Genomic DNA, 124,485 nt, shown 5'->3' on the forward strand with positions numbered 1-124,485 from the left:
CCAGTTTATAATTGTAATTATTTTTACTGCTCTAATTACGTTGGTTACCAGTTTATAATAGCAATAAGGCACCTCGGGGGATGGTGGTACATGGCCAATATACCAAATCAAATCAAATCATCAAATCAAATTTATTTATATAGCCCTTCGTACATCAGCTGATATCTCAAAGTGCTGTACAGAAACCCAGCCTAAAACCCCAAACAGCAAGCAATGCAGGTGTAGAAGCACGGTGGCTAGGAAAAACTCCCTAGAAAGGCCAAAACCTAGGAAGAAACCTAGAGAGGAACCAGGCTATGTGGGGTGGCCAGTCCTCTTCTGGCTGTGCCGGGTGGAGATTATAACAGAACATGGCCAAGATGTTCAAATGTTCATAAATGACCAGCATGGTCGAATAATATTAAGGCAGAACAGTTGAAACTGGAGCAGCAGCACAGCCAGGTGGACTGGGGACAGCAAGGAGTCATCATGTCAGGTATTCCTGGGGCATGGTCCTAGGGCTCAGGTCCTCCGAGAGAGAGAAAGAAAGAGAGAATTAGAGAGAGCATATGTGGGATGGCCAGTCCTCTTCTGGCTGTGCCGGGTGGAGATTATAACAGAACATGGCCAAGATGTTCAAATGTTCATAAATGACCAGCATGGTTGAATAATATTAAGGCAGAACAGTTGAAACTGGAGCAGCAGCACAGCCAGGTGGACTGGGGACAGCAAGGAGTCATCATGTCAGGTAGTCCTGGGGCATGGTCCTAGGGCTCAGGTCCTCCGAGAGAGAGAAAGAGAGAAGGAGAGAATTAGAGAACGCACACCTAGATTCACACAGGACACCAAATAGGACAGGAGAAGTACTCCAGATATAACAAACTGACCCTAGCCCCCCGACACATAAACTACTACTGCAGCATAAATACTGGAGGCTGAGACAGGAGGGGTCAGGAGACACTGTGGCCCATTCCGAGGACACCCCCGGACAGGGCCAAACAGGAAGGATATAACCCCACCCACTTTGCCAAAGCATAGCCCCCACACCACGGCTAAGGGCTGTGTCCTAGCACGCTGCGTTGTGTCGTTCAGCCCTTAGCCGTGGTATATTGGCCATATACCACACCCCCTCAGGCATTATTGCTTAATTATACACTGGGTGGTTTGAGCTCTGAATGCTGATTGGCTGACAGCCGTAGTATATCAGACCGTATATCACGGCCAATATGATGGCCAACAGAGGCAAATGCATAATTCTTCACATTTAGCCTAATGTCAGTTTCGTTGAGGACTTTTACGCATAAAAATAACCACTCGAAGGAGTTCAGTAACTTCCATTTCAAGTTCCCACTCCAGCAGCACCCGAGTCACAAAAACTGAGCATGCATAACTCACTGCTTGATAACATTTTGTTCAAGTAGTCAACATTACAATGCAGTTTAAACCACCTCCAAGCGAATTTATGTCATGCGCTGTACTGCGCCCAACGTCGTTTTCCAGTGCTTTGTCTCCATTATTTCTTGATGTGCATCAGTTCTAGCATATTAATATGTTTTAAGGAAAATGGGTTGTAAAATAGGGGTCTCCATAATGACAATCTAAACAACCTACCTACAACTGGTAAAAAAGTTGTCACAACATGCACATATGATGCTCTCTCTCTCTCTATTCAATTCAAGGGGCAGTATTGGCATGGGAAACATGTGTTAACATTGCCGAAGCAAGTGAGGTAGATAATATACATCACTCTCTCTCTCTCTCTCTCTCTCTCTCTCTCTATTCAATTCAAGGGGATTTATTGGCATGGGAAACATGTGTTAACATTGCCGAAGCAAGTGAGGTAGATAATATACATCACGCTCTCTCTCTCTCTCTCTCTCTCTCAATTCAATTCAATTCAAGGGGATTTATTGGCATGGGAAACATGTGTTAACATTGCCGAAGCAAGTGAGGTAGATAATATACATCACTCTCTCTCTCTCTCTCTCTCTCTCTCTCTCTCAATTCAATTCAATTCAAGGGGATTTATTGGCATGGGAAACATGTGTTAACATTGCCGAAGCAAGTGAGGTAGATAATATACATCACTCTCTCTCTCTCTCTCTCAATTCAATTCAATTCAAGGGGCAGTATTGGCATGGGAAACGTGTTAACATTGCCGAAGCAAGTGAGGTAGATAATATACATCACTCTCTCTCTCTCTCTCTCATTTCAAATGTCATATTATATATATACAGTGTTGTAACGATGTACAAATGGTTAATGTACAAAAGGGAAAATAAATAAGCACAAATATGGGTTGTATTTACAATGGTGTTTTTTCTTCACTGGTTGACCTTTTCTTGTGGCAACAGGTCACAAGAAAACCTCTCTCTCACGTGACTCAGCCAGTAGCTGTACTGCTCTCTCAACACAGAACACACACACACACACACTCCTCCGGCCCTCCCCACCACTCACTCAGCAACAGCCTGCCTCCTCAATTGCCTGACAGTCAGCAGCAGGTCACAGTGAAATGTATATATTTTTAAGAGAAATCCCATGGCGACCACGTTGCAACTTACAAATAGCCTAAAAACCCACGAAAAATACATTTTCACCCGCGACATCGTTTTCAAAGTAGCCTAATTTTGCAGGAAAACTGCAGACATGGCAACACTGCTAACAAAGAGGAAGAATTTAGCCGGTGTTTCTGATGAATTAACAATGCCATGCTGGTGGGTGGTAACATGCAAACAAAACCCAGCCCTGAAAAGAAATGGAGACTGAAAAGTATTATCATATCATAGAGGAAACATTGGCAAAGAACATATCATTAGGCACCACTTCGGATTTCCCATTTCAACACCAATTATATCAACCTTTAACTAAAACGGGGATGTTTTTTTTCTTAAATCGTTGTGCAACATCATGGGTAATGTCTTTCACCTGAAAAATTGCATTTCCGCTCTTGTGGGTGTAACAATAGACAAAGAAAATAGCGAAACAATTATTAGGCAATATATATTTTTATTTGATTTATTTTACCTTTATTTAACTAGGCAAGTCAGTTAAGAACAAATTCTTATTTTCAATGAAGGCCTAGGAACAGTGGGTTAACTGCCTGTTCAATAAGGCCTGAGGAGGTGTGGCCTATGGCCAATATACCACAGCTAAGGGCTGTTCTTGTGCACACGCAACAGGAGTGCCTGGATACAGCCCTTCGCCTTGGTATATTGGCCGTAAACCACAAACCCTCAGGTACGTTATTGTTATTATAGAAACTGGTTACCAACGCAATTAGAGCAGTACAAATAAATGTTTTGTTATACCTGTGGTATACGGTCTGATATAACATGGTTGTCAGCCAATCAGCATTCAGGGCTCGAACCACCCAGTTTATACTTATATTATATTATGGCAAAATGGGTAGAATAGCAGGAAATTAGCTGTATTAAATGTGTTATAAAACTGCTAAATGTTCTCTCTGCCCCATGGCTTAATGAATTGCACGTGCACCTTCATGTTTAAAAAATAATAATAAACAAAATATATATAAATATATATATAGAGAGATATATTCAGTAAGTCATTACAGTAATAGCCTTCGAGCCCGGGGTCGTTACATTATTCAACCCGTGGGTGCGTTCCCTGCGTGGCTCCATAGAGGGCGCTGTGTCCCTCTGAGTGGTTTCTGGCCCACGGCTGCTGTCGGAGCAAATTGGCGCCATTTTGAAGATAGGAGGGGGGAAGAGAGCTGCAAGAGACAGAGAGAGAGAGAGGATACAATTCATTGCAATTCATAAAAAAAAACAAGGTAGGAACGATCACAAGCAAACGTTATTCGTGTGGAATTGGGAGTATATTTCGTGGTCGTTGATTTTTGTTTGTTTTTGTTTGGAGGTACATTTGTCTGGATCTGTCCAGTTAAAAGTGGGACAAATCCGACGGAGCTGTCCGTGTTCCCTGCCCGTATCGGGGCTAGCTAGCGGTGTCCGCCTTGCCGCTGTTCTTACACTGGGGGTTAGAGAATGGGGGCAAGTTTAGCTACCAGTATTTATTATTTTTTATTGTAAATGTATCACTAGCAACGGGGTTGTAGATGGCTATGAAATGAATATATGTGCACGGTTGATTTAACGTTCTCAACAAAATACAATTGATAGTAGCAAATGCAGGATTTGCGTGTTATTCAATACTATTTTGTATTGCTAGTTAACTAGCTACAGTACACTAACATGCAATTCAGTCAACTAGTGGCCTTGGCGTACAACTGTGCCATAACAATACGCACAAGCCAGCCGTTCACCCGTATGAATGCGACTGCATGTAGCTAGCTAATGTAGCTAGTTAGCCAGAATGGCTAACTACATATGGCATACCTCGTGTCCATGTTGAAAATATTAGCTACTGCTCATGCTGCTCATTTTTTTTTGTGTGTGTGAATTAGCTAGCGTTAACTAGTTAGCGTAGGATATTTTCGATTTTGTACGGTGGCTGAAGTTGGATAAGGGAAGTGAATTGTGTACTGTAACGCTAGCCTGGGTTTGCTAGCTAGCGAGCTAAAGGTAAAAGTCGAATGGCATGATTTGATTCGGAACCGATAATTTAGACTTTCCCCCCCGTGTTGGTTAGCTAGTAGGATGTGTCAATGAGGTAAGTCTTTGCCAAATGGCCAATGTTTCCAACCATCCTTTTATGAACACATAAAATATTGTCATATTTAGTTGTCCCCTTCCCCCCCCCCTACATACATCTTGCATTGCTTTGTCAACAACACAGTTCTCTCTGTCTGTTAACTTCGTGCTGTATTGATCGAACTACCGCACATGATTGCACAACCATTACGTTTCTCCCACATGCTTGTCATAAAAACCCCTTGAAAAATGTGCAAATGGATGAATTGGCTTTTGACTCAAGGTCTCTAGTTATCTTAAAAGGTCCATTGCAAGCCGTTTTTTTTAATCTCGATATCAAATCATTTCTGGGTAACCATTAGGTATCTAACTGTGATTGTTTTCCATCCAAATGAAATGTAAAAAAAATGGCTTCTTAGCAAAGAGCAATTTCTCAAGTAAGAATTTATCTAGGACTGTCTGGGAGTGGTCTGGGTGGAGGGGGGAAACTGAAAAGTCGCTGTTATTGGCAGAGAGGTTTGGAACTGTTTCTTATTGGTGTATTAAAGATGCATTGTAAAAATAAAAAATAAAATCATTTCAGACAGTAGTTTTGAAGGTGGTGCTCGAAAGCCTAATGTGGTCCTCGCTTTTTGTGTACTACATCATCCATTTTTGTATGCGTTTTTTGTGTACTACATCATCCATTTTTGTATACGTTTTTTGTGTACTACATCATCCTTTTTTGTGTACTACATCATCCATTTTCATATACGTTTTTTGTGTACTACATCATCCATTTTCATATGTTTTTTGCAACTCATTTTTTGCTATTTGTATAATATGGTATGAATCCAAATCGTTCTCTCTCTCTTATTTATATTATATATATATATATATATATATATATATATATATATATATATATATATATATATATATATATATATATATATATATATATATATATATATATATATATATATATATATTACAAAATTATTGTGCTTAAAATCCTGGAGTGAATCTCACTAATTTGCCCAGCCCAGAACAAGTTTAAAAATCAAGGCTGTCTTTTCAAACAGCTCTTTATACTAAAAAAAAGTAAATTATCATTTTCACAATTGTACAATATTATTGTTACCTCTGTGTACAGGAAAATCTCATTTTTGACAGCATTGGACCGTTAATAAGAAATGCACACCTTCACCTAGCTATTAAACATATTGCCTAGTCAGACCATTACTCTGTTCCTGTGTGGCATACAGAAGATTTGACCAAGTTTAACTTGTCGACACTTCCTCAGATTGTTTTAATAGTCACCTGTACAGGGTTGCAGGTGTGATTACAGTGAAAATCTTAGGCCCTGAGCTCCAACATGCAGGATGAAATAAAATAATGAAAATGGTTAGAAAACAAACGATATAAACAGCACTATATAAATAACAACTTTGGCATTGATTAATAAGTAAGTGTCCATTGGGGTGGAGGCAGAGTAAAAAAATCTGTTGAGGGGGGGTGACCATGGGGGGAGCAGCAGCATGACTGTTGAGAGGGGGGGTGACCGTTGAGTGAAAACATGTAATATATATTTTTTTATATATGCATGCATATAATAACACTTATTTGTTCATCACTGCCACAGTTGTTGTAATGTATATAGTGCTGTTTTTGTTTTATATATATTTGTTTTTCACTCAATGGTCATTTCTCCCACCCCCTCATTCTTTACTCTGCCTCCACCCCAATATATACACTGCTGTTTACAAGTTTGAGTTCACTTAGAAATGTCCTTGTTTTTAAAGGGAAAAACACTTTTTTTGTCCATTTAAAATAACATCAAATTGATCACAAGTACAGTGGAGACATTGTTAATGTTGTAAATGACTATTGTAGCTGGAAACGGCTGATTTTTAATGGAATATCTACATAGGCGTACAGAGGCCCATTATCAGCAAACATCACTCCTGTGTTCCAATGGCGCGTTGTGTTAGCTAATCCAAGTTTATGATTTTAAAAGGCTAATGGATCATTAGAATGTTATGTTAGCACAGCCGAAAACTCTTGTGCGGATTTAAAGAAGCAATAAAACTGGCCTAGTTAGACTAGTTGAGTATCTGGAGCATCAGCATTTGTGGGTTTGATTACAGGCTCAAAATTGCCAGAAACAAATAACTTTCTTCTGAAAATTGTCAGTTTATTCTTGTTCTGAGAAAGGAAGGCAATTTGAAGCTGTTAAGAGCTGTTTGGACCTAAACTTGCCGCTCTGGTACCACTTGCCATGCGGTAGCAGAAAGAACTATGACTTGAGTGACTGGAGTCATTTTTTGGTGGGGGGGGCTTCCCCTGACACTGCCAGTCTTTACATTTTTGCCAAGATGCTCCTGTACTGCCAGCGTCAGAGTGATTTTGAAGTGGGGAGAACAGGGCAAGGCTTGGGTGGCTCGGGTCCCATGATAATCTTCTTGTCCGTCCAAGTGTTGGTGTTGGTGTTGTAGGTGTCCTGTAGGGCAGGCAGTGTGCACCAGTTATGTATTAGAATCCCAATGTTCACAGCTAGTCTTACCGGGGTCCGACAACATAGCGAAAAAGACATTACAGACAAATCCTTTACAATTTTACATACCTTTTAAAAACATTAACATGTAGTGTGTGTGCCTCTATCTGTTACACGTACATGACAAGTAGGTCACAGAGAGGCGTTGTTCCGTGAGGTTTTGCTTTGTTTTTTGAAACCAGGTTTGCTGTTAAATTGCGATTATATAAGATGGAAGGGAGTTCCATATATGGCTCTGTATAATGCTGTATGTTTCTTGAATTTGTTCTTGACCTGGGGGCTGTGAAAAGACCCCTGGTGGGGTAAGTGTGTGGGGACTGAAAAGACCCCTGGTGGGGTAAGTGTGTGGGGACCGAAAAGACCCCTGGTGGGGTAAGTGTGTGGGGACTGAAAAGACCCCTGGTGGGGTAAGTGTGTGGGGACTGAAAAGACCCCTGGTGGGGTAAGTGTGTGGGGGCTGTGAAAAGACCCCTGGGGGGGTAAGTGTGTGGGGACTGAAAATACCCCTGGGGGGGTAAGTGTGTGGGGGCTGTGAAAAGACCCCTGGGGGGTAAGTGTGTGGGGGCTGTGAAAAGACCCCTGGGGGGGTAAGTGTGTGGGGGCTGTGAAAAGACCCCTGGGGGGGTAAGTGTGTGGGGGCTGTGAAAAGACCCCTGGGGGGGTAAGTGTGTGCGTGTCAGTTAGGGCTGGGCGGTTTAACGGGGGGGGGGGGGGGGGGTACTGGTTTGTACCTATACTTTACCTGTGTGGGGACTGAAAAGACCCCTGGTGGGGTAAGTGTGTGGGGGCTGTGAAAAGACCCCTGGTGGGGTAAGTGTGTGGGGACTGAAAAGACCCCTGGTGGGGTAAGTGTGTGGGGACTGAAAAGACCCCTGGTGGGGTAAGTGTGTGGGGACTGAAAAGACCCCTGGTGGGGTAAGTGTGTGGGGACTGAAAAGACCCCTGGTGGGGTAAGTGTGTGGGGACTGAAAAGACCCCTGGTGGGGTAAGTGTGTGGGGGCTGTGAAAAGACCCCTGGTGGGGTAAGTGTGTGGGGACTGAAAAGACCCCTGGTGGGGTAAGTGTGTGGGGACTGAAAAGACCCCTGGTGGGGTAAGTGTGTGGGGACTGAAAAGACCCCTGGTGGGGTAAGTGTGTGGGGACTGAAAAGACCCCTGGTGGGGTAAGTGTGTGGGGGCTGTGAAAAGACCCCTGGGGGGGTAAATGTGTGGGGACTGAAAAGACCCCTGGGGGGGTAAGTGTGTGGGGGCTGTGAAAAGACCCCTGGGGGGGTAAGTGTGTGGGGGCTGTGAAAAGACCCCTGGGGGGGTAAGTGTGTGGGGGCTGTGAAAAGTTAGTTAGGGCTGGGCGGTTTAACGGGGGGGGGGGGGGGGGTGTACTGGTTTGTACCTATACTTTACCTTCTGTACCTGTAATTTATTGTTTTCTATGTTAAATGTATTAATTTACAAATTTGTGTCATTCCGGCAGTGGCAACGAATGACAATAATCTCATTTTGGAATGAAAGGCACCCCTACCAACCAGGTGGGAAAAACGATGCGTACTGCGTGATGAAACAAACACACGTTGGAAACAAACACTGAGAAATCAGTTAGGGGTGGAAAAATACGATGGAGGATGCAAGTAATGGAGTTTTCAAAAAATGCTCAGCCAATTCCCGCAGCAAGTGAGGAATTTGTGGATTAAAAAGGTGCACTGTCGGTAGTGTGGACATGGTTTGGTTTTAAGACAACAGACACAGAACAAACAAAAAAACGTTATTTGTAAGTGGGCAGTGGCTGTAAAAGGGGGAAACATGAGTAACCTCCTATAGCCACCTAAAAAGCTGCCATGTGATTGAATATGGTGAAAGTACGAAGAAGCGCAAAACTCCAACATCCACCCCAGTGCCAGGCCTAAAACGACATCAAGTTTGAACTAAAATACTGGTTGCTAGGTTCTGGCCTTTTCTAGGGAGTTTTTCCTAGCCACCGTGTTTTTACACCTGCATTACTTGCTGTTTGGGGTTTTAGGCTGGGTTTCTGTACAGCACTTTGTGACATCAGCTGATGTACGAAGGGCTTTATAAATACATTTGATTTGATTGGTTGCGTCATTTCAAAGTGGATCCCGTACGAGAAGAAAAGCAAAAGATGGCAGGACATTACGGATTCAAAAACGTTGGATCCCCGGTATGTACTGCCTAGCCGAAAATACTTTCGTGGGACAGTCTTACCAAATGAGTACACTGAATGCCATGAAAGAGTGAAGAGGGAGATTGAAAACATGATCCACGTTGCCAGCATAACGGACCTATGGTCAAGCCCAACATCTGAGCCTTACATTAGCCTAACTGTCCATTTTATAACCGATGCCTGGGAGCTGAAGAGCCTGGGAGCTGAAGAGCCTGGGAGCTGAAGAGAAGATGTTTGCAAACAGCCTGGGAGCTGAAGAGCCTGGGAGCTGAAGAGAAGATGTTTGCAAACAGCTTTTTCCCCCCGGAGGACCATACAGGAGAATAGCTTGCCCATGGGCCGAGGGGATGCCCTAGAATTATGGGGACTGAAAGAAGAACAACTTGCGTGTGTTTTACAACTGACAACGGATCTAACATGGTCATGGAGCTGAACAGCTGGACAAGACTGCAATGTTTTGGTCACCGTCTTCATCTGGCCATCGGTAAGTTTAAATAGTTGCCAAAATATTTTTTTTTTGCAAATATGCAGCTACTGTTATAAACTATCAGGATGTTAGTTATTGATGAAACATTAATTTAACTATCTAGCCTAGCATTGCTGGCCAATTTGTTGGATTCAAAACTGGAGTGTTCATCACATGAATTGAAATAAATGTATTTTACTGTATATAATGTATGTAGATCAATCCATTAGATCACAGTTACTCTAATGAAACTTTATACCCAATAATGGAAATGGTTAAATCAAATTTCATGTCATATTTGTGTGTTTATTTATTATCTAGTTGTTTACTTTTTGGTTCTCGTTTCTATTCTGTCATTTAAATATAAGGAGAAAAAAAAGCTGAGTTAATATTGTCAATTGTTTTGTTGGTATTTTTACCGAGAGAAGTGTTAAAGATCCCAGGATTGACCAGTTGCTATGGCCTATGAAAACTGCACACGCCGATGAACTTGACTTGCCTGACCACTCACTTGTTATTGAAACTCCATCTTCTGATGTGAGCCCCACCTGGTTGATCTAGAGTGCTTGAACAGGAGAAGGCTGTAACTCAGGTCCTGGCTGCAGACAAGAAAATCAGGCACCTTGTGACTACATGGCAGGACATACAAGTCCTTGAGTCAATCAACAAAGCCCAGGTTCCCCTGCAGGAGTTCACTGACGCCTTGTCCGGGAGAAGGTTATGTAAGTGACTCCTACCTGGAAAACCCGCTGAACTCCAGCTGTTCAACGTTACTGTTTTGACTCTGGAAGATGACTCACCCCTAACCAAGGACAACAAGAGAGGACCATCCTCTACCCCAATCCTACCACAGATGACCTGTTGGATGTAGCGTCCTTCCCACACCCACGCTTTAAAACCACATGCAATCAAGAGCAACAGGGTGGCCTACATAAAGACAAAGAGTACCAGAGCTTCATTAGACTGCTGACAGAGCAGCTGCCATTCATCGCAGATACAGATGAATCACAGGAGCAGAAGCACCAGACCCAGTGGAACCAAAGAAGATTGAGAAGACGCTTGGAAGCTAAAATTAAAATATATATATATATTTTTTTTAAAGGACAAACACCAGCAGCTTCCCTGTCTGACAAAGGTGGCATTTGAAGCTGAGCTGAATAAGCTACCTGCAGACTGTTGATGTTGACAGGTGAGGCAGTTCCCCTGGAGTGGTGGAGGGTCCATGAAGAGCACCTTCCTGCTAGTAGTTCACCTTCCGAAAGGGTCTTTGGCACTAGTGGCAATGTGGTGACATGCCACAGAGCTGCACTTAAGACAGATACAGTAGATAGGCTTGTTTTCCTTTCCCATGACCTGTGAAACCAATATGATTGTTGGTTCTATACCAGGAGTTAACAACCTAGTTAAATGATAGTGTGACATTTTTGTAATTCATACGCCCAATTTGAAGCTGTTATCTTTCCCCGTTTTACTTGAATGTTTACATTATTTAGTTGGAATTCCTGGAAGTTATTCTGTTTGGTAGCGTTCAACAGCCTTCGCAATTTGCGCATCATGTGTAATAGTTATTTGTAATGTTATTTATTTTTCGCGGTGGTAATTTTTTATTTATTTTTCGCGGTGGTACCATAACATGCCACCCACCGCGCAGTACTGAAGCCACGGACCGTGGATGGGCTTGTTTTCCTTCACCATAACTGGCTCACTGTGAATATATTCAGTTTTCTTTTCTTTCTTGCAACGTTATTTATTAGTGTTCCTGTGTTTTAGTAAAAGTTTAACCAACAGCACTACTGTTATTTACTGTCAGTGTTGTTTACTGCTGTTCCAACAAAAATCAGATTGGATTAAGCTAATTAAAAACCCACTTAGAATTCATTAGTTGCAATCCTTTTATATAAGAAATAAATACCTTTTTAATTTTATTTTTAATTTTTTTTATAAATACTGTCAAAAATGTGAAAAATATAGGGGCATGATATTTAAGCCAGATCGTCCCCAGTCCTAGTGTCAGTGCTGTGTGTAAGTTGATTATGCAAATTATTTTGTAATTTCCAACATTGTGTCAATTCTTGTTTTTGTAAGAAACAATCAGTCTTTCCTCAACTCTCAGCCAAGAGAGACTGGCCTGCGTAGTATTTATATCAGCCCTCTGATTACCGTGAAGAGCAAGGCGTGCTGCTCTGTTCTGGGCCAGCTGCAGCCTAAACTAGATCGTTCTTTGTAGCACTTGACCATATGACTGGACAATAATCACGATACAACTAGAGCCGGCGGGACTTGCCTTGTGAAGTGTGGTGTCAAAAAAGCAGAGCGTCTTTATTCATGACAGACGTCTCCCCATCTTTACAACCCCCTAGATATGTTTTGACCGTGACAGTTTTACAATCCAAGGTAACGCCAAGTAATTGAGTCTCCTCAAATCAAATGTTATTACAGTGAAATGCTCACTTTGCAAGGCCTTAACCAACACTGCAGCTTTAAGAAATAAGAGTCAAGAAAATATTTAGTGAATAAAGTAACACAGTAGAATGACATAACAGTAACGAGGCTTTATACATGGGGCCCCGGTACCCACTAAATGGTCTGGGTAATATATACATGGGGCCCTGGTACCCACTAAATGTGCAGGGGTACAGGTTAGTCTGGGTAATATATACATGGGGCCCTGGTACCCACTAAATGTGCAGGGGTACAGGTTAGTCTGGGTAATATATACATGGGGCCCTGGTACCCACTAAATGTGCAGGGGTACAGGTTAGTCTGGGTAATATGTACATGGGGCACTGGTACCCACTAAATGTGCAGGGGTACAGGTTAGTCTGGGTAATATGTACATGTAGGTAGGCGTACAGGTTAGTCTGGGTAATATATACATGGGGCCCTGGTACCCAAAAATGTGCAGGGGTGCAGGTTAGTCTGGGTAATATATATATGGGGCCCTGGTACCCGCTTAATGTGCAGTTGTACAGGTTAGTCTGGGTAATATGTACATGTAGGTAGGGGTACAGTGACTATGGGGGTACAGGTTAGTCTGGGTAATATGTACATGTAGGTAGGGGTACAGTGACTATGGGGGTACAGGTTAGTCTGGGTAATATGTACATGTAGGTAGGGGTGCAGTGGCTGGGGGTACAGGTTCGTCTGGGTAATATGTACATGTAGGTAGGGGTACAGGTTAGTCTGGGTAATATGTACATGTAGGTAGGGGTACAGTGAATATGGGGGTACAGGTTAGTCTGGGTAATTTGTACATGTAGGTAGGGGTACAGTGACTATGGGGGTACAGGTTAGTCTGGGTAATATGTACATGTAGGTAGGGGTAAAGTGACTATGGGGGTACAGGTTAGTCTGGGTAATATGTACATGTAGGTAGGGGTAAAGTGACTATGGGGGTACAGGTTAGTCTGGGTAATATGTACATGTAGGTAGGGGTACAGTGACTATGGGGGTACATGTTAGTTGAGGTAATTTGTACATGTAGGTAGGGGTACAGTGACTATGGGGGTACAGGTTAGTCTGGGTAATATGTACATGTAGGTAGGGGTAAAGTGACTATGGGGGTACAGGTTAGTCTGGGTAATATGTACATGTAGGTAGGGGTAAAGTGACTATGGGGGTACAGGTTAGTCTGGGTAATATGTACATGTAGGTAGGGGTACAGTGACTATGGGGGTACATGTTAGTTGAGGTAATTTGTACATGTAGGTAGGGGTACAGTGACTATGGGGGTACATGTTAGTTGAGGTAATTTGTACATGTAGGTAGGGGTACAGTGACTATGGGGGTACATGTTAGTTGAGGTAATTTGTACATGTAGGTAGGGGTAAAGTGACTATGGGGGTACAGGTTAGTCTGGGTAATATGTACATGTAGGTAGGGGTACAGTGACTATGGGGGTACATGTTAGTTGAGGTAATTTGTACATGTAGGTAGGGGTACAGTGACTATGGGGGTACATGTTAGTTGAGGTAATTTGTACATGTAGGTAGGGGTAAAGTGACCACACAGATGATTAAACCGCAAGTAGCAGCAGTGTAAAAACAAAAGGGGGGGGGGTCAATGTAATAGTCCGGTGGCCATTTTATTAATTGTTCATCAGTCTTATGGCTTGGGGATAGAAGCTGTTAAGGAGCTTTTTGGTCCTGGACTTGGTGCTCCGGTACCGCTTGCCGTGAGGTAGCAGAGAGAACAGTCTATGACTTGGGTGACTGGAGTCTTTGACAATTTGGGCCTTCCTCTGATACAGCCTGGTATAGAGGTCCTGGATGTCAGGAAGCCTTGGCCCCAGTGATGTACTGGGTCGTATGCACTAACCCTCTGTAGTGCCTTACGGTCAGATACAGAACAGTTGCCATACCAGGCGGTGATGCATCCTGTCAGGATTACTCTCGATGGTGCAGCTGTACAATTTTTGAGGATCTGGGGACCTGTGACAAATCATTTGTTTCCTGGTGGGGGGAAAGGTGCTGTTGTGCCCTCTTCACGACTGTCTTGATGTGTATGGACCATGATAGCCACACCATTCATTACCAGATTAACCTGAGGTCTAGAACTTATGGAATGATTTGTACCAAATACAATGCCCTTAGGTTTAGAGACGTTCAGGACCAGTTTATTACTGGTCACCCATTCCAAAACAGACTGTCATTGGTAACAATAGAAAAGAGTAGACTCCTCTTGTTTTTAACTCCATATATCCCATATCTTTTCAGCTGCAGAGGTCAGAGGTCGTCATCCCCCTAAATGGCAGATGGTCTATTCCCATGCTCCTAACGTCTGGGGTAGTTGAACACAAGACAAATGTAATTACAAAGATGTAGTGCGGGCTTTAGTCAAAATCACTTCCGTTACATGAATATTTCCTAAATGCTATTTGCAAACAACCTTTTTGAGTAATCGCCCACAGCTTAGTCTGACACTCAGACATTGTATTGATTACCTAAAAGATCTAGCCTACTGCGAATGAGTGTGGACCTAATTGAACTTGGTCTTAATTCAGGTTTGCTGGCTACTGAGTTGCACGTTTACCCCGTACCTACATGATATTACAGTATATTCTTTGTGTCGGACTCATTTCCCCGCTAATTGCCTTATGGATCAAACATTTGCGTGTAGCTTGTGCACATTGCTACGCTTATTATGTGAAGAAATAGTTTATCAACATTTTAAGCTAAACCTTCTGATCTGTTACATCAGACACTTTTTAATGTTTATTTTTTTATGTATCCTGGGCCTACTGGTTGTATGAATTTGGGATATCTCATCCCACAACTGACCCAGATGTCTGTTTGGAATAGTTTATTTATTTCTTGACAAGTTGTCCAATAGAATGATACCTTTTCTATTATGGGGGATAGTAGATTGACATAGGCTAGTGATTTTGCTGTTCGTTACTCGTCTTGTTGGCTGAGGGAAATGTAAACGTGGTCATTCGGAAATTTGTTAAGGAGGGATCTCACATCGGTGCTTCCTCGACTTGCAGGTTCTGTTAAGATGAGTTACCATGAACCTTCATTTGATTTTTATGTCATTTTAATCTCTGTGGGTGGACGCCATAATCAGGTTACACACCCAATGCATATGGGTCGGTACATTTCTCAAATGTTCAGTCAATTATAATGCTGCCGTTCAAATATCTAGCGCCACATTTTCCTAATGATCTGAAATCGTACCACCATGGTCATCTGGCCAGCTAGCTAGCGTAGTAGCTAATATAGTTAGCTAGCTAACACCACAGATGAAAGGGTCAATTATTGTAATCTTTCCTAACAGGTCAAATAGCTATCTGCTTAGCTCATTGCATGCATGTCCGGGCACGTTGACATGTCTTATTATTGGTGAATTATCGGGGTGCCAGGTAGCCTAGTGGTTAGGGCGTTGGACTAGTAACCGGAAGGTTGCAAGATCGAATCCCAGAGCTGACAAGGTACAAATCGGTCGTTCTGCCCCTGAACAAGGCAGTTAGCCTTGGAACAGTGGGTTGTCATTGAAAATAAGAATTTGTTCTTAACCTTTCTGGCGCAGGCGTGGCGCTAGCGACCCACCTCGACAACATCCGGTGAATTTGACATTCAAATTATAGAAATATTTAACATGCATGAAAATACAAGTTTAATACATCAAAATAAAGCTTAACTTCTTGTTAATCCAGCCGCAGTGTCAGATTTCAAAAGGCTTTACGGCGAAAGCACACCAAGCGATTATCTGAGGACAGCGCCCAAATGAAAAACATTTTTCAACCAGGTAGGTGCGCCACGAAAGTCAGAAATAGCGATATAATAAATGCCTTACCTTTGAAGATCTTCTTCTGTTGGCACTCCAAAAGGTCCCAGCTACATCATAAATGTTCCTTTTGTTCGATAAAGTCCTTCATTATGTCCCCAGTTTAGTTGGCGCGCTCCTTATTCAATAATCCACCGGTTTCCCTCCTTCAAAATGCATACAAAATGAATCCCAAACGTTACCAATAAACTTCTCCAAACAAGTCAAACAACATTTATAATCAAACCTCAGGCACCCTAATACGTAAATAAATTATACAATTTAAGACGGAGAATCGTTATTGTCTTTACCAGAGATAAACAACAAAGAACACTCTCTCATCCACGCATGAAAACACTACAGCCAAAATGGGAGCCACTTTGAAAAAATTAGCTAGAATGAAGTTTTTCTAAAACAAGCCTGAAACTCTTTCTAAAGACTGTTGACATTTAGTGGAAGCCCTAGGAACTGCAATCTGGGAGGTTTTCGCCTCATAATAAACATGACAGCCATTGGAAACAGTGGTAGGCTGAATTTATTTTTTGGGAGGGTTTGTCCTTGGGTTTTCGCCTGCCATATCAGTTCTGTTATACTCAGACATTGTTTTAACAGTTTTAGAAACTTTAGAGTGTTTTCTATCAAAATTGACCAGTTATATGCATATCCTAGCTTCTGGGCCTGAGTAACAGGCAGTTTACTTTGGACACGCTTTCATCCAGACGTCAAAATACTGCCCCCTAGCCCAAAGAGGATTTATTAACTGACTTGCCTAGTTAAATAAAGGTAAAAAAAAATCATTTAAAAAAAACGATTTGGTGAATTAAAACTGAAATGTGTACCTTTTTGGGGTGACCTGACCAAATTCACATAGAAATGTGAGTTTATTGATTTGTCATGCTCATTGAAAGCAAGTCTAAGAAGCGTTAGATATGTTCTATGTCTTCGGTTTCTATGCTTCCCTTTAAGTTTCTTTTTTTTTGCGTCTTTTGCTTTCAGTTTTGTACACCAGTTTCTAACAGCTGAAAATACAATATTTTAGGATTAATGAAACCCTGGTCCTCCAGTACCCTCAACACTACACAGTTTCCCATCCCTAGTCCTCCAGTACCCCCAACATGACACAGTTTCCCAACCCTGGTCCTTCAGTACCCCCAACACTACACAGTTTCCCAACCCTGGTCCTCCAGTACCCCCAACACTACACAGTTTCCCAACCCTGGTCCTCCAGTACCCTCAACACTACACAGTTTCCCAACCCTAGTCCTCCAGTTCCCACAACACTACACAGTTTCCCAACCCTGGTCCTCCAGTACCCCCAACACTACACAGTTTCCCAACCCTGGTCCTCCAGTACCCCCAACACGACACAGTTTTCCAACCCTAGTCCTCCAGTACCCCCAACACTGTTTCGTTGTAGCCCTTGACAACACCTCATTCAACTCATTGAGGGTTTGATGATTAGTTGACAAGTTGAATCAGGTGTGCTTATCCAAGATTACAATTTAAAAATGTATACCGTTGGGGGTACCGGAAGACCAGGGTTGGGAAACACTGCTCTACTCTAGCCATTGCTCATAAACTGAAATTAGGCAAACTATTATAATTTTAGCAACCAGGAAATGGTGGGGAAATTTCTGCATATTGCACCTTTAAACTAATATTTGCAACAGGAGTTTGATTTTGGTCATTGTGTCAATTCATCCATTTTTCAATACGGCATCTGTTTGGATGAATGAGCTAGCTTGGCGCTGCTGATTTTCTCAGCTAGACATTCCTTGGCTTTGTGCGGTGCTCGTGGCTCAGGCGGTGAGTGGTGGTTGCCATAGCAGCAGCTTTGCTATGTAGCAGGGCTATCAGGAAAGCCGATAGGGAAGAGCCGATGGACTAGAAAAGGCCAATATCGGCCCGACGTATCGGCTGAGCTGTTTTTATTTATTTGTTTATTTAATGTAACATTTATTTAACTAGTCAAGTCAGTTAAGAACAAATTCCTATTTACAATAAAAACATTGGAGTTTTTACAGGAACGTGAAAAGTGTTTCAGTATCGAGAGATGTAGTTTTTACAGGAATGTGAAAAGGTCTTATGGTAATGAGATGTAGTTTTTACAGGAATGTGAAAAGGTCTTATGGTAATGAGATGTAGTTTTTACAGGAACGTGAAAAGGTCTTATGATAATGAGATGTAGTTTTTACAGGAACGTGAAAAGGTCTTATGGTAATGAGATGTAGTTTTTACAGGAACGTGAAAAGGTCTTATGATAATGAGATGTCGTTTTTACAGGAACTTAAGTGTAATAGTAATGAGATGTAGTATTTACAGGAACGTGTTATGGTAACGAGACATGTCCACAGACACCGTTTGTACGTGATACATGTTCTAGTTTAATATAAACTTAAAGTAGTATAGCATTTTAATGATTGATAGACAAACCACAGCAACATCATTTTATAGATTGATCCAAGAATTCAATCACGATGCATTTCTTTAATGAGAATTTGGGGGTAACAATGTATAATAATAAAAAACAATCTGGCTAAAATGTATTTTAAAATAAGAAACTTAGACATCTTAGTCCTCAGAATGATAGTTGATTTTTGCAGATGCATCATGGCTTTTGTCACTCAATGGGCTACAGCCGTTTTAAAACTGGTTTCATGGGAATCTCCCGTGTACCTTTAGAAGACATTGGTTGTCTTCCAAGTCGGGAATTGAGGAAAACGCTTTGAGACAGAATACACCCTTGCTGAACACAACCTTGACATTCCCCCTTTTCAGTTCTCTCTCTCTCTCCTTTCAGAGCTCTCCCCCTCTCTCTCTCTCTCTCTCTCTCTCTCTCTCTCTCTCTCTCTCTCTCTCCTTTCAGAACTCTCTCTCTCTCCTTTCAGAACTCTCTCTCTCTCCTTTCAGAACTCTCTCTCTCTCCTTTCAGAGCTCTCTCTCTCTCCTTTCAGAGCTCTCTCTCTCCTTTCAGAGCTCTCTCTCCTTTCAGAGCTCTCTCTCTCTCTCCTTTCAGAGCTCTCTCTCTCTCTCCTTTCAGAGCTCTCTCTCTCTCTCCTTTCAGAGCTCTCTCTCCTTTCAGAGCTCTCTCTCCTTTCAGAGCTCTCTCTCATTTCAGAGCTCTCTCTCTCTCTCTCCTTTCAGAGCTATCTCTCTCCTTTCAGAGCTCTCCCTCTCTCTCTCTCTCTCTCTCTCTCTCTCCTTTCAGAGCTCTCTCTCTCTCCTTTCAGAGCTCTCTCTCTCTCCTTTCAGAGCTCTCTCTCTTTTCAGAGCTCTCTCTCTCTCCTTTCAGATCTCTCTCTCTCTCCTTTCAGAGCTCTCCCTCTCTCTCCTTTCAGAGCTCTCCCTCTCTCTCTCCCTCCTTTCACCCATACTCCTGTCTTTCAGTCACCAATCCTCTCTGCCTATCTCTCCCCTCTTGACTGCAGCAGTGTAACAGTCTGTCTCTTTGTAATGCATGATGCCCGGCTGCCTTTCCCTCCAGAAGCTCCCTCCAGATAAGCACATTGACTTCACTCACTGGCATCAGTGACTTGCCAAGTTGCCAATTCTCCCTCTACCCCGCCTCTTTCTCTCTCTCTCTCTCTCTCTCTCTCTCTCCCTCCTTTCTTCTTCTTTCTTTCTTTCCCCCTCTTTCTTTTGCAGACAGACCCCCCCCCCCCCCCACACACACACCCCCATCGGTAACCATGGTTATCATTTTTCCAGAGACACAGTTAAGGAAATCTCCACCCCAAAGCTGTATGTTGGTATTGGTTATTATAAGTCCATTGTTGATAGTCCCAAAATATTTTTTGCACGTCAGCAATCAAGTTTTCAAGATATATCACTTTCGAAATACAACCGCTGTGATGCATATTGCATCACATGATGCTGCGTTTCATACACACACACACACACACACACACACACACACGCAGCACTGTTAATGTTAGAGAGAGAGGGGGAAAGAAAGGGAGACAAAAAGAGGAGGTAGAGTTGACAACTTGGCAAGTCACTGATGCCAGTGAGTGAAGTCAATGTGGATATCTGGTCTAGGTTAGAGGGAGGTTCATGTCTGTTTACTCAGACCCTTGGCTCCTCTCGTAAGAGGAGAGGTAGGGGTGGGAGAAGGGGGAGGTGGGGGGAAGAAGGGGGACGGGAAGAGTAGAGGTGGAGGAGGGGAAGAAGAGGAAGGGGAGAGTAGAGGGGTGGGAGAAGGGGGAAGAAGGGGGACGGGAAGAGTAGAGGTGGAGGAGGGGAAGAAGAGGGGGGGAGGGAGAGAGAGGAGAGGGGAAGAAGAGAGCTATATTGCGGCGATATTGACCTTTTCTAGTCTTGGTTAACGGCCCTTTATCGATAATCCCTCGACATAGCAAAAACATGCAGATGTACAGTTGAAGTCGGAAGGTTACATACACTTAGGTTGGAGTCATTAAAACTAGTTTTTCAACCACTCCACAAATGTCTTGTTAACTTCACTAGGGTAGGGGGCACTCTTTTCACCTCCGGATGAAAAGCGTGCCCAAAGTAAACTGCCTGCTTCTCAGGCCCAGAAGCTAGGATATGCATATAATTGGTAGATTTAGATGATATAAAACACTCCAACGGTTCCTAAATTTTTATAATAATGTCTGTGAGTATAACAGAATGGATTTGGCAGGTGAAAACCTGAGAAAAATTATCCAGGAAGTGCTAAAACATTTTTTTGTAGTTTTCTATTGAATGCCGTTACAGTATCCATTGACTTGGGACTCAAATTGCACTTCTTCCACTGGATGTCAACAGTCTTTAGAAATTGTTTCAGGCTTGTATTCTGAAAAGTGAGGGAGTAAGGCCTCTCTGAATGAGTGGACACTGCAGTGTCCCAGAGCCTTTTCATGAGCGCGAACGAGAGTGCGCTTTTCTTGTTTACCTTTTATATTGACGGCGTTATTGTCCGGTTGAAATATTATCGATTATTTAGGCTAAAAACAACCTGAGGATTGATTGTAAACATCATTTGATATGTTTTTACGGATACTATTTGGATTTTTCGTCTGCCTGTTGTGACTGCGTTTGAGCCTGTGGATTACTGAACAAAATGCGCAAACAAACCAGGGGTTTTTGGATATAAAGAGGGACTTTATCAAACAAAACAAACATTTATTGAGTAAATGGGAGTATTGTGAGTGCAACCATATGAAGATCATCAAAGGTAAGTGATTCATTTTTTTGCTATTTCTGACTTGTGTAACTCCTCTATGTGGCTGGTAACTGTTTGTAATGATTTGTCTGCTGGGCGCTGTTCTCAGATAATCGCATGGTATGCTTTCGCCGTAAAGCCTTTTTGAAATCTGACATCGTGGTTGGATTAACAAGAAGTTCATCTTTAAACCGATGTATAACACTTGTATGCTTTATGAATTTTTATAATGAGTATTTCTGTTTTTGAATTTGGCGCTCTGCAATTTCACTGGATGTTGGCCAGGTGGGACGCTACCGTCCCACATCCCCTAGTGAGGTTAACAAACTATAGTTTTGGAAAGTTGGTTACGACATCTACTTTGTGCATGACACAAGTAATTTTTCCAACAATTGTTTGTTGGAAAACAGCTTGGAAAATTCCAGAAAATGTCATGGCTTTAGAAGCTTCTGATTGGATAATTTACATAATTTGAGTCAATTGGAGGTGGGCCTGTGGATGTATTTCAAGGCCTACCTTCAAACTCAGTGCCTCTTTGCTTGACATCATGGGAAAATCAAAAGAAATCAGCCAAGACCTCAGAATATTTTTGACCTCCACAAGTCTGGTTAATCCTTGGGAGCAATTTCCAAACGCCTGAAGGTACCACGTTCATCTGTACAAACAATAGTGCACAAGTATAAATACCATGGGGCCACGCAGCCGTCATACTGCTCAGGAAGGAGACGCGTTCTGTCTCCTAGAGATGAACGTACTTTGGTGTGTAAAGTGCAAATCAATCCCAGAACAACAGCAAAGGACCTTGTGAAGATACTGGAAGAAACGGGTACAAAAGTATCTATATCCACAGTAAAACAAGTCCTATAGACATAACAAGGAAGAAGCCATTGTTCCAAAACCGCCATAAAAAAAGCCAAACTACGGTTAGCAACTGTACATGGGGACAAAGATTGTACTTTTTGGAGAAATGTCCTCTGTTCTGATGAAGCAAAAATATAACTTTTTGGCCATAATGTCCATCGTTAGGATTGGAGGAGAAAGCTTACAGCTGTAATCGCAGCAAAAGGTGGCGCTACAAAGTATTAACTTAAGGGGGCTGAATAATTTTGCACGCCCAATTTTTCAGTTTTTGATTTGTTAAAAAAGTTTGAAATATCCAATAAATGTCGTTCCACTTCATGATTGTGTCCCACTTGTTGTTGATTCTTCTCAAAAAAATACAGTTTTATATCTTTATGTTTGAAGCCTGAAATGTGGCAAAAGGTTGCAAAGTTCAAGGGGGCCGAATACTTTCGCAAGGCACTGTAAATGGCTAAGAACACCCCTCAGCCCTGGTCCTCAGCCCTGGTCTAAGTTGCTGAGTACACCCCTCAGCCCTGGTCTATGTTGCTGAGTCTGGTCCTCAGCCCTGGTCTAAGTTGCTGAGTACACCCCTCAGCCCTGCTCTGCTCTAGGCTGATAAGGGATTGGGTTCTTCTCTGGCAGCAGCTGTGGGTTGAAACGAGGTCAGTGACAGAACAGTCTGGCAGACTGTGTGTGTGTCTGAGAGCGTGTGTGTGTGTGTGCTGCACTACCCTGTTGAAGCAGGGGGTGGTTGTGGTTAAAATCTCAGTGCAGCAGCATATTTCTGGTTGCCTTGGCGGTATTTGGCTGCTGGGGTGTATGGTATGGTGATAAACTATAACTATTCAGTAAACTATAACTGACTGAATTTAGTAAAGTATAACTGACTGAATTTAGGCTTTACAGTAAAGTATAACTGACTGAATTTAGTAAAGTATAACTGACTGAATTTAGTAAAGTATAACTGACTGAATTTAGTAAAGTATAACTGACTGAATTTAGTAAAGTATAACTGACTGAATTTAGTAAAGTATAACTGACTGAATTTAGGCTTTACAGTAAAGTATAACTGACTGAATTTAGTAAAGTATAACTGACTGAATTTAGTAAAGTATAACTGACTGAATTTAGGCTTTACAGTAAAGTATAACTGACTGAATTTAGGCTTTACAGTAAACTATAACTGACTGAATTTAGGCTTTACAGTAAAGTATAACTGACTGAATTTAGGCTTTACAGTAAACTATAACTAACTGAATTTAGGCTTTACAGTAAAGTATAACTAACTGAATGTAGGCTTTACAGTAAACCATAACTAACTGAATTTAGGCTTTACAGTAAACTATAACTGACTGAATTTAGCCTTTACAGTAAACTATAACTGACTGAATTTAGGCTTTACAGTAAAGTATAACTGACTGAATTTAGGCTTTACAGTAAAGTATAACTGACTGAATTTAGGCACTACTTTTGACCAGGGCACATAGGACTATGTAGGAAATAGGCTGGTATTTGGGACTTAACTCCAGATTACTGGTAAACCTTTTCCTGGACCAGAAAACACTGCCAATAGAGATTCTCCATCGGGCATGCTTTCTATTCCAGGAATAGTTTTAATCTGGGTCCAGAGAACTGTCCGTATATAATATGGTTGAGAGGTATCTAGATTTTCATACACTCAGACCGTTTCTGTACCGTACGAGGGTACAGGAAGTGCACACAAATGGGTGCTATTTAAAAAAAAACACATTATACATACATTTAGGCAACAGGGATCTTCATCCAGGAGGGGGTTGAATATCTCTGCTGTTACCAAGAAGCTTAATCTTGACATTTCGCCACTTAGCTAGCAAGTCAGCAAACCAAATACATAGCTGGAACCCTGAGCTGGATACCATTTGACACATCTTAGATTTCTTGTTGTTATACTTTATAGTTAGTTATAAGCAGTGGCGTAGCACCCCCGGAGGAAACGGTATTGACAATGACATATCACCATGGTCGGACAATGACATATCACCATGGTCGGACAATGACATATCACCATGGTCGGACAATGACATATCACCATGGTCGGTCAATGACAATGACATATCACTATGGTCGGACAATGACATATCACCATGGTCGGACAATGACAATGTCGTTATATCACTATGGTCGGTATGGTCGGACAATGACGTTATGTCACTATGGTCGGACAATGATAATGTCGTTATATCACTATGGTCGGACAATGTCGGTATGGTCGGACAATGTCGTTATGTCACTATGGTCGGACAATGTCGTTATATCACTATGGTCGGACAATGTCGTTATGTCACCATGGTCGGACAATGACAATGTCGTTATATCACTATGGTCGGACAATGTCGGTATGGTCGGACAACGTCGTTATGTCACTATGGTCGGACAATGTCGTTATATCACTATGGTCGGACAATGTCGTTATGTCACTATGGTCGGACAATGTCGTTATGTCACCATGGCCGGACAATGTCGTTATGTCACTATGGTCGGACAATGTCGTTATGTCACCATGGTCGGACATTGTCGTTATGTCACTATGGTCGGTCAATGTCGTTATGTCACTATGGTCGGACAATGTCGTTATGTCACTATGGTCGGACAATGTCGTTATGTCACTATGGTCGGACAATGACGTTATGTCACTATGGTCGGACAATGACGTTATATCACTATGGTCGGACAATGTCGTTATATCACTATGGTCGGACAATGACGTTATATCACTATGGTCGGACAATGACGTTATATCACTATGGTCGGTATGGTCGGACAATGTCGTTATGTCACTATGGTCGGTCAATGTCGTTATATCACTATGGTCGGACAATGTCGGTATGGTCGGACAATGTCGTTATGTCGCTATGGTCGGACAATGTCGTTATATCACTATGGTCGGACAATGTCGTTATATCACTATGGTCGGACAATGTCGTTATGTCACTATGGTCGGACAATGTCGTTATATCACCATGGCCGGACAATGTCGTTATATCACCATGGTCGGACATTGTCGTTATGTCACTATGGTCGGTCAATGTCGTTATATCACTATGGTCGGACAATGTCGTTATGTCACTATGGTCGGACAATGTCGTTATGTCACTATGGTCGGACAATGACGTTATATCACTATGGTCGGACAATGTCGTTATATCACTATGGTCGGACAATGACGTTATATCACTATGGTCGGACAATGACGTTATATCACTATGGTCGGACAATGTCGTTATGTCACTATGGTCGGTCAATGTCGTTATATCACTATGGTCGGACAATGTCGTTATGTCACTATGGTCGGTCAATGTCGTTATATCACTATGGTCGGACAATGTCGGTATGGTCGGACAATGTCGTTATGTCACTATGGTCGGACAATGTCGTTATGTCACTATGGTCGGACAATGTCGTTATATCACCATGGCCGGACGATGTCGTTATGTCACTATGGTCGATATAGTCGGACAATGTCGTTATATCACCATGGTCGGACAATGCCGTTATATCTGTAAGAGTACGCTACGGATTTTTTAATTCCAACACGAAACCTTCTCTGACGATAGTTTCGAAGCGCCACTTAACGGGCATTTTACTAGTCTGAAGGAATGTATTTTCTGAAGTGGGACTAACGTCCATCACCAGAACTGATCATCAAATAATCCCGAGCTGCTCTCCTAAAAAAGCACTTTAAAGTTTAAATACCGTGACTTAACGAGACATTTAGTAAAAATACAACGTTTCTTCCGTTAGGAATCGACTCCTACGATGTAGTATTTTTGGAACGGTGGAGACTAATTAGTTGGCGTACTTTTGAGAATGCAAATGATCGGATCTTTCCGGAACGGAGGGGGGGTGGCACAGGGCCGGAGAGAGAGAGAGAGGGGGGGGGGGGGGGGGGGGGGGGGGCAGTATTGACAGGTTGGCCACCATGCAATAGCTGTATATCGCATTGGAATGCTGTATTTTGCAATTTCTTGGCTTGCAGTGTCTCACAATTTAAGTGAAGCAGGGGCCTATCATCAATGAATAGGCTAGGATATTCTACACGAACTGAACACACGCTCCTTGCATCATTAGTAAAGGGAAAGCAGGTGAGCCCCCCCCCTCCCCACAAAAAAAGTTTTCCCGTGTACATTTTTCTTTACGTTAAGGATACCAATTTCGTTTTTAACATTTTATCATTTACACTTCTAGTCTTGATAATGGAATGGGAGCGTGAAAGAGGACAGGGATTTTCTGGCGAGCACGACCAGCCTAGACACACTGTCCAAAATACCATTACCTCACGCTCAGAATAGCCTACCTGGTTCAATATTTCACAGGCTCTCCGAGCTTGACATTTTGTATGACAGCGTGTTTTCTCTTTGCGTTGATGGTTTATTGGATTGGTTGCAATGTGTTCTTTCTCCTTTTTTTTCCCGGAGAGAGAGAGATTCTCTGGTGTGCACTATCATCCTAGACACATGGGCTGTATCTAAAATGGTGGCAGCCTATTCCCTATATAGTGCACTACTTTAGACCAGAGACCTATGGAACCTTATTCCCTATATAGTGCACTACATTTGACCTGAGCCCTTTGGCACCCTATTCCCTATATAGTGCACTACATTTGACCAGAGTCCTATGGCACCCTATTCCCTATATAGTGCACTACTTTAGACCAGAGACCTATGGAACCCTATTCCCTATATAGTGCACTACTTTTGACCAGAGACCTATGGAACCTTATTCCCTATATAGTGCACTACATTTGACCAGAGCCCTTTGGCACCCTATTCCCTATATAGTGCACTACATTTGACCAGAGCCCTATGGCACCCTATTCCCAATTAGTGCACTACTTTAGACCAGAGACCTATGGAACCCTATTCCCTATATAGTGCACTACTTTTGACCAGACCCTATGGGCCCTGGGCAAAATTGGTGCATTATAGGGAATGGGGTTTGGGATGCCGCCATGGTCCGAAGTACCATTACCTCAGTCTCTCAGAATAGCCTACCTCGTTCAATATTTCAGAGACTCTCCGAGCTTGATGCTATGCTGTATGATGTCATGTTTCCTCTAGGCCTTTGTGGTTTATAGGATTGGTTTAAGGCCTTTAGCCAGTTTTGAAATGTGCTAGGTTTTTCATTTTCACCCATCTCTCCACGCTAACTTTAGAAACCAGAGGTCAGTACCAGGGTTTCCCCTATATTCATTTTTGATCGTTTCCACTACTACAAAAAATCTTAACGGAAACACCTGATCTTGTTTGGAATCTTTATATCACCTTTATTTTAGCACAGAGTCCCGTTGAGACCAAGATTTATTCTGCAAGTAGCCCTGTACACAATTTATAAATACAACGTCATACAAATATAGACGATTACAACTCGTGAAACAATCACAATCTTCTAGGGCTGTCACCGACCCCCAAAATATATTGGTTAACCGAAAGTCGTCTGTACTTTCGACCAATCGATTGGTAGACATTTTAAAACGTTCATTTTCCCATATAGAAACACCCTATGTGTTTTATTAAAATCAACTATATATGCATTGATCTTGTCTGATGCTTTAAGCACACTGTTTGATGAAATACGACGACAATGACTAGAGGGAGCAAGAAATCTAGATAACCGGAAGAAAAAACCCTGACCTGACCCAACCATCCTCATCCCGCTCCATCTGGCCTTCGCAGATTCTGCCGTCGTCACTGTCCTGAACTTCCTGCTTCCTGGTAATAGGTTGACAACCTTTCTCATATGGAATACCAACTTATCTTACCATTTCTACTGATCTCTATGCCAGTTATGATTTTCATACAGTGCATTCAAAAAGTATTCAGACCCCTTGACTTTTTCCACATTTTGTTACGTTACAGCCTTATTCTAAAATTGATGAAAATGTTTTTTTCCTCTCGATCTACACACAATACCCATTAATGACGAAGCAAGTCAAAGACTTGTCCCAAAGCCACTCCTGCGCTGTCTTGGCTGTGTGCTTTCGGTCATCGTCCTGTTGGAAGGTGAACCTTGGCCCCAGTCTGAGGTCTTGAGCAGGTTTTCATCAAGGATCTCTATGTACTTTGTATCCTGACTAATCTCAGTCCCTGCCGCTGAAAAACATCCCCACAGCATGATGCTGCCACCACCATGCTTCATTGTAGGGATGGTGCCAGGTTTCTTCCAAACGTGACGCTTGGCATTCATGCCAAAGAGTTAAATCTTGGTTTCATCAAACCAGAGAGTCTTGTTTCTAATGGTCTGAGAGTCTTTAGGTGCCTTTTGGCAAACTCCAAGAGGGCTGTCATGTGCCTTTTACTGAGGAGTGGCTTCCATCTGGCCACTCTACCATAAAGGCCTGAGTGGTGGAGTACTGCAGAGATGGTTGTCTTTCTGGAAGGTTCTCCCATCTCCACAGAAGAACTCTGGAGCTCTGTCAGAGTGACCATAAGGTTCTTTGACACCTCCCAGACCAAGGCCCTTCTCCTTCGATTGCTCCGTTTGGCCGGGTGGCCAGCTCTAGGAAGAGTCTTTGTGGTTCCAAACTTCTTCCATTTAAGAATGATGGAGGCTACTGTGTTCTTGGGGACCTTCAATGCTTCAGATATTTTTTGGTACCCTTCCCCAGATCTGTGCCTCGACACAATCCTGTCTCGAAGCTCTACGGACAATTCCTTCAACCTCATGGCTTGGTTTTTAGCTCTGACATGCACTGTCAACTGTAGGACCTTATATAGACAGGTGTGTGCCTTTTCAAATAATGTCCAATCCAATTGAATTTACCACAGGTGGACTCCAATCAAGTTGTAGAAACATCTCCAGGATGATCAGTGGAAACAGGATGGGAAAAATACAAGGAACGGACATTTTTATGCAACAATAGAAACCCTATCTATCATCTTACAGTCAAAATAGCATATTATTTAAATGTAACCTTTTATTTAACTTGGCAAGTCAGTTAAGAACAAATTCTTATTTACAATGACGGGCTACCGGGGAACAGTGGGTTAACTGCCTTGTTCAGGGGGCAGAACTACAGACTTTTACCGTGTCAACTCGGGGATTGGATCCAGCAACCTTACCGTTTTACTGGCCCAGCGCTCTAACCACTAGGCTACCTGCCGCCTGCCACCCTAGCCTATTATTGAACATTCAACTCCTTTAATGAAGAAGCTAATAAAACGTTAGACGACACCGTTCTAAACAGAGCGGTTCCATTTGTGATAGATTAACATTTCTGTCAAACTTAACGTTTCCTCCTTCTTTCTAACAGCAACAACTAGGCTGCGTTGCTGATGTCACTAGGCTGCGTTGCTGATGTCACTAGGTTGCGTTGCTGATGTCACTAGGCTGCGTTGCTGATGTCACTAGGCTGCGTTGCTGATGTCACTAGGCTGCGTTGCTGATGTCACTAGGCTGCGTTGCTGATGTCACTAGGCTGCGTTGCTGATGTCACTAGGCTGCGTTGCAAATATATATATATTTTTTTTTTTAACTAGGCAAGTCAGTTAAGAACAAATTTCTTATTTTCAATGACGGACTAGGAACAGTGGGTTAACTGCCTGTTCAGGGGCAGAACGACAGATTATTTCAATGACGGCCTAGGAACAGTGGGTTAACTGATCTAGGAACAGTGGGTTAACTGGTCTAGGAACAGTGGGTTAACTGGCCTAGGAACAGTGGGTTAACTGGTCTAGGAACAGTGGGTTACCTGGTCTAGGAACAGTGGGTTAACTGATCTAGGAACAGTGGGTTAACTGATCTAGGAACAGTGGGTTAACTGATCTAGGAACAGTGGGTTAACTGATCTAGGAACAGTGGGTTAACTGGTCTAGGAACAGTGGGTTAACTGGTCTAGGAACAGTGGGTTAACTGGTCTAGGAACAGTGGGTTAACTGATCTAGGAACAGTGGGTTAACTGATCTAGGAACAGTGGGTTAACTGGTCTAGGAACAGTGGGTTAACTGGCCTAGGAACAGTGGGTTAACTGGTCTAGGAACAGTGGGTTAACTGCCTGTTCAGGGGCAGAACGACAGATTATTTCAATGATGGCCTAGGAACAGTGGGTTAACTGGCCTAGGAACAGTGGGTTAACTGATCTAGGAACAGCGGGTTAACTGGTCTAGGAACAGTGGGTTAACTGGTCTAGGAACAGTGGGTTAACTGATCTAGGAACAGTGGGTTAACTGCCTGTTCAGGGGCAGAACGACAGATTATTTCAATGATGGCCTAGGAACAGTGGGTTAACTGGCCTAGGAACAGTGGGTTAATTGATCTAGGAACAGCGGGTTAACTGGTCTAGGAACAGTGGGTTAACTGGTCTAGGAACAGTGGGTTAACTGATCTAGGAACAGTGGGGTTAACTGATCTAGGAACAGTGGGTTAACTGGTCTAGGAACAGTGGGTTAACTGGTCTAGGAACAGTGGGTTTAACTGATCTAGGAACAGTGAGTTTAACTGGTCTAGGAACAGTGGGTTAACTGGTCTAGGAACAGTGGGTTAACTGATCTAGGAACAGTGGGTTAACTGATCTAGGAACAGTGGGTTAACTGATCTAGGAACAGTGGGTTAACTGGTCTAGGAACAGTGGGTTAACTGGTCTAGGAACAGTGGGTTAACTGATCTAGGAACAGTGGGTTAACTGATCTAGGAACAGTGGGTTAACTGATCTAGGAACAGTGGGTTAACTGGTCTAGGAACAGTGGGTTAACTGGTCTAGGAACAGTGGGTTAACTGCCTGTTCAGGGGCAGAACGACAGATTATTTCAATGATGGCCTAGGAACAGTGGGTTAACTGGCCTAGGAACAGTGGGTTAACTGGTCTAGGAACAGTGGGTTAACTGGTCTAGGAACAGTGGGTTAACTGGTCTAGGAACAGTGGGTTAACTGATCTAGGAACAGTGGGTTAACTGCCTGTTCAGGGGCAGAACGACAGATTATTTCAATGATGGCCTAGGAACAGTGGGTTAACTGGCCTAGGAACAGTGGGTTAATTGATCTAGGAACAGCGGGTTAACTGGTCTAGGAACAGTGGGTTAACTGGTCTAGGAACAGTGGGTTAACTGATCTAGGAACAGTGGGGTTAACTGATCTAGGAACAGTGGGTTAACTGGTCTAGGAACAGTGGGTTAACTGGTCTAGGAACAGTGGGGTTAACTGATCTAGGAACAGTGGGTTAACTGGCCTAGGAACAGTGGGTTAATTGATCTAGGAACAGCGGGTTAACTGGTCTAGGAACAGTGGGTTAACTGGTCTAGGAACAGTGGGTTAACTGATCTAGGAACAGTGGGGTTAACTGATCTAGGAACAGTGGGTTAACTGGTCTAGGAACAGTGGGTTAACTGGTCTAGGAACAGTGGGTTTAACTGATCTAGGAACAGTGGGTTAACTGGTCTAGGAACAGTGGGTTAACTGGTCTAGGAACAGTGGGTTAACTGGTCTAGGAACAGTGGGTTAACTGATCTAGGAACAGTGGGGTTAACTGATCTAGGAACAGTGGGGTTAACTGATCTAGGAACAGTTAACCCACTGTTCCTAGTGGGTTAACTGCCTGTTCAGGGGCAGAACGACAGATTATTTCAATGACGGCCTAGGAACAGTGGGTTAACTGATCTAGGAACAGTGGGTTAACTGATCTAGGAACAGTGGGGTTAACTGCCTGTTCAGGGTATAGCTCTTCTTTGTCGTGACTCGTGGTCATCAACCATTTCTAACATCCCATCCCATTTAGAATTGTTATTTGTTGTGCGATGACTGGGCATGTTTTCACTCGCGTGTACCAGCGTTTTGAGGAGCTGCTATCGCGCTGTCTGACAGGGGATCGTTTGAGGAACGGAATAGCCTATGTTCTGTATGCTGCGCACTAAAGGCTAAATAAGATGCATGGCGACTAAAGAAAATACACATTTTAATTTAATTCCACTAAATTATGCAAATTGACCTATAGACTGGAATGCATGACAAGTCAAATATATTTTTGGCCTGTTAACCGATTAACGGTTAACTGTTAGCATCGTTACACTATAGGAGTACTGAGCTGGGAGTATGGCTCTCTCTAAGTGTCTGTGTCTGTCTCTGTGTAGGAGTACTGAGCTGGGAGTATGGCTCTCTCTAAATGTCTGTGTCTCTGTGTAGATGTACTGAGCTGAGAGTATGGCTCTCTCTAAGTGTCTTTGTCTCTCTCTGTCTCTGTGTAGGAGTACTGAGCTGGGAGTATGGCTCACTCTAAGTCTCGAGCGGCCGATGGGAAGATCACCTACCCTCCGGGGGTCAAGGAGATCTCCAGCAACATCTCCAAGGAGGAGATGGTCCGCCGACTCAAGGTCAGTAATGTCTCTATTTATTAGCCCGACCACAGCCTTATAGCTAGGACTGTTCAATTACGCTCCTGGAAGGCCTAAACACTTTTTTTGGTTTTCATCTCCTTCTAATCAGGGAATAATTCTGACATGAGATGAGTGCAATTAGATACTATGGGGAAGAATAAAATAAATTGAGTGTTCTGGCAATTGAACAGCCCTGCTATAGCCCTACGTTGTTGTTGTTGTTATTGTTATTAAACTGTGTATTGTTATACTCCTTGAGTCCCGCAAGGATGTGTTCTTGGACCTCTTTTTTTTTTCTTCAGTGGAACTGTAGAATTTGTGGCCCATGCTAGACGGACCATGGAGAAGACGCCCTTTATACAGGATAATAAAGATTGACTGTGATTTTATTGTTTGACTGCCTGATTGATTGATTGATTGTGTGATGGTGGTGAAGATGGACATGGATGAAGACGGGGAGGTTAGAGAAGGGAGCTTTACCTCAACCTGTCAGTCAATCAATGAATCCACCTCTCTCTCTCTCTCTCTCTGTCTCTCTGTCTCTCTGTCTCTCTGTCTCTCTGTCTCTCTGTCTCTCTGTCTCTCTGTCTCTCTGTCTCTCTCTCTCTGTCTCTCTGTCTCTGTGTGTGTGTGTGTAGATGGTGGTGAAAACATTCATGGACATGGATCAGGACAGTGAGGAGGAGAAGGAGTTGTACCTGAACCTGGCTCTCCATCTGGCGTCTGACTTCTTCCTGAAGCACCCCGACAAGGACGTTCGCCTCCTAGTGGCCTGCTGCTTGGCCGACATTTTCAGAATCTACGCCCCAGAGGCCCCCTACACATCACCTGATAAGCTGAAGGTAACTTCTCCATACACATCACCTGATAAGCTGAAGGTAACTTCTCCATACATATCACCTGATAAGCTGAAGGTAACTTCTTCATACATATCACCTGATAAGCTGAAGGTAACTTCTTCATACATATCACCTGATAAGCTGAAGGTAACTTCTCCATACATATCACCTGATAAGCTGAAGGTAACTTCTTCATACATATCACCTGATAAGCTGAAGGTAACTTCTCCATACATATCACCTGATAAGCTGAAGGTAACTTCTTCATACACATCACCTGATAAGCTGAAGGTAACTTCTCCATACATATCACCTGATAAGCTGAAGGTAACTTCTTCATACATATCACCTGATAAGCTGAAGGTAACTTCTTCATACATATCACCTGATAAGCTGAAGGTAACTTCTCCATACACATCACCTGATAAGCTGAAGGTAACTTCTCCATACACATCACCTGATAAGCTGAAGGTAACTTCTCCATACACATCACCTGATAAGCTGAAGGTAACTTCTCCATACACATCACCTGATAAGCTGAAGGTAACTTCTCCATACACATCACCTGATAAGCTGAAGGTAACTTCTCCATACACATCACCTGATAAGCTGAAGATATAACTAGGATGATTCCACCAAATATTTTTAGTGTCTCGATTGTTCTGGCAAATTTTCACATAGAAACTTCATTAGGAGGAAGGATGTTTGCATTACAAACCCATTTTTTTTTATTATAAATCATGACGAACGTGTCAGTTTTAGGCCCTTTTTAGACCTAGACATGTATGACCCTATGATCCGTGAACCAGACATGATACAGACATGATCTTGCTCTCATCATACTCCTCATAGTGGCCTCTAACAAATGGAGTATGCACAAACATGAATTTAATTCAAAATTACAAATATTTATACTAATTTCTCCAAACTACCCTCATTGATTTAGTTCATTTGAAGACATATTGTTTGTAACAGTATACTCTACAAGTACATCACATTTCCAGAGTGGGCTCTGTGCTAATTCAGAAGTTATGATACATGTTATGCGCACCACCAACACAGTGAATGGGAAAATGGAGTCAAATAGAACTCCCTCTGCTGGTGACTTGCTGAATGTGCCATCCTAAAGGAGTGCTGTGATTGGTTAATGACCTATAGTGTCAATTTCTGTGTATAAAAAAAGGGTCATATTGTTAAAAGTACCAGAAAGCCACTCTGGAAATATTAACGTGTTTTTTAAGAGTATATACAGTAGTTATAATCAATGTTGTTGTTGTTTTTAAACGACACAAAAATACAAAAAAGAAGCACAATCAAAATGGTTGTTTTGAGATAATATTTTTGATGTTGAATAAATGAATGTTTATTTCAGAATCTATACATACTCCATATGTTAGAGCTCCCTATTGTGTAACCTTTCTTCAACTAGGCGAGTCGGTTAAGAACAAATTGTTACAATGAGGCCTACACCAGCCAAACCCAGACGAAGCTGGGCCACCCTATGGGGCTCCAAATCTCGGCCGGATGTGATTCGGCCTGGATTGGAACCAGGGGCTGTAGTGACGCCTCTTGCACTGAGATGCAGTGTCTTAGACCTCTGCGCCACTCGGGAGCTCGAGCCTGAATGACACTGGAGCTGACCACATGTTGACTGGTCGATTGTTTGGTCAATTTATTTAGTCGAACAGTGGCAAATATATGTTTTTAAAAAATGATGGACATTGTATCCATTGTGGAAGCCGCAGAGATGGCACACCAGTAGAACATTTACTGTTAATTCCCATCATTTCTAATCTACAATGTTCATTTTTAATGCATCCAATATATTATTATTACAGTCTTACCATTGTAGAAGTGGACAAGTTGTTTCATTGTTCGGCTACACTTGTGTGGAAAAAAAGTTGAGGTTTTATTTCATTCCATTAACCAGTTGTCAATTTATTCATTCTTCTTTTTGTTTGGAACGATCCTGTCAGTCTTGAGTAAGGACAACGCACGCACTTGGATTACATATATAGAAGTAGGACTAGTCTACATGGCCTGCACGTTAATGTGCACATGTGTCCATATGGAGATCTGATACTATTTCTGATTGGCTTAACTCACAGTCACTGGGGCGCTTCTCAAATAATGTTTTTCTTCGCCTTAAAACAGCAACTAAACAAAGTCTGTTTTTACATCAATTGAGAAAAGCTACATGGAGGAACTATAGTCAATTTTCCAGCTCCGTCCCTTTTGATTACCACTCAGCATGAAAGGGGGGGGGGGGGGGTCATGCTCTGATCCGGTTGAAACTTAATAAAATAGGCCTACCTGTTTCCTTCTTATCCTTTGCACAAAATAGCCTACAGCAGTGTCTTGTCTGTCCAGAGCTCACTGAAGCAGGAAACTCCTGAGGGCACAGAATATTTTGTACAATGTTACAAGTTTGCAGCAGAACCAAGTTAAATACAATAGCTGCTACAATGTTACAAGTTTGCAGCAGAACCAAGTTAAATACAATAGCTGCTACAATGTTACAAGTTTGCAGCAGAACTTAAATACAATAGCTGCTACAATGTTACAAGTTTGCAGCAGAACCAAGTTAAAACAATAGCTGCTACAATGTTACAAGTTTGCAGCAGAACCAAGTTAAATACAATAGCTGCTACAATGTTACAAGTTTGCAGCAGAACCAAGTTAAAACAATAGCTGCTACAATGTTACAAGTTTGCAGCAGAACCAAGTTAAAACAATAGCTGCTACAATGTTACAAGTTTGTAGCAGAACCAAGTTAAAACAATAGCTGCTACAATGTTACAAGTTTGCAGCAGAACTTAAATACAATAGCTGCTACAATGTTACAAGTTTGCAGCAGAACTTAAATACAATAGCTGCTACAATGTTACAAGTTTGCAGCAGAACCAAGTTAAAACAATAGCTGCTACAATGTTACAAGTTTGCAGCAGAACCAAGTTAAAACAATAGCTGCTACAATGTTACAAGTTTGCAGCAGAACCAAGTTAAAACAATAGCTGCTACAATGTTACAAGTTTGCAGCAGAACCAAGTTAAATACAATAGCTGCTACAATGTTACAAGTTTGCAGCAGAACCAAGTTAAAACAATAGCTGCTACAATGTTACAAGTTTGCAGCAGAACTTAAATACAATAGCTGCTACAATGTTACAAGTTTGCAGCAGAACTTAAATACAATAGCTGCTACAATGTTACAAGTTTGCAGCAGAACCAAGTTAAAACAATAGCTGCTACAATGTTACAAGTTTGCAGCAGAACCAAGTTAAAACAATAGCTGCTACAATGTTACAAGTTTGCAGCAGAACCAAGTTAAAACAATAGCTGCTACAATGTTACAAGTTTGCAGCAGAACCAAGTTAAATACAGTAGTTGCTACAATGTTACAAGTTTGCAGCAGAACCAAGTTAAAACAATAGCTGCTACAATGTTACAAGTTTGCAGCAGAACCAAGTTAAAACAATAGCTGCTACAATGTTACAAGTTTGCAGCAGAACCAAGTTAAATACAGTAGTTGCTACAATGTTACAAGTTTGCAGCAGAACCAAGTTAAAACAATAGCTGCTACAATGTTACAAGTTTGCAGCAGAACCAAGTTAAAACAATAGCTGCTACAATGTTACAAGTTTGCAGCAGAACCAAGTTAAAACAATAGCTGCTACAATGTTACAAGTTTGCAGCAGAACCAAGTTAAATACAGTAGTTGCTACAATGTTACAAGTTTGCAGCAGAACCAAGTTAAAACAATAGCTGCTACAATGTTACAAGTTTGCAGCAGAACCAAGTTAAAACAATAGCTGCTACAATGTTACAAGTTTGCAGCAGAACTTAAATACAATAGCTGCTACAATGTTACAAGTTTGCAGCAGAACCAAGTTAAAACAATAGCTGCTACAATGTTACAAGTTTGCAGCAGAACTTAAATACAATAGCTGCTACAATGTTACAAGTTTGCAGCAGAACCAAGTTAAAACAATAGCTGCTACAATGTTACAAGTTTGCAGCAGAACCAAGTTAAAACAATAGCTGCTACAATGTTACAAGTTTGCAGCAGAACCAAGTTAAAACAATAGCTGCTACAATGTTACAAGCTTGCAGCAGAACCAAGTTAAAACAATAGCTGCTACAATGTTACAAGTTTGCAGCAGAACTTAAATACAATAGTTGCTACAATGTTACAAGTTTGCAGCAGAACCAAGTTAAATACAGTAGTTGCTACAATGTTTCCTGTTCCTTGCACGCAGGCCACATGGGATAGCCAATGTGATTCATAGGAGATTTATTTTTATCAGGATATTTTCTACCTGCAGGCTGCTATCTTTTAATTTGTTGGCTTTATATAGGCACTTTTTTTTTTACATAGTTGGCAATAGAAGTAACTTTTTTTTTAAATGTATCATTTTTATTTCGCATTTTGATTAACCAAATACCATTTGATTTTGCGAAATGAAGAGAATTATTATAAATTAGAAACTGTTCCACGAAAATGTGCATATGAAAATCATAACTGGCACGCACGCAGATCAGTAGAACTGGTCGGATAACTTGGCACTCCAAATGGAAAAAGTTGCCTGCTGCTGGTGTACTTCAGGAGTGTAACGGCACAATCTGTAAAGGCCAGCAGCAGACACCGGGAGGAGGGGGGGGGTCTGGAACAGGTTTTTAATTTCTTCTGGTTAGAGTATATTGATCTCTGGCGCCCTCTTTAGTAATTTGTCTTCATTTTTAAGTTGCAGTGCTTAAAGCATCAGACAAAGCTCAGTAAGCCTACATGTAGTTGATTTTATTCAAACAAGGTGTGTCTATATGTTGACCAAATCGATTGGTCGAAAGAACAGACGACTCTCAGTCGACTAAGTTTTTTTTACATTGGGGACAGCCCTAAATGACACTAAGATGATGTTTGTATCATGTAAGGTTTACACATCATATTGTCTTGCAGGAAGCATGTATAGGTCTGAAAAGGGTTCAAAATGACCAATTTCATCATGATATTCTCAAAAATTGGTTTGTGATACAAATGTTAAAACCATGTCAAACATCCTTCCTCCCAATGAAGTTTCTACGTGAGAATTTGCCAGAACAATCTGGAATCCCCCAAAAAATATTTTCAGCCGGCGATCTCAACTCTTGCCAATTGAGATCGCCACAGACAATAAGGCTAGCCTAGACCCTTCACTCTGTCTGTAGCTACAGTTAGTTAGCCTAAAGTAACACATCCGTGTTTGGTCTGTAGACTGCTTCTAATGGTTTTTGATGGTTGTGTGTTCATGGTTGTTATTTTCAGGATATCTTCATGTTCATCACTCGCCAGCTGAAAGGACTGGAGGACACCAAGAGTGCTCAGTTTAACAGATACTTCTACCTGCTGGAGGTAAGAGGTCAGGGGTCAGTTTAACAGATACTTCTACCTGCTGGAGGTAAGAGGTCAGGGGTCAGTTTAACAGATACTTCTACCTGCTGGAGGTAAGAGGTCATGGGTCAGTTTAACAGATACTTCTACCTGCTGGAGGTGAGAGGTCAGGGGTCAGTTTAACAGATACTTCTACCTGCTGGAGGTGAGAGGTCAGGAGTCAGTTTAACAGATACTTCTACCTGCTGGAGGTGAGAGGTCAGGGGTCAGTTTAACAGATACTTCTACCTGCTGGAGGTAAGAGGTCAGGGGTCAGTTTAACAGATACTTCTACCTGCTGGAGGTAAGAGGTCAGGGGTCAGTTTAACAGATACTTCTACCTGCTGGAGGTAAGAGGTCAGGGGTCAGTTTAACAGATACTTCTACCTGCTGGAGGTCATGGGTTAGGGGTCAGTTCAAATAATACTTCTACCTGCTGGAGGTAAGGGGTCAGGGGTCAGCATGTGCTGGTGGTGTCTGTGTACTGCGCATTACATATCGTCACTGTCTGATGAAAATCTATTATTTCCAAAATATATAAACTTTTCAAGAAATAGAAAAATATTACAATATTTTAACAAAGCTTGTGAAGTTAAATAATTATTTTGAATACATTTTCCTGGTCTTAGAGACATGAAATATAAAAAATATATTGAGGGGAATTACTTTACATGGTAACCATATATCTCTGTATAGTGTTAACCTTGCAGTTTCTCTCTCTGTATAGTGTTAACCTTGCAGTTTCTCTCTCTGTATAGTGTTAACATCTCTCTCTCTCTCTCTGTATAGTGTTAACCTTGCAGTTTCTCTCTCTCTGTATAGTGTTAACCTCTCTCTCTCTGTATAGTGTTAACCTCTCTCTCTCTCTGTATGGTGTTAACCTCTCTCTCTCTCTCTCTCTCTCTGTATAGTGTTAACCTCTCTCTCTCTCTCTGTATAGTGTTAACCTCTCTCTCTCTGTGTATAGTGTTAACCTCTCTCTCTCTCTGTATAGTGTTAACCTCTCTATCTCTCTGTATAGTGTTAACCTCTCTCTCTCTCTGTATAGTGTTAACCTCTCTCTCTCTCTCTCTGTATAGTGTTAACCTCTCTCTCTCTCTCTGTATAGTGTTAACCTCTCTCTCTCTCTGTATAGTGTTAACCTCTCTCTCTCTGTATGGTGTTAACCTCTCTCTCTCTGTATGGTGTTAACCTCTCTCTCTCTGTATGGTGTTAACCTCTCTCTCTCTCTGTATGGTGTTAACCTCTCTCTCTCTGTATAGTGTTAACCTCTCTCTCTGTATAGTGTTAACCTCTCTCTCTCTCTCTGTATAGTGTTAACCTCTCTCTCTCTCTGTATAGTGTTAACCTCTCTCTCTCTCTGTATAGTGTTAACCTCTCTCTCTCTCTCTGTATAGTGTTAACCTATCTCTCTCTGTGTATAGTGTTAACCTCTCTCTCTCTCTGTATAGTGTTAACCTCTCTCTCTCTTTGTATAGTGTTAACCTCTCTCTCTCTCTGTATAGTGTTAACCTCTCTCTCTCTCTGTATAGTGTTAATCTCTCTCTCTGTATAGTGTTAACCTCTCTCTCTGTATAGTGTTAACCTCTCTCTCTCTCTCTGTATAGTGTTAACCTCTCTCTCTGTATAGTGTTAACCTCTCTCTCTCTCTGTATAGTGTTAACCTCTCTCTCTCTCTGTATAGTGTTAACCTCTCTCTCTCTCTGTATAGTGTTAACCTCTCTCTCTCTTTGTATAGTGTTAACCTCTCTCTCTCTCTGTATAGTGTTAACCTCTCTCTCTCTGTATAGTGTTAACCTCTCTCTCTCTGTATAGTGTTAACCTCTCTCTCTCTCTGTATAGTGTTAACCTCTCTCTCTCTCTGTATAGTGTTAACCTCTCTCTCTCTCTCTGTATAGTGTTAACCTCTCTCTCTCTCTCTGTATAGTGTTAACCTCTCTCTCTCTCTCTGTATAGTGTTAACCTCTCTCTCTCTGTATAGTGTTAACCTCTCTCTCTCTGTATAGTATTAACCTCTCTCTCTGTATAGTGTTAACCTCTCTCTCTCTCTGTATAGTGTTAACCTCTCTCTCTCTGTATAGTGTTAACCTCTCTCTCTCTGTATAGTGTTAACCTCTCTCTGTATAGTATTAACCTCTCTCTCTGTATAGTATTAACCTCTCTCTGTGTATAGTGTTAACCTCTCTCTCTGTGTGTATAGTGTTAACCTCTCTCTCTCTCTGTATAGTATTAACCTCTCTCTCTCTGTATAGTATTAACCTCTCTCTCTGTATAGTATTAACCTCTCTCTCTCTGTATAGTGTTAACCTCTCTCTCTCTGTATAGTGTTAACCTCTCTCTGTATAGTGTTAACCTCTCTCTATCTGTATAGTGTTAACCTCTCTCTCTCTTTGTAGAACATAGCGTGGGTGAAGTCCTATAACATCTGCTTTGAGCTGGAGGACAGCAATGAGATCTTTACTCAGCTCTACAGGACCCTGTTCCAGGTCATCAAGTATGTACCACATATACACTTCTCTCTCTCTTTTCTTGCTCCCCTCTCTTTTTCTCTCTCTGTGTCCCCCCTCTCTCTCTTTTCTCTCTCCCCTCTCTTTCTCTCTCTTCTCTCTCCCCTATCTTTCTCTCTCTGTGTCCCCTATCTTTCTCTCTCTGTGTCCCCTCTCTTTCTCTGTGTCCCCCCTCTCTTTCTCTGTCTCCTCTCTTTCTCTCTCTGTGTGTCCCCTCTCTTTCTCTCTCTGTGTCCCCTCTCTCCATCTACTCAACACAGCCTCGAGGGCTGAGTTCTGCAGCAGAGAACTTGGCAGTGAGCTAGTCGAACGAGATCAGAGCGGCTTGTATGTAGCAACGCTCATGCCCCGCCCACCTGAGCATCTGCTTTTTTTCTCAGCCATCTATGTCCTGTGTGTTTTGGGGGGGGGGGGATTAATTGCTTTGCTGGATTAATTGCTTTCATTTTTACCCCTGTGACTCTTTCGTACTCTAACTTGTGCCTGTCGTTCTTTTCCCCGTTAACGCAACAACCGCTCAAATGTTTGTAATGACCTGTCAAACACACCCCCGGTAATGTCTGAAATGGGCTTGGTGGAATATGTCGTGTGTGTGTGTGTGTGTGTGTGTGTGTGTGTGCGTGCCCGCTCGCTCGCTCGCTCTTGGTGAATAGAGGGTAATGGTCTTAGGAATGTGAGTAATCGATCTGGGTAGAAGTTGCCCTTAGGCCCAGATCTAGGATCAGCTAACACCCCCCCACATCCTAACAGTAACCATCAGGGAGGAAACATGCAGAAACTGATCTTACATCAGTGTTAACTTCATCCTAGTCTGTCTGGCTCTGGATGCTGCTTCCTAGTGCTTCCACTTTGGGGGGGGGGTTACCATTTTTCAGCCTCTTCATTATCTCCAGCACAATACCAGTGTCGTCATATGTGAAATCAGCTTTTGTAGAAAAAGTTTAAAAGAAATGGTACCTGATGACATCATAAAAAATAAAGTGATTTTCCTAAAACTAAGATTTGTGGTGACGTGGGGGGAGGCAAGAAAACCCCCTCCCTGTGCTTGAAACTCGTTTTGAAAAATCTGTTTATTTTTCTTTTAGTCCAACACTATAAAAATAATTTACGGCAACAAGAACACACTTAATATTATTAGTAGATGTAACTCAAAGTAAGTTCAGGGAATCGGTAATAAGCATAAAAATATATTGGATATAATATTATTAAATATGAGTTGATGTCACACAAATATTTTTAGCGAAGCCAACATGTGTTTTGAAAACGCTTAAATGTTTAACATATTTCCCTGAATTTGATCATGTTCTGTTTGAACCTACTTTAGACTGGTGTTAATGGTACAGACTGGTGTTAATGGTACAGACTGGTGGTAATGGTACAGACTGGTGGCGTTGGTATAATGGTCTGGCCCCATCCTGCCTGGTGGCGTTGGTATAATGGTCTGGCCCCATCCTGCCTGGTGTTAATGGTACAGACTGGTGGTAATGGTACAGACTGGTGGCGTTGGTATAATGGTCTGGCCCCATCCTGCCTGGTGGCGTTGGTATAATGGTCTGGCCCCATCCTGCCTGGTGTTAATGGTACAGACTGGTGTTAATGGTACAGACTGGTGGTGTTGGTATAATGGTCTGGCCCCATCCTGCCTGGTGTTAATGGTACAGACTGGTGTTAATGGTACAGACTGGTGGTGTTGGTATAATGGTCTGGCCCCATCCTGCCTGGTGTTAATGGTACAGACTGGTGTTAATGGTACAGACTGGTGGTGTTGGTATAATGGTCTGGCCCCATCCTGCCTGGTGTTAATGGTACAGACTGGTGTTAATGGTACAGACTGGTGGTGTTGGTATAATGGTCTGGCCCCATCCTGCCTGGTGTTAATGGTACAGACTGGTGTTAATGGTACAGACTGGTGTTAATGGTACAGACTGGTGTTAATGGTACAGACTGGTGTTAATGGTACAGACTGGTGGTGTTAATGGTACAGACTGGTGTTAATGGTACAGGCTGGTGTTAATGGTACAGACTGGTGTTAATGGTACAGGCTGGTGTTAATGGTACAGACTGGTGGTGTTAATGGTACAGGCTGGTGTTAATGGTACAGGCTGGTGTTAATGGTACAGGCTGGTGTTAATGGTACAGACTGGTGTTAATGGTACAGACTGGTATTAATGGTACAGACTGGTGTTAATGGTACAGGCTGGTGGTAATGGTACAGACTGGTGGTAATGGTACAGACTGGTGTTAATGGTACAGACTGGTGTTAATGGTACAGACTGGTGTTAATGGTACAGACTGGTGGTAATGGTACAGACTGGTGGTAATGGTACAGACTGGTGTTAATGGTACAGACTGGTGTTAATGGTACAGACTGGTGTTAATGGTACAGACTGGTGTTAATGGTACAGGCTGGTGTTAATGGTACAGACTGGTGGTGTTAATGGTACAGGCTGGTGGTAATGGTACAGACTGGTGGTAATGGTACAGACTGGTGTTAATGGTACAGCCTGGTGTTAATGGTACAGACTGGTGTTAATGGTACAGACTGGTGTTAATGGTACAGACTGGTGTTAATGGTACAGACTGGTGTTAATGGTACAGCCTGGTGTTAATGGTACAGACTGGTGTTAATGGTACAGACTGGTGTTAATGGTACAGGCTGGTGTTAATGGTACAGGCTGGTGTTAATGGTACAGACTGGTGTTAATGGTACAGGCTGGTGTTAATGGTACAGGCTGGTGTTAATGGTACAGGCTGGTGTTAATGGTACAGGCTGGTGTTAATGGTACAGGCTGGTGTTAATGGTACAGACTGGTGTTAATGGTACAGACTGGTGTTAATGGTACAGACTGGTGTTAATGGTACAGACTGGTGTTAATGGTACAGGCTGGTGTTAATGGTACAGGCTGGTGTTAATGGTACAGGCTGGTGTTAATGGTACAGGCTGGTGTTAATGGTACAGACTGGTGTTAATGGTACAGACTGGTGTTAATGGTACAGACTGGTGGTGTTAATGGTACAGACTGGTGTTAATGGTACAGACTGGTGGTGTTAATGGTACAGGCTGGTGTTAATGGTACAGACTGGTGGTGTTAATGGTACAGACTGGTGTTAATGGTACAGACTGGTGTTAATGGTACAGACTGGTGGTGTTAATGGTACAGACTGGTGGTGTTAATGGTACAGACTGGTGGTGTTAATGGTACAGACTGGTGGTGTTAATGGTACAGACTGGTGGTGTTAATGGTACAGACTGGTGTTAATGGTACAGACTGGTGTTAATGGTACAGGCTGGTGTTAATGGTACAGGCTGGTGTTAATGGTACAGGCTGGTGTTAATGGTACAGGCTGGTGTTAATGGTACAGCCTGGTGTTAATGGTACAGACTGGTGTTAATGGTACAGACTGGTGTTAATGGTACAGACTGGTGTTAATGGTACAGACTGGTGTTAATGGTACAGACTGGTGGTGTTAATGGTACAGACTGGTGGTGTTAATGGTACAGACTGGTGGTGTTAATGGTACAGACTGGTGGTGTTAATGGTACAGACTGGTGGTGTTAATGGTACAGACTGGTGGTGTTAATGGTACAGACTGGTGGTGTTAATGGTACAGACTGGTGTTAATGGTACAGACTGGTGTTAATGGTACAGGCTGGTGTTAATGGTACAGCCTGGTGTTAATGGTACAGACTGGTGTTAATGGTACAGCCTGGTGTTAATGGTACAGACTGGTGTTAATGGTACAGACTGGTGTTAATGGTACAGACTGGTGTTAATGGTACAGACTGGTGGTAATGGTACAGACTGGTGTTAATGGTACAGACTGGTGTTAATGGTACAGGCTGGTGGCGTTGGTATAATGGTCTGGTCCCATCCTGCCTGGTGTTAATGGTACAGCCTGGTGTTAATGGTACAGCCTGGTGTTAATGGTACAGCCTGGTGTTAATGGTACAGACTGGTGTTAATGGTACAGACTGGTGTTAATGGTACAGACTGGTGTTAATGGTACAGACTGGTGTTAATGGTACAGACTGGTGTTAATGGTACAGGCTGGTGGCGTTGGTATAATGGTCTGGCCCCATCCTGCCTGGTGGCGTTGGTATAATGGTCTGGCCCCATCCTGCCTGGTGGCGTTGGTATAATGGTCTGGCCCCATCCTGTCTGGTGTTAATGGTACAGACTGGTGGCGTTGGTATAATGGTCTGGCCCCATCCTGCCTGGTGTTAATGGTACAGACTGGTGGCGTTGGTATAATGGTCTGGCCCCATCCTGCCTGGTGGCGTTGGTATAATGGTCTGGCCCCATCCTGCCTGGTGTTAATGGTACAGACTGGTGGCGGTGGTATAATGGTCTGGGGAATGATTTCCTGGCACACTTTAGGTCCCTTGATACCAATTAAGCTACGTTTTTAACAACCCAACTTGTAGAATCCATTCCCCGAAGAAGTCAGGCTGTTCTGGGGGGGGGGGGGGGGGGGGGGGGGGGGGGGGGGTCTGACCTGGTACTAGATTGGTGTACCTAATAAACTGGTCACAGTGTACGGTCCCAGGTTACTGTAAAGATCTGTGTTTTTTTTAATCAAAAGTGTTATAGCAACAAAATGTGATTTTACTTGACTCCTGTTTCCGTAGCAACGGGCACAACCAGAAGGTGCACATGCACATGGTGGATCTGATGAGTTCCATCGTCTGTGAAGGAGACAGCGTGTCACAGGAACTACTGGACACCGTGCTGGTCAATCTGGTGCCTGCCCACAAGGTATACACACACACACACACACACACACACACACACACACACACACACACACACTGAGAAAACACACACACACACACACACACACACTGAGAAAACACACACACACACACACTGAAAACACACACACATTGAAAACACGCACACACTGAAAACACACACACACACACACACACACACACACTGAAAACACATACACACACACACACACACACACACACACACACACACACACTGAACACACACACTGAAAATACCCACACACTGAAAACACACACACACACACTGAACACACACACACACACTGTAAACACACACACACACACTGTAAACACACACACACACACTAAAAACACACACTGAAAATACCCACACACTGAATACACACACTGAAATCACACACACACTGAAAACACACACACACACACTGTTGTATTTAGCCTTATAGTGTGTAGTGTGTGTTAGCCCGCTGGCTGGAGTGTTGGCTAATCACTGCATCCACACTGTTTCTGGTAATGTGAATCAGTCTGTCTCAGTGTTCAGTAATACTGTGAGACTCCTACTGTCTGGTAATGTGAATCAGTCTGTCTCAGTGTTCAGTAATACTGTGAACCAGTCTGTCTCAGTGTTCAGTAATACTGTGAACCAGTCTGTCTCAGTGTTCAGTAAAACTGTGAGACTCCTACTGTCTGGTAATGTGAATCAGTCTGTCTCAGTGTTCAGTAATACTGTGAACCAGTCTGTCTCAGTGTTCAGTAATACTGTGAATCAGTCTGTCTCAGTGTTCAGTAATACTGTGAGACCCCTGCTGTTGATGAAAGGTACTGCAGGACACAGTTCTTATAATGGCAGTATCTGTAACATAAAATATATATATATATATATATATATATATATATATATATATATATATATATATATTTTTCTTCTATAAAATATGATTTACTTAAATGGCTAATATACATTTTAAATTAAATAAAAGTACAGTTAAAAGTGAAGAAATGCCTCTTTCACCTTGTGCATGTCTCTTTCTTTTTTAATAAAACGTTGTTGTTGTAGAACCTGAACAAGCAGGCGTATGACCTGGCCAAGGCTCTGCTGAAGAGAACAGCTCAGGCTATAGAGCCCTACATCACTAATGTAAGTAGACTTTACTGCACCTCTCATATCTCTCTCTCCTCCGTTCTCTCTTTCTTATCTTGGGTTTCGGGAAGTTGCTCGTGCAATGTGATATTGACAGTTGTGTTTGTGTACTAATGCTCTCTCTCTCTGTCACCTCTGTCTCTCTCTCTCTCTCTCTCTCTCTCTGTGTCACCTCTGTCTCTCTCTCTTTGTGTCGCTCTCTCTCTGTCTCTTTCTTTCTCTCTCTCTCTCTCTCTCTCGCTCTCTCTCTGTCGCTCTTTCTCTCTCTTTGTGTCGCTCTCTCTCTCTCTCTCTGTGTCTCTCTCTCTGTGTCTCTCTCTTTGTATCTCTCTCTCTCTGTGTCTCTCTTTGTATTTCACTCTCTCTCTCTCTCTCTCTCTCTCTCTCTCTCTGTGTCTCTCTCTCTGTGGCTCTCTCTGTCTCTCTCTCTTTGTATCTCTTTCTCTGTGTCTCTCTGGCTCTCTCTGTGTCTCTCTCTCTCTCTCTCTCTCTCTCTTTGTATCTCTCTTTCTCGGTGTCTCTTTCTGTGTCTCTCTCTTGCTCTCTCTCTGTGTCTCTCCATCAGTTCTTCAACCTGGTGTTGATGTTGGGGAAGACGTCTGTCAGTGATCTGTCAGAACATGTGTTTGACCTGATCCTGGAGCTCTACAACATAGACAGCCATCTACTGCTGTCTGTACTACCACAGCTAGAGTTTAAACTGAAGGTATAACACACACACACACACACACACCTACCTCAAGGACAAACTACCTCTCGTTTACTGAATGATAACCCCTCCCTCCCCTCTTTCTCTGCTCTCCCTCTTTCTCTCTTTCTCCCTTCCTCTCCAGAGCAATGATAATGATGAGCGTCTCCAGGTGGTCAAGCTGTTAGCTAAGATGTTTGGAGCTAAAGACTCTGAGCTGGCAGCACAGAACAAACCCCTGTGGCAGTGTTACCTGGGCAGGTGAGACAGAGAGAGGGTGTTCTCATGCTGGCTAAATGTTTGGTGTGAAAGGCTTTCCTGTTACGTGTGTGTGTGTGTGTTTTACTATACTTGTGAGTAGAGGTCGCCCGATTAATCGGAATGGCCGATTAATTAGGGTCGATTTCAAGTTTTCATAACAATCGGAAATCGGTATTTTTGGCCGATTTTTACAAATAAAAATGTAATTTTTATTTAACTAGGCAAGTCAGTTAAGAACACATTCTTATTTTCAATGATGGCCTAGGAACGGTGGGTTAACTGCCTTGTTCAGGGGGCAGAACGACAGATTTTTACCTTGTCAGCCCAGGGATTCAATCTTGCAACCTTAGTTAACTAGTCCAACGCTCTTTGGGTTCATTGCACGCAGTGTCAGGATATATGCAACAGTTTGGGTCACCTGGCTCGTTGCGAACTAATTTGCCAGAATTGTACATAATTATGACATAACATTGAATTAATAGGCTAGGGTACAATGTAACAGAAATATTTAGACTCATGGATGCCACCTGTTAGATAAAATACAGAACGGTTCAGTATTTCATTGAAAGAATAAACGTCTTGTTTTCGAGATGATAGTTTCCGGAATGGACCATATTAATGACCTAAGGCTCGTATTTCAGTGTGTTTTTATGTTATAATTAAGTCTATGATTTGATAGAGCAGTCTGACTGAGTGGTGGTAGGCAGCAGCAGGCTCGTAAGCATTCATTCAAACAGCACTTTCGTGCATTTTGCCAGCAGCTCTTCGCAAGCACAGCGCTGTTTATGACTTCAAGCCTATCAACTCACGAGATTAGGCTGGTGTAACCGAAGTGAAATGGCTAGCTAGTTAGCGGGGTGCGCGCTAATTGCGTTTCAAATGTCACTCGCTCAGACTTGGAGTAGTTGTTCCCCTTGCTCTGCATGGGTAACGCTGCTTCGAGGGTGGCTGTTGTCGTTGTGTTCCTGGTTCGAGCCCAGGGTGCAGCGAGGAGAGGGACGGAAGCTATACTGTTACACTGGCAATACTAAAGTGTCTTTAAGAACATCCAATAGTCAAAGGTTAATGAAATACAAATGGTATCGAGGGAAATAGTCCTATAATAACTACAACCTAAAACTTCTTACCTGTGAATATTGAAGACTCATGTTAAAAGGAACCACCAGCTTTCATATGTTCTCATGTTCTGAGCAAGGAACTGAAACGTTAGCTTTCTTACATGGCACATATTGCACTTTTACTTTCTCCTCCAACACTTTGTTTTTGCATTATTTAAACCAAATTGAACATGTTTCATTTTATTAGAGGCTAAATTGATTTTATTGATGTATTATATTAAGTTAAAATAAGTGTTCATTCAGTATTGTTGTAATTGTCATTATTACAAATACATTTAAAAAATCGGCCGATAAATCTGCATCGGCTTTTTTGGTCCTCCAATAATCTGTATCGGTATCGGCGTTGAAAAATCATAATCAGTCGTGAGTACCAGGACATTTAGCTGGTCCTCACTTGTAAAAAGGCTATTTTAGGTTTAGAATTAGGGTTAGGTTTAAAATTAGAGTTAGGGTTTAGGCTTAGGTTTAAGGCAAGGTTTAGGGTTATATTTAAGGTAAATAGGATTTTCAATGGGAATCAATTGTTGGTCCCCAAAAAGTTATCACAAGTATAGTAAGACACAGCTCTGTGTGTTACAGATGAATAGATTGTCAGGCTTCTGAGGTAATTGTTTTTTTTTTTAGAGGTTGTTGTTTGTGTCTTGTCAGGTTCAATGATATCCACGTGCCCATCAGACTGGAGTGTGTCAAGTTTGCCTCCCACTGTCTCATGAACCACCCAGACCTGGCCAAGGACCTCACAGGTAACTATCATTATTATCATGAACCATCCAGACAGACCTGGCCAAGGACCTCACAATTAACTATCATTATTATCATGAACCAGACCTGGCCAAGGACCTCACAGGTAACTATCATTATTATCATGAACCATCCAGACAGACCTGGCCAAGGACCTCACAATTAACTATCATTATTATCATGAACCAGACCTGGCCAAGGACCTCACAATTAACTATCATTATTATCATGAACCAGACCTGGCCAAGGACCTCACAATTAACTATCATTATTATCATGAACCAGACCTGGCCAAGGACCTCACAATTAACTATCATTATTATCATGAACCAGACCTGGCCAAGGACCTCACAATTAACTGTCATTATTATCATGAACCAGACCTGGCCAAGGACCTCACAATTAACTATCATTATTATCATGAACCAGACCTGGCCAAGGACCTCACAATTAACTATCATTATTATCATGAACCAGACCTGGCCAAGGACCTCACAATTAACTATCATTATTATCATGAACCAGACCTGGCCAAGGACCTCACAATTAACTGTCATTATTATCATGAACCAGACCTGGCCAAGGACCTCACAGGTAACTATCATTATTATCATGAACCATCCAGACAGACCTGGCCAAGGACCTCACAATTAACTATCATTATTATCATGAACCAGACCTGGCCAAGGACCTCACAATTAACGATCATTATTATCATGAACCATCCAGACAGACCTGGCCATGGACCTCACAGGTAACTATCATTATTATCATGAACCATCCAGACAGACCTGGCCATGGACCTCACAGGTAACTATCATTATTATCATGAACCATCCAGACAGACCTGGCCAAGGACCTCACAATTAACTATCATTATTATCATGAACCAGACCTGGCCAAGGACCTCACAGGTAACTATCATTATTATCATGAACCAGACCTGGCCAAGGACCTCACAGGTAACTATCATTATTATCATGAATCATCCAGACAGACCTGGCCAAGGACCTCACAATTAACTATCATTATTATCATGAACCATCCAGACAGACCTGGCCAAGGACCTCACAATTAACTATCATTATTATCATGAATCATCCAGACAGACCTGGCCAAGGACCTCACAATTAACTATCATTATTATCATGAACCATCCAGACAGACCTGGCCAAGGACCTCACAATTAACTATCATTATTATCATGAACCATCCAGACAGACCTGGCCAAGGACCTCACAATTAACTATCATTATTATCATGAACCAGACCTGGCCAAGGACCTCACAGGTAACGATCATTATTATCATGAACCATCCAGACAGACCTGGCCAAGGACCTCACAATTAACTATCATTATTATCATGAACCATCCAGACAGACCTGGCCAAGGACATCACAATTAACTATCATTATTATCATGAACCATCCAGACAGACCTGGCCAAGGACCTCACAATTAACTATCATTATTATCATGAACCATCCAGACAGACCTGGCCAAGGACCTCACAGGTAACTATCATTATTATCATGAACCATCCAGACAGACCTGGCCATGGACCTCACAGGTAACTATCATTATTATCATGAACCATCCAGACAGACCTGGCCAAGGACATCACAGATAACTATCACGTCAGCCAGCCAGTCAGTCAGTTATTCTGTCATTCATTTAGCCAGTCAGTCAGTCAATAATCAGTGTTATCATTGATCAGCCTTACCTGGCAAAAGACTGGTAACTGTTGATCAATCTAGCAACCAACCAGTTAGTCAATCAATCAATTGATCAGTCAATCATGTGAAACGTTCAGTTATTGATCGGGAGTCTATCTGTCCCTCTTACGTTTCCCAGAATTCCTGAAGGTCAGGTCACATGACCCCGAGGAGGCCATCCGTCACGACGTCATCGTCTCCATAGTAACTGCGGCCAAGAAGGACCTGACTCTGGTCAACGACGCCCTGCTGAACTTTGTCAAGGAGAGGACTCTGGACAAGAGGGTATGAGTTGTTGTTTTTAGGAAGGAATGGATTAGTATGGGTTGTTGTGAACTTCCTAGTGGTCAACGTTTTGCTGTCTGTCTCCCCCTTCTCCACTCTTCTCCCCCCTCTCTCTCCCTTCTCCACTCTTCTCCCCCCTCTCTCCCTTCTCCACTCTTCTCCCCCCTCTCTCCCTTCTCCACTCTTCTCCCCCCTCTCTCTCTCCCTTCTCCACTCTTCTCCCTGCTCTCTCTCTCTTCTCCCTGCTCTCTCTCCCTTATCCACTCTTCTCCCTCTCCCCCCTTCTCCACTCTACTCCCTCTTCCCCTCTCCCCCTTCTCCACTCTTCTCCCCCCTCTCTCTCCCTTCTCCACTCTTCTCCCCCCTCTCTCTCTCCCTTCTCCACTCTTCTACCTGCTCTCTCTCTCTTCTCCCTGCTCTCTCTCCCTTATCCACTCTTCTCCCTCTCCCCCCTTCTCCACTCTACTCCCTCTTCCCCTCTCCCCCTTCTCCACTCTTCTCCCCCCTCTCTCTCCCTTCTCCACTCTTCTCCCCCCTCTCTCTCCCTTCTCCACTCTTCTCCCTCCTCTCTCTCCCTTCTCCACTCTTCTCCCCCCTCTCTCTCCCTTCTCCACTCTTCTCCCCCCTCTCTCCCCCTTCTCCACTCTTCTCCCCCCTCTCTCTCCCTTCTCCACTCTTCTCCCCCCTCTCTCTCCCTTCTCCACTCTTCTCCCCCCTCTCTCTCCCTTCTCCACTCTTCTCCCCCCCTCTCTCCCTTCTCCACTCTTCTCCCCCCTCTCTCTCCCTTCTCCACTCTTCTCCCCCCTCTCTCTCCCTTCTCCACTCTTCTCCCCCCTCTCTCTCCCTTCTCCACTCTTCTCCCCCCTCTCTCTCCCTTCTCCACTCTTCTCCCCCCTCTCTCCCCCTTCTCCACTCTTCTCCCCTCTCTCTCTCCCTTCTCCACTCTTCTCTCTCCCTCTCTCTCCCTTCTCCAATCTTCTCCCTCCCTCCCTCCTTCTCTCTCCCCTCTCCACTCTTCTCCCCCCTCTCTCTCCACCCTTCTCCCCCCTCTCTCTCCCTTCTCCACTCTTCTCCCTCCCTCTCTCTCCCTTCTCCACTCTTCTCCCTCCCTCTCTCTCCCTTCTCCACTCTTCTCCCTCCCTCTCTCTCCACTCTTCTCCCTCTCTCTCCCTTCTCCTCTCTTCTCCCTCCCTCTCTCTCCACTCTTCTCTCTCCCTTCTCCACTCTTCTCCCTCCCTCTCTCTCCCTTCTCCACTCTTCTCCCCCTCTCTCTCCCTTCTCCACTCTTCTCCCCCCTCTCTCTCCCTTCTCCACTCTTCTCCCCCCTCTCTCTCCCTTCTCCACTCTTCTCCCCCCTCTCTCTCCCTTCTCCACTCTTTTCCCTCCCTCTCTCTCCCTTCTCCACTCTTCTCCCCACACTCTTCTCCCATATCCACTCTTCTCCCTCCCTCCCTCTCCCCTCTCCACTCTTCTCCATCCCTCTCTCTCCACTCTTCTTCCTCCCTCTCTCTCCCCTATCCACTCTTCTTCCTCCCTCTCTCTCCCCTCTCCACTCTTCTTCCTCCCTCTCTCTTCACTCTTACCCCTCCCTCCCTCTCTCTCCCCTCTCCACTCTTCTCCCCCCTCTCTCTCTCCACTCTTCTCCCTCCCTCTCTCCCCTCTCCACTCTTCTCCCCTATCCACTCTTCTCCCTCCCTCTCTCTCCCTTCTCCACTCTTCTCCCTCCCTCTCTCTCCACTCTTCTCCCTCTCTCTGCCTTCTCCACTCTTCTCCCTCCCTCTCTCTCGCCACTCTTCTCCCTCCCTCTCTCCCTTCTCCACTCTTCTCCCTCCCGCCACTCTTCTCCCTCCCTCCCTCTCTCTCCCCTCTCCACTCTTCTCCCTCCCTCTCTCCCCTCTCCACTCTTCTCCCTCCCTCTCTCCCCTCTCCACTCTTCTCCCTCCCTCTCTCTCTCGCTCCACTCTTCTCCCTCCCTCTCTCTCCCTTCTCCACTCTTCTCCCTCCCTCCATAGTGGCGTGTGCGTAAAGAGGCCATGATGGGATTGGCTCAGATCTATAAGAAGTACTCTCTCCAGGGAGAGGGGGGCAAGGAGGCAGCCAATCAGATCTCCTGGATCAAAGATAAACTACTACACATCTACTACCAGAACAGCATCGACGACAGGTAGGAGGGGGGGACGCTGGGAGGGGGTGGTACAGGTAGGAAGGTGTGTGTGTGTGAAGGGAAGGGAAGTACAGAGCATCAACGACCAGTCTGTGTCTAAATGGAAAGAAGGGTTAGATTACAGAGAGTGTGTGCTGGCAGATGTAAAAAGATAATTCTGTTAAATTAGTGTAATGAGAAACGATCGACTCCAAGAGACTCCTACACTGCTGAGAGAGGAGGGGAGAGAGAGACTGGTAGAATATAAAGATGGAGAGGGAGGAGGAGGGGAGAGAGAGACTGGTAGAATAACATATGGAGGAGGAGGGGAGAGAGAGACTGGTGGAATAAAATATGGAGAGGGAGGAGGAGGGGAGAGAGAGACTGGTAGAATAACATATGGAGAGGGAGGAGGAGGGGAGAGAGAGACTGGTAGAATAACATGGAGAGGGAGGAGGAGGGGAGAGAGAGACTGGTAGAATAACATATGGAGAGGGAGGAGGAGGGGAGAGAGAGACTGGTAGAATAACATATGGAGAGGGAGGAGGAGGGGAGAGAGAGACTGGTAGAATAAAATATGGAGAGGGAGGAGGAGGGGAGAGAGAGACTGGTAGAATAACATATGGAGAGGGGGGAGGAGGGGAGAGAGAGACTGGTAGAATAACATATGGAGAGGGAGGAGGAGGGGAGAGAGAGACTGGTAGAATAACATATGGAGAGGGAGGAGGAGGGGAGAGAGAGACTGGTAGAATAACATATGGAGAGGGGGGAGGAGGGGAGAGAGAGACTGGTAGAATAAAATATGGAGAGGGGTCAGAGGGGTTTGGATTGAGAAATAAAATATAGCTCCCTATATCTCCCTGTAATGTTATAACTCCCTCTCTCGTTTCTCTCCTCTTTATAACCTTTCCTCCCCCCTTCCTCACATCCTCTTTCTCTATCCTCTCCTCACATCCTCTCTCCCTCACATCCCCTCTCTCCTCACATCCTCTCTCCCTCCTCACATTCTCTCCCTCCTCACATCCTCTCTCCCTCACATCCCCTCTCTCCTCACATCCTCTCTCCCTCCTCACATCCTCTCTCCCTCCTCACATCCTCTCTCCCTCCTCACACCCTCTCTCCCTCCTCACATCCTCTCTCTCCCCTCACATCCTCTCTCCTCACATCCTCTCTCCCTCCTCACATCCTCTCTCTCCTTCCCTCCTCTGCTCTCTCCTCTGTCTGTCAGGTTGTTGGTAGAGCGTATCTTTGCCCAGTACATGGTACCTCACAACCTGGAGACCACAGAGAGGATGAAGTGTTTGTATTATCTCTACGCTACCTTGGACACTAACGCTGTCAAGTAAGTCCCCTGTTCCTCCCTCCCTACCCTGGACACTAACGCTGTCAAGTAAGTCCCCTGTTCCTCCCTCCCTACCCTGGACACTAACGCTGTCAAGTAAGTCCCCTGTTCCTCCCTCCCTACCCTGGACACTAACGCTGTCAAGTAAGTCCCCTGTTCCTCCCTCCATACCCTGGACACTAACGCTGTCAAGTAAGTCCCCTGTTCCTCCCTCCATACCCTGGACACTAACGCTGTCAAGTAAGTCCCCTGTTCCTCCCTCCCTACCCTGGACACTAACGCTGTCAAGTAAGTCCCCTGTTCCTCCCTCCCTACCCTGGACACTAACGCTGTCAAGTAAGTCCCCTGTTCCTCCCTCCATACCCTGGACACTAACGCTGTCAAGTAAGTCCCCTGTTCCTCCCTCCCTACCCTGGACACTAACGCTGTCAAGTAAGTCCCCTGTTCCTCCCTCCATACCCTGGACACTAACGCTGTCAAGTAAGTCCCCTGTTCCTCCCTCCATACCCTGGACACTAACGCTGTCAAGTAAGTCCCCTGTTCCTCCCTCCCTACCCTGGACACTAACGCTGTCAAGTAAGTCTCCTGTTCCTCCCTCCCTACCCTGGACACTAACGCTGTCAAGTAAGTCCCCTGTTCCTCCCTCCCTACCCTGGACACTAACGCTGTCAAGTAAGTCCCCTGTTCCTCCCTCCCTACCCTGGACACTAACGCTGTCAAGTAAGTCCCCTGTTCCTCCCTCCCTACCCTGGATACTAACGCTGTCAAGTAAGTCCCCTGTTCCTCCCTCCCTACCCTGGACACTAACGCTGTCAAGTAAGTCCCCTGTTCCTCCCTCCATACCCTGGACACTAACGCTGTCAAGTAAGTCCCCTGTTCCTCCCTCCCTACCCTGGACACTAACGCTGTCAAGTAAGTCTCCTGTTCCTCCCTCCCTACCCTGGACACTAACGCTGTCAAGTAAGTCCCCTGTTCCTCCATCCCTACCCTGGACACTAACGCTGTCAAGTAAGTCTCCTGTTCCTCCATCCCTACCCTGGACACTAACGCTGTCAAGTAAGTCTCCTGTTCCTCCCTCCCTTCTGCTGCTGTATTGTACTTCTGCTACTGTAATGTACTAATGCTTAGGGCCTGGCACAGTATTTGTATTCTGTAAAACTTAAATTAATAGCCCGGGTGTTTATTTGCTTAAATCACTGAACAAAACAGGTGGAGCCAGGCTTCTATTTGAGCCAGGCTTCTATTTGAGCCAGGCTTCTATTTGAGCCAGGCTTCTATTTGAGCCAGGCTTCTATTTGAGCCAGGCTTCTATTTGAGCCAGGCTTCTATTTGAGCCAGGCTTCTATTTGAGCCAGGCTTCTATTTGAGCCAGGCTTCTATTTGAGCCAGGCTTCCATTTGAGCCAGGCTTCCATTTGAGCCAGGCTTCCATTTGAGCCAGGCTTCTATTTGAGCCAGGCTTCTATTTGAGCCAGGCTTCTATTTGAGCCAGGCTTCCATTTGAGCCAGGCTTCTATTTGAGCCAGGCTTGTATTTGAGCCAGGCTTCTATTTGAGCCAGGCTTCTATTTGAGCCAGGCTTCTATTTGAGCCAGGCTTCTATTTGAGCCAGGCTTCTATTTGAGCCAGGCTTCTATTTGAGCCAGGCTTCTATTTGAGCCAGGCTTCCATTTGAGCCAGGCTTCTATTTGAGCCAGGCTTGTATTTGAGCCAGGCTTCTATTTGAGCCAGGCTTACGTTCCCCACTAGAGGGCGATATGACCATTTCTGGTGGTCCTTCCTCCCAAAGTTTGAGACTGTTTTTGTGTTTGCCAGTTAGCTAACAGTTCTCAGCTGTTAGCAGCCAACGGCTAGCAGTTCTCAGCTGTTAGCAGCCAACGGCTAGCAGTTCTCAGCTGTTAGCAGCCAACGGCTAGCAGTTCTCAGCTGTTAGCAGCCAACGGCTAGCAGTTCTCAGCTGTTAGCAGCCAACGGCTAGCAGTTTCTTACTGGTGATGAAAACATGCTTTAGTCAGCAGAGGTTCTGTCTCCAGCCTCCTCCATACATACCTCATCAATGCTACTGTAATATGCTACTGCCCTCCTTTAGCAGGGCCTCTGTGGCCGACTTACTATGTGTTTTAATAGCCTCCTCTCTCTCTCTCCTCTCCCCCAGGGCTCTGAATGAGATGTGGAAGTGTCAGAACATGTTGAGACACCATGTCAAAGATCTCCTGGACCTGGTCAAACAGCCCAAGGTACTGCTAATCAATTGCTCCTTATGCTGAATGTTCATATATACTCTACTCCAAGACTGTTACTAACGCTGAATGTTCATATATACTCCAAGACTGTTACTAACGCTGAATGTTCATATATACTCCAAGACTGTTACTAACGCTGAATGTTCATATATACTCTACTCCAAGACTGTTACTAACGCTGAATGTTCATATATACTCTACTCCAAGACTGCTACTAACGCTGAATGTTCATATATACTCTACTCCAAGACTGCCACTGAAATGTATTGTAACACTAAATATTGTTGTTGTTGTTTCAGTCTGATGCGGGTAGCAAGGCGGTGTTTGCCAAGGTTATGGTGATTACCAGTAAGTCAACTTCACTCAACCCTTTTGAAGAACCCTTTTTGGTTCCAGGTAGAACACTTTTGGGTTCCATTGTAGAACCTTTTCCACTGAAGGTTCTACAATGGAACCCAAAAAGTTTCTACATGGAACTTAAAAATAATATTCTATGGAGACTAGGGCTGACCCCAATTAGTCGACTGGTCGATTGTTTGGTCCTTAGGCTGTTGGTCGACCGAGATTGTTTTAGTTAAGTAGTAACATATATATCTATATATATATTGCGCCCATCTCAGTGAACTAATCCATTGCAGAGGCCTAGAATAAAAGCCAATTTCTGCTTGATCTGAAATGTGGTGGGAGGCTCCATATGGAGGGTGTGACGTAATGACGGACCCCCTAGAGACACGCAGAGGTCAAATCCAGCTCTGTACCACATTACCATGCGCCTCCCAAATGTTGGAAAAATGCTCAGGGCTCTGTGTAGCTCTGCATTGACATGATTGGTTGACGTTAGGTGGGGGCGGTACATCCTGTAGAAAACACAAACTTCGCTACTTTGACAACATCTCTGCACTGCTCCGTGAAGCGTGAACGCCCTGACTACTGCCGAGGCCGTATCAACGTAAATGCTGCACGGCCAATGCTGGCGTGGGATTGACCATGTGTCCAGAGGCACAATTTCGACATTCGGGGGGCAAATGTCGAGTCATGCATTCTCCGAAATATGTACCAGCTTAACCCGGAAGCCAGCCGCACCAATGTGTCTGATGAAACCCTGTTCAACTGACCAGAGTTTTGCCTGTATGCGCCCGGACCGCCACAAGGGGTCACTAGAGCGCGATGAGCCAAGTAAAGCCCCTCCTGGCCAAACCCTCCCCTAACCCAGACGACACTGGGCCAGTTGTGCGCCGCCCTATGGGACTCCCGATCACAGCCGGTTGTGACACATCACGGGAATGAACTGTAGTGATGCCTCTCAGTGCCTTAGACCGCTGCGCCACTCAGGAGTGGCGGTCTAAACTTTGGTTACGGTAATTTCTGTTCATGTATTCAATATTATTATTCCAGTCTTCTGATTGGCCTAAAGCACCACCACTAATGACCTGTGGAGCTTCGCAAAGTAATATCTTTCTAGCTGTCTCCCTTTCCATATCCCTGATTACTTCTTATCAGTTCTTGAGTTTGACTGAAATAGGTTCTGTTACTCATTTTGAGTGCCGGTACTGTTTATATTTAGGTGCAGTAGATCCACAATACTTTTGAGCTAATATTCTATAAGAGGAACCGGAGCTCAAGCAGTTGAAAATTTGAGATGCTGGTACTCCGTTCCGGTGAGCTCCTGCCCAAGTCAAGCACTGCTTCTTATCCCTTGTGAAAATAGCCTACAGCTGTGTCTGTCCCAAGCTCACTGGCATGGGAAACTCTTGAGGGCCCAGAATATTTTATACAATGTTGCAAGTTTGCCAGTGCAAGCTTCAGGCCTGACCCAAGTTAATAGTTGGTGCGGTGTTTAAAGTCGGTTGCAGACAGGCCGTGTGTAGCCAATGTGATTTATAGGATATTCATTTAGATATAATTTTGATTAACCATATGACAATGATTTTGAGATATGAAGGCGTTATTGTAAATTAAACGAAACTGTCATGAAAATTTGCATATGAAAACCGCAACTGGTAGATCGGTAGAAATGGTAAATTTGCATTCAACCATGAGAAAGCTTGCAGACTCCTCGTGTAGCCTATTACCGGCATCTTCAGGAGAGTAATGGCAGAATCTGCGAAGGCCAGCAGGAGAGGTGAAGAGGATAGTTATTTTTCTTCTGGTTATCTAGATCTCTGGTTCCCTCTTGAGGCATTTGTCTTTCTTCAGCAAACTGTGCGCTTAAAGCATCAGACAAGCTCAATGCATATAGTTGATTTCATTAAAACACATAGGGTGACTATATATGGAAAAATGCATGTTTACTTATTTTGACCAATCGATTGGTCGAACGAACAGATCACATTCGGTTGACCAAGAGTTTCTTTTAAATGGGGACAGCCGAAGAACCCTTATTTTCTAAGTGCACACCCACCACACACACACTCTCAACTCTAACCAAATCCCCCCCCCCATTTGTGTGTGTCTCCAGGGAACCTTCCAGACCCAGGCAAGGCCCAGGACTTTGTGAAGAAGCTAGCCCAGGTCCTGGATGATGATGAGCGGATCAGAAACCAACTAGAGACCCTGGTCTCACCGGCCTGCTCCTGCAAACAGGCCCAAGTCTGTGTGGTGAGTAGAGAGAGCGTGCGATTGCATATGTGTTTTTATTACTTATCCTTCCTTCCTTTTTTTTTGTTGCTTTTTTGGTTGTTGTTGCTTACGGCACCTGGTATTCCCAGGCGGTCTCCTGTCCCAGTTCTAACCAGGCCCTAACAGGTGTGTCCAGGGTGGTGTGGCCACAAGCATATAATTAGGTCCCTTGGCTCATCTCTGTAACTTCTCAATGGAAGAGGTAAAGGTGGAGTCATGAGTCCGCTGGAACGTGACCCGCCCAGCCGTCCTCTGAAACGTGACCTGCCTGGCTGTCCTCTGGAACGTGACCCGCCTGGCCGTCCTCTGAAACGTGACCCGCCTGGCTGTCCTCTGAAACGTGACCTGCCTGGCTGTCCTCTGGAACGTGACCCGCCTGGCCGTCCTCTGAAACGTGACCTGCCTGGCTGTCCTCTGGAACGTGACCTGCCTGGCCGTCCTCTGGAACGTGACCCGCCTGGCCGTCCTCTGGAACGTGACCCGCCTGGCCGTCCTCTGAAACGTGACAGAATCGAACCCCAGGCTGTCGCCTCGCCTCGCCCCCGTTACTTATCCTCCTACAGAGAGACTTCACTAGGAAACCAGGCAGTCCTAAACAGCCTAGTAACCTGTTATACGTGTGTGTGTGTGTGTGGTGTGAGTGATTATAGTGTGTGGTGTGAGTGATTATAGTGTGTGATGTGAGTGATTATAGTGTGTGGTGTGAGTGATTATAGTGTGTGTGTGAGTGATTATAGTGTGTGTGTGAGTGATTATAGTGTGTGTGTGAGTGATTATACTGGTGTGTGTGATTATACTGGTGTGTGTGATTATACTGTGTGTGTGTGTGTGTGTGTGAGTGAGTGATTATACTGTGTGTGTGATTATACTGTGTGTGTGCCACGGTTTTCCGTCAGCCGGTATTAGCCGGCTTGTGGCCGGAATATTTTGGGTTTGTTGAAAAGCCGATAAAGTAAATTGTCCGGCAGAAGAAGGAAAACAATCCCATAATGCTTTTTTATTCATTAACACCAGTCCACGGAAAGACATTTGACCGGCCATGCCTATTGGTCTATAGGATCATTTGCATAATATAGTGGATTTAAATCAGTGCGTTGTGTATATTCGTTACGCATCTTATTTACCACACACTCGCAGCATACAGATACAGAGCCCTTGGAGTGCAAAAAATCTGTCAGACAGCGAGAGTCTGTTGCTACAGCCTCTCAAACAGCCAATGTATCGGCGACAGGAGGCAGGCTTCATCGCCGCGTCACACACCGCTTTGCAATGAGCTGGAGGCAGTACGCATTTTGAAAACATATACTGAAATGTTGGAAACCTGAACATTTTACAACATTATGAGGCATGTTTTTACCTTGCTTCAAAGTAGCAAAATCAGAAATGTTCTTTCATTGTCTTGTAACCAAAATAACAATCCTAGTTATGTTAGCGTCACATGCTAGTTGTTGATAATCCTAGTCATATTAGCGTCCCATGCTAGTTGTTGATAATCCTAGTCATATTAGCATCACATGCTAGTTGTTGATAATCTTAGTCATATTAGCATCTCATGCTAGTTGTTGATAATCCTAGTCATATTAATATCCCATGCTAGTTGTTGATAATCTTAGTCATATTAGCATCTCATGCTAGTTGTTGATAATCCTAATCATATTAATATCCCATGCTAGTTGTTGATAATCCTAGTCACATTAGCGCCCCATGATAGTTGTTGATAATCCTAGTCATGTTAGCATCCCATGCTAGTTGTTGATAATCCTAGTTATATTAGCATCCCATGCTAGTTGTTGATAATCCTAGTCATATTAGCGTCCCATGCTAGTTGTTGATAATCCTAGTCATATTAGCGTCCCATGCTAGTTGTTGATAATCCTAGTCATATTAGCGTCCCATGCTAGTTGTTGATAATCCTAGTCATATTAGCATCACATGCTAGTTGTTGATAATCTTAGTCATATTAGCATCTCATGCTAGTTGTTGATAATCCTAGTCATATTAATATCCCATGCTAGTTGTTGATAATCTTAGTCATATTAGCATCTCATGCTAGTTGTTGATAATCCTAATCATATTAATATCCCATGCTAGTTGTTGATAATCCTAGTCACATTAGCGCCCCATGATAGTTGTTGATAATCCTAGTCATGTTAGCATCCCATGCTAGTTGTTGATAATCCTAGTTATATTAGCATCCCATGCTAGTTGTTGATAATCCTAGTTATATTAGCATCCCATGCTAGTTGTTGATAATCCTAGTCATATTAGCATCCCATGCTAGTTGTTGATAATCCTAGTCATATTAGCATCCCATGCTAGTTGTTGATAATCCTAATCATATTAATATCCCATGCTAGTTGTTGATAATCCTAGTCATATTAGCATCTCATGCTAGTTGTTGATAATCCTAATCATATTAATATCCCATGCTAGTTGTTGATAATCCTAGTCACATTAGCGCCCCATGCTAGTTGTTGATAATCCTAGTCATGTTAGCATCCCATGCTAGTTGTTGATAATCCTAGTTATATTAGCATCCCATGCTAGTTGTTGATAATCCTAGTTATATTAGCATCCCATGCTAGTTGTTGATAATCCTAGTCATATTCGCATCCCATGCTAGTTGTTGATAATCCTAGTCATATTAGCATCCCATGCTAGTTGTTGATAATCCTAGTCATATTAGCATCCCATGCTAGTTGTTGATAATCCTAGTCATATTAGCATCCCATGCTAGTTGATGATAATCCTAGTCATATTAGCATCCCGTGCTAGTTGTTGATAATCCTAGTCATATTAGCATCCCATGCTAGTTGTTACACCTTACACCTCCCCTCTTTCTACATTTCTAATGGACATAAAACCGCTCACTTTGGACAAGTGTTTTTCTGTTAATTGCATTATGGAACGAACATTTGTGCGTAGCCTTCTGCCCTGCATAGTTTATAATGTGAAGAAATCATAGATTATCAACATTTCTAAACTAAACATTCTGATCTGTTGCATTTTTTTAATGTAGCGTGAATTTGGGATCTATCGTCCCACAACTGTCCCAGAGTCTGTTTGGTATTTCTCGGCAAGTTGACCAATAGAATAGGGAAACTTTTTTATTTTATGAGGGATAGTAGATTTACATAGGCTAGTGATTTTTCTGTTCGTTACTTTTAATTATCCGTTATTTTACCAGGTAAGTTGACTGAGAACACGTTCTCATTTGCAGCAACGACCTGGGGAATAGTTACAGGGGAGAGGAGGGGGATGAATGAGCCAATTGTAAACTGGGGATTATTAGGTGACCGTGATGGTTTGAGTGCCAGATTGGGAATTTAGCCAGGACACCGGGGTTAACACCCCTACTCTTACGATAAGTGCCATGGGATCTTTAATGACCTCAGAGAGTCAGAACACCCGTTTAACGTCCCATCCGAAAGACGACACCCTACACAGGGCAATGTCCCCAATCACTGCCCTGGGGAATTGGGATATTTATTTAGACCAGTGGAAAGAGTGCCTCCTACTGGCCCTCCAACACCACTTCCTGCAGCATCTGGTCTCCCATCCAGGAACTGACCAGGACCAACCATGCTTAGCTTCAGAAGCAAGCCAGCAGTGATATGCAGGGTGGTATGCTGCTGTTACTCATCTTGATGGCAGAGGGAAAAATGTGGGCATCGGACTTTTAGTAAGAAGGGATCTCACATCGTTGCATCCTCGACTTGCATGTTCTGTTGAAGATGAATTGCCATGAACTAAATGTTGTTCTGAACACCGCGGGTGGACGCCGTAATCAGGTTACTCAATGCATATGGGTCCGGCAAAATAAAATGCTGCCAGTCAGATGTCTGACGCCACTTTTCCCTAACAGAAACCGCGTGTGTGTGTGTGTGTGTGTCCTCCAGAGAGACATCACTAAGAAGTTAGGCAGTCCTAAACAGCCCAGTAATCCCTTCTTAGAGATGGTCAAGTTCCTGCTGGAAAGAATTGCTCCTGTACACATCGACACAGAGTCTATCAGGTAATACACACCCCAACACACTAACACACACACTCTACTGCACAACCCCAAACACACAAGGTGATGGATCTATTTTGCTTACGTTGTGTTTTTCTCTCTAACGCCCTCTCTCTCCCTCTCTCTTCATCCCTCTCCCTCCCTCTCTCTTCCCCTCTCCCTATCTACTTCCCTCCCTCTCTCTCCATCCCTCTTCCTCCCTCTACTTCCCTCCCTCTCTCTCCATCCCTCTCCCTCCCTCTCTACTTCCCTCCCTCTCTACCTCCCTCTCTACTTCCCTCCCTCTCTCTACTTCTCTACCTCCCTCTACTTCCTTCCCTCCCTCTCTCTCCATCCCCCTCCCTCCCTCTCCCTCTCTACTTCTCTCCATCCCTCTCCCTCCCTCTCTACTTTCCTCCCCCTCTCTCTCTCCCTCTCTACTTCTCTCCCTCTACTTCTCTCCCTCTCTCTCCATCCCTCCCTCTCTCTCCATCCCTCTCCCTCTCTCCCTCCCTCTCAGTGCTCTGGTAAAGCAGGTGAACAAGTCGATAGATGGAACAGCTGAGGATGATGAAGAGGGAGTTCCTACCGAACAGGCCATCAGGGCAGGACTGGAACTACTCAAGGTATCTCTCTCTTTTTCTGCTCTCTGGCTTCCTGTGCTTTCTGTCTCTGTTGTCATTCACCCTTCTCTCACCCCCCCCCCCCCCCCCTCTCTCGTTCTCCTCTCTGACTTCCTGTGCTTTCTGTCTCTGTTGTCATTCACCCTTCTCTCACCCCCCCTCTCTCTCTCTCTTTCTCCTCTCTGGCTCCCTGTGCTTTCTGTCTCTGTTGTCATTCACCCCACCCCTCCCTCTCTCTCTCTTTCTCCTCTCTGGCTTTCTGTCTCTGTCGTCATTCACCCCCCCCCCCCCCCCCCCTCCCTCCAGGTCCTGTCGTTCACCCACCCGGTGTCGTTCCACTCTGCGGAGACGTTTGAATCCCTGCTGGGCTGTCTGAAGATGGATGACGAGAAGGTGGCCGAGGCGGCGCTGCAGATATTTAAAAACACAGGAAGCAAGATGGAGGAGAGCTTCCCTCACATCAAGTCGTGAGTTTAATGTCAAATGTTTGTGTTGCATAGATGTGTACACAGACATATTCACACACACACACACCTACATTCACACACACACCTACATACATCTATACACACACACACACACACACACACACACACACACACACACACATACACACATACATCTACATACACACACACACACACATCTACATACACACACATACACACATACATCTACATACACACACACACACACAAATACCTACATACCTTCCTCGCATCAAGTCGTGAGTTCACAACTTTTTCCCCCCATTTTTCATTTATTTGATGAACACAAATGTTTACCCATAAAGCTCTCTGATTGTGTTACCTTGATGTTATTATTAGGCTGAATAGTCGTCCCACGTTAAATAATCACAGTCTTTCTGTAGATTACAACGTAAGGAGTCTGCTAATGTCTCCAACAACGGGTAGCAAGTCTTGCCGCTCTTTTGGCCATTGTTTCCCATTGGAACAAGCTGCTGTAGTGTGCAGAACAGCCTTCTAGTGTATGAATGTGTATTATAGAACTAGTTGTTTGGATCCTGGATGCTGATTGGTTGATAGACGGAGGGCCCTGTCATCAGTTCCATTTGAACTCTCCAACTGTAACAGGTGTACTGTCCCACAGCCCAGTCAGGCAATTCATAAACCTCATCTCCCCGGGGGGGGGGGGGGGGGGGGGAAGTCTCTTATTTCCCTATAATTCCTCCCTCTAATGCGCTCCTCTACTCCCCCTAGTGTTCTGCTGCCAGTACTGCAGATCAAAGCTAAGAGAGGACCGCCTCGCCAGGCCAAATATGCCATCCACTGTATCCATGCCATGTTCACACACCGAGACACGCACTTCGCTCAGATCTTTGAGGTGAGGACCAGTCTGCCTTTTACGATCTAGTCATTTTTCTCCTAATATCTTCGCTTCTTCAGCCCTTTTTCCTATCAATCAATCAATGAATCAATCATTTAATAAAATATTATACAAATGTTATATTACGAAATATTATATTCCAACCGGAAGAGCGACTGAAAAGCTTTCTGAGTAGTGACTCTCCATTGAAAGTTATTTTTGGGCCGAGGTTGAATCTGTGTCTGGGGAAACCTGCCCTCTTGAAGTTCTACACGTGTCAACAGATGACAAGGTAAAGAGTGAAATGTCTTGTCTCTCTCTCTTCCCAGCCGCTGCATAAAGGCCTGGACCTTGAGGACCTGGATCAGCTGATAACTCCTCTCACCACTCTGGGTCACCTGGCTCTGCTGGCCCCAGAACAGTTTGCCGCTCCGCTCAAATCACTGGTGGCCAACTTCATAGTCAAGGACCTGCTCATGAGCGACAGGGTGGGCGCAGATAGACACACAGAACACTTACGTCTTTTCACTTGAGAGGAGAAGCTATCGCAGTGTTCCTGGTTGTAACATCCTCTGTTTATTGTGGATGTGTGGTTGTTGTGTAGATCCCAGGTAAGAAGACCACCAAGCTGTGGGTTCCTGATGATGAGGTGTCTTCTGAAACCCTGGCCAAGGTTGGTTTCCCTTCTTCCTCCACCTCCTTCCCCAACCTACCACCTCCTCCCTCAACCTACCACCTCTCCTCTACCTCCTTCACCTCCTTCCTCAACCTCCCACCTCTCCTCAACCTCCTTTTCCCAACCTCCCCTCTCTCCTCTACCTCCTTCCCCAACCTCCCCTCTCTCCTCTACCTCCTTCCCCAACCTCCCCTCTCTCCTCCACCTCCTTCCCCAACCTCCCCTCTCTCCTCCACCTCCTTCCCCAACCTCCCCTCTCTCCTCTACCTCTTCCACCTCCTTTCCCAACCTCCCCTCTACCTCCTCCACCTCCTTCCCCAACCTCCTCTCTCCTCTTCCTCCTTTCCCAACCTCCCCTCTCTCCTCTACCTCCTTCCCCAACCTCCTCTCTCCTCTTCCTCCTTCCCCAACCTCCCCTCTCTCCTCAACCTCCTTCCCCAACCTCCCCTCTCTCCTCTACCTCTTCCACCTCCTCCCTCAACCTACCACCTCCTCTACCTCCTCCACCTCCTTCCTCTACCTCCTTCCCCAACCTCCCCTCTCTCCTCTACCTCCTTCCCCAACCTCCCCTCTCTCCTCTACCTCCTTCCCCAACCTCCCCTCTCTCCTCTACCTCCTTCCCCAACCTCCCCTCTCTCCTCCACCTCCTTCCCCAACCTCCCCTCTCTCCTCTACCTCTTCCACCTCCTTTCCCAACCTCCCCTCTCCTCTACCTCCTCCACCTCCTTCCCCAACATCCTCTCTCCTCTTCCTCCTTCCCCAACCTCCCCTCTCTCCTCTACCTCCTTCCCCAACCACCCCTCTCCTCTACCTCTTCCACCTCCTTTCCCAACCTCCCCTCTCTCCTCTACCACCTCCTTTCCCAACCTCCCCTCTCTCCTCTACCACCTCCTTTCCCAACCTCCCCTCTCTCCTCAACCTCCCCTCTCTCCTCTACCTCTTCCACCTCCTTTCCCAACCTCCCCTCTCCTCTACTTCCTCCACCTCCTTCCCCAATCACCCCTCTCCTCTACCTCCTTCCCCAATCACCCCTCTCCTCTACCTCCTTCCCCAATCACCCCTCTCCTCTACCTCCTTCCCCAATCACCCCTCTCCTCTACCTCCTTCCCCAATCACCCCTCTCCTCTACCTCCTTCCCCAACCACACCTCTCCTCTACCTCCTTCCCCAATCACACCTCTCCTCTACCTCCTTCCCCAATCACCTCTCTCCTCTACCTCCTTCCCCAATCACCTCTCTCCTCTACCTCCTTCCCCAACCACCCCTCTCCTCTACCTCCTTCCCCAACCACCCCCCTCCTCTACCTCCTTCCCCAACCACCCCTCTCCTCTACCTCCTTCCCCAACCACCCCTCTCCTCTACCTCCTTCCCCAACCACCCCCCTCCTCTACCTCCTTCCCCAACCACCCCTCTCCTCTACCTCCTTCCCCAACCACACCTCTCCTCTACCTCCTTCCCCAACCTCACCTCTCCTCTACCTCCTTCCCCAACCACACCTCTCCTCTAACTCCTTCCCCAACCACACCTCTCTTCTACCTCCTTAGCTCCTAAGGAGCTCCTTAGCTCCTTAGCTCCTTAGCGAAGGCATCATAACAAAGGTAATGTTAGTTAGCTCCTTAGCGAAGGCATCATAACGAAGGTAATGTTAGTTAGCTCCTTAGCGAAGGCATCATAACGAAGGTAATGTTAGTTAGCTCCTTAGCGAAGGCATCATAACGAAGGTAATGTTAGTTAGCTCCTTAGCGAAGGCATCATAACGAAGGTAACGTTAGTTAGCTCCTTAGCGAAGGCATCATAACGAAGGTAATGTTAGTTAGCTCCTTAGCGAAGGCATCATAACGAAGGTAACGTTAGTTAGCTCCTTAGCGAAGGCATCATAATGACGAAGGTAATGTTAGTTAGCTCCTTAGCGAAGGCATCATAATGACGAAGGTAATGTTAGTTAGCTCCTTAGCGAAGGCATCATAACGACGAAGGTAACGTTAGTAAGCTCCTTAGCGAAGGCATCATAACGAAGGTAACGTTAGTTAGCTCCTTAGCGAAGGCATCATAACTAACATTACCTTCGTCGTTAGCTCCTTAGCGAAGTTATCATAATGACGGAGGTAATGTTAGTTTGCTCCTTAGCGAAGGCATCATAACGACGAAGGTAACGTTAGTAAGCTCCTTAGCGAAGGCATCATAACGAAGGTAACGTTAGTTAGCTCCTTAGCGAAGGCATCATAACTAACATTACCTTCGTCGTTAGCTCCTTAGCGAAGTTATCATAATGACGGAGGTAATGTTAGTTTGCTCCTTAGCGAAGGCATCATAACTGCGAAGGTAACGTTAGTAAGCTCCTTAGCGAAGGCATCATAATGACGGAGGTAATGTTAGTTAGCTCCTTAGCGAAGGCATCATAATGACGGACGGTAGTTAGCTCCTTAGCGAAGGCATCATAACAACGAAGGTAACGTTAGTTAGCTACATCGTTTTGTCAACTAAGCGAGAACACAGTCTTGCCGGCACATGCTTTGATCTCCACAATGGTAGTAGGCGCGATGGACCGGGCGGTGCAGTGTTGTGGTAGTTGGCTGTGTGTTGGGGTAGTTGGCTGTGTGGTGCGGTAGTTGGCTGTGTGGTGCGGTAGTTGGCTGGGTGGTGCGGTAGTTGGCAGTGTGGTGTGGTAGTTGGCTGTGTGGTGGTGCGGTAGTTGGCTGTGTGGCGGTGCGGTAGTTGGCTGTGTGGTGCGGTAGTTGGTTGTGTGGTGCGGTAGTTGGCTGTGTGGTGCGGTAGTTGGCTGTGTGGTGCAGTAGTTGGCTGTGTGGTGCGGTAATTGGCTGTGTGGTGCGGTAATTGGCTGTGTGGTGCGGTAGTTGGCTGTGTGGTGCGGTAGTTGGCTGTGTGGTGCGATAGTTGGCTGTGTGGTGCGGTGGTGCGGTAGTTGGCTGTGTGGTGCGGTTGTTGGCTGTGTGGTGCGGTTGTTGGCTGTGTGGTGCGGTTGTTGGCTGTGTGGTGCGGTAGTTGGCGGTGCGGTAGTTGGTGGTGCGGTGCGGTAGTTGGCTGTGTGGTGCGGTAGTTGGCTGTGTGGTGCGGTAGTTGGCTGTGTGGTGCGGTAGTTGGCGGTGCGGTGCGGTAGTTGGTGGTGCGGTAGTTGGCTGTGTGGTGCGGTAGTTGGCTGTGTGGTGCGGTAGTTGGCTGTGTGGTGCGGTAGTTGGCTGTGTGGTGCGGTTGTTGGCTGTGTGGTGCGGTAGTTGGCTGTGTGGTGCGGTAGTTGGCTGTGTGGTGCGGTAGTTGGCTGTGTGGTGCGGTTGTTGGCTGTGTGGTGCGGTTGTTGGCTGTGTGGTGCGGTTGTTGGCTGTGTGGTGCGGTAGTTGGCTGTGTGGTGCGGTAGTTGGCTGTGTGGATGGGAAATGGCAGAGATCTGTTCCTCTAATACAGACCTTCACAGAAAGACTGTTGGCTACATTGTTTGATATAATTTAAGACTAGAGGTTTCAGGAAATGGCAGTTACAGGTTTGATGCAAAACCCTCCAACCCCCCCCCACACACACACACACACACACACACACAACCCAACTTAAACCTACTTCAGCTCCACCCGGTCTGAAAATCTAGGGTAGAACCCTGATTGTACATTAAAACGTATTTCTAGTTAGCTACTGGAGAGTACCCAGAACAGTCTATAACCTACCATGCCTACTGAGAATGTCTCCTGCCAACATCATGAGGCTAAAACGTCTGCTGTCCCCATTTCAAAGCGAAGGTTTGTAACCTCTCCTCTCCCTCCACCCCCTCCTTCCTTCCCACCCTCTCTCTCTCTCTCTCTGGCTCTCTCTGGCTCTCTCTCTCTCTGGCTCTCTCTGGCTCTCTCTCTCTCTCTGTCTCTCTCTCTCTCTCTCTCCCCCCCTCTCTCTCTCTCTCTCTCTCTCTCTCTCTCTCTCTCTCTCTCTCTCTCTCTCTCTGGCTCTCTCTCTGGCTCTCTCTCTCTCTGGCTCTCTCTCTGGCTCTCTCTCTGGCTCTCTCTCTGTGTCTCTCTCTCTCTCTCTCTGGCTCTCTCTCTCTCTCTCTCTCTGGCTCTCTCTCTCTCTCTGTGTCTCTCTCTCTCGCTGTGTCTCTGTCTCTCTCTCGCTCTCTCTCTCTCTCTCTCTCTGTCTCTGTGTCTCTAGATCCAGGGTATCAAGTTGATGGTGAGGTGGTTGCTGGGCGTAAAGAACACCCTGTCTAAGTCTGGTAACTCCACTCTGAGGATGCTGACTGCTATACTTCACAGTGATGGAGACCTGACAGAGCAGGGCAAGATGGGGTACACATCACTCCACCACACACAGCACACACACACACCCACATCACTCACCACACACACCACCACACCACACCACAACACACACACACACACACACCACATCACCACACACACACACACACACACACCACACACAGCACATCACCACACATCACACACCACATCACACACACACATCACAGCACACACACACACAAACACACCACATCACACACACCAGCATTTGCTAGGACTTTGACATACACCTGACACATTCTTCTCTCTCCTCTCATTCTCCACACCTCCTCTCCCTCCCTCCCCCCTCCACAGTAAACCAGATATGTCCAGGCTGAGGTTGGCAGCAGCGTGTGCCCTACTGAAGCTGGCACAGGAGCCCTGCTACCATGAGATCATCACCCTGGAGCAGTACCAACTCTGTGCCCTGGTCATCAATGTAAGAGCACACACACTAAAACACTTTCCACACTAAACACACGCACACATGTCCTGTGTCGCGGAAATTTCCTCTATTCACCAAATCATGGGAGCAAACCACAGCACAAGTCGGAGTTAGTTATCAAAGTCCATCTTTTAATTATATGAGCTCTATCACAATCCTGTGACTCTCAGGCAATTCAGTGTCTATCAAATGAATTCTCTGAGAGCCCCTTCCACATTTCAAATGAGGTCTTTTATAGCAAAGACACACACAGGATAAGACAGCATCGGCATAATTCATCGTTCAGCTTTGTCTCCTTTCTCAAACCCCAGAACCATAAACCAACCCTCCATATCAACAGGCATATATCAAATTGTCATTTAGATACAACCAACTCTAAATACAACCAACTCTAAATACAACCAATCCTATCTTGACAAGATCACAGAGACACACTGACTGGCACACAGACATTGTGGAGCCAAGAGATATGTTTACACATGATGATACTTTGACCTCTCCCCTCTCTGCGGCCCATGCAACTTAGTCTTGACATAGAACAGATACTGCAAACCCTGCCACAGTATTATACAAAAATAACATTCTTGATGAGAAGTAATTTACACACATTTGATGACTATAAAACATCTTACATATGTTACCAACAAATTCTGATTCTTCCACGACACCTGTTCTCATTCAAAACACCTATTCATCTCCCTCCCTACCTCTCTCTCCTCCCTCCCCCCTCTCTCCTCCCCCTCTCTCCTCCCTCCCTCTCTCTCCTCATCTCTACCTCCCTCCCCCTCTACCTACCTACCTCTCCCTCTCCCCCCTCTCTCCTCCCCCTCTCTCCTCCCTCCCTCTCTCTCCTCATCTCTACCTCCCTCCCCCTCTACCTACCTACCTCTCCCCCCTCTCTCCTCCCCCTCTCTCTTCATCTCTCTCCCCCTCCCCCCTTCTCTCCCCCCTCTCTTCATCTCTCTCCCCCTCCCCCCTTCTCTCCCCCCTCTTCATCTCTCTCCCCCTCCCCCTCTCTCCTCCCTCCCTCTCTCTCCTCATCTCTCTCCCCTCCCCCCCTCTCTCCTCCCTCCCCCTCTCTCTTCATCTCTCCCCTCTCCCCCCCCCTCTCTCCTCTCCCCCTCCTCCCCCTCTCTCCTCCCTCCCTCTCTCTCCTCATCTCTCTCTCCAGGATGAGTGTTACCAGGTGCGCCAGGGCTTTGCCCAGAAGCTCCATAAGGGTCTGTGCCGTCTGCGTCTGCCCCTGGAGTACCTGGCGGTGTTTGCCCTGTGTGCCAAGGACCCTGTGAAGGAGAGGCGGGCCCACGCCAGGCAGTGTCTGGTGAAGAACATTACAATCAGGAGAGAGTACCTTAAACAACACGCTGCCGTCAGCGGTAAGGGAGATGGGCACAGTCTCACACACACACACACACACACACACACACACAGTCACACACACACACACAGTCACACACAGTCACACACACACACACAGTCACACACACACACGCCAGGCAGTGTCTGGTCAATAATATCAACATCAGGAGAATGTCCTATGAAACCAGACCAGTCCTGGATACTATTTAATCTGCTCTATGAAACCAGACCAGTCCTGGATACTATTTAATCTGCTCTATGAAACCAGACCAGTCCTGGATACTATTTAATCTGCTCTGAGACCAGACCAGTCCTGGATACTATTTAATCTGCTCTATGAAACCAGACCAGTCCTGGATACTATTTAATCTGCTCTATGAAACCAGACCAGTCCTGGATACTATTTAATCTGCTCTATGAAACCAGACCAGTCCTGGATACTATTTAATCTGCTCTATCAGACCAGACCAGTCCTGGATACTATTTAATCTGCTCTATCAGACCAGACCAGTCCTGGATACTATTTAATCTGCTCTATGAAACCAGACCAGTCCTGGATACTATTTAATCTGCTCTATGAAACCAGACCTGTCCTGGATACTATTTAATCTGCTCTATGAAACCAGACCAGTCCTGGATACTATTTAATCTGCTCTATGAAACCAGACCAGTCCTGGATACTATTTAGTCTGCTCTATCAGACCAGACCAGTCCTGGATACTATTTAATCTGCTCTATGAAACCAGACCAGTCCTGGATACTATTTAATCTGCTCTATGAAACCAGACCAGTCCTGGATACTATTTAATCTGCTCTATGAAACCAGACCAGTCCTGGATACTATTTAATCTGCTCTATCAGACCAGACCAGTCCTGGATACTATTTAATCTGCTCTATGAAACCAGACCAGTCCTGGATACTATTTAATCTGCTCTATGAAACCAGACCAGTCCTGGATACTATTTAATCTGCTCTATCAGACCAGACCAGTCCTGGATACTATTTAATCTGCTCTATGAAACCAGACCAGTCCTGGATACTATTTAATCTGCTCTATGAAACCAGACCAGTCCTGGATACTATTTAATCTGCTCTATGAAACCAGACCAGTCCTGGATACTATTTAATCTGCTCTATGAAACCAGACCAGTCCTGGATACTATTTAGTCTGCTCTATCAGACCAGACCAGTCCTGGATACTATTTAATCTGCTCTATCAGACCAGACCAGTCCTGGATACTATTTAATCTGCTCTATCAGACCAGACCAGTCCTGGATACTATTTATTCTGCTCTATGAGACCAGACCAGTCCTGGATACTATTTAATCTGCTCTATGAAACCAGACCAGTCCTGGATACTATTTAATCTGCTCTATGAAACCAGACCAATCCTGGATACTATTTAATCTGCTCTATCAGACCAGACCAGTCCTGCATACTATTTAATCTGCTCTATGAAACCAGACCAGTCCTGGATACTATTTAATCTGCTCTATGAAACCAGACCAGTCCTGGATACTATTTAATCTGCTCTATCAGACCAGTCCTGGATACTATTTAATCTGCTCTATCAGACCAGACCAGTCCTGGATACTATTTAATCTGCTCTATCAGACCAGACCAGTCCTGGATACTATTTAATCTGCTCTATGAAACCAGACCAGTCCTGGATACTATTTAATCTGCTCTATGAAACCAGACCAGTCCTGCATACTATTTAATCTGCTCTATGAAACCAGACCAGTCCTGGATACTATTTCATCTGCTCTATGAAACCAGACCAGTCCTGGATACGATTTAATCTGCTCTATCAGACCAGACCAGTCCTGGATACTATTTAGTCTGCTCTACGAAACCAGACCAGTCCTGGATACTATTTAATCTGCTCTATCAGACCAGACCAGTCCTGGATACTATTTATTCTGCTCTATCAGACCAGACCAGTCCTGGATACTATTTAGTCTGCTCTATGAAACCAGACCAGTCCTGGATACTATTTAATCTGCTCTATGAAACCAGACCAGTCCTGGATACTATTTAATCTGCTCTATCAGACCAGTCCTGGATACTATTTATTCTGCTCTATCAGACCAGACCAGTCCTGGATACTATTTAGTCTGCTCTATGAAACCAGACCAGTCCTGGATACTATTTAATCTGCTCTATGAAACCAGACCAGTCCTGCATACTATTTAATCTGCTCTATAAAACCAGACCAGTCCTGGATACTATTTAATCTGCTCTATGAAACCAGACCAGTCCTGGATACTATTTAATCTGCTCTATGAAACCAGACCAGACCTGGATACTATTTAATCTGCTCTATAAAACCAGACCAGTCCTGGATACTATTTAATCTGCTCTATCAGACCAGACCAGTCCTGCATACTATTTAATCTGCTCTATGAAACCAGACCAGTCCTGGATACTATTTAATCTGCTCTATGAAACCAGACCAGTCCTGGATACTATTTAATCTGCTCTATCAGACCAGACCAGTCCTGGATACTATTTAATCTGCTCTATCAGACCAGACCAGTCCTGCATACTATTTAATCTGCTCTATGAAACCAGACCAGTCCTGGATACTATTTAATCTGCTCTATGAAACCAGACCAATCCTGGATACTATTTAATCTGCTCTATCAGACCAGTCCTGGATACTATTTAATCTGCTCTATGAAACCAGACCAGTCCTGGATACTATTTAATCTGCTCTATGAAACCAGACCAGACCTGGATACTATTTAATCTGCTCTATAAAACCAGACCAGTCCTGGATACTATTTAATCTGCTCTATCAGACCAGACCAGTCCTGCATACTATTTAATCTGCTCTATGAAACCAGACCAGTCCTGGATACTATTTAATCTGCTCTATGAAACCAGACCAGTCCTGGATACTATTTAATCTGCTCTATCAGACCAGACCAGTCCTGGATACTATTTAATCTGCTCTATCAGACCAGACCAGTCCTGCATACTATTTAATCTGCTCTATGAAACCAGACCAGTCCTGGATACTATTTAATCTGCTCTATCAGACCAGACCAGTCCTGGATACTATTTAATCTGCTCTATGAAACCAGACCAATCCTGGATACTATTTAATCTGCTCTATGAAACCAGACCAGTCCTGGATACTATTTAATCTGCTCTATGAAACCAGACCAATCCTGGATACTATTTAATCTGCTCTATGAAACCAGACCAGTCCTGGATACTATTTAATCTGCTCTATGAAACCAGAGCAGACCTGGATACTATTTAATCTGCTCTATAAAACCAGACCAGTCCTGGATACTATTTAATCTGCTCTATCAGACCAGACCAGTCCTGCATACTATTTAATCTGCTCTATGAAACCAGACCAGTCCTGGATACTATTTAATCTGCTCTATGAAACCAGACCAGTCCTGGATACTATTTAATCTGCTCTATCAGACCAGACCAGTCCTGGATACTATTTAATCTGCTCTATGAAACCAGACCAGTCCTGGATACTATTTAATCTGCTCTATCAGACCAGACCAGTCCTGGATACTATTTAATCTGCTCTATCAGACCAGACCAGTCCTGGATACTATTTAATCTGCTCTATCAGACCAGACCAGTCCTGGATACTATTTAATCTGCTCTATCAGACCAGACCAGTCCTGGATACTATTTAATCTGCTCTATGAAACCAGACCAATCCTATGCCATCCAAGTGCTGTGTGTGGGCAGGGTCCAATGTGAACTATTTTTATTTTTTTACATCACAAAATAGGACGTTGCCCTTTTAAAGACAACTTGTTCTCGAACGAGAGAAGCTATCGATTTAGGCTACATTAGCCCAGACGAATGCTAGGGGTCGTTTTATAGACAGTAGCCTATTGCTAATTTAATACTATGTTCACTGACAAAAAAACACATTTCCTTCAACCGCCGTGGGGATGCAACTTTTGGTAACAGAATGACAGCACAAACAGAGCCGCAGTTTTCTATGGCAGACTGGAACAGAGCATGTCAATTTCAAACTGGAATGTCAAATACACTGAGAAGTTGACCCGGGGGCCAGTGACTGACTAGATCCTCTGGCCCAATGCATGTGTTTACCTGTCCCAGGCCAGTGACTGACTAGATCCACTGGCCCAATGCATGTGTTTACCTGTCCCAGGCCAGTGACTGACTAGATCCACTGGCCCAATGCATGTGTTTACCTGTCCCAGGCCAGTGACTGACTAGATCCACTAGCCCAATGCATGTGTTTACCTGTCCCAGGCCAGTGACTGACTAGATCCACTAGCCCAATGCATGTGTTTACCTGTCCCAGGCCAGTGGGCTGTTGTTACTGTTGGACCAGGGTGTGTATTAACCTTTCTGTGTGTTGTTTTTTTATATATATTCCAGAGAAGTTGTTCTCTCTGCTCCCTGAGTATGTGGTCCCCTATGCCATCCACCTGCTGGTCCACGACCCAGACTACATCAAGGTCCAGGACATTGAACAGCTCAAAGACATCAAGGAGTGAGTCTGCTGTTATTGTCTGCTGTCATAGTCTGCTGTCATAGTCTGCTGTCATTGTCTGCTGTCATTGTCTGCTGTCATTGTCTGCTGTCATTGTCTGCTGTCATAGTCTGCTGTCATTGTCTGCTGTCATAGTCTGCTGTCATTGTCTGCTGTCATTGTCTGCTGTCATTGTCTGCTGTCATTGTCTGCTGTCATAGTCTGCTGTCATAGTCTGCTGTCATAGTCTGCTGTCATTGTCTGCTGTCATTGTCTGCTGTCATTGTCTGCTGTCATTGTCTGCTGTCATTGTCTGCTGTCATTGTCTGCTGTCATTGTCTGCTGTCATAGTCTGCTGTCATTGTCTGCTGTCATTGTCTGCTGTCATATATAGTCTGCTGTCATATATAGTCTGCTGTCATATATAGTCTGCTGTCATTGTCTGCTGTCATAGTCTGCTGTCATAGTCTGCTGTCATAGTCTGCTGTCATAGTCTGCTGTCATAGTCTGCTGTCATAGTCTGCTGTCATAGTCTGCTGTCATTGTCTGCTGTCATTGTCTGCTGTCATTGTCTGCTGTCATAGTCTGCTGTCATTGTCTGCTGTCATATATAGTCTGCTGTCATATATATTCTGCTGTCATTGTCTGCTGTCATAGTCTGCTGTCATATATAGTCTGCTGTCATATATAGTCTGCTGTCATATATATTCTGCTGTCATTGTCTGCTGTCATTGTCTGCTGTCATTGTCTGCTGTCATTGTCTGCTGTCATAGTCTGCTGTCATAGTCTGCTGTCATAGTCTGCTGTCATAGTCTGCTGTCATTGTCTGCTGTCATATATAGTCTGCTGTCATATATATTCTGCTGTCATTGTCTGCTGTCATAGTCTGCTGTCATTGTCTGCTGTCATATATATTCTGCTGTTATTGTCTGCTGTCATAGTCTGCTGTCATTGTCTGCTGTCATATATAGTCTGCTGTCATATATATTCTGCTGTTATTGTCTGCTGTCATAGTCTGCTGTCATTGTCTGCTGTCATTGTCTGCTGTCATATATAGTCTGCTGTCATATATAGTCTGCTGTCATATATATTCTGCTGTCATTGTCTGCTGTCATAGTCTGCTGTCATAGTCTGCTGTTATAGTCTGCTGTCATTGTCTGCTGTCATTGTCTGCTGTTATAGTCTGCTGTCATTGTCTGCTGTCATATATAGTCTGCTGTCATATATATTCTGCTGTCATTGTCTGCTGTCATAGTCTGCTGTCATAGTCTGCTGTCATAGTCTGCTGTCATAGTCTGCTGTCATAGTCTGCTGTCATAGTCTGCTGTTATAGTCTGCTGTTATATATTGTCTGCTGTTATTGTCTGCTGTCATTGTCTGCTGTCATAGTCTGCTGTCATAGTCTGCTGTTATAGTCTGCTGTCATTGTCTGCTGTCATAGTCTGCTGTCATTGTCTGCTGTCATTGTCTGCTGTCATTGTCTGCTGTCATTGTCTGCTGTCATTGTCTGCTGTCATATATAGTCTGCTGTCATATATAGTCTGTCATTGTCTGCTGTCATATATAGTCTGCTGTCATATATAGTCTGCTGTTATTGTCTGCTGTTATTGTCTGCTGTCATTGTCTGCTGTCGTAGTCTGCTGTCGTAGTCTGCTGTCATATATAGTCTGCTGTCATATATAGTCTGTCATTGTCTGCTGTCATATATAGTCTGCTGTCATATATAGTCTGCTGTTATTGTCTGCTGTTATTGTCTGCTGTCATTGTCTGCTGTCATAGTCTGCTGTCATATATAGTCTGCTGTCATAGTCTGCTGTCATAGTCTGCTGTCATAGTCTGCTGTCATAGTCTGCTGTCATAGTCTGCTGTCATTGTCTGCTGTCATAGTCTGCTGTCATAGTCTGCTGTCATAGTCTGCTGTTATAGTCTGCTGTCATAGTCTGCTGTCATAGTCTGCTGTCATAGTCTGCTGTCATAGTCTGCTGTCATAGTCTGCTGTCATAGTCTGCTGTCATAGTCTGCTGTTATAGTCTGCTGTCATAGTCTGCTGTCATAGTCTGCTGTCATTGTCTGCTGTCATTGTCTGCTGTCATTGTCTGCTGTCATTGTCTGCTGTCATAGTCTGCTGTCATAGTCTGCTGTCATAGTCTGCTGTCATAGTCTGCTGTCATAGTCTGCTGTCATTGTCTGCTGTCATTGTCTGCTGTCATAGTCTGCTGTCATAGTCTGCTGTCATAGTCTGCTGTCATAGTCTGCTGTCATAGTCTGCTGTCATAGTCTGCTGTCATAGTCTGCTGTTATTGTCTGCTGTCATTGTCTGCTGTCATTGTCTGCTGTCATTGTCTGCTGTCATTGTCTGCTGTCATTGTCTGCTGTCATAGTCTGCTGTCATAGTCTGCTGTCATTGTCTGCTGTCATAGTCTGCTGTCATAGTCTGCTGTCATAGTCTGCTGTCATAGTCTGCTGTCATAGTCTGCTGTCATTGTCTGCTGTCATTGTCTGCTGTCATTGTCTGCTGTCATTGTCTGCTGTCATAGTCTGCTGTCATAGTCTGCTGTCATAGTCTGCTGTCATAGTCTGCTGTCATTGTCTGCTGTCATTGTCTGCTGTCATTGTCTGCTGTCATTGTCTGCTGTCATAGTCTGCTGTCATAGTCTGCTGTCATAGTCTGCTGTCATAGTCTGCTGTCATTGTCTGCTGTCATTGTCTGCTGTCATTGTCTGCTGTCATTGTCTGCTGTTATAGTCTGCTGTCATAGTCTGCTGTCATAGTCTGCTGTCATTGTCTGCTGTCATTGTCTGCTGTCATAGTCTGCTGTCATAGTCTGCTGTCATAGTCTGCTGTTATAGTCTGCTGTCATATATATTCTGCTGTCATAGTCTGCTGTCATAGTCTGCTGTCATAGTCTGCTGTCATAGTCTGCTGTCATAGTCTGCTGTTATAGTCTGCTGTCATATATAGTCTGCTGTCATATATATTCTGCTGTCATAGTCTGCTGTCATAGTCTGCTGTCATAGTCTGCTGTCATAGTCTGCTGTCATAGTCTGCTGTTATAGTCTGCTGTCATATATAGTCTGCTGTCATATATATTCTGCTGTCATTTTCTGCTGTCATTGTCTGCTGTCATTGTCTGCTGTCATTGTCTGCTGTCATTGTCTGCTGTCATAGTCTGCTGTCATAGTCTGCTGTCATAGTCTGCTGTCATAGTCTGCTGTTATAGTCTGCTGTTATAGTCTGCTGTCATAGTCTGCTGTCATTGTCTGCTGTCATTGTCTGCTGTCATTGTCTGCTGTCATTGTCTGCTGTCATAGTCTGCTGTCATAGTCTGCTGTCATAGTCTGCTGTCATAGTCTGCTGTCATAGTCTGCTGTTATTGTCTGCTGTCATTGTCTGCTGTCATTGTCTGCTGTCATTGTCTGCTGTCATTGTCTGCTGTCATTGTCTGCTGTCATAGTCTGCTGTCATTGTCTGCTGTCATAGTCTGCTGTCATAGTCTGCTGTCATAGTCTGCTGTCATAGTCTGCTGTCATAGTCTGCTGTCTTAGTCTGCTGTCATTGTCTGCTGTCATTGTCTGCTGTCATTGTCTGCTGTCATAGTCTGCTGTCATAGTCTGCTGTCATAGTCTGCTGTCATAGTCTGCTGTCATAGTCTGCTGTCATTGTCTGCTGTCATTGTCTGCTGTCATTGTCTGCTGTCATAGTCTGCTGTCATAGTCTGCTGTCATTGTCTGCTGTCATTGTCTGCTGTCATTGTCTGCTGTCATAGTCTGCTGTCATAGTCTGCTGTCATAGTCTGCTGTCATAGTCTGCTGTTATAGTCTGCTGTCATATATATTCTGCTGTCATTGTCTGCTGTCATAGTCTGCTGTCATAGTCTGCTGTCATAGTCTGCTGTCATAGTCTGCTGTTATAGTCTGCTGTCATATAGTCTGCTGTCATATATATTCTGCTGTCATAGTCTGCTGTCATAGTCTGCTGTCATTGTCTGCTGTCATTGTCTGCTGTCATTGTCTGCTGTCATAGTCTGCTGTCATAGTCTGCTGTCATAGTCTGCTGTTATAGTCTGCTGTCATATATATTCTGCTGTCATTGTCTGCTGTCATAGTCTGCTGTCATAGTCTGCTGTCATAGTCTGCTGTCATAGTCTGCTGTTATAGTCTGCTGTCATATAGTCTGCTGTCATATATATTCTGCTGTCATAGTCTGCTGTCATAGTCTGCTGTCATAGTCTGCTGTCATAGTCTGCTGTCATAGTCTGCTGTCATAGTCTGCTGTTATAGTCTGCTGTCATATATAGTCTGCTGTCATATATATTCTGCTGTCATTGTCTGCTGTCATTGTCTGCTGTCATTGTCTGCTGTCATTGTCTGCTGTCATTGTCTGCTGTCATTGTCTGCTGTCATTGTCTGCTGTCATAGTCTGCTGTCATAGTCTGCTGTCATAGTCTGCTGTTATAGTCTGCTGTTATAGTCTGCTGTCATAGTCTGCTGTCATTGTCTGCTGTCATTGTCTGCTGTTATATATAGTCTGCTGTGTTGACATATCAGTCTATTTGGGATGCTGTCCTTTCTCAAGCCCTCTCACCCATCGTTCTCTCTCTTAATTCAGCCAGTTTGATCCGCAGTCATATTATCTAACATCATCAGCACAGAAAAAACGCAGAGACATAAAACACATAGATGATTATGAACGGATGAGAGTAATACCTGATACAAATAGTATAACCTCCTCCCTCCCTCCTCCCCCTCCACTCCTCCCTCCCTCCTCCCTCCCCTCCTCCCCTCCACTCCTCCTCCTCCCTCCCTCCTCCTCCCCTCCACTCCTCCTCCCTCCCCTCCTCCCCTCCACTCCTCCTCCTCCCTCCACTACTCCTCCTCCCTCCCTCCTCCTCCCCCTACACTCCTCCCTCCACTCCTCCTCCCCCCCTCTTCCTCCCCCTCCACTCCTCCCTCCCCCTCCACTCCTCCTCCCCCCTCTCCACTCCTCCTCTCCTCCCCAGGTCTCTGTGGTTCATCCTGGAGATCATCATGTCTAAGAATGAGAACAACAGCCATGCCTTCATCAGGAAGATGGTGGAGAACATCAAACAGACCAAGGATGCACAGGCTCCTACCGACGCCAAGATCAACGAGGTACACACACATACACACACAGATTCACATATACACACAAAGATTCACGCTCACACACACAGATTCACTCTCACACACACACACCCTCTCTTTCCCTCTACAGAAGTTGTACACGGTGTGTGACGTGGCCATGAACATCATCATCTCTAAGAGCACCACCTACAGTCTGGAGTCTCCCAAAGACCCTGTCCTTCCCACACGCTACTTCACCAAGCCTGACAAGGTAGGTGTTTTAGTTAGAGGTCTTCTCAGATCACCAAATTCAGATCCGAATTGGATCCTCTAAATTATCACTCGAACCCCCGACAGGATCCAGACATTTCATTCAAAAAAATCAATAACCGATTCGGATCCTATCCGAAATACTGTATGTTCGAGTTGAGCGAGAATCGGATCCAAATTGGGTCTGTCTGTATCGGACCCAAATGGATCCAAAATATTACAAATCCAGCTTAATTGAAGGTCAGCAAAATAGTTTGGACTCATGGTGCATTTTGGGTTGTTTCTGAAGTAAAAGCTTAGTATATTCATAATGACATCCTATAGTTTAGTATTTTCACATCTCTATAGTTAGATGGAGGACATTGAGGACGTCTCTATAGTTAGATGGAGGACATTGAGGACATCTCTATAGTTAGATGGAGAACATTGAGGACGTCTCTATAGTTAGATGGAGGACGTCTCTATAGTTAGATGGAGGACATTGAGGACGTCTCTTAGGCTGTTCTGTAGGCTATTTTACTGTGTTATTAACATCTATCTTATTTAACTGTTTTGACGAACATGGGTTTAGACTCAAGGTAGGCCTGTTTGACCAGCAAGCTTCAAATTCATGTGGTCACCCATTTCATTTCCAACAGTTGGGATGTTAAGGTTAGTAATTCCCGCTATGACGACTCTGTTTGACAAATATATTCTCTATCCAACTATAAAGACGATCGGGAAGATATTATCAGTAATTCTGCATTATAGTATAACTTGTATATTTTTTAAAGAAGGGCATGATTGAGCCTCATGTTTACGCTGAGAGATATTCCACTTGATTTGAGTCATTCAACATTATATATAACAGATGTATTTAAATAAATTAAATAGCCTACTAAATAGGCCAAATGAAAACTAATAAATAAAATATCTCAGGTCTTGGAAATATGGACCAAGAGAAGCAGACTTTCTCCCCTCCGTAGCCACAAGGTGTATAAATGAGGCCCGTACAGACAACTGACCTGTCGGGTTCTCCTCTTTCACTCGGTTTCATAGGAGATACCTCTTTATATAGACTAGGAGAGACCTGTTTATATATAGACTAGGAGAGACCTGTTTATATAGACTAGGAGAGACCTGTTTACATAGACCAGGAGAGACCTGTTTACATAGACCAGGAGAGACCTGTTTACATAGACCAGGAGAGACCTCTTTATATAGGCTAGGAGAGACCTTTTTATATAGGCTAGGAGAGACCTCTTTATATAGACTAGGAGAGACCTGTTTATATATAGACTAGGAGAGACCTGTTTATATATAGACTAGGAGAGACCTGTTTATATAGACTAGGAGAGACCTGTTTATATAGACTAGGAGAGACCTGTTTACATAGACCAGGAGAGACCTGTTTATATATAGACTATGAGAGACCTGTTTATATATAGACCAGGAGAGACCTGTTTATATAGACTAGGAGAGACCTGTTTACATAGACTAGGAGAGACCAGTTTATATAGACTAGGGGAGACCTGTTTATATATAGACTAGGAGAGACCTGTTTATATATAGACTAGGAGAGACCTGTTTATATAGACTAGGAGAGACCTGTTTACATAGACCAGGAGAGACCTGTTTACATAGACCAGGAGAGACCTGTTTACATAGACCAGGAGAGACCTGTTTACATAGACCAGGAGAGACCTGTTTATATAGACTAGGAGAGACTTCTTTATATAGACTAGGAGAGACCTGTTTATATATAGACTAGGAGAGACCTGTTTATATAGACTAGGAGAGACTTTATATAGACTAGGAGAGACTTTATATAGACTAGGAGAGACCTGTTTATATAGACTAGGGGAGACCTGTTTATATATAGACTTGGAGAGACCTGTTTATATAGACTAGGAGAGACTTTATATAGACTAGGAGAGACCTGTTTATATAGACTAGGAGAGACTTTATATAGACTAGGAGAGACCTGTTTATATAGACTAGGAGAGACTTTATATAGACTAGGAGAGACCTGTTTATATATAGACTAGGGGAGACCTGTTTATATATAGACTAGGAGAGACCTGTTTATATAGACTAGGAGAGACCTGTTTATATAGACTAGGAGAGACCTGTTTATATAGACTAGGAGAGACCTGTTTATATAGACTAGGAGAGACCTGTTTATATAGACTAGGAGAGACCTGTTTATATAGACTAGGAGAGACTTTATATAGACCAGGAGAGACCTGTTTACATAGACCAGGAGAGACCTGTTTACATAGACCAGGAGAGACCTGTTTACATAGACCAGGAGAGACCTGTTTACATAGACCAGGAGAGACCTGTTTATATAGACTAGGAGAGACTTCTTTATATAGACTAGGAGAGACCTGTTTATATAGACTAGGGGAGACCTGTTTATATATAGACTAGGAGAGACCTGTTTATATAGACTAGGAGAGACTTTATATAGACTAGGAGAGACCTGTTTATATAGACTAGGGGAGACTTTATATAGACTAGGAGAGACCTGTTTATATATAGACTAGGGGAGACCTGTTTATATAGACTAGGAGAGACCTGTTTATATAGACTAGGAGAGACCTGTTTATATAGACTAGGAGAGACTTTATATAGACCAGGAGAGACCTGTTTACATAGACCAGGAGAGACCTGTTTACATAGACCAGGAGAGACCTGTTTATATAGACTAGGAGATACCTGTTTACATAGACCAGGAGAGACCTGTTTACATAGACCAGGAGAGACCTGTTTACATAGACCAGGAGAGACCTGTTTATATAGACTAGGAGAGACTTCTTTATATAGACTAGGAGAGACCTGTTTATATAGACTAGGGGAGACCTGTTTATATATAGACTAGGAGAGACCTGTTTATATAGACTAGGAGAGACTTTATATAGACTAGGAGAGACCTGTTTATATAGACTAGGGGAGACTTTATATAGACTAGGGGAGACCTGTTTATATAGACTAGGAGAGACCTGTTTATATAGACTAGGGGAGACCTGTTTATATAGACTAGGGGAGACCTGTTTATATAGACTAGGAGAGACCTGTTTATATAGACTAGGAGAGACTTTATATAGACCAGGAGAGACCTGTTTACATAGACCAGGAGAGACCTGTTTACATAGACCAGGAGAGACCTGTTTACATAGACTATGGGAGACCTGTTTATATATAGACTAGGAGAGACCTGTTTATATAGACTAGGAGAGACTTTATATAGACTAGGAGAGACCTGTTTATATAGACTAGGAGAGACCTCCTCCTAGTCACCCACAACTAGTGCACTGTTTTACACGGTGTCACATGCAGTGGCTAGTTTTTGTGCCGTTTTGTCACAAAATGATAGTTTGACACATGTGGTTTGATGAAAGGGGACCCCTTGACAATAATTTAAGAGAATAATCATTAAATGTGTGAAATTTGGGTTTAGGCCTAAGCTGTTTTAAGATTTAAATTATTCAAATATAATTTAGGATCTGGTCTGTATTTCACATATTTTCACACAAATCCGAAGTCCGTGGCCTCTGAGCAGGTTCCGACCCGGGATCGACGACAACATCCCGGGTCGGGTAATCCGGTTTGGAAAGATCTGTGAAGACCTCTACTGTGTGTGTGTGTGTGTGTGTGTGTGTGTGTGTGTGTGTGTGTGTGTGTGTGTGTTGGCTCTAATCTGCAAATAAAACCATTCAATGGATTCACATTCTGACTAAACATCTCTTCTGTAGAATTTCAGCAACACAAAGAACTATCTCCCTCCAGAGATGAAGTCCTTCTTTACACCTGGAAAGGTAGGATGACTGCCCATGGTATTCATTCAGACAGGCCTTAACGGTAGGATGACTGCCCATGGTATTCATTCAGACAGGCCTTAACGGTAGGATGATTGCCCACGGTATTCATTCAGACAGGCCTTAACGGTAGGATGACTGCCCATGGTATTCATTCAGACAGGCCTTAACGGTAGGATGACTGCCCATGGTATTCATTCAGACAGGCCTTAACGGTAGGATGACTGCCCATGGTATTCATTCAGACAGGCCTTAACGGTAGGATGACTGCCCATGGTATTCATTCAGACAGGCCTTAACGGTAGGATGACTGCCCATGGTATTCATTCAGACAGGCCTTAACGGTAGGATGACTGCCCACGATATTCATTCAGACAGGCCTTAACGGTAGGATGACTGCCCACGATATTCATTCAGACAGGCCTTAACGGTAGGATGACTGCCCATTGTATTAATTTGCTCAACTTTCGGTTGTTAGAATCAGCGATTTGGAGCCCTTGCCAACAGTGGGATAAATTGTCTAACCCAGGGGGGGTTCTATCCCAGGGCGGGTTCTATCCCAGGGGGGGTTCTATCCCAGGGGGGGGTTCTAACCCAGGGGGGGGGGTTCTAACCCAGGGGGGGTTCTATCCCAGGGGGGGTTCTATCCCAGGGCGTGTTCTATCCCAGGGCGTGTTCTATCCCAGGGCGTGTTCTAACCCAGGGGGGGTTCTAACCCAGGGGGGGTTCTAACCCAGGGGGGGTTCTATCCCAGGGGGGGGTTCTATCCCAGGGGGGGGTTCTATCCCAGGGGGGGGTTCTATCCCAGGGGGGGGTTCTATCCCAGGGGGGGGCTCTATCCCGGGGGGGGTTCTATCCCAGGGGGGTTCTATCCCAGGGGGGGTCAGACATACGGCCCCGTTGGTAGTTTGAGTAATAAAATAACAATATATAAACACTACGTGACCAAAAGTATGTGGACACCTACTCGCTGAACATCTCATTCCAAGGTCATGGACATTAATATGGAGTTGGTCCCCCCTGTGCTGTTATAACAGCCTCCACTCTTCTGGGAAGTTCTTCCACACCGATTTCGACAAACCATTTCTGTATGGACCTCGCTTTGTGCACGGGGGTATTGTCATGCTGAAACAAGAAAGGGCCTTCCCCAAACTGTTGCCACAAAGTTGGAAACTCTAGAATGTCATGCTGAAGTGTTAAGATTTCCCTTCACTGGAACTAAGGGGCGAGCCCGAACTTTACAGTTGACACTGTACATTTGGGCAGGTAGCGCTCTCCTGGAATCTGCCAAACCCAGATTCGTCCATCGTACTGCCAGATGGTAAAGCGTGATTCATCACTCCAGAGAACGCGTTTCCACTGCTCCAGAGTCCAATGGCGGCGAGCTTTACACCCCTCCAGCCGACGCTTGGCTTTGTACATGGTGATCTAAAGCTTGTGTTCAGGCTGCTCAGCCATAAAAACCCAATTCATGAAGCTCCCGACGACCAGTTTTTGTGCTGACGTTGCTTCCAGAGCTAGTTTTGAACTCGGTAGTGAGCGTTGCATCCGAGGACAGGTGATTTTTACACACTCCAGCACTCTGCGGTCCCGTTCTGTGAGCTTGTGTGGCCTACCACTTCGCAGCTGAGCCGTTGTTGCTCCTAGATATTTCCACTTCACAATAATAGCACTTGCAGTTGACCGGGGCAGCTCTAGCAGGGCAGAAAGTTGACAAACTGTCTTGTTGGAAAGGTGGCATTCTATGACGGTGCCACGTTGAAAGTCACGGAGGCCATTCTACTGCCACTGTTTGTCTATGGAGATTGCATGACTGTGTGCTCAATTTTATACACCTGTCAGCAGCAACAGGTGTGGCTGAAATAGCGGAATCCGCTAATTTGAAGGGGTGTCCACATACTTTTGTATATATATAGTATACTTTAAAATGACTAAACCCAAATTGAAACTGTGTAGAAATAATGGACCTACATTCATGCAGTGTCTCCACGGTGTCCAGCTGGCTAATTAATAATCACCGAAGTTAGAAAATACATTTCTGGAGGGGAGATATAAGTGAGAAAAATGAGTTTGACTCCCCTGTTCTGATCTCTGACCTTTCCTCTCTTCCCTTCTTCCCTGTGCCCCCTCACCCCTACACATCCTCCCTCCCTCACCCCTACACATCTCTCCTCCCTCACCCCTCCACATCCTCCCTCTCTCCTCCCTCACCCCTACACATCTCTCCTCCCTCACCCCTACACATCTCTCCTCCCTCACCCCTCCACATCCTTTCTCTCTCCTCCCTCACCCCTACACATCCTCCTTCACCCCTACACATCCACCCTCACCCCTACACATCTCTCCTCCCTCACCCCTACACATCCTCCCTCACCCCTCCACATCCTCCCTCTCCTCCCTCACCCCTACACAACCTCTCTCTCTCCTCCCTCACCCCTACACATCTCTCCTCCCTCACCCCTACACATCTCTCTTCCCTCACCCCTACACATCCTCTCTCTCCTCCCTCACCCCTACACATCCCTCCTCCCTCACCCCTACACATCCCCCTCTCTCCTACCTCACCCCTACACATCCCCCTCTCTCCTCCCTCACCCCTACACATCCTCCCTCTCTCACCCCTACACATCCCCCTCTCTCCTCCCTCACCCCTACACATCCCTCCTCCCTCACCCCTACACATCCCCCTCTCTCCTCCCTCACCCCTACACATCCTCCCTCTCTCCCCCCTCACCCCTACACATCCTCCCTCTCTCCCCCTCACCCCTACACATCCTCCCTCACCCCTACATATCTCCCCCTTCCTCCTCCCTCCTCCCTCACCCCTACACACACCCCTCTCTCCTCCCTCACCCCTACATATTTCCCCCTCCCTCCTCCCTCACCCCTACACACACCCCTCTCTCCTTCCTCACTCCTACATATCTCCCCCTCCTTCCTCCCTCACCCCTACACACAACCCTCTCTCCTCCCTCACCCCTACATATCTCCCCCTCCCTCACCCCTACACCTCACCCCTACATATCCCCCCTCCCCCCAGCCTAAAGCAGCTAACGTGTTAGGAGCGGTGAACAAGCCCCTGGCCTCAGCAGGCAAACCCATCCAGAGTAAAGCATCACGCATGGAGACGGCTAGCAACGAGGATAGTACCTCAAACCCCAGCTCTCCTCAACGCACCAAGACCAGGTACACACACCTCTTACCCTAGACCTGACCTGTCCTCCTGCCTCGCTGTCCCAGACATGAGTGTCTCTAACCTGTCTCCCTGTCCCAGACATGAGGGTCTCTAACCTGTCCTCCTGACCTCCCTGTCCCAGACATGAGGGTCTCTAACCCGTCCTCCTGCCTCGCTGTCCCAGACATGAGTGTCTCTAACCTGTCCTCCTGCCTCCCTGTCCCAGACATGAGTGTCTCTAACCTGTCCTCCTGCCCCCCTGTCCCAGACATGAGTGTCTATAACCTGTCCTCCTGCTTCCCTGTCCCAGACATGTCTCTAACCTGTCCTCCTGCCTCCCTGTCCCAGACATGTCTCTAACCTGTCCTCCTGTCTCCCTGTCCCAGACATGTCTCTAACCTGTCCTCCTGTCTCCCTGTCCCAGACATGACAGTGCAGAGGACCACAGTGAGAATGAAGACCTCATGAAGAAAGGAGACGCCTCCGACACAAAGGTGAGAGTCTGAAATGTATTGTGTAGCTCCGTGAAGTTATTTTAAGATGATTTGTACATGAAATGTGAAAATGCTAATATCAGGGATATTGACCCGCATTGGTTTTTATATCACAAATGCTAAAAAGTTAGCATTGGGAAACAGTGGCCGGGGTAAAACCAAAACAATGGTTTCTGTCCGTACCTTTATCCATACACTGCTCACAGGGGAAGGAATCCAACGTGTCGTTTAACTATGCCACCAAGTAAGACTCATTTACTGAGAAAGTGTATTGTCACTTTCACTGGGTAATCCAAACAAGCGTTCAGTCAGTTACCTGTTACCCTCAAAGTAACAAACTGTCAAATCCAACTTAGTCGACACTACCGTCTCCTTACAGTCAAATAGCAGTTCGTTGACAATACGGCCTTCTTACAGGACAGTGACAAACCCCGGGGCCGTAAACGAGGCGCCGCCTCCAGTAACCTTGACGACAACCCTTCTCCTAAACCCAAGCGCGGCCGCAAGAAGGTAGCAGCAGTCGACCCCGAGGACCAATGGGGAGAGGAGTCCCGACTCGGCGACGCCCAGACGGAAGACGAACAGAACAGCCCGCCCAAAAAAGGGCGTAGGGGGCGGTCCACGAAGGCTGCGCCAGCCAATCAGGAAACTCCAGCTAAGGGGAGGGGCCGAGGCCGGAAGAAGGCAACTCCTCCCCCTGAAGAAGAGGATGAGGGAGGAGAGGAGGAAGAGGAGGAGGAAGAGGAAGAAGAGGAGAATATGGAGCTGAAGACTAAGGGAGGAAGACCAGCGCGGGCGGCAAGGAGATCAACACAGAGGTCAGAGGGCATTTGGTGTTTTCTCCTTGATATGTGATATAGTATAAACCATCCTGTAAGATCTGTTACTGTTCTGTTGACATACATTTGTAAACAGTGCATTCATAAATTATTCGAACCCCTCGACTTTGTCCACATTTTGTTATGTTACAGCCTTATTCTAAAATGGATTAAATAGTTTTTTCCCTCTCATTAATCTACATCACAATACCCCATAATGACATCACAATACCCCATAATGACATCACAATACTCCATAATGACATCACAATACTCCATAATGACAAAGCAAAAACAGTTAAAAAAATAAAAAATAAAGTAGTTCACATTTACATAAGTATTCAGACCCTTTCCTCAGTACTTTGTTGAAGCACCTTTGGCAGCAGTTACAGCCTCGAGTCTTATTGGGTATGACGCTACAAGTTTGGCACACCTGTATTTGGGGATTTCTCCCATTCTTCTTTGCAGATCCTCTCAAGCTCTGTCAGGTTGGATGGGGAGCGTCGCTGCACAGTTATTTTCAGGTCTATCTAGATATGTTAGATCGGGTTCAAGTCCGATCTCTGGCGGGGCCACTCAAAGACATTCAGAGATATGTCCCGAAGCCACTCCTGGGTTGTCTTGGCTGTGTGCTTAGGGTCGTTGCCCCAATCTGGGGTCCTGGGTGCTCTGGAGCAGGTTTTCATCAAGGATCTCTCTGTACTTTGCTCCGTTCATCTTTCAGTCGATCCTGACTAGTCTCCCAGTCCCTTCCACTGAAAAACATCCCCACAGCATGATGCTGCCACCACCATGCTTCACCGTAGGCATGGTGCCAGGTTTCCTCCAGACAGGACGCTTGGTATTCAGGCCAAAGAGTTCAATATTAGTTTCATTAGACCAGAGAATCTTGTTTCTCATGGTCTGAGAGTCCTTCAAGTGCCTTTTGGCAAACTCCAAGCAGGCTGTTATGTTCCTTTTACTGAGGAGTGGCTTCTGTCTGGCCACTCTACCATAAAGGTCTGATTGGTAGAGTGCTGCAGAGATGGTTGTCCATCTGGGAGGTTCTCCCATCTCCACAGAGGAACTCTGGAGCTCTGTCAGAGTGACCATCAGGTTTTTGGTCACCTCCCTGACCAAGGCCCTTCTCCCCCGATTGCTGAGTTTGGCCGTGCGGCCAGCTCTAGGAAGAGTCTTGGTGGTTCCAAACATCTTCCATTTAAGAATAATGGAGACCAATGTGTTATTGGGGACCTTCAATGCTGCATAAATGTTTTGGTATCCTTCCCCAGATCTGTGCCTCAACACAAACCTGTCTCGGAGCTCTACGGTCAATTCCTTTTGACCTCCGTGCATGTCAGCACAAAAACCATGTCAACTGTGTGACCTTATATAGACATGAGGAGGTGCCTTTCCAAATCATGTCCAATCAATGTAATTTACCAAAAGGTGGACTCCAATCAAGTTGTAGAAACATCTCAAGGATGATCAATGTTATCAGGATGCACCTGAGATCAATTTCGAGTCTCATGGCAAAGAGTCTGAATACTTCTGTAAAGTATTTCTGTTTTTTTATTTTAATGCATTTCTCAAAACCTGTTTTGGCTTTGTCATTATGGGGTATTGTGATGTCATTATGGGGTATTGTGATGTCATTATGGGGTATTGTGATGTCATTATGGGGTATTGTGATGTCATTATGGGGTATTGTGATGTCATTATGGGGTATTGTGATGTCATTATGGGGTATTGTGTGTAGATTGAGGAAAACAATTGATTGAATCCATTTTAGAATAAGGCTGTAAGGTAACAACATGTGGGAAAAGTCAAGGGGTCTGAATACTTTCCAAAAGCACTGTGGACATTTATGCTCTTTTTTTAATCATCTGTTTATTATTTCAAATGAAGTGAGATATTAACATTAACTGTTGAAAGAATCACACATTTATCTGTATTTGTTGTCAATAACCTCTTAAATCCTGTTGCTTTCCTTCCCAGTTCTGAGTCTGCTGAGTCCACCCCAGTGAAGAAGAGAGGCCGGCCGGCCAAGGCAGCAGCACAGCCCGCCAAGAAACAACCAGCGTAAGTGTGTGTGTGTGCGTGTGTGTGGCAGGTGTGTGTGTGTGGCAGGTGTGTGTGTGTGGCAGGTGTGTGTGTGTGGCAGGTGTGTGTGTGTGGCAGGTGTGTGTGACAGGTGTGTGTGTGTGTGTGACAGGTGTGTGTGTGTGTGGCAGGTGTGTGTGTGTGTGTGTGTGACAGGTGTGTGTGTGGCAGGTGTGTGTGTGTGTGGCAGGTGTGTGTGTGTGTGTGTGTGTGTGTGGCAGGTGTGTGTGTGTGTGGCAGGTGTGATGTGGACCTTTCCCTTACAAGACGATTCGATATGTATCCAGTAATATGGGATATGATACAGAAACTATACATTATAGTTGGAAAGGATTCGATGCGTTTCGGTTCGATGCGATACATTAATACTTGTTGCGTTAACACATTCGTTTTCTAAATTAAAATCTGCTGCTGATGGAGCTCATGAGCTGGGGCCTCTCTGAGCTGGACCTCTCTGAGCTGGGCCTCTCTGAGCTGGGACCTCTCTGAGCTGGGGCCTCTCTGAGCTGGGACTCTCTGAGCTGGGGCCTCTCTGAGCTGGGGCCTCTCTGAGCTGGGCCTCTCTAAGCTGGGACCTCTCTGAGCTGGACCTCTCTGAGCTGGGCCTCTCTGAGCTGGGGCCTCTCTGAGCTGGGGCCTCTCTGAGCTGGGGCCTCTCTGAGCTGGGCCTCTCTGAGCTGGGCCTCTCTGAGCTGGGGCCTCTCTGAGCTGGGCCTCTCTGTGCTGGGCCTCTCTGAGCTGGGGCCTCTCTGAGCTGGGGCCTCTCTGAGCTGGGGCCTCTCTGAGCTGGGGCCTCTCTGAGCTGGGCCTCTCTGAGCTGGGGCCTCTCTGAGCTGGACCTCTCTGAGCTGGGGCCTCTCTGAGCTGGACCTCTCTGAGCTGGTGTGTACCTGATCTAGGGATGCAAAGGGTCGGAAACTTTCTGGTAATGTTCCATGGCAAGTAAAGCCCGGGAATTTGCTTCAATTCGTCAAAAAAGTTTAAAAAATGTTTTTTTTAAAGTTATCTTATAACAGTAAACCTTTTTTTGTAGGATACACATAAGGCATTTCTAGGTCTTGTGATATATTTTGGTTGAACTATCCCCAATTCAATGGAATTGCAACCCTCTGCATGAACAGTGCATTCTTCCATCACATGTACAGCTGATTCTCAAGATCTTGTACACTAATGAGATGCTATTGAGCCCACACTACGACACTGTCTGAGCCAAGGACTACATGCTTTCTGGTAAGTTTTAATACTGGGTGAGGTGAATATATTTTATATGACATTATTTTTTGTTAACTAGTAAATAGTAGCCTACAGCAAAGTGTGTTTAAATCATTTCTAATTTCTTAACAATTTCTGCTAGTTAGTTTTTGCTACCATGTGGGATTTAGCTGTCTTGACCCTGCTAACCGAGTGTTAATTCACCTGTTTCCATACATGTTTCATTAGAAAACATTGATCTTACGAAGGAGTTGTTTTAATCTAACTGCTTAAATATTTATCTGTACATGGAATTGTATTTGTTAGTTTTTTTTCACAATTTTTTCCCTAATCTTTACAGGAAAATGCCACGGGCACTATCTGATGTGGAGACATTTCACTGCAGCTAATGTAGAAGGAAAAGCTGTGTACATTTGCAAATACTGTGCCAAATCATATGTGAGGAATGCAACAAAGATGCAGAATCATCTGGCCAAGTGCATAAAGCTCCCTCAGCGCTCACAACGAGCAACCTCTGACAAAAGTCCCTCTACTTCTATTCGAGGTGAACATGATGAATCAGACACCTTATCGTTATCAACAGCTCATGGTCCTCCTGGAATCAGAAGTGTTTATGACTCAATGGAGAAATGTAGTCAAGAGAAATGCTGATGAATGTCTTGCTCGAACGGTGTAGGCAAACTGGTTCACCTCTGATGCTCACAGGCCATGTGTATTGGAAGAGATTTCATGAAGGTTCTTTGCCCAGCATGCACCATTCCAACCAGGTTTGCTTTATTACTCATTTGCTGGATGCAAAAGTTCAAAAAGGAATAATTAACTACATCATCTCAACCAGTATTCTACAAGAGCACAGACACAAGGGACAACAGACACACCGGTCTCTACATTGCAGATGAGCTGAAGGCTGTCATCAATGACCTTGGACCACAGAAGGTATTCGCACTGGTGACAGACAATGCTGCGAACACGAAGGCTGCTTGGTCTGAAGTGGAGGAGTCCTACCCTCACATCACACTCATTGGCTGTGCTGCTCATGCATTGAATCTGCTCCTCAAGGACATCATGGCACTGAAAACAATGGATACACTCTAGAAGAGAGCCAAGGAAAATGGTTAGGTATGTGAAGGGTCATCAAGTTATAGCAGCAAATCTACCTCACCAAGCGAAGGTAGAAGAATAAGAGCACCACATTGAAGCTGCCCAGCAACACCAGTTGGGGTGGTGTTGTCATCATGTTTGACAGTCTCCTGGAGGGGAATGAGTCTTTCCAAGAAATGGCCATATCACAGTCTGCCGATATAGACAAGCCCCATCAAGAGGATCCTCCTGGATGATGTATTTTTTGAGTGTTAATCAGCCGGAAACTCCTGAAACCTATAGCAGTAGCCATTGCACAGATTGAAGGAGACAATGCCATCCTGTCAGATGTTCAGACTCTGCTTGCAGATGTCAGAGAAGAAATCCGTACAGCCCTGCCCACTTCACTGTTGCTCCAAGCAGAGGAAACTGCAGTTCTGAAATACATCAAAAAGCATGAGGACTTCTGCCTGAAGCCCATACATGCCGCAGCATACATGTTGGACCCCAAGTACGCTGGCAAGAGCATCCTGTCTGGTGCAGAGATCAACAAGGCTTATGGTGTCATCACTACCGTGTCTCGCCACCTTGGCCTGGATGAGGGCAAGGTTCTTGGCAGTCTGGCGAAGTACGGGCTTTGGGATGGAGATGCAGTATGGCAGTCGTGCCAACATATCTCATCAGCCACCTGGTGGAAGGGACTTTGTGGATCTCAGGCTCTTTCCCCTGTTGCCTCCATCATCCTCCAAATCCCACCAACATCAGCCGCCTCAGAGCGCAACTGGTCCGTGTTTGGGAACACACACACCAATGCACGCAACAGGCTGACCAATACAAGGGTTGACAAATTGGTGGCCATCTGGGCAAATTTAAGGCTTTTTGAGCCTGACAACGAACCATCCTCAACAAGGTTGGAAAGTGACAGTGAAGGTGAGGCCTCAGAGTCTGATGTTCAAGTGGTGGAGGACATTGAGGAGGTCCAGGGAGAAGACATGGAAGCCTGAGAGGAAGACAACCAAAGCTTTAGTTTCTAGACAATCATTTTACAGATGTATGTTGAAAACATTTTTGGGAGATGCGATGGATCATTGGGGATCATTCAATATTCCCTTTCTTTTGTTGTTCAGTGAAATCATCCCATGTCAAGTCATTTAATTAAAGTTTAATTCGTAACTAAATTATATATTTTTTATTTCTATTGGAAGAATTTAATGATTTTCAATTGTCTTCTTATGAGGTAAAAGGTTTTATGTTTCTGTCTCCATATGATATGGTAAATATATCTAATTCAAAAAAACATCTACATTTACATTATATTAATATTAATTTGCATATATTCCCATTAATTCCCATATATTCCCATTAATTCCCATGGAACGTTTCCACCTCTGAATATTCCCCAAAATGTGCAACTCTAATCTGATCTGATCCATAATGGAAACTAGGCATCTACCAGTCCACTATCAGAATAGGGAGGGACAATGTACCTGATCTGATCCATAAGGGAAACTAGGCATCTACCAACCCACTGTCAGAATAGGGAGGGACAATGTACCTGATCTGATCCATAAGGGAAACTAGGCATCTACCAGTCCACTGTCAGAATAGGGAGGGACAATGTACCTGATCTGATCCATAAGGGAAACTAGGCATCTACCAGTCCACTATCAGAATAGGCAGGGACAATGTACCTGATCTGATCCATAAGGGAAACTAGGCATCTACCAGTCCACTGTCAGAATAGGCAGGGACAATGTATCCTTTGTCGCCCCCCCACCCCCCCCCCCCCACACTTTGGATCTGAAATCTCTATCGTCCACTAATTAACAGAGATTAAGTGTTTGAGCTAGTAATGTATTAATATTTATAAATTAACAATGACATAGCCAATATATATATATATATATCTATAGCAGGACTTTGGATCTCACCCCCATGACAAAATCAAATGGTTTTTGACCGCTTCAAAGTTTTTCAAGTGATCTTCTCTGCTGTGCTCCTCAAAAAAGTAATTTCTGTCCTCGCTATGAAATGATCAACTTTTACTCTCTATATCTAAAAAAAAAAAATGACCGTATACACTGATTGTTTAAAGCGCCAATATGTACCTTTTTTTGGGGTGACCTGACCAAATTCACATAGAAATGTGAGTTATAGATCTGTCATTCTCATTATAAACAAGTATCAGAAGCGGTAGATCTGTTCTATGTGCGCTATTTCTATGCTTCCCTTGCGTCTTTTACTTTCTGTTTTGGATCGGTTTGGGGTCCTTGTATCTTAAACATTTGAATCAGGGACCGATAAATGTTGGTGAAACTAATGTTTTTTTGCATTTGTTTGTGTGAGTGTGTGCAGCCTTTGTGTGTATGTCCTTGTGTGTTTTCTAAACCAGCCTCCTCCCCTGTCCTATAGGCGTGGCCGTGGTAAGGCAGCAGCACCGCCAGCAGCCAAAGAGGAGTCTGAGGAGGAGATGGAGACACCGGCTGAGGAAGAAGAGGAGGAGCAGGAGGAAGTGGAGAAGGAGGAAGAACAGACCACTCCTAAAGTAAAGGAAACTTCAACTCTGAACCCTAACCTTTCACCCCTAAACCTTTTATCCCTCAATAGGATATGCAGAAACTCAACGCTTTTGGTATCTTACCAGATGTATGTTCTGACCAGCTCTGTCTGTCAGGGTGGGGGTCAATGCCAGTTCAGGACGTACACTGAAATTCCCATTCTCTTCTTATCCTTCTCAATTAGCAGGAGGTGGAATTTGAATTTGGTTTACTTTCTAGATTTAACTGGGATTTAAATGCTATTGACCCTTGTTGTCTGGCTATTTGTTCTACGTTGAAGATATCCCCTCAGGCTGTTTGTCCGTAAAAACTCACGGACCCTAGAGAAGCTTAACCAAGTTTAATTCTCCCCAAAGGGTCGTGGACATTAATATGGAGTTGGTCCCCCCCCTTTGCTGCTATAACAGCCTCCACTCTTCTGGGAAGGCTTTCCACTAGATGTTGGAACATTGCTGCTATAACAGCCTCCACTCTTCTGGGAAGGCTTTCCTCTAGATGTTGGAACATTGCTGCTATAACAGCCTCCACTCTTCTGGGAAGGCTTTCCACTAGATGTTGGAACATTGCTGCTATAACAGTCTCCACTCTTCTGGGAAGGCTTTCCACTAGATGTTGTAACATTGCTGCTATAACAGCCTCCACTCTTCTGGGAAGGCTTTCCTCTAGATGTTGGAACATTGCTGCTATAACAGCCTCCACTCTTCTGGGAAGGCTTTTCACTAGATGTAGGAATATTGCTGCTATAACAGCCTCCACTCTTCTGGGAAGGCTTTCCACTAGATGTAGGAACATTGCTGCTATAACAGCCTCCACTCTTCTGGGAAGGTTTTCCACTAGATGTAGGAACATTGCTGTTATAACAGCCTCCACTCTTCTGGGAAGGCTTTCCACTAGATGTTTGAACATTGCTGTTATAACAGCCTCTACTCTTCTGGGAAGGCTTTCCACTAGATGTAGGAACATTGCTGCTATAACAGCCTCCTCTCTTCTGGGAAGGCTTTCCACTAGATGATGGAACATTGCTGCGGGGACTTGCTTCCATTCAGCCACAAGAGCATTAGTGAGAACAGGCACTGATGTTGGGTGATAAGGCCTGGCTCGCAGACGGTGTTCCAATTCATCCCAAAGGTGTTGGTTGGGTTGAGGTCAGGGCTCTGTGCAGTCCAGTCAAGTTCTTCCACACCGATCTCGACAAACCACTTCTGTATGGACCTCGCTTTGTGCACGGGGGCATTGTCATGCTGAAACAGCAAAGGGCCTTCCCCAAACTGTTGCCACAAAGTTGGAAGCACAGAATCATCATGTCATTGCCGTCACATTAAGATTTCCCTTCACTGGAACTAAGGGGCCCGAACCATGAAAAACATCCCAGACCACTATTCCTCCTCCACCAAACTTTACAGTTAGCACTATGAATTGGGGAAGGTAGCGTTCTCCTGGCATTCGCCAAAACCCAGATTCGCCTGTCAGATGGTGAAGTGCGATTCATCATTCCAGAGAACACGTTTCCACTGCTCCAGAGTCCAATGGCGGTGAGCTTTACACCACTCCAGCCATTTATTTTTTATGAATGGCATTTTTTTTCTCTCGTGACAAATTGCCAGTTGGCCACCCTTACAAACAAACAAACAAACATTACAATACTTCAGTGTGATAATTATTTTTCCGGTGTTTTCTTCAATCCGCATAAACAGTTTTAATTCAATTTAAATAAAATCTATACATAATAGTGAATAAGGTTATCCAAACAATAATTTATGCATTTGCAAACATTTCTAAAAACTTGTTTTTTTTTTGCTTCGTCATTATGGGGTTTTATTTAATCCATTTTAGAATGAAACAAAACTAAATGTGGAGAAGGCGGAAGGGGTCTGAATACTTTTCAAATGAACCGTGTACAGATAGTAAATAGAGACGGTAAATACAGATAGTAAATGCAGAAAAATTATACGGAAGGTAGCCCTTTTTATTCAAGGCTCTTGTCTAAATATTCCACAAACGCAAATACACAACGAGCAAAAAAACATTTGTTTTCTCCTCATCACTCAGCTACATAATACCAGGGTATATCTGGTGGTCTGTCTCCATAATACCAGGGTATATCTGGTGGTCTGTCTCCATAATACCAGGGTATATCTGGTGGTCTGTCTCCTCATGTCTCCATAATACCAGGGTATATCTGGTGGTCTGTCTCCTCATGACTACATAATACCAGGGTATATCTGCTGGTCTGTCTCCATAATACCAGGGTATATCTGGTGGTCTGTCTCCATAATACCAGGGTATATCTGGTGGTCTGTCTCCTCATGACTACATAATACCAGGGTATATCTGCTGGTCTGTCTCCATAATACCAGGGTATATCTGGTGGTCTGTCTCCATAATACCAGGGTATATCTGGTGGTCTGTCTCCATAATACCAGGGTATATCTGGTGGTCTGTCTCCTCATGTCTCCATAATACCAGGGTATATCTGGTGGTCTATCTCCTCATGACTACATAATACCAGGGTATATCTGGTGGTCTGTCTCCTCATGACTACATAATACCAGGGTATATCTGGTGGTCTGTCTCCTCATGTCTCCATAATACCAGGGTATATCTGGTGGTCTGTCTCCTCATGACTACATAATACCAGGGTATATCTGGTGGTCTGTCTCCTCATGTCTCCATAATACCAGGGTATATCTGGTGGTCTGTCTCCTCATGTCTCCATAATACCAGGGTATATCTGGTGGTCTATCTCCTCATGACTACATAATACCAGGGTATATCTGGTGGTCTGTCTCCTCATGACTACATAATACCAGGGTATATCTGGTGGTCTGTCTCCTCATGTCTCCATAATACCAGGGTATATCTGGTGGTCTGTCTCCTCATGACTACATAATACCAGGGTATATCTGGTGGTCTCTCTCCTTATGACTACATAATACCAGGGTATATCTGCTGGTCTGTCTCCATAATACCAGGGTATATATGGTGGTGTGTCTCCTCATGACTACATAATACCAGGGTATATCTGCTGGTCTGTCTCCATAATACCAGGGTATATCTGGTGGTCTGTCTCCATAATAACAGGGTATATCTGCTGGTCTGTCTCCATAATACCAGGGTATATCTGGTGGTCTGTCTCCTCATGTCTCCATAATACCAGGGTATATCTGGTGGTCTGTCTCCTCATGACTACATAATACCAGGGTATATCTGGTGGTCTCTCTCCTTATGACTACATAATACCAGGGTATATCTGGTGGTCTGTCTCCATAATACCAGGGTATATCTGGTGGTCTGTCTCCTCATGACTACATAATACCAGGGTATATCTGGTGGTCTGGCTCCTCATGACTACATAATACCAGGGTATATCTGGTGGTCTGTCTCCTCATGACTACATAATACCAGGGTATATCTGCTGGTCTGTCTCCATAATACCAGGGTATATCTGGTGGTCTGTCTCCATAATACCAGGGTATATCTGGGGGTCTTTCTGGAATAAGGACAAGTGTATGTCGTGGTCAAAAGGGCAACAGAGGATAAAATATTTTGTTCTCTATTTCTTCGAGGTCACAATAGTTAGTCCTTCCTCTTCCATTTCACCACAAATACCCACCTGTTTTGATACTCAGGGACAATAGCGATCTCTTGCTTTTAGGTAGGTTGTACATAATATATCTCTCACACATTAATTCACCCTTAAACAAAATATTCTCAATTTGGGACTATGATTCATCTCCTCCATCCATTTCTTTTTCATATTTCATCAACAGTTTAAAAAAAATAATAAACCTGTCTCCTTTAACTTGGCATCTTAAGCTGGTGTTCGGCTGCTCGCCCATGGAAACCCATTTCATGAAGCTCCCGACGAACAGTTATTGTGCTGACGTTGCTTCCAGAGCTAGTTTTGAACTCGGTAGTGAGCGTTGCAACCGAGGACAGATGATTTTTACAGGCTTCAGCACTCTGCGGTCCCGTTCTGTGAGCTTGTGTGACCTACCACTTCGCAGCTGAGCCGTTGTTGCTCCTAGACATTTCCACTTCACAGTAACAGCACTTACAGTTGACCGGGGCAGTTCTAGCAGGGCAGATATTTGATGAACTGACTTGTTGGAAAGGTGGCATCCTATGACGGTGCCACGTTGAAAGTCACTGAGCTCTTCAGTAAGGTCATTCTACTGCCAGTGTTTGTGTATGGAGATTGCATGGCTGTGTGCTCGATTGTATACACCTGTCAGCAACGGGCTGAAATAGCCGAATCCACTAATTTGAAGGGGTGTCCACATACTTCTGTGTGTGTATATATAGTGTATGTTGAGTATTAGTTGGTTAAACATCAGACTGACTGTTGATTGGTTAAACATCAGACTGACTGTTGATTGGTTAAACATCAGACTGACTGTTGATTGGTTAAACATCAGACTGACTGTTGATTGGTTAAACATCAGACTGACTGTTGATTGGTTAAACATCAGACTGACTGTTAATTGGTTAAACATCAGACTGACTGTTGATTGGTTAAACATCAGACTGACTGTTGATTGGTTAAACATCAGACTGACTGTTGATTGGTTAAACATCAGACTGACTGTTGATTGGTTAAACATCAGACTGACTGTTGATTGGTTAAACATCAGACTGACTGTTGATTGGTTAAACATCAGACTGACTGTTGATTGGTTCCACAGGGTCGACGGAAGACCGGAGGAAGAAAAAGATGAACAGAGGACAAGAAACAAGGGAAGGCGAGAGAGAGAGAGGTGGAGTGGATCCTTGGACACTTGTCTTGCCTTCTCTAAAGGAGAGAGGGAGCGAAGGATAGATGGAGAGAGTGGAAGATGGGAGGGATGGAGATTAGACTTTTCTGAACTTTTCATACGCTGACGCTCCTACCTTTACACACACGCGCGCGCACACACACACACACACACACACACACTCTTATAACATCAGTATCAATAACCGTAAGTTGTTTTTGTGATGCATTGTGATATTGTTCACCACATCTGTTCGAGAGAGAGAGAGAGAGATCTCAAATGATGAAGATCCCATGAGTTGTAAATAGTATCTTTCATGTCTGTGTTATGGTTGTTTTGTTGATTGACTGACTGGGTGCTGTTGTATAGCTTTTAGTTCCTGTCTGTTCCAAATGGTACTGTATTCCCTATATATAGTGCTCTACTTTGGTCTCTGGTCAACAATAGTGCACAGTATAGGGAATAGGGTGTTATTTTGGCCCCGGATCTGAAAGTGCGCTACTTGTTTTACCCTCAAAATGAAATCAGTTTTTAAACAAGGCCTTTCAGCAATACTGTCTTTTTGTCATGTTCCCCTCTGTGTCCTCTTCGCCTGAACCCTGACTTCGCCTGAACCCTGACTTCACCTGACCCCTGACTTCACCTGACCCCTGACTTCACCTGACCCCTGACTTCACCTGAACCCTGACTTCACCTGAACCCTGACTTCACCTGACCCCTGACTTCACCCGACCCCTGACTTCACCCGACCCCTGACTTCAACTAAACCCTGACTTCACCTGGAAATCCTGACTTCGCCTGGAAATCCTGACTTCGCCTGAACCCTGACTTCGCCTGAACCCTGACTTCGCCTGAACATCCTGACTTCGCCTGAACCCTGACTTCGCCTGAACATCCTGACTTTGCCTGAACATCCTGACTTTGCCTGAACATCCTGACTTTGCCTGAACATCCTGACTTTGCCTGAACATCCTGACTTTGCCTGAACATCCTGACTTTGCCTGAACATCCTGACTTTGCCTGAACATCCTGACTTTGCCTGAACATCCTGACTTTGCCTGAACATCCTGACTTTGCCTGAACATCCTGACTTCGCCTGAACATCCTGACTTCGCCTGAACCCTGACTTCGCCTGAACATCCTGACTTTGCCTGAACATCCTGACTTTGCCTGAACATCCTGACTTTGCCTGAACATCCTGACTTTGCCTGAACATCCTGACTTTGCCTGAACATCCTGACTTTGCCTGAACATCCTGACTTTGCCTGAACATCCTGACTTTGCCTGAACATCCTGACTTTGCCTGAACATCCTGACTTTGCCTGAACATCCTGACTTTGCCTGAACATCCCGACTTTGCCTGAACATCCCGACTTTGCCTGAACATCCCGACTTTGCCTGAACATCCCGACTTTGCCTGAACATCCCGACTTTGCCTGAACATCCCGACTTTGCCTGAAAATCCCGACTTTGCCTGAAAATCCCGACTTTGCCTGAAAATCCCGACTTTGCCTGAAAATCCCGACTTCACCTGAAAATCCCGACTTCACCTGAAAATCCCGACTTCACCTGAAAATCCCGATTTCCCATACATTCACTATTTTACTCTTTTGTGAAGTCAATCATGTCATTTTTCCTTTGTAGTTTTTTAACAACAAAAAAAGTCAATTGGTTTGTTTACAGCATTGTATATTCACGCCTTGTTGAGTTGTCGTTTTTGTTTTTTTAAACCCTCTGGGAGAAAATTTCAGAAAACTGTGTCGGAATGTTGAATGTTTATTATAAATCAATAAAGTTTTAGTGTTCGTTCCATTTGACACCTGGCTGGCACCTCCTGCTGTGATCAGATGTGGTTTTAGTCTGGATAACGCTGCGTTAGAGACTTGGTCTAGGTCCCAAATGGCATCCTGTATAGTCCACTACTTCTGACCAGAGGCTATAGGGCAGTGAGCAAACCACCCTGCATCCCACTGCTGGCTTGTCCCAAATGGCACCCCGTATAGTCCACTACTTCTGACCAGAGGCTATAGGGCAGTGAGCAAACCACCCTGCATCCCACTGCTGGCTTGCTTCTGGATGAGAGACCAAATGCTGCTGGAAGTTGTGTTGCAGGGCCAGTAGGAGGCACTCTTTCCTCTGGTCTAAAAAATATATATGCCAATACCTCAGGGCAGTGATTGGGGACATTGCCCTGTGATGGGACGTTTAAACAGGTGTCCTGACTGTGGTCACTAAAGATCCCATGACATTTATCGTAAGAGTAAGGGTGTTAACCCCCGGTGTTCTGGTTAAATTCCCAATCTGGCCCTCATACCATCATTGCCACCTAATCATCCCCCTCAGTTTCCAATTGGCTCATTCATCCCTGTAACTATTCCCCAGGTTGTTGCTGTAAACGAGAACGTGGTCTCAGTCAACTCAAAAGGTCCCTGGTCAAATGTTGTGCACTAGATAAGGAAACCTGTGCCATTGGAGATGCAGATCGCGTCACATCCACCCAGTCAGCTCCTGTTTGTCTCTGTCGTATCGATAAAGTTGTCCATACAACCAGACTTTCTGTGGTTTCTTTATGTCATGTATACACTCACATTGTGTTGTGTTCGTCACTCCACCTACACACTGCTACTTCCTCAATCCTCTGGAGACAGTTTACAAAGTAAAGCAGTATGTAGCGTGCAGGCTTAACATGTGGGATCAGTTGCTATGGGAACTGGCCTCCTAGTTTACAAGTACAATTTAAGTGTTTTTATTGTCATATGTTTTGTCTCATCCACCGCCATGAAAAACAGACGGACACCATCGAACACATTCCCAAAAGAGAGGAGGTTCACAGAGTGTAGGGGAGGGTGATTATGGGTGATTATGCTGTGTGCCTGGCGGGTGTGGGCCTCAAGACCACCCAGGTTTCCTGAACAGCAACCCCACTCTTCTGCAGCTTCAGGTGAGGGAAACTCCCGATTGGAAGAGAGGGCAGGTCGTCCCCTCTGGGTGGTTTCCCATCCACACTTCTCGTTAATGGAGTCTGATGTCCACAGCGAACTGCAGCACAGTTCCCCTGGTGAATTGATTTGATATGAGTCCAAATGAAAGCATCAACTGGGGTCAATTCAGGAAGCACACAAATTCAGGAATTCAAAATACTCAAATGTTTTTTAAATTGGGAAAATGTTGAATTTGAATTGAAGTTTGGTTTACTTTATAAATTGCAGTGTAATTGACCCCAACCCTGGAAGTCTTCTTCATCTCAGGTTCTCCGTGCCCTCTAGATCTCCTTTCTCCTACCTCTTCTTCATCTCAGGTTCTCCGTGCCCTCTAGATCTCCTTTCTCCTACCTCTTCTTCATCTCAGGTTCTCCGTGCCCTCTAGATCTCCTTTCTCCTACCTCTTCTTCATCTCAGGTTCTCCGTGCCCTCTAGACCTCCTTTCTCCTACCTCTTCTTAATCTCAGGTTCTCCGTGCCCCCTAGATCTCCTTTCTCCTACCTCTTCTTCATCTCAGGTTCTCCGTGCCCTCTAGATCTCCTTTCTCCTACCTCTTCTTCATCTCAGGTTCTCCATGCCCCTCTAGACCTCCTTTCTCCTACCTCTTCTTCATCTTCTCCTCCCTCTGCCTCAGTTGCTCACGGAACTCTTCAACCCTGGAATGAGAGTATACTTAAAAAGGAATTGTAAAACATATGGTTAAGTCAGTGGTCTAAATGAAGGGTTAAGGTTTAGAAGCTAGGGTACGGCGATGGTCAAGGTTAGGTATAGTTTCAGGGAGGTTAGGGAAAGGCTTAAACAGTGTAAAACACAAAGAAATGTATTGTTTTATTTTGTTTGTTCTCCACCACTTGTCTTTTCTTACTAGCACTGATTTAACTGAGGAACACACTGAAATGTGCTGGTCTTACACGTGTGTTTGGTCTATATCTCAGCTAGCCTCATACAGTGTGGGGAAAAAAGTATTTGATCCCCTGCTGATTTTGTACGTTTGCCCACTGACAAAGAAATGATCAGTCTGTCATTTTAATGGTAGGTTTATTTGAACAGTGAGAGATAGAATATCAACAAAAAAAATCGAGAAAAACACATGTCAAAAATGTTATAAATTGATTTGTATTTTAATGAGTGAAATAAGTATTTGACCCCTCTGCAAAACATGACTTAGTACTTGGTGGCAAAACCCTTGTCTCACCTCGTGGAGTTGCAATGATCATGAGAACGGTGAGGAATCAGCCCAGAACTACACGGGAGGATCTTGTCAATGATCTCAAGGCAGCTGGGACCATATTCACCAAGAAAACAATTGGTAACACTACGCCGTGAAGGACTGAAATCCTGCAGCGCCCGCAAGGTCCCACTGCTCAAGAAAGCACATATACATGCCCGTCTGAAGTTTGCCAATGAACCTGAATGAATCAGAGGACAACTGGGTGAAAGTGTTGTGGTCAGATGAGGCCGTGTTTGGAGGAGGAGGAATGCTGCCTATGACCCCAAGAAACCATCCCCACCGTCAAACATGGAGGTGGAAACATTATGCTTTGGGGGTGTTTTTCTGCTAAGGGGACAGGACAACTTCACCGCATCAAAGGGACGATGGACAGGGCCATGTACCGTCAACTCTTGGGTGAGAACCTCCTTCCCTCAGCCAGGGCATTGAAAATGGGTCGTGGATGGATATTCCAGCATGACAATGACCCAAAACACAAGCTCAAGAAGAAGCACATTAAGGTCCTGGAGTGGCCTAGCCAGTCTCCAGACCGTAATCCCATAGAAAATCTGTGGAGGGAGCTGAAGGTTCGAGTTGCCAAATGTCAGCCTCGAAACCTTAATGACTTGGAGAAGATCTGCAAAGAGGAGTGGGACAAAATCCCTCCTGAGATGTGTGCAAACCTGGTGGCCAACTACAAGAAACGTCTGACCTCTGATTGCCAACAAGGGTTTTGCCACCAAGTACTAAGTCATGTTTTGCAGAGGGATCAAATACTTTTTTCTTCTTATTACTTATTTATTTTTATATTATTTTATTACTTATATGTATTAAAATACAAATCAATTTATAACATTTTTGACATGTGTTTTTCTGGATTTTTGTTGTTGTTATTCTGTCTCTCACTGTTCAAATAAACCTACCATTACAATTATAGACTGATCATTTCTTTATCAGTGGGCAAATGTACAAAATCAGCAGGGGATCAAATACTTTTTTCCCCACACTGTATGTACCAGGAACTGATCTCATCTAGCCTCATACGTTCCCGGAGCCGATCTCACCTAGCCTCATATGTACCAGGAACTGATCTCATCTAGCTTCATATGTACCAGGAGCTGATCTCATCTAGCCTCATACGTTCCAGGAGCTGATCTCATCTACAGTGCCTTGCGAAAGTATTCGGCCCCCTTGAACTTTGCGACCTTTTGCCACATTTCAGGCTTCAAACATTAAGATATAAAGCTGTATTTTTTTGTGAAGAATCAACAACAAGTGGGACACAATCATGAAGTGGAACGACATTTATTGGATATTTCAAACTTTTTTTAACAAATCAAAAACTGAAAAATTGGGCGTGCAAAATTATAGGCAGGTAGCCTAGTGAGTTAAATCCAGAAGACCTATTTCAGTTGAATACATTCAACTTCGACCTGTTCCCTAAACATGTACTATAACCAGTATGGAGGATTGAATTACATATAGAACTAATTTAATAGGAACTGTTGACCTGGACATACGTGTGTGGAGTTAGACAAGAACAGGGATATATTTACAATGTTTATTTTACTACATTTCATTTATTTTTGTACCTTTATTTAACTAGGCAAGTCAGTTAAGAACAAATTCTTATTTTCAATGATGGCCTAGGAACAGTGGGTTAACTGCCTGTTCAGGGGCAGAATGTTAGTGATGTTAGTGATTTGGTCTGAAATAATGAATCTGTTATAACTAGTGATTTGGTCTGTGAAACAATTAATCTGTTATAACTAGCGATTTAGTCTGGGAAATAATTAATCCGTTATAACTAGTGATTTGGTCTGAAACAATTAATCCGTTATGACTAGTGATTTAGTCTGGGAAATAATTAATCCGTTATGACTAGTGATTTAGTCTGGGAAATAATTAATCCGTTATGACTAGTGATTTAGTCTGGGAAATAATTAATCCGTTATGACTAGTGATTTGGTCTGAAATAATTAATCCGTTATGACTAGTGATTTGGTCTGAAATAATTAATCCGTTATGACTAGTGATTTAGTCTGGGAAACAATTAATCTTAATGTATGATGTAATCTCAACAGCCAAAACAAAATGATCTGAGACTGGCAAGCAAGTCTACCACACACACACACACACACACACACACACACACACACACACACACACACACACACACACACCCCTAACCAAGGACACAAAGTGGAAAAAGATCCACTGCTCCTGGTCCCTACTCACCATAATCACATGACCTGCCACCACAAGTGAGACTCTTAACTTGTCGGCAGGGGTGGAAAAAGTACCCAATCATCATACTGTAGTAAAAGTAAAGATACCTTGTTAGAAAATGACTCAAGTAAAAGTGAAAATCACCCAGTAAAATACTACTTGAGTAAAAGTCTAAAAGTATTTGGTTTTAAATATACCTAAGTATCAAAAGTAAATGTAACTACAAAAATGTACTTAACTATCAAATGTAAAAGTATGAATAATTTCAAATTACTTATATTAAGCAAACGAGTAGGCACAATTTTCATGCTTTTTTAAATTTACGGATAGCCGGGGGCACACTCCAACTCTCAGACATAATTTACAAACGAGGCATTTGTGTTTAGTGAGTCCACCAGATCAGAGGCAGTAGGGATGACCAGGGATGTCCTCTTGAGAAGTGCGTGAATTGGGCCATTTTCCTGTCCTGCCAAGCATTCTAAATGTAACGAGTACTTTTGGGTGTAAGGAGTAAAAAGTACAGAATTTTCTTTAGGAATGTAGTGAAGAAAAAGTTGTCATAAGTTGTCAAGTTGTCAAATATAAATATTAAAGTAAAGTACAGATACCCCCCCCCCCCCAAAAAAAAAAGTACTTTAAAGTTTTTTACTTAAGTACTTTACACCACTGCCTGTCAGACCCCCTGCCAAACCCGCCACTCAGGCGGTCTGATGACCAAGGCCCCTCCCTCTCCATGAGGCGTGGTCCTACCTCGTGATATCCCTCCTCTGGCCCATGTCGACTCCAATGCTTCCCACAGTTGTGTCAAGTTGGCTGGATGTCCTTTGGGTGGTGGACTGTTCTTGATACACACAGGTGACATGAATAAGAGATCATGGCTTTCACCTGGATTCACCTGGTCAGTCTGTCATGGAAAGAGCAGGTGTTCTTAATGTTTTGTACACTCATTGTATGTCCGTCCCAGTCGTGTGTGTGTGTGTGTGTGTGTGTGTGTGTGTGTGTGTGTGTGTGTGTGTGTGTGTGTGTGTGTGTGTGTGTGTGTGTGTGTGTGTGTGTGTGTGTGTGTGTGTGTGTGTGTGTGTGTGTGTGTGTGTGTGTGTGTGTTTATATTTATATTCCTGTGCGCTTGTGTCCAGGTGGAGACCCCACCCAGGTTGTGGACACCAGTGTGTTTGTGTGGATCAGAGAGCTGATGCTCTAATGGAGTTCCAGGCCCCGCCCCTCCGCCAGGCACAGCACTGTGCAGACTATGCTACCATTCACCAGCAGGTGGAGCTCTTTCTTCTACTCTACATGTATACAGAGTTCCAAATGGCACCCTATTCCACTATAACTAGTAAAACTAGTAAACAGTACAACTGAGGAAAGATTGTTTTGAAGTGTTTTGCTGTCCAGCCAAATATGGTGTACATGTATATCATATCAACCATGACCACCGATCTGACCTACGACCCCTTAAAATATTGATACTGCCCCCTACCTTGGTATGAACTTAAACAACTATATGGGTAGTGCAAAAGCAAAGTGAAGTTTTGTGGTGGATGAATCAGAATTAGTTGGGTAACAGAGATAATTAAGGTGTCTTTATCTGCATAATATGCTCATGTGATATACTTGTTATTAGAATGTATCACTTTGGACTCTGGTGTTGGCAGTTGCACTTCCTCCCTCAGCTGGGGCTCAGTCACCTGGGGCTCAGTCACCTGGGGCTCAGTCACCTGGGGCTCAGTCACCTGGGGCTCAGTCACCTGGGGCCCAGAGAGGGGAGAGGTCAGGCTGTTTTTCACATGTCCCTGGTGCTATGCAGAATATCAGAAAGGGAAGAGGACAGGATGGAACATTGTCTTCATGTGTGAATGTGTCTTTACCTATTCTTAAACCATGTGAAGGGATGGTCGTGATTATTGGGGAACCAATGACTTGTCTCCACAATGTCTGTGCGCCAGTCACTTCCTCCTTTTCCCACTAGCGGGAGGTGTATGTCAGTGACTGGAACCATTGTATGTCCTCTCTGATCTTACACTTATCCTGGGATAGTGTATGACCTAGAGGCTCACTCCCCTCAGTGAGCTTGTCCAAGAGTGGGGTCAAGAGGGGGTTTACTTGAGATGGGAATATCTATAGTTGATAATTGATATGCCATTGGATGAGTTGGTGTTTTTGTACTATGAAGTACCAGGAACGAGATTAGAACCTTATCTGAGGGACCAAACTGAACGATAATTTATAGCGAATGTTATCTGGCTAAGGGATACTCCTTTCTTCAGAAAAAGTATTTATTTGTGAACAGTTCCTAAGATCTGTGGTTCGTCATGTAAATTAAGAGGGGTGTATCTTGGCTATAAAAGACCTTTGTATTTTTCTGTAGTCACTTCTCAACGGTTCATTAGAAATAGTGAATTGCTGAAAGTCAAATTGCTATTGCAAAGCTTATTATTATAAAAAGACGTAGTTTAAGTATAACTCTGACTGGTGTGTAGTTTGTAACTCTCCTCATTTGGTAAAGCAGAAATATGCCACCACACTATCTAGAAATCCAAACGTGTTGATCCAACTTTCTGGTTGTTTGGAGAATTCTAACTACATTCCAACTGTATTTAATGGTTTTATGTAGTATTGTTTTAAATGTTGTATTGAAGTAACCTTCAAGCATTTTTTTCGCTATAAGGTAAGAACTATTTCATCACAGAGAATGTTTAAACTGTTTAAGAAATATTTGACTTAGTTAAACTATCATTATAAACACTGTAAATTGCCTTATGTTAGCTGGCTATTAAATATTTTGTTTGCTATCTTTCTTACCATTATCTGGGTATTTGCGTTTCATAATTTCTCAGCAGGATTGTGCCATGTTTATAGATCGCTGGCTATCTCACGGTGTCGTGTGTCATGATCGGGATGGCCTGAACTCTGACCCTGATAGAATACCATGTTTATAGATCGCTGGCTATCTCATGGTGTCGTGTGTCATGATCGGGATGGCCTGAACTCTGACCCTGATAGAATACCATGTTTATAGATCGCTGGCTATCTCACGGTGTCGTGTGTCATGATCGGGATGGCCTGAACTCTGACCCTGATAGAATACCATGTTTATAGATCGCTGGCTATCTCACGGTGTCGTGTGTCATGATCGGGATGGCCTGAACTCGGAGCCTGATAGAATACCATGTTTATAGATCGCTGGCTATCTCATGGTGTCGTGTGTCATGATCGGGATGGCCTGAACTCTGACCCTGATAGAATACCATGTTTATAGATCGCTGGCTATCTCACGGTGTCGTGTGTCATGATCGGGATGGCCTGAACTCTGACCCTGATAGAATACCATGTTTATAGATCGCTGGCTATCTCATGGTGTCGTGTGTCATGATCGGGATGGCCTGAACTCGGAGCCTGATAGAATACCATGTTTATAGATCGCTGGCTATCTCATGGTGTCGTGTGTCATGATCGGGATGGCCTGAACTCTGACCCTGATAGAATACCAGTCAAAACATGGCAGAACAAAGCCAGACTGCAGACTGCACTTATTAACTTCACCTACTGCTGTTTACATTGATTTTTTACTGTGATTTTGCAGTTACTTCAAATATGTCACTCCATGTTCTCTGAAGCGGACGACAGTTGAACCAGGACACTTTGTCACAAGATAAAACACATACTACAAAGCCTGATTTCGGGTCTTAACTCATCATTTACCAAATGTGTAACAACAATTTGCAATTCTCCCGCAGAATAGCTGTACACATAATCCCAATTCTTCTTTATGGATTACATTTGAACATTTCCTTCTTTTAGGGCGTGAACTGGTATGGTCAGATTGAATCACAACAGCTCATTTAACAATACTAGTTATAAATCTAGTTGACATTCATCCAAGGACACCTTGACTTGCATTACACTCTCACTGCAGAATACTTTTGTCATTAAATCATGTGACTTATACTTAGAGAAAAGGATTTCTGTAAACACGCCCTGCTACAAGCAGGAACCAAGTTACGGAGGAACCAGAAATGAGACGTATCTGTTTGATAGTGACCCTGAATGATGAATGTGTGAACTATCTTGTCATCTTTTTTGGCGGTGAATATGAAGTGTTACTTTACCTGCTTCCTGTACGACCGGGGAGCACTTCCTGTACGGCCCTGTCCAGGATGAGGCCATCGTTAAGGCCTCTCTGTCCCTGTACCTGAACATCATCCAGCACAACCTCAATTACCTCGACTAACCGGTGCCCCCGCACATTCACTCTGTACCTCTGCATTCTTGGTTAAGGGCCTGTAAGTAAGCATTTCTCTTTAAGGTCTACTACGCCTGTTGTATTCGGCGCATGTGACAAATAACATTTGATTTGACAATGAGATTCCACCTCCAGTGTGCCCCTGCATCGGCCCTGTAGAGCCCCAGCCGGCCCGGGATGTCCGGTCCTGGCTAAGAGGCCTGTGGTGGGGTTCCTGTCTCTGGTGGGGTCAGAGGTCCTGGTGGGATTCCTGTCTCTGGTGGGGTCAGAGGTCCTGGTGGGGTTCCTGTCTCCGCTGGGGTCAGAGGTCCTGGTGGGGTTCCTGTCTCCGGTGGGGTCAGAGGTCCTGGTGGGGTTCCTGTCTCTGGTGGGGTCAGAGGTCCTGGTAGGGTTCCTGTCTTGTGGAAGGGTCAGAGGTCCTGGTAGGGTTCCTGTCTCTGGTGGGGTCAGAGGTCCTGGTGGGGTTCCTGTCTCTGGTGGGGTCAGAGGTCCTGGTGGGATTCCTGTCTCTGGTGGGGTCAGAGGTCCTGGTGGGGTTCCTGTCTCCGGTGGGGTCAGAGGTCCTGGTGGGGTTCCTGTCTTGTGGTAGGGTCAGAGGTCCTGGTGGGATTCCTGTCTCTGTTGGGGTTCCTGTCTCTGGTGAGGTCAGAGGTCCTGGTAGGGTTCCTGTCTTGTGGTAGGGTCAGAGGTCCTGGTGGGATTCCTGTCTCTGTTGGGGTTCCTGTCTCCGGTGGGGTCAGAGGTCCTGGTGGGGTTCCTGTCTTGTGGTAGGGTCAGAGGTCCTGGTGGGATTCCTGTCTCTGTTGGGGTTCCTGTCTCTGGTGGGGTCAGAGGTCCTGGTAGGGTTCCTGTCTTGTGGTAGGGTCAGAGGTCCTGGTGGGATTCCTGTCTCTGTTGGGGTTCCTGTCTCTGGTGGGGTCAGAGGTCCTGGTAGGGTTCCTGTCTTGTGGTAGGGTCAGAGGTCCTGGTGGGATTCCTGTCTCTGGTGGGGTTCCTGTCTCTGGTGGGGTCAGAGGTCCTGGTAGGGTTCCTGTCTTGTGGTAGGGTCAGAGGTCCTGGTGGGATTCCTGTCTCTGTTGGGGTTCCTGTCTCTGGTGGGGTCAGAGGTCCTGGTAGGGTTCCTGTCTTGTGGTAGGGTCAGAGGTCCTGGTGGGATTCCTGTCTCTGGTGGGGTTCCTGTCTCTGGTGGGGTCAGAGGTCCTGGTAGGGTTCCTGTCTTGTGGTAGGGTCAGAGGTCCTGGTGGGATTCCTGTCTCTGTTGGGGTTCCTGTCTCCGGTGGGGTCAGAGGTCCTGGTGGGGTTCCTGTCTTGTGGTAGGGTCAGAGGTCCTGGTGGGATTCCTGTCTCTGTTGGGGTTCCTGTCTCTGGTGGGGTCAGAGGTCCTGGTAGGGTTCCTGTCTTGTGGTAGGGTCAGAGGTCCTGGTGGGATTCCTGTCTCTGGTGGGGTTCCTGTCTCTGGTGGGGTCAGAGGTCCTGATAGGGTTCCTGTCTTGTGGTAGGGTCAGAGGTCCTGGTGGGATTCCTGTCTCTGTTGGGGTTCCTGTCTCTGGTGGGGTCAGAGGTCCTGGTAGGGTTCCTGTCTTGTGGTAGGGTCAGAGGTCCTGGTGGGATTCCTGTCTCTGGTGGGGTTCCTGTCTCTGGTGGGGTCAGAGGTCCTGATAGGGTTCCTGTCTTGTGGTAGGGTCAGAGGTCCTGGTGGGATTCCTGTCTCTGTTGGGGTTCCTGTCTCTGGTGGGGTCAGAGGTCCTGGTAGGGTTCCTGTCTTGTGGTAGGGTCAGAGGTCCTGGTGGGATTCCTGTCTCTGGTGGGGTTCCTGTCTCTGGTGGGGTCAGAGGTCCTGGTAGGCTTCCTGTCTTGTGGTAGGGTCAGAGGTCCTGGTGGGATTCCTGTCTCTGGTGGGGTCAGAGGTCCTGGTGGGGTTCCTCTCTCTGGTGGGGTCAGAGGTCCTGGTGGGGTTCCTCTCTCCGGTGGGGTCAGAGATCCTGGTGGGGTTCCTCTCTCAGGTGGGGTCAGAGGTCCTGGTGGGGTTCCTGTCTCTGGTGGGGTCAGAGGTCCTGGTAGGGTTCCTGTCTCTGGTGGGGTCAGAGGTCCTGGTGGGGTTCCTGTCTCTGGTGGGGTCAGAGGTCCTGGTGGGATTCCTGTCTCTGGTGGGGTCAAAGGTTCTGGTCACCCTGAAGCTGATTATCTACCACGCTGCCAAGAGACACACGTATATAGGGCCTGACTCCCAAATGGAACCCTATTCCCTATGTAGTGCACTACTTTTGACCAGGGCCCCATGTGTCTGGTTAAAAGTAGTGCACTATGTTGTAGGGAATAGGGTGCCATTTTGGATGCTACCAGGATCACTTGTGGTGGTATGGATGATGTTGAAGGTGGTGGTGGTGTGGATGAAGTCTATTCATGAAGCTCTTGCTGTGGATTATGCTCACGGCACTTGACCCTAATCCTAATACCCTAATTTGTCTTTTTGTTGATAGAGCTGTTCATTGTTCATGAAGCTGAACCTGCAGCACTTGTGTCATGAAATGATACATTTTAATGATCTGATGAAATTATTATATCTCTACCTTTGTATTAAAATTTGTGTACATAATGAGTCATGCTACATACAGTCTTAGACAAAAAGGGTTCTTCAGTTGTCACCATAGGATAATTATTTTTTTGTTCCAGGTAGAACCTCTGAGGAAAGAGTTTTACATGGAACCCAAAAGGGTTCTACCTGGAACCAAAAGGGTTCTACCTGGAACCAAAAGGGTTCTACCTGGAACCAAAAGTGTTCTACCTGGAACCAAAAGGGTTCTACCTGGAACCAAAAGGGTTCTACCTGGAACCAAAAGTGTTCTACCTGGAACCAAAAGGGTTCTACCTGGAACCAAAAGTGTTCTACCTGGAACCAAAAGGGTTCTACCTGGAACCAAAAGGGTTCTACCTGGAACCAAAAGGGTTCTACCTGGAACCAAAAGTGTTCTACCTGGAACCAAAAGTGTTCTACTTACAACCATAAAGAGTTGTTCAAAAAGCATTCTCCTATTGGGACAGCAAAATAACCCTTTAAGGTGTATTAAGGCACCTTTTATCCTAAGAGTGTACAGATGAAATGCACATCTCTCTACCTTTGTATTTAACTATGAGATCACACTGAATCACTCTATAGCATTTGGCCTACCGATGACATCTTCCATTTATGTAGACTTTCAAACAAACTAATAAAGTATGTTTCCTTTGAGCCATAACTCATGCTCTCACTGCCAATCATTAACTTTACTGCTACTCATTATATGAAGGCTATGTTCAGAGCTGAAATGTTGAACAAGGTTTGGCAGCTTTGCATGGATCGTACAGAAACTAAACAATAACTCTTCTAGTTTATTGAAACTTGTAGTCGTTGATAATAGTTCATAACTATGGTCTGGTTCAGGATTTATTGAAGGGGTGACTGTTTCATGCGATCCCGTTCACCTCCATATTTTTTCTGTGATTCTTGTTGAAGTGTGTTTTTACTTCCTCGATTCAAATGGGCGTGGCTTTGACTGAACAGCAGAGGGAGGTCGTCGTCAACGTAGGAGACGGTACCGGAAGAATCTGACAAAATGGCTTCATCAAACTTAACAAAAACCTGTAAGTTGACTTAATTTAATGATGCCAACAATAGACACCGGATTGCTAGCTATTTTTGTGAACATTTAAAGATGTTTTTGAGCACCTCAGTTTACTTATATAACATCGTGTACTTCCAAGTCATTCTACTTTCACTTTCATTTAAGTTGCAGTAAAAAGTGTGTAATAACATGAAGTAGTACAACAAAGGGTATTTTTATTTTAGGAGTATGAATATATTCTATCCCTGTCTTGGACAGTTGTTCTATTAGTTAGACAGTCCAGAGAGAATTAATATATTCTATCCCTGTCTTGGACAGTTGTTCTATTAGTTAGACAGTCCAGAGAGAATTAATATATTCTATCCCTGTCTTGGACAGTTGTTCTATTAGTTAGACAGTCCAGAGAGAATTAATATATTCTATCCCTGTCTTGGACAGTTGTTCTATTAGTTAGACAGTCCAGAGAGAATTAATATATTCCATCCCTGTCTTGGACAGTTGTTCTATTAGTTAGACAGTCCAGAGAGAATTAATATATTCTATCCCTGTCTTGGACACAGTTGTTCTATTAGTTAGACAGTCCAGAGAGAATTAATATATTCTATCCCTGTCTTGGACAGTTGTTCTATTAGTTAGACAGTCCAGAGAGAATGAATAACCACATCATTGCAGATTAAAGTTATTTATTCCAAAACTCAGGCAGTATCACCTCAACAGGGAAACTTTATAGGAAGTAGCGTATGCAAAACTAATTTCCAGTGTGATGTGTATTATTTATTTCAAACTTTCAAGGTTTTAAACTGACATGAACATGAGTGTATAACAGACACGAGGTTTGAATGATCTGTTAATATCGCAGTATGTATTTTATGTGATGTATTCAATGTGTCATTCTGTAGTGGGGAAGGATGAAGACACAGACAAACAGACTCTGGGTAGAAGAAGAAACTCCAAAGGTGAAGGTCCAAACAGTAAGTTGAAAACTTTTATTAAGAAATATCTAATAAGTGAATATTTACCAATAATGTATAATGCAGTCAAATGACTAAATCGCCATCTAGTGGCATCATGGGTGGAATATTATTGATCTATTTCATAATTAATAATATACATTTTTTAAAACAGCCAAAAATATGGTGTTTCTATGTCAAAGGGTGTTGTCATATTTCAGTCTTCTGTGATGTATATCAAATGTAATATTGGGATGAAAACTCAACATTGAATACATTTCTACTTTATATCTGACATGGTACAGGTGTCTCCTTTTTTTAAGCCCTTAACTGTGTGTGTGAGGTGTAGACTTTTGTTTCAAAGTAGATTTGTTTAAGACTACCAAGAAACACTCAGTGTGTCCCTGATTTAGCCCACTGCAGTAAAAGGTTAAACAAATAGTTATATTTGTTGTTCGTTGATTATCCACATTTCAAGATGGCAGCCAGTAGTGAAGAGGAATGATTATTTATCTTAATTTGCATTTGTAATGGGAGACCCATTACTAAGTAGTGTTTTAAAAACACAACAGCAAGACTTGCTTATGTGATTGGAAACCATGATGTGACCGTTTTTCATGTTTTCTCCCTTCTCTGTTCTCTCCTGTAGTGTCAGTGACCAGGATTGTGCTGGTGGGGAAGACAGGCGCTGGGAAAAGCTCTTCAGGAAACACCATTCTGGGGAAGAAGGCTTTCAGAGATGCCAAATCTAGCAAATCTGTGACACAAGAGTGTTGCAAGGAGACAGGAGAGGTGGCAGGGAGACAGGTAGTGATAGTGGACACACCTGGTATTTTTGACACCAACCGTCCTGACAGTGACTTGAAGACAGAGATCAGTAAATGTATCAACATGACGTCACCTGGTCCCCACGCAATCGTATTGGTCTTAGATGTGGGCCCTTTCACAGAAGAGGAACAGAACGCGGTTAAGAAAATCAGGGCGCTGTTTGGAGAAGAAGCTGAAAGGTATACCATGATCCTCTTCACCCATGGAGATGAGTTGGATGACGGCGGCATTGAGCGGTATGTCCATGAAGCTCAGGAAGATCTCAAGAGACTTGTGGACCAGTGTGGTGGAAGGTACCATGTTTTTGACAACACCAAGGTGGAAAACAGGGGACAAGTGCTGAAATTCCTGGAGAAAATTGACCACATGGTGGCAGTAAATGGCCAAGACCACTACACCAACAACATGTACGAGGAGGTGGAGAGAAAGATTTGTCACAAGAAGGAAGAGTTGAGGAAGCATTATAAAGAAGAGCTACGGAAGCTACAAGACCAAGAGAACCAACTGCCTCTCGAATACCAGGAGAAAAGTAAGACGCTACGGCAAGACATTGAGGCGCTGAAGGAGTCACTTCAAGACAAAGAAAATAAACTTAAAGACTTGAAATCTATGGAGCAAAACAAGGTCCCGTGGATCGTTGAACATATACTTTATTATGAGATGAAGTTGAGGGCTGTGAGAGAGGAAGCAGAACAAATACAACTTAACAAAGACATATCAACAGACGTTTGTAGCAAGTTACGAGACCTCCATCTCACACAATCAAGTGTTGAATGATAAACATTGGAGGGGTTGTGTGAAAACGGTTCAACATCAAAACTCTCTGCTTTAATCTGAGGAAGAATTCAAGCAAAATGCTTTCTTTTGAAACTCATAAGTAGACCCAAAAGGTGAAATCTGGGATTGGTACAGTACATACATTTGTGGACTTTTTAAATGAATCAATATAACCATTCATTCTTGAAGAATACATCTTATAAATGCTTCCTGAACTTGGTTAAATTGTTATGTTTTTAAATATGTTTATTGTGAAGCATTATCATACAGTATACAATCTGAGCATGTATTTTTAACATATCAAACAACAAATGCAAGAGGAGTAAACAAGAGGAGTAAACAAGAGTAAACAAGAGGAGTAAACAAGCTGAGTAAACCAGAGGAGTAAACCAGAGGAGTAAACCAGAGGAGTAAACCAGAGGAGTAAACAAGAGGAGTAAACCAGAGGAGTAAACCAGAGGAGTAAACAAAACAAGAGGAGTAAACAAGAGGAGTAAACAAGATGAGTAAACAAAACAAGAGGAGTAAACAAGAGGAGTAAACAAGATGAGTAAACAAAACATGAGGAGTAAACAAGATGACTAAACAAGAGGAGTAAACAAGATGACTAAACAAGATGACTAAACAAGAGGAGTTAACAAGAGGAGTTAACAAGAGGAGTAAACAAGAGGAGTAAACAAGATGACTAAACAAGAGGAGTTAACAAGAGGAGTAAACAAGAGGAGTAAACAAGAGGAGTAAACAAGAGGAGTAAACAAAACAAGAGGAGTAAACAAGATGACTAAACAAGAGGAGTAAACAAGATGACTAAACAAGATGACTAAACAAGAGGAGTTAACAAGAGGAGTTAACAAGAGGAGTAAACAAGAGGAGTAAACCAGAGGAGTAAACAAGATGAGTACATTAAAAAAACAGCATGAAAATAAAAGTTGAAGGAAACACGTTGAATTAAGACACGTCAGCTTAGTTTAAATGGTTGTACTCAACCAGAACCCAAAATAACAGCTTGTGCTCACTAATGGTTTCTTATTGATTTTAGTTTCAATGAGAAGGTCCAGCAGATAGAAGGCTATTTGTCTGCACTCTTGAGTTTAAAAATAACTAAACATTTCTATCTACATTTTTTTATGATGTTTTTACTTTGGTATTGTCACTAAAATATTAAAATGTCATTTTTATTTCTTAGTCTTCTATTTGTATTGTTATTGACTCTGTATAAATATTCAAAAAGCGTAACAAAAAATTGAGGAACTGAGGGAATTGTGCAAATTGATTTGGTTTGATCAGAGGGAAAATATAAAATGTCTGTAATTTGAATTTAATGAATACCTTTTATATTTCAGATCAAACACCAATTTGTCATGATTTACAGGTCTGCAAATTCAGATAAATTCATATTTTTTTATTAAACAAATAGGGTAGGTTTATGTGTCATTATTGAAGCCACAGTCTATAGACAACCTATAACCCACCCACAGCATCCAACTGCCACTATCGTGTGTGTGTGTTCGTACCAAAGAGAATGATAGAGAAAGCATCCCTGTATACAGTAGTTCCCGTTATGGCGTCTGTGAGCACACGGGCAGTACAATTGAGGTGATCTTTTTTAAATATTCAATTTTTTCACGATTGGTCGATCTCTCCTGATGATCGGGTTGGACATGGCTCTAACAGGGTCATCAAGAGGAATCAACCAATGAAGTTGTAAGTCCCACTATAAGTTCACTACATTAAAATGGTGGAAGTACTCAATGGCACTGCCCATGCTAAAACGCCTTTTCGCCACTAGAGGCTTCTATCATTCTCTCTGGTTCGTACTAGTGATCGAGGGGCGGTGAACTGGCTGGCACATTCAGCAAAGGAGACGGAGCATAGAGCGACGTGGATAACACTGAATAACAGGAAGTTTATCTGTTCAACAACAATAACGGTTATCCAGACCTGAGCTGTGTTCAAATACACATACTAACCATACTAACTACTATTTGTGGTGTAAATTGAGTATATAGTAAGCTTATTGTTATAGTATGGACATACAGTTGAAGTTGGAAGTTTACATACACTTAGGTTGGAGTCATTAAAACTAGTTTTTCAACCACAAATGTCTTGTTAACAAACTATAGTTTTGGCAAGTCGGTTAGGACATTTACTTTGTGTATGACACAAGTCATTTTTCCAACAATTGTTTACAGACAGATTATTTCACTTATAATTCACTGAATCACAATTCCAGTGGGTCAGAAGTTTACATACACTAAATTGACTGTGCCTTTAAGCAGCTTGGAAAATTCCAGAAAATGTCATGGCTTTAGAAGCTTCTGATAGGCTAATTGGCATCATTTGAGTCAATTGGAGGTGTACCTGTGGATCTATTTCAGGGCCTACCTTCAAGCTCACTGCCTCTTTGCAAGCATGAGAAAAAAAAAAGAAATCAGGCAAGACCTCAGAAAAACATTGTAGACCTCTACAAATCTGGTTCATCCTTGGGAGCAATTTCAAAATGCTTGAAGGTACCACATTCATCTGTACAAACAATAATAGGCAAGTATAAACACCATGGGACCACGCAGCCGTCATACCACTCAGGAAGGAGACGCGTTCTGTCTCCTAGAGATGAACGTACTTTGGTGCAAAAAGTGCAAATCAATCCCAGAACAACAGCAAAGGACCTTGTGAAGATGCTGGAGTGAAATAATCTGTCAGTAAACAATTGTTGGAAAAATGACATGTGTCATACACAAAGTAGATGTCCTCACTGACTTGCCAAAACTATAGTTTGTTAACAAGAAATTTGTGGAGTGGTTGAAAAAATGAGTTTTAATGACTCCAACCTAAGTGTATGTAAACTTCTGACTTTAGATGTTCTTGCCTAGTCCAGTGGTACTGGTCGTTGTAGGCCCAATCACATCTAGCTCTGCCCATAGTGCCCACAAAGTACCCCCTCGTATTCATTTTAAAATGTTGACATATAATATTGTAACGACCCCCGGTTTATAAGCCTGGATATCGACTCTGCTACTCGAGATAGGAGACACAACCAAAGAAATTAGACGCAGCCTCGCACCAGAAACAGGAAATGACATCATGTTATCCCGGGTAAAAACACTTACATGCTTTTTTTGCCTACTCGGAAGTTACGAGATGAAACCATCTGACCAACTAGTGGGTCACGCTGCGCCCCACTGTCTGATTCATATCGCGTGATTTCTGATCATAGTTTTCGATTATATCGTCTGATTTGTTCTGTATGGGGTGAATAGGGTCTGTCTAGGGAACTTTGGGCAGTGGTTTAAGTGTCAGATAAAATAAGAACACTGGAGGCTGAAAGTGACACTGTTGCTGCTGAACAGTTTCAACTCTATAGCATTTGCAAACCTCAAACATTTGTGATAAGAAAGGAGGTAAATTGTTATTTATTCAAATGATTTATGACAGTCTATTAGATTACTACATTATTAGTAGCCACAGCAGCCTCGTCTGGTTTCCCTGCCCCCTGCAATTCGAATACAGCCTAAAGTATGGGGGAAAAAAATACTGATTATTATGTGTTTTATAAAGCTGCAATGTTAAAAAAAAAAAAAAAAAATCCTCTCTTTACATATCTAAAGTCCACAGCACCAGCCCTCGAGGCATGTTCACCTCCTCCAAAACATCTGCAGCTTCCTCCAGAGGTATTGGTGTAAAAAGCTGAAAAGGGTTTTCATGAAACATGCTCTGTCTAACAGTACTTTTCTCAAACTGCAGCACAGACAAGGAAGAGAAAAGCTCCACCTGCCACCTCTGTCAGGCCACCCATGGCATCTCTCTCAGGTACTTCATCATCGTTGTTTTTCCTCTCTCTGTTGTATTAATTACTATTGTTGCTGTAGTACTTCTACATTTGCAAACCATGTTAATCAATTTGATGGTATAGTTTTTATTTTTAGTGAGCAGCACCTGCAAGCTCCCCGCAGGAGTGTGATCCACCTGCAAGCTCCCCGCAGGAGTGTGAGTCTGAGGTGCCATGGTTGTGCTGTGACTTCTGTCAGCACTGGTTCCACTGCAGGAGTGTGCAGTGACTTCTGGTTCCACTACAGGTGTGTGCTGTGACTTCTGGTTCCACTGCAGGTGTGTGCTGTGACTTCTGGTTTCACTACAGGTGTGTGCTGTGACTTCTGGTTCCACTACAGGTGTGTGCAGTGACTTCTGGTTCCACTACAGGTGTGTGCAGTGACGGTGGAGCTGGGTTTTAATTGTGATTTCTGTGACAATATAGCGATGGAGGTCAATATTTTTTTGTTGTTTTCATTTGCAATAATTTATTTGTAAAAAATAATTACATGTCTAAAATATAATATATATTGATTCAACCCATCTAGTGTATTTCTTCCTTTACTTTCCAAGTGCATCTCTGCAACACAAACTCCAACAGTATTTTCATTGTTTATGTCAATGCACATCACTGAAATTAAAGTTTTATTTGATGTAAATGAGTATGAATAATTTACATTTTTGTATTAAACTGTTATCTACTTTCTCAAAACATAAGATGAATCCGCAAAACCTGTATACACCGAGGATCAGGATGAAGAAGAGTCTGTGACAGTAGGAGTGAAGTTCATGGAAAAAGTGACTCTTACCTTTTGGCTGATCCATTTGTGGTTTCACGGGTGGGTGGGGAAAAAAAAGAGTTGGGTCATGTGGAATCGGTGAAGGTAACCAGAAGTGGTCTAGTGATGATTGTGTTTCTGTTGGGCTGATGAAGAATGCGCTCAAAGTATAACGAACGGGGGCAAGAAAAGTTAATTGTTTCATTTTCAAGAAAAGGTCACCAATGAAAGGAGTGATAACTGGGGTAACAGTAGATATAAACGTTGACTAGCTGAGGGCAAAGATTCCCGGTGTATGTGATGCTTGTCGTCTGATACGACATAGACAGGGTGGTGAGAGTGGGGAAACAGAAGAGTCATTGTCTGTTCTTTTGAGT

General features: G+C 44.2%; 2 protein-coding genes across 4 annotated transcripts; both read left to right on the plus strand.

The window, feature by feature from the left end:
- Window positions 1-3,655: 3,655 nt before the first annotated feature.
- Window positions 3,656-103,240, plus strand: pds5b (PDS5 cohesin associated factor B). Of its 3 annotated transcripts, none has more exons than XM_036968175.1 (35): window positions 3,656-3,775; window positions 32,255-32,380; window positions 33,022-33,225; window positions 38,524-38,610; window positions 41,025-41,122; window positions 45,766-45,892; window positions 46,949-47,029; window positions 47,598-47,738; window positions 47,866-47,981; window positions 49,748-49,842; window positions 51,695-51,840; window positions 53,853-54,004; window positions 55,212-55,325; window positions 57,479-57,560; window positions 57,866-57,914; window positions 60,025-60,164; window positions 64,085-64,200; window positions 64,697-64,802; window positions 65,106-65,266; window positions 66,020-66,143; window positions 66,455-66,613; window positions 66,730-66,798; window positions 70,950-71,086; window positions 71,396-71,519; window positions 72,697-72,901; window positions 77,279-77,393; window positions 82,372-82,504; window positions 82,608-82,727; window positions 86,464-86,526; window positions 89,567-89,712; window positions 90,126-90,195; window positions 90,613-91,013; window positions 92,991-93,074; window positions 97,800-97,932; window positions 102,631-103,240. In XM_036968175.1, exons 2-35 carry the CDS (start codon window positions 32,273-32,275, stop codon window positions 102,661-102,663), a joined length of 4,239 nt encoding a protein of 1,412 aa, XP_036824070.1. In that variant the 5' UTR covers window positions 3,656-3,775; window positions 32,255-32,272; the 3' UTR covers window positions 102,664-103,240. The 3 variants fall into 3 exon arrangements, with proteins under 3 accessions (XP_036824070.1, XP_036824071.1, XP_036824072.1); XM_036968176.1 differs by lacking the exon at window positions 3,656-3,775 and adding an exon at window positions 23,773-23,790 and having other exon boundaries at window positions 32,253-32,380; XM_036968177.1 differs by lacking the exons at window positions 3,656-3,775; window positions 32,255-32,380; window positions 33,022-33,225; window positions 38,524-38,610 and adding an exon at window positions 38,980-39,024.
- Window positions 103,241-116,863: 13,623 nt separating this feature from the next.
- On the plus strand, window positions 116,864-120,952 carry LOC110521971 (GTPase IMAP family member 7). The gene is made up of 3 exons (XM_036968115.1): window positions 116,864-116,983; window positions 117,864-117,935; window positions 118,564-120,952. The coding sequence occupies exons 1-3, from the start codon at window positions 116,956-116,958 to the stop codon at window positions 119,517-119,519; spliced, it is 1,056 nt and encodes a 351-aa protein (XP_036824010.1). The 5' UTR covers window positions 116,864-116,955; the 3' UTR covers window positions 119,520-120,952.
- The last annotated feature ends 3,533 nt before the right edge of the window (window positions 120,953-124,485 follow it).

This window comes from Oncorhynchus mykiss, chromosome Y (genome assembly GCF_013265735.2).
Source record: "Oncorhynchus mykiss isolate Arlee chromosome Y, USDA_OmykA_1.1, whole genome shotgun sequence".
NCBI lineage: Eukaryota > Metazoa > Chordata > Actinopteri > Salmoniformes > Salmonidae > Oncorhynchus > Oncorhynchus mykiss.

Coding starts and splice junctions, on each gene's coding strand:
- LOC110521971 (XM_036968115.1), top strand. CDS start 116,956: ATGGCTTCATCAAACTTAACAAAAACCT. Junction 116,984..117,863: donor ATCAAACTTAACAAAAACCT/GTAAGTTGACTT, acceptor GTCATTCTGTAG/TGGGGAAGGATGAAGACACA. Junction 117,936..118,563: donor CAAAGGTGAAGGTCCAAACA/GTAAGTTGAAAA, acceptor TCTCTCCTGTAG/TGTCAGTGACCAGGATTGTG.
- pds5b (XM_036968175.1), top strand. CDS start 32,273: ATGGCTCACTCTAAGTCTCGAGCGGCCGATGGGAAGATCACCTACCCT. Junction 71,087..71,395: donor ACAGAGCAGGGCAAGATGGG/GTACACATCACT, acceptor CCCCCTCCACAG/TAAACCAGATATGTCCAGGC. Junction 71,520..72,696: donor TCTGTGCCCTGGTCATCAAT/GTAAGAGCACAC, acceptor CTCTCTCTCCAG/GATGAGTGTTACCAGGTGCG.